The following is a 104,579-nucleotide window of genomic DNA, read 5'->3' as shown; positions in this document are numbered from 1 at the left end:
TCATCGGGGTTTTTAAACTTTTTTTACGACTTCAGGCAAATACAGAAACAAAACTCCAGCACCGGGATTGCCTCTTACTTATTGCACAGTAACTAACGTGCAAATAGTACACATCTTCTCAGACCTTCAGTTCTCAGTCGCTGCTCTGTAGGAGACACCTCCCCTTGTTCTCCCCATGCACAGAAGCTGGCCAAGCACCAGGGGCAGGCAGCCCAGCAGGCAGAGCCCAGCACGCAGCCCCACCTCATCCTTCTACCTCACATGGGACCCAGCAATGCTACAGCCCCTCCACTCACCCAGCAAGATCAATCTATAAACTGGAACAGAGCAGGAGGGTGAGGGAAAGAGCATGAGCAAACCAGTCTGGATAGAATTTCCACTGGGAAAATTAGTGCCTCGAGTCATTTATGGGAAGCTTTATCTAGAACAATAAGAACTGAAAGTATTTTTAGTGAAAGGCTAGGTCCTACAAAACTGATGGGTGGACACAAGCAGAAGTCTGGTAGTATACGCAAGTATCTGCTAGCTCAGGCTGTGTCCCAACTTATCATCATCACAGCACACCCAATACATGTGAATGTGTGAGGGTTTGACCTGGCAATCTGGGAGAAGCCCTGTAATATGCAGGGGACTGATGGCTTTTATCAAGAAGTTTCAACTTGGGGTTTCTCATGTAAGAGGAAACAACTTTGACACATCTGAAACCCTTTACAGCTTTTTGGCTGAAAATGAGTTGACGCTAGACAGTGATGTGAAAAATGAAATCGAGAAACACTTGCTGGCACTCAAATCAGTTTTGCTAGTACTATCCTATAATGGACAATGAGAATAAGTGATAGATTTCCAAAGAGGTCCATGCCTCCATTTGAATTGTTTTAGGGGTCTGTGAATAAAAAAGGTTGAAAATCACTGCCCTAGAACAGTGTTTCCCAACTAGGGAGCTGCAGCACCTTCAGGTATCAACAGGTGCTTTGAAGGGTACGCAGAAGTGTGAAGAGACAGGCAGATAAGGGAGGTTCAGGCTGGACCCTGCCTGTCTGATCTCCCACCCTCACTGCCTGGCCCTTCTCTGAGAAGGTAAACCCTGGATTATATAAACTTGTTTGCAAACTAATTTGTGTACCATTCACAGAAGTTATGGAGAGGTGCCTCAAATCCAAGGAGGTTAAGAACCATTGGCCTAGAAGCCAACAGATCAGCATGGAAAACTAGTAGAATTACTCTAACTGGTCTCACCCGCCCTGCCCCCCCCCCCCCCCCATGACATCCCTATGACCTCTGGCAGTCAGCTGGGACTTGCTGGGCACTCTGGCTTCTGAATTTGTGACCTGCCTTGGTTTGCCTGCCCCTGCCCTCAAGGGCCATGTCCAGACAAGCACAGACCTTTGGTTCCTCAGGGACAAGTAGCAGCCACATACCTTGTGCCACAGTACTTCTGCCCAGGGCATGCCCATGCCACACATGCTTTGGCATGTGGCAAGTAACCCCACAGATTGTAAGAGAGGCTGGAGCCAGCACTGTGCTGTTCACAGCCTTACCTGGGGTCCTGGGGGTCTCCTGGGGCTGCAGCAGTAGCGATCCTGCAGGGTGGAGCCTGGCTGGCAGCCATAGCGGGGCTCCAAGCAACCCGGCTCCAATTTTCAGCAGCATGCACTGCCCATGCGTGTGCTGTTCCAGGGTTTTTTTCCACAGTTTTGAATAATCCAGAGGTCAGAAAAACTCATGGAAAAAGACATAGACCAGCGCACACATGGGCAGCATGTCCTTGCAGCGCAGAGATCACCTGACTATGCAGTATGTGGCGCTGCAGACGTGTTTGCGGTACCACAAACCGCATAGCCACACACCTCTAAACGTGCCCAAGCGTCAACCATCCAGGCCTTAACCATGCAGCCATCCTGTTTTAGGAGTTGTAATGAGCCCATGAGTTGTACTGGGGCCTTAACAAGCCAACCCAACCGTTTCAGGGAGTGGGCTGCTGTACAATGAAGATATACCACAGGCCTGGGTGCTTGCCTGTCTGCAATAGCCTCGCCTTGTAAAAGCCTCTCCTCTCAGCCTACTTACCTCATTCTGTCACCTCTCTTTCTCTCTCCCAAGTATGCAAGCCGTGGGGCCTGGTTGCCCAAATACATTCCCTCCTGCACACAGAGGGTTAGGCCCCTCTGTAATGGGCTGCCTCCTACACACAATTGGCAACTGAGTTTGAGTTTGCATGAACTTGATTGTCAAGTTATTGCCAAATATGCACTTCCAGAGGAAGTTTAAGAGAGGTTAGTAACAGCTATTAGGTATGTTCTTTTCTTTGCCTGGAAATTGTTTCCAAGCTAATCATCATACTTAGCATACAGTCAATGTTTGTTACTAGCAACATGCTGGTGCTTTGGTTCCACATTGCTTGTCAGCAGCACTTGCTTTTCTAGGAAGTGTCATCTGACTACCCAGAAGGAAAGTGTTCCCACCACAATGTTGCCCATAAGCAGTTTTGGCTCGTCCTCCAGCACTGCCCTTTTCTGGGGCTGGAAATAGCCATGCCAGAGACCCTTCCTACAATCCAAAGTGAGAGGCTGCTTTGAAAGCACTGTGACTCAGGCATGGCACGGCTCATTGGCTCCAAGACCAGGTAGAGACAGGGTCACTTCACTGCCATTTCTGGCATCTTCCTTTGATGTCCTGAGGCCTTCACAATGAAGCCTTGAAATTTAGCAAATATGGCCTGTCCAATAGGCCATCCAATGGAGCTGTATTGTATATTGGAGTACCCAGACAACCCATAGGGACTGGGATCCTTTCTGCCTTCATTCCCACTTCTCTACGGGTGAAGCATTCATAGCAGTAGTTGAAAGGTGAACATGGCTATACAGGAAGAACCAATCAAAATGCACACACATTTGTCAACTTTGCTAGAAAGGGAACCTTAGCTCTCTCACTCATTGGAATGGCTCCCTCATTGTCATCAATATTAAGGGACATTCATTGGAAAAAAGGCAAAATAAAAAAGGTCCATTGGGCAAATGAACTTGAAAGGAATTCAAGTCCACAGTACCAAATGCAGGTTGCTGAATTTTAATGCCATGCAGGCAGGATACTCAAGCATGATATCTATAAAAAGCATACAGAGAAGATGCACAATGCCCACTCTGGTCATATATATCTTCATATAAAGATTGAATTGCATCAAGCACCGTTTAACTGGGACAATGTCTTCTGATAACTGGACATATCACATACATATTGATTGATTATTCACCATTGCAAGTGTTTGCATTTTGGATGACAGAAATTTCTCTATATGTGGATTTGTATAGTTGTACCATAATTGGGGCCCAATCAAGAATCAGGGAGTCAGTTACTACCTTTATATAGATAATGAATAATGTAAGAGTAGCATTTCTCTACACAAATGCTGTTGCAAATATATGAGTGAGTGTATTATGTAGCAACTACTTGGGCTGAGAAAATATCTGTAAATAAAATTAAGTGTGAGGAAATTATGTGTGGAAGTACAAATTATGTACTGACGTATGTACATGCTTCTCCACCCTTCCCTCTTAAGCCAACAGGTATACACAAAAACAAAATCGTGGTGGATGGGTCGGTTTCGACTTGGAAGGATGTGGGCAGTGGGGTCCCGCAGGGCTCGGTCCTGGGACCGATACTCTTTAATGTCTTCATCAGCGACTTGGACGAGGGAGTGAAATGTACTCTGTCCAAGTTTGCAGATGACACAAAGCTATGGGGAGAAGTGGACACGCCGGAGGGCAGGGAACAGCTGCAAGCAGACCTGGACAGGTTGGACAAGTGGGCAGAAAACAACAGAATGCAGTTCAACAAGGAGAAATGCGAAGTGCTGCACCTAGGGAGGAAAAATGTCTGGCACACCTACAGCCTAGGGAATGACCTGCTGGGTGGTTACAGAAGTGGAAAGGGATCTTGGAGTCCTAGTGGACTCCAAGATGAACATGAGTTGGCAGTGTGACAAAGCCATCAGAAAAGCCAATGGCACTTTATCGTGCATCAGCAGATGCATGACGAATAGATCCAAGGAGGTGATACTTCCCCTCTATTGGGCGCTGGTCAGACCACAGTTGGAGTACTGCGTGCAATTCTGGGTGCCGCACTTCAAGAGGGATGCGGATAACCTGGAGAGAGTCCAGAGAAGGGCCACTCATATGGTTAAGGGCTTGCAGACCAAGCCCTTCGAGGAGAGACTAGAGAACCTGGACCTTTTCAGCCTCCACAAGAGAAGGTTGAGAGGCGACCTTGTGGCTGCCTATAAGTTCATCACGGGGGCACAGAAGGGAATTGGTGAGGTTTTATTCACCAAGGCACCCCCGGGGGTTACAAGAAATAATGGCCACAAGCTAGCAGAGAGCAGATTTAGATTGGACATTAGGAAGAACTTCTTCACAGTTAGAGTGACCAGGGTCTGGAACGGGCTCCCAAGGGAGGTGGTGCTCTCCCCTACCCTGGGGGTCTTCAAGAGGAGGTTAGATGAGCATCTAGCTGGGGTCATCTAGACCCAGCATTCTTTCCTGTTTATGCAGGGGGTCGGACTCGATAATCTATTGAGGTCCCTTCCGATCCTAACATCTATGAATCTATGAAAAATATTTTTAAAATAAATATAAAATATGTTATAGATGTTTGATTTTTAGTGTACAATTTGTTTTTTTTTTCTGGTTCCAACATGTCAAGGGGACCAAAAGGAGTACTTCCGGGAGACAAGAGTGGCAAAGGTCAGGGGTTAGGATTTCTGGTTCCAAGATGGTGACCAGGGGGCAGGGCACGTGTCCAGGGGCAGCCTTGAAGACCTCAACAGCTCACCATAACTCATTAAGCAGCAAAACAATGCATGCAGTGTTGCCAGCCATGTCCATTTTCAAGGTTCTTGGGCCATATTGTAGAAGTGGTTAAGCAGAAGGCCACAAACCCTGTTTCTAAGTGACAACCAGTTTGGTCAGCAAAGTAACAGAAGCCATCAACATGTCCAGATAAACCAGTAACTAGATACAATCAAAACAGAGCACAAAGCCTGAAGGGAGATTATAAGGGTATACATTAATTAATCCAAATATCATGACTTCAGTTTATAATAATTGATATGCCCAAATATTTTTAATGCTGTTTAGTTCTAAGTTTCTCAATATTTTCTTTTTTTAAAGCAGTCTTGTTTATAGAAAACCATAACATTTTGGGGAAGAGAATAACAGGAAGAGGGCAAGCAGTATTCCATAGTGGTGAAGGAAGGAGATAATACTCCCCTCCAGAAATGTAATTTTCATTAAAATGTAAATCCCAACCAACTGACACCTTTCAACCTCTACAGGTAAACTTATTTAGTCCAGTTCCAAAAGGTTAAGTAAAGCAAACTTAAATAAAACCAATCAGAGGTCATTTATTAGACTATTAGAACCAGCCATCTGTAAATCTGAGGTATAGGCTAGAGGGAAACCTGGAGAACTCAGCAAATTCAAGAAATCCTGCTGCCAATCTGTGGGCCACTCTCCTCCCACAGTTTGAGTGTTTCCGGGAGAACCTTTGTTGTGCTGTCACAGGTAGCCAGACAGACTGTGGGATAAATATTTGTTTTTTGTTTTGAAATGCAAGCAAATGCACCTGAGACACCTGTCTCTGCCTTTTATCTGTAGCCAATCTTTAAAGTTACCTGTAATCTAGGCAATAGCAACACAAGAGGTTGAGGATATGTAAACCCATGATGCTCTGTGACTGATGAGATTATCTGCAAATCTTAGAAGGGAAAGAATATGTGGAATCTTGTTTAGGGAAATAGGAAGAAAGATGAATAAGTAATTTTCTTTCACCCCCAAATTATAGCTGAACAGTTTACTCTTGCCACTGTGTGGCAGAGCACCTTTAGGCGCCTGTCACTTTAAAGGCTTGCGCAGGCTGCAGAGGGGCCTGCCGGTGGGAGCAGAACAAGTGGTCACATGATAGTCAGGAGGCCACCTGATTGGGGCACCATGGGTATAAGACCAGGCTCCTGAAAGCAAAGCCCACAGTTGCTGCAGGGATGCTGCTGAGGTAACATCACCCATCTGGAGATCTGCTGCTCCTTGAAACATTCTGGAGATCAGGGTAGGAACTATGGGAAGGAGGAGGTTCCTAGGAACCCAGGGTGGGTCCCAAACCCCAAGGAAGTGCCTGTGGGCCTAAAGCTGTGGTGAGTCCAGCCTAGTGACAGAGGCAGTGTTCACAGGGGCCTGAGCAATGGGCCAGGACAGCCCTATAAGAGAGGTGGTGCACACAAGAGCCTAGGGAAGATCCAGGCCAGTCTAGGAAAGGGCTTGGAGTTTGTGGTCCTACTGAGGGGCTAGTTAAGCCCCTGATTAGAATTGGGGGTGATTGAGGGCAGGGGCTCAGATGAGCCCACTGGAGTGAATGGCTGCTTGGTATAAAATCGGTGAGGCACCAGACAAGCCCAGTGAGAGATGACTGCTGGATGGTGGGGCCCAGCTGAGTTTGAAGGTCAATTGCTTTCAGAGTGATCCCTAGATCTTTGACTGGTCAATGCAAGGGCTGACAGGCTGAAGGGCAGGTAAGCCCACCGCAAGGGGCAGGCCAGGGCTGTAGAGAGCTGCTGGCACCCCAACTGGCCCAGAGGCAGGGCCAGGGCCTAAAAGAGGCTGAAGGTCTCTTGACAGGGGGGAGCCACTTTGATAAGATTTTTAGTGTGCATTCAATCAAAGACAAGAATACCCAATTACCTGTGGGGGCATGTTTCTCACAAGAAAAATGCTGTCTCTCCAATCTCTCAGTTCTAATTCTCAAAGGCATTTACAAAATACCTTTCAAAAATGAGCCTATGAACTTCACTTCATCAACCTAATGCATACACAAAATCATAGAATAAATACAAACATTGGATTTATGACATACTATAACCTGCCTAACATCTGATTTTCCCAGGTAAACCCTCCATTCTTTACCAGCTCTTCTTATTGTCTTTGCCCAACCCCCCACTTCCCTCCTGTCTCTCATCCTTTGACTCTAGCTACATTCTTTCACACCCTCTCCACAATTGTCTCTCACCTACTGACCACCTCAATTTACATCTTAACTGACTAGCTTTCTTGCCTATGTACTGGCCTCTGGCTGCTTTACCACTCCATCCAGGAAGAGCACAGACTATCTCCAGATGCTTCCTCAGCCTGATGAAGGGTGTTTGTGCCCGAAAGGTTGCCAAGAAGAATATTTCCATCGATTTTGAGTTGATCTAATAAAACATATCGGATTGACCCAAAGATTCTTGTCCGCTTATGTCCTTAGACCAACACAGCTACAACCTATATCCCTGAATCATGAATATCAGCAAATTCTGATTTCTTTTAGTGAACTTCCTCTGATTGTAAGTATATACTACTGCTGAAATAATGGTATACTGCAGTATATGGTTAAAAATGAAACTAAGGTGATTCCCGTCCCCCATCCTCATGATGTGTTTAAAATTAGTCAACCCAAAGCTGAAATTTGTTTATTATTTGATTTTTTTCATCAATTTTCCAAAATTGAGCTTCTGGAATTATTTTAGCCTTCACATTTTCTTTGAAGAGGGACCAAAAAATAAAACCACCAACAAACAACAACAGTATATAGAAAAGAGTGTAGATAAATAAATTGTATGTAAAATTATGGGATGCTTGTTTTGCAACCCTGCCTAGACTCCCTGGTTGCAACAATACATATTTAATGTTCAAGGAGGAAAACATTCTTTCTTACCATGTATTAACTTTCCATAGATTCTAAAAGCACATGCTGCCATTAGCTTTCCATCGTCCCATAGCTTACTGGAATACTCTTCATTTAGGCTATCTTTTACCCTGTAAGTGTAGTAACCAATTGGAAAAGCAGAGCATGCCACCAATAAGACTTTGATATGACAAAAATATGATTGGGACTCATACATAGTAGCCCATAGAACCCAAATAGCTTGAAAGATGGTGATGGAGACCAACCCATTCTTCTAATCTGTATATCAACCTGGTCAAGCAAATCATGGATTCATGTGCTGAAACACATTCATATTTGTCATCTCTTATTTAAACAAGGTTTAGGTGAACAGAGTCAAATTCCTTTTGTTGTCAATGCAGCTTCTAAACCCAGTTCCTAGAAAGAGAATATTTATCTATTTTTGCTATTACCAGCAAAGTTACACACAGGCTTTTATTCCATTTTAATTATGTTCTTAATATAATCCTATAATCATTATAATTCTATAATGTTCTTATATAATCCTATAATATAAACCCTATGCACCCTGTCAGAGTCAGGTTATGCCCTCTCTTCCCCAGGGAGCCAGGTTGGAGCCAGGCCATGCACCCTTTCCCCCAGGGGCCAAGTTAGGACTGGGCCATGCCCCCTTCCCTTCCTGCAGGGCCAGGTCATGCCCCTTTTACCCCATGGGGCCGGATCATGCCTGTCCCTGGGCTGGATGAAAAGCACCATTCAGTTCACTGTCAGATCAGGCACTGCCCATCCAGCTTACTGTGGAAAAAGGTTGAGCACCACTGTTGTAGAACATGACCCTTCTACATACTTCCTTGCTCAAACATTCAACAGTGTTGGGGAGTGGTACTTTAATGGGATCTAAAAAGCAGGATCCCTGGTGAAGAAAACTTTGAACTAAAGCAACACAAACAACAAGACATAGGATGAGGGGCAAAATACAATCAAAATAGGGATAATATTTTGCACATTTGTAGTGTAAAAGGAATAGAAAAAGAAGTTGAGTGGTGAAATAAAGACCAGAGGAATCCTGAAAACAAGTTAGCAACGGAGAAGTTCCTGGAAGTTCATGGAAGACCTGTGGCAGGGGATAAATGGCAACACTGATGGAGATAAGGTGTTAGTCAGAGGGAAGCTCTTTACCACGTAAAAGAAAGCAACATTTTTTTGTTAGAGATGGATTTCGTAAATAGTCAGGCTGGCACATGAAAGAGTTAATTCAGAGAAAAAAGCTAGTGATACAACACTAGTGTGAGTAAAGTAGCAGCTCATGGGTCGGAAGGGACAACATAGAAGGTGAAGTCAAAGAGAACAAAGCAGGATTGTGCAGAGGAATGAGAGAGGAGACTGGTAATGGTAACAGAATAAAGAGGGAACCTACTTCTCCCTACAAGGTCCTATAGTGCGTGGTCTGCTATAATGAAACAACATTGATATTAGATGGTCAACAGTACAGTCATCTTTAAGTGGTTGCTTAACATAAATTTTCAAGGATATATTTGTTATTTGGCAATATATAATAATAATAGGATGATGCAATAATTCTTCACAATAATTCCTCATGAGACCAAACAATTTATTCATTAATTTATGCAAAGCACTTTGATATCAAGTCCTACTTTACAAAACAGGGGCCGTTTCTACATGAGATGCTGCCTGCACAGTAGCTTGTTACTAGGGCTGTACGAAATTTCTCTGGCAGTTTCATTTCGACGCTGTTTTGACTCATTTCAAGCTTGAAACAACAAAATCGAAATGAAACAGAGAGCTTCAAAACAGCCTCTAAACAAAACAAGGCAAGTCAAAACATTTCAAAATTTTTTAAACATTTAGAGTTTCGAAGCTCAAGCTGGGCCCACCTGCAGGGAAACAGAAACTAAAGCAAGGAGAGGGAGGGGGAAGCGGGGGAAGGACTGCTCTCATTATTGACTGTATAGCTGGCCAGTGACTGTCATCCTTTCTTGAGGTCTCTTCCAATCCCAGTGCTCTGGGGGAGGGATGGAAAAACTGCATAAAAGGCAGCATTGTTTGAACTGTCCTGCTTTCTGCCTTGGTGTCAGTTGAGTGAGGGCACACCTTAACACACACACAGTGTCACCCACCCATGTCACTAGTTTTGCCTGTCAGCAGCCAGAGGTGCAGGGCCCCAGAACCCAGACTTCCCCTGCACCTATCTCCTTGACAGCTGGCAGGTTTCATGGCCTCAGCAGGGGCTAATATGCCTGCAGCTTTCACCCTGCTGTGCCTTAGCACACACACACTGTCACCCATGTCACAAGTTTTATTTGTCCACAGCTTGAGGTGCAGTTTCCCCCAAACCCCTGCACCTGTCTCCTTCAAAGCTGTCAGGCTTCTTTGCCTCAGCAGGGGCCGGCAAGCCTGCAGTTTTGACCCTGCTGTGGCTTAACACACGTGACATGAATTTTTTGCTTTCAAGGTTATGAGGTGCAGTTTCCCTGAAACCCCTGCACCTATGTCCTTGAAGTTGGCAGGCGTAGTGCCCTCAGAAGGGGCTACCACTCCTGCAAGTTTCATGCCAATCAGGCCAGAAACGAGAAAGTTATAGGCTGTTTTGAGCTTCCCCATTATGGCCTATGGGCGAAATGTCAAAACAGTGTCAAAACAGTGAAACTGTTTCGACGAAAGGAAATGGAACAGCAGTTTTGAATTGAAACAAAATTCAAAACAAAATGCTGTTCCGTCAAAACGTTGAAACACAAGTCAAAATAGAACGGTGCCATTTCACACAGCCCTACTTGTTACTACTGTGCAGTAGCATCGTGTGGCATGAAGTATGATGCAATGCTGCTGCATAGTAGTAATTAGCTACTGTACAGTCAGCATTACCTAAAAGCTATTCAATGATGCTACTGCTCAGTAACTCCAGTTACTGCACAGTCATTTAGTACTTGTATATACTACACAGTCAGCATTTTCTGTAGATGCAGCCAGAGTAAACCAGCATGCTTTTATTATAGCAAACTTAAAACTAAAAGACAGGCAAACCTTCCTCCTTCTTTGCGGTACTATGCAAAATTGAAACACTACTAATAAACAGGAGTAGAACAAACAGTACAGTAACTTGATTGTGCAATGCAAAACCACACCTAAGACTACAGAGGCAGTTCAAAGCCCCTGGGATTTATCATAGGCAAGGCTTGCAGCACTGCCTATTATTAAGGTTGTCTGTCACAAGAACTTACTTTTGGTTACTTATAGGTTGCTTTTATATAATAGGTCAAAGGTTCTCAATTAAAGTGCTGGATTAGGTGCTAGGCATGCAAACACCTACACATGATTCACAAGATAAACCCAGATGTTTCAAATAGTTTCAAAAGCATTCTGACCTCTTGTGGTTTTTATTGAGATTTTGCAACAAAAATTACTGTTCTATTGCCATATTTACCCAAATCCAAGATGACTTAGAATTTAAGATGATCCCATCTCCCCAGTAATTAAATTCTATATATGGAAAACTATAATTGTGTTATAATGTTCCACATCTACAGTATCTAGCTAGAAGAAGATTAGCTTAGAGTCATTCCCCCACCCCCTCCCCATGGCTGTGGCAGAGAATGCAGTGAGGGGCAAGAGATCAGACCCCTGCTCCTTGCTCCCATGCCCTTGTTCCCCCCATGCCTGTGCCTGTCCCCATGGTGAACAAGGAAAAAAAAATCATCTTGGATTTGAGTAAATACAGTATTATATTTTTCTCTCTCCTCACGTGCTCTTTGAATACCCCAGACACACATGGAATATCTCTGGCTATTGGCAAAAGTGTCTATACAGACTGCCATCAAATGAGTCCAAGACAGGGACAGGCAATTATTTTGGGCGGAAGGCCACTTACCCAGTTTTGGCAAGCTGTCAAGGGCTGCATGGGTAACCCCGCCCCTTGACAGGTGCCTCACCCCTTGACAGGTGCCCCTCCCCCTGGACACCATCTTGGGACCAATGTCCCAGGGCCAGCACCAGTAGGGCCCAGAGCAGGGCACAGGCTGGCAAGGGTCTGTGGAGCCGGACTGGGCTGCACCAGCAGGAACAGGGGGGAGCTAGCCCGGCATCATAGAGCCCCTGCCAACTCCTGCCAACCTGCTCTGGGCCCCACTGGCACTGGCCCCGGGACACCAGTGTGGGCCCTATGCTCCCTCTGGCTCCCTGCCTGCTCATACTCAGTGCCTCCCAGCCCCGTAGTACAGGCTGGGGGCAGCGCACAGCGCCAACTCCCTGCTCGCTGACAGGGAAGAAGCTGGTGCTGAGCATGGGGAAAAGTGGCCCCTCACCTGCCCCATGGCCAGCGCCCCGCATGGCAGGCGCTCACAGCCCATGCAGGGCTGTCCAGAGCAGGCACAGGCAGCCCCAGGCAGGCTGCGAGCAGCTGTGGTGCGGGATGCTGGCCATGGGGTGGGCGAGGGGCCACTTTTCCCCACACTCAGCAGCAGCTTGTAACCCGCCCCTACTGCCAGCCTGGCAGTGGGGCTGGGTTACAGGGTGGTGCTGAGTGCTGGGTGGGGAGAGAAAGCAGCCCCCTCCCCCACGCCTGGCACCCTGCGCTGCAGCCACTTGCAGCCTGCCTAGGGCTGCCTGTGCCTGCTCCAGACAGCCCCACGCAGGCTACGAGTGCCTGCAGCATGGGGCGCTGGCCACAGGGCTGGCAAGGGGCCACTTTTCTCCACACAGGGAAGAAGCCGAGGCAAAAGCTGAGCAGGGCGGGAAGCAGTCCCTCCCACGCCCAGTGCCCCACGCTGCAGGTGCTCGCAGCCCACATGGGGCTGTCCCGAGCAGGCACAAGCAGTTCCAGGTGTGCTGTGAGCAGCTGCAGCATGGGACACCAGGCGTGGGTGGGGCGGGGCCACTTCCCTCCTCCCCCCTGCGCTCCTCTCCTGTGAAGGACCCCCCGCCCCTTACCTGAGCTTCCCACACCAGGGCAGCCACGTGCTCCCAGCCCAGAAACCGCAGCTGGGGCTTCCGGCTGGGGGGTGGGGGTGGGGCCAGGCAGGCCCCGCTGTTGTTGAAGCCCGCTAGGCTTCCCCTGGGTCCTACTGCCCTTGGTTCCTGTCATTTTTGACAGGAACCAAGGGCAGAGAAATATTAATTTTCCAAATTTATTTAGGGGCCTTGCAGACCAGATAGAATGGCCTCACAGGCTGGATCTGGCCCGCGGGCCAAATTTTGCCCACCCCTGATCTAAGAAGTTGCAGTGTTCTGAGTGGTATGTTTGGTATTCTAAGTTTGACAGTAGCCATTAGCTGATGCTTTAGTGAAAGATGCAAGTTCTTCATCTCCTATTCCATTTGTGTTTTCCCTAACACTCATCACTCTGGTCCACTCGCCTTACCAACCCAAAGTTGGTCAGCCTCTGAAGAAAAGGACTCACTTCCAAGCATTTATATTGGTATTTTACAGTTGATCTCCAAATCTACGAATGAGGCCTTATTCTTTTTCCATGCTAAATCCCTGCCATTACCCAGCAGCCACAGAGCATTGCCTTGGGCATACTCCCTTCCCCAGGGGTATTCTCACCTTGTTCCCTCCTGCACCAGCAGAGCTGATACTGCTCCATCCCCACCCCTTCACTGCCTAGCACACGAATGACTACGCCAAGTGGGGCTCACCTGTGCCAACGCAAACGTCCCACATGGCCTCCTCTATGCTTTTCTCACCTGGTTCCAGCAGCAGCACAGGAAGCTCTACCATGCCTGTGTTTTTCTCAGGGAGCTGACACCCTGCTGTAGTCTTGAAAGTTATAATTTATAACTCTATTAGGAGCCTGAGGGAGTTGAGAATTGGAAGATGGTCCCTCAGTTAGGGAGCAGCTAGCTAGTTACATAGAGGGAGACAAAGGGACTCCACAAATGCCTGTCTACAGGTCTACAAATAAAAGTTATTGTTAGTTCTTCTTATCATGTATGCTCATGCTTATTGATCCCAATAATCACTACATGGTATAGAAGTGGTGAATGAATTTGAATTAGTATAGGTTGTAGCCGTGTTGGCCTAAAGACATAGGCAGACAAGGTTCTTTGGATAAATCTGATATCTTTTATTCGTCCAGTTCAAATAGTTGGAAAAATTCTTTGCAAGCTTTCGGGTACAAATACCCTTCATCAGGCTGAGGAAGCATCTGCAGTTAGTCTGTGCTCTTCCTGGATGACATAGTAAAGAAGCCAGAAGCCAGTATGCATGTGAGGAAGCCAGTCAGTAAAAAAGTAAATTGAGGTGGTCAATGGGTGAGAGACAGGTGCGGGGTGGAATTAATATAGTTGGTAAAAAGGTAGAGAGGTTACCTGGGGAGTCAGATGTTAGGCAGGTCATAAATTCAATGTATATATTTAGTCCATGATTTCTTGTATCCAATAGGTTGATGAAATGAAGTTCATAGGATCATCTGTGAACGGTGTTTTGTAAATTCCCTTTGAGGATTAGAACTGAGAGATTGGAGAGAGTAGTTTTCTTGTAAGAAATGTGCCCCCACAAGTAACTGGGTATTCTTGTCTTTAATAGATTTCCAGTGTGTGTTCATTCTGGTGCACAGTTGTTGTTTGGTCTCTCCTACGTATTTTCTATCAGGGCATTTGGTGCACTGGATAAGATATATTACAGTTCTGGAGGTGGTGCCAGGAATGTTGATGGTTTTGTTGTGAGATGTATTAATTCTGGGGACTGTGGAGATAAGTTGGCAGGTTTTACTTTTCTTGTCATGATATGGCCTGAATCCGTTCAGTTGCATTTTGGGCAAAAGGAAGTTTGCTTCTGGTGATGAAGTTGCCAAGGTTCAATGCTTGTTTAAAGTCTAGGTTAGGTGGCTCTGGGAAGATTTATTTGGGAATTGGGTCACCTTCTAGTATGGAATGCAGTTGTTTGAGGATTTTCTGTATAGATTCCAGGGACGGGTGATAGGTCACATAACTGGTGGTGGGCAATTCATGGGGATGTTCCTTCTGTACTGTAGCAATTCTTCACATGGAATCCTGGTGGCTTTTTCAAAAGTGCAATTTATCTCTTTGGAGGCGTGTCCTTGTTGAATGAAGGCCCTTTTGAGATTTGTAAAGTGATGATCACAGGTGGTCTCCTCAGTGCAAATTCATTGGTTTCAGAGGGCTTGGCTGTATATTACAGCTTTCTTGGTGTGTTTAGGGCAATTGCTGATTCTGTGCAGATATATATGTTGGTCCATTTGTATCTTGTATATGGTGGTCTGTATTTTACCATTCTGGATAGTGATGATCATCATGTCTAAAAAGGAAATGTTGGTGCTGGAGTATTCAAGACACTCTGAAGGGCAGGGTGGTGATGTTGAATTTCTGATGGAAATCAGAGATTGCAGGTTTTCAGTCCAAATGATGAAGAGGTCATCAATATATCTTAAATATAGCAAGAGTTTGATGGTACAGTCCTCAAGGAATTCTTCTTTCAGGTGGCTCATTAAAAAGGTTGGCATACTGTGGGGGCATTTTGGTGCTCATAGCTGTGCTCATGGTCTGGAGGAAGTGTTAGTTATTGAAAGTGAAATTGTTGTGTGAGAGGATGAATTAATTTAAAAGAACGTAAAAGGTGTCATATGACCCCAGCACTCTTTCCTGCCCAGGGCAGGGGATTGGACTTGATGATCTATTGAGACATCTTCTGACAACTATGAAGTTATGAAACTATGAATTTAAGATTCAAACTGAAGAAGTTGGACCCTGAAGGCAAGTGGAGCAACACAACCACATGAAGGGTAAAGGGTCACCTTAACACCTTTACCTTCAAAAAAGGCTAAAATATACTGTGTAGTACTATTCAAATCTGAGTACTGCACGCCCCCCAAAAACCCTTGAAAGACATTTTTTTATATGATAAAAAGAAAGTATAAATTAATATGTTACTGAACTAAAGAGACTGAGTAAGAATTTGCTTTTGGGAACTTGGCAGAATTGCTGATTAGATGCAAGTGTAAAGCACCAGGGCATAGACAGCCTTCATTAATGGTTGGACCACTGAGGGAAGGCAGTGGCCAGGGGCTGAATTCAGAAGCCAAATTATCGAATCTATAGGGGAATTCAAGGACAGAGTCCATAACATAGGCTGAGGGGTTGGTGGGGGATGGTATCTGTAGACCCAATCCAACCAGCGAACCAGCTCAATGGCACTCATTCAGACCACAGGACCAGATGAGTTTGACACCCCTGCTCTAAAGTATATCCATTTAATACTCCATTTGAAAGATACAGATTACTGCATCTACGTTTTGGCAAGGGACACAAAGGCATTAAAAAGGGATTCTACAAATATGCCAAAATTAAGCAGAAGACCAGATAAACCATATGTCTCTTACTGAATGTGGAAGGCAATCTAGTTATAGATGATTCAGTGAAGGCTGGAGGATTTAATGACTTTTTTTACTTCAGTTTTCACAAATAAGGACAGCTACCAGATGACAAGTGCAGCTGACAGCAAAATAGGGAAGGAGGCAAACAGCCTTGATTAATGGCAGAACAGTTTAGAGGTTACTTGGAGAGGCTAGATCAGGGGTGGGCAAAATGCAGCCCGTGGGCCAGATCCGGCCCACTAGGCCATTCTATCTGGCCCGCAGGGCCCCTAAACAGTTTAGAAAAGTAACATTTATCTGACCCTGGCTGCCTGTCATGCGGCCCTCAATAGCTTGCCAAAATTCAGTAAGCAGCCCTCTGCCCGAAATAAATGCTTGCCCCTGGGCTAGATGCTTTCCAGTTGACAGACTCAGATGGGATGCACCCTAGGATATTGAAGGAACTGGCTGAGGTAATTTTCAGATCCATTTCCTATTCTGTTTGGAAACTTGTGGAGATTGGGTGAGGTTCTGGAGGACTGGAAAACAGAGCAAACATAGTGCCCATTTTTAAGAAATGGGAGAAGAAAAATCCAGGGAGTTACAGTCAACTTGATCATCTCTTAAATGTAAATAGTTATTAACTGCTATTTTTTTTATAAATTCACACTTGATGTATTGTAAACAGAGTATTTCAAACTTTTGATATTATTTAATATTCATTGGCATATTATAATTGTCGTGGAAACACACACAGAGTACTTTTGGGTCAGGTCAGCAGAAGCTTTTATTCAAAAGAAACTACAGCTGTAGGGGCAGTTCCAAAGTGACATGGATTTCCCAAGCACTTGGAAGGGGTCCCCCCCCAAGAGCAAAATCAGGAGGCTTATATACTTTTTAACAGTCGCTTACAACTCACGTGATCATATAGTGAAATTAGCATGAAAAGCGGCTATAATATTACTTCATTATTTCTTTGCTGTAATCAGGATGGGAATTATGAGGGAGGTGAGGTTAGTTCACAAACCTCCTTCTTGCACCTGGAAATCTACTTTGTACATACTTTTTTTTTCTACCTTCAAGGCCGCGGTGAGCGAAGCATTTGCAGAAGAGTTACAAAGAACAAACACTTGCCCTTATCTGTTCTACTGTACAGAGCCAGCAATTCTACACAAAGCGGTTATGTCATCTTATAACTAAAATAATCAAAGTTTAAGGCATATATTTTTTCTGATTCCACATAATTATTCCATGTATATATAGTTAAATTCTGGAAATACTTACTCCTGAGTCTGCAAGGTCTCTCCATTGTAAAAGGGAACCCCTCCTCTCTGGGATCCTTTGGCTACTCCTAGATTTACCCGTGCTCAGCTCACTTATCTGGCACCCCAAGTCCCGAACATCTAGACACGGCCACGGGTAGTGCCGCATGCCAAGGGTTACACTTATGTGAAGTGATAGAGTAGCCCAAGATAACTAACAATATTGTAAACATAGTAGAAACTGTTCCACCTGTTTAAATTTTCAGTCACTTAAGCAGGTTGAGTCACTACAGCCTCATTTGGTTCAATCCAAGGCATATGAAAAGGTTGGAATTTATTTACGTGGAATTCAAAAATGTTTTTAATAGTTACAGCCTATCATTACATGTGCCCAGAAATATGCACTTTGTCCAGTAAAACAAGGAAGTTGGTAATAACCAGTCTGAAGGCCACATTTGCAAGTCATGAGATTCCAGAGGAAACTTTTAGCAAAAATGGGCCTTACAACCAGAAAACTAAGTTTAAGCAACTTGCTGAAGATTGTGACTTCCAGCACAGTGCAATGAGCCCTAATTGCATGGCCTTGTGGAAAGGTCTGTTCAGACCATTAAAAGCCTACTGAAGAAATCATTTGACAGTGGTAATGATTTTCTGAAAGTATTATTGGTGCACCAGAATATACCTCTGGCAAATGGTTGGACTCCAGCACAGCTAGTAAAGGGTTGTTGGATACATTCTAACCTACCAATGTGTGACATCTTACTGAAGGATCAGGAAATTGACACTGAATGTAACATACCATGTGGCTGCTCAACATCTGGAAAGATGAAAGGATATGCGACAAAGTCAATCAGTCAGTGGTGCTTGGCAGTGGTGTGGGTGATCCTAACACACAAGCAGCAAGCCTTCCCACAGTGGCTATAGGTCCACTCGTCAGATGGTGCTCAAAGCACACTCTGCTTCCTGACACACCTACAGGCCTCAGCCTGGGCTCTCTGATGGCTCTCCATGGTGAGTGTATCAGCTTTGACCTGGCTTCTCCAGACTGAGCAGTTGTTCATGGGGGTCACCCAGTTGTCACAGTAATTCTGGATTTCTTTCAACCTTGTTTGACTGTGTCACTGTAAATTGGAGCTTTGGCCTTCCTCTGCATTGTGGGCAGTTCTTTAGTTGGCCACAGAGTGCAGCCTTTAGCAGATGATCTTGAAGTGTGAGCTCCACGTGTCTCTGCCAGCAAAGTCTGTGAGTGTGCAGCACAGTCTGTATAAACTGTAAACCAAACCTCTCAAGGATCTCGTTGTTGGTGATCCATTGGTCCAAGTGACTCCAAGGATTTTTCTGAGACTGCGAAGGTGGAAGCTGTTCAATCTCCACTCCTGCTTGGAGTACGTGACCCAGCTTTCACAGCCATAAAGGAGAGTACTGAGGACACAAGCCTGATAGACAGAGACACCTTTGTGTTCGGGGGTTAGCAGCTTGTTATTCTACATACATGAAGTAAGTTTGCCAAAGGTGACAGAGGCTTTGTCGATTCTTGCATCAAGTTCTCTATCAAGGTTAAGTGAGCTGGTAAGAGTTGAGCTGAGATGGTGGAAGTGGTCTACACTGTCCAGAGCTTCATTATTGACATAGATTGTGGGTAGGATGTTGATGCCCTGCAACATGGCAACTGTTTTCCTGATACTGATTGCCATGCCAAACTTGATGCGTGCATCAGAAATTTTGCTCATCATGATCTGCAATTCATCAGGTGAGTTAGGTATGCATGCAGTGTCATCTGCAAAGACCAGATCCTGAATAGTGAGCTGAATGACAGGCCTTTTGCTCTGAAATTGTCTTATGTTGAACATGCTGCCGGTCCTCCTTGATTCAATTAGTACACCAGAATCATAGATTCCAAAAGCATACTTTAGAAGGACAGAAAAGAATGTGCAAAAGCTGGTAGGTACTAAAACCAGTCTTACTTCATGCCAGTATCCATGCTAAACTCAGATGATGTTTCATTTTCATACTGGATGGTTGCCTTTATTCCCTGAATTGAAAGAACTGCACTGGATAAATGAGCCCAGGTTCCAGTAACACTAGTTTTACTGACATTTAACTATCCAGTCCAAGCACCCCAGAGTATGCAGGGTAGGGAAGGATGATCTAACCACATCAGCAAGAAGAAGGTAGTAGCCAGCTAAACAATTCTTACAATTTAGTCTGTTATTTAAAAACCAAGCTGCGTAATTTCTGCTTGGTACAGACCCCCAATAAAATGATAGACTTGAGTGACAAACACATTCTAATGTCATGAGTTATTTTAGAGAGGAGCCTTGTTTGAGGTTTTGATAACATCAAAACACTGGTTTGTCAAGAAACACATGAGATTCCAAAGTCATTATTACAGAATCACTTTTCTGATCTTAAACTGCCTTATTAAAAAAAATACCAAAAACCTGGGAAGTGGGTGGGAATTTTTAATGTGTAAAACTAAAAAGAAATTTGAGATAGAGATTTGGATAGTGGTAGCCAGAGCTACTCATCAGAAAGCTTCTTTATTTATAGTAAGACAGCAATTGCAGGCCATAGCAATCCTTGTAGTTATGCAATATGGTTCTGAAAAAAAAACAGATGAATCTATTTTAAAAGCAAAACCAAAATCAAGTCTACCACACCTGAACTATTGATCATTAGGTAGCTTTACACAGTGAATTTCTTATATAGGGGCCGTGTCTACATGAGACACTGACTCTGCAGTCATTCAGTACTTGTGTCAGAGTCATTCAGTACTTTCCCCTTCCCACACAGCAGGCAGAGCAATGCCAGAATGAGAGGGTCTGGCACCACAGTTCTGCAGCTGCCTGATCCTGTGGGCCCACGAGAGAAGGGGGCAGAGTCCAGGAGATGAGCAGGTCAGAAAAGGAGCAACGCAGAGTGGGTCAGAAGGGGAGAAAGTCAGACGTGGCAAGAAAATGGTCCACAGAGGAGGAAACTGAGGAAGAGAGGCTGTGAGTGGCTTGCCAGAGGGGCAGAGCTGCAGGAACACCCAGGCAGAGCTGGATGAGGGCAGTAAGCCAATGAGCAGCCGGAGCAATTTGCTGCCGGCCAGGAGGAGACCTGCTGCAGAATGGCAGGGCCAGGAAGCTGCATGCAGCTCACTCAGGGAGCTGAGTTGTGTGTTACTCAAATTATGAGCGAGACTTTCTAAAGAGGGATGAGGCAAGGTGCTGCGTTTATTGATTACATGAGTTAGACATACCATTCATACAAACACACACACATTATCCTACACATCATTACACACAGGCATACACATGCACAAAACAACCATTCCACCCACACATACACCAGATATAGTTACTAGCAATAGTTGCCCAATATCAGCCGAGGGTGACCAACCCGGGCTTATTGAGTAGATGATGATGATTTGAAGATAGCAGATTTGAAATAACAGCTGGAGCAGGGTGAACAGAGGCATCTGTGCTCCAATGAAACAGCAGTAGCAAAAGAGACTCACCTAACTTGGCATTTTCAAAGTGTTCTTTTTTAGGGACTGGCATCCTATGTTTCAGTGCTTTGGGGTATTTTCATACCCAGCTTCTGTTTTTGTGGTTGTTCTTTTGTCTTAAGCTTATTTTAACCTTGGAGTGTTCTTGCTGCCCGTCTGGCAGGCTGGGTGCATTGCTTCTCCTCCTTATATATATTTTTTTTTTTTGTGTGCCCTAGGCCTTAAAGGGATTTTTCAGCCATTCATTAATTAGTTTACTGACTGGTAACTTACATTTGGCGCCTTGTTGCTTACATAAACAGTTAAATCTTCTTCCATCTCTATGCCATTCTCTCACCATTTACCCTTTTACACATGCTCATGAATAAAGGTTATGCAGAGTTCATTCACTTACATTAAACAGAAGGATGAAAACTCCATTTTGTAAATTGCTTACAGGACAAGACTAACATGGTTGAGAGCCTTTCTGAAGTTTGAGAGGGTGCAAAGGAGAGCCACACGCATAATAAGAGGTCAGGAAAACAGACCTTATGATAAGAGGCTGAGAGCCATGGGACAAGCCATGTTTATGCTACAAGACAAGTTTATGCTACACGTACACCCGGGTGAAGAGTGGTTGGGACAAGCCAACAGAGAGGCATAGTAACGGGGTGAGGAGTAGCCCAGAACCCAACCCAGATGGGCAGCACTGGAGCCCAGAGATACCCCTTGGAGAAGAGCATGGATGGGAGACAAGAGGTGACGCAAGGCCAGATGAGGAGGCCCCCTATGGCCATGTAACTAGTCGGAGCCAGGAGGTGAGCTGACAAAGTGGGAGCAGTCTCTCTGAAGGGCTGAGGCCTTAGAGTCAAGGTGAGGCACAAAGCCTGAGACAGCATTGAGGCCAGGAGAGGCAGCCAAAGTGATGGGGACCCAGAGAGGAACCTATTGGGATTGAGGGGCACAGCAAGATGCTGAAGAGCCTTGGAACTCAGCTCATGGTGCGAACCCATTAACCACAACCATACCCCAGTGGAGGCTGGTCAACTGAGCTTTAAAGTAAGGTTTTCTTAAGTTGTTGTTTAGAGAACATTATTAAACATGTAGCAGAAAGCCCCCTTTTCCTCATGCCTGCATTTGCTCTCCCCTCTTTGGATATGTTTCTCTTTTTCTACCTTTTCTTCCTTCCTCTCTCTTTCACTTTAAGATAAGGAATTGTGTGTGTGCATTTTGCATCTCCCCTTGTATTTTGGTATTTTTATTTATTTGTGTGCCATGGCATTTGTAGCTTATATTTTATACTCCTCACCTTTCAACTGAATGTGTTTAGTTTCATAAGTAAATTATACATTGTAACAATGTTAACAAGGGCAGGAATCAAACTGCCCTTCCCTGTATCAGGCTGGCCCCTGAAAGAGCGAGTGAATCAGTGATTGAATGTGTAACATGGAAGCAGACAGCAATTATCACCTGGAAGCTGCAGATCAACCAAGGGAAGAACTCAATAGAAGACAATGTAACAACCAGGAAATCTCTAAACATCACTGATCAAGGGCTAGAAGCCCTGGCCTGAGTTAATCAATGCCGGGGACCAATTTTTGGGCTGAATATCTCCAGACCGACCACTCCCAGAGCCCTATTCTAAATTTATCAACGGACTCCCAAACCTGCACGTACATGCGCATGACCCCTGGGGCTGACAGATGCTGTCCAGTAGCCACTGAGGGGGAAGTCCCATGAGAGTCAATGACCCCTGGATTGGGCAAACCTGAAAAAACTGGGGAGTCACCAAAGTATGCCAAGGACAGATAAAAGGCAGTGAAAAAGTGACCCTCAGGGGTGCCCTCTTGATCTCCAGCTCGACCAGACCTGTCCAGCCAGAAGGACCAGCTGGAGAGCCCCTTCTGGAAGATAACACCACGCTGAAAGAAGCCTCAAAGACAGACTCCAGCGCTTGTAGGATAGGTATACCTGACTCTGTAGCCTGCTACTGTGTGTGTGCATGTGTGTGTGTGTGTGGGGACCAGCCCCAAGGTTTATGATTACAGTGTTTCAATCCGCCTAATAAACTAGAATTTTAAGGATCCTGAGTTGGACATTTGTAGCCAACAAACACAAGACCATGATGAATTTAGAATGAGCTCATGAAAATCAAGTGCATTATACTTTTCAGTTAGTAAATGTTTCTTAGCTTTTTTTTTTTTAATTCAGTTTTGCTTAAAGCTCATTAAATTCATGTTAGATTTTGCTCCAATTCAAGTTCTATTTAATAAATATTTTACGTAACTGATAATCAAAATGAGTTTAAAGATACATACTGCAGTTTTGAAAGAACTGACAACCCCCAAACACACTTGAGAATGAGTCAGACCCATCAAAGGAATCATGATATTATCTTGATATACTCAAGATACATTTTGATTTGATTTATATTTACCCAAATACAATTTAGGTTGTATACTTGCCATGTAGTTATTCATCATGGTACATTCAGATAACAGGTTAAGCTTTTCTTTTTTTAAAGACAGGACTGTTAGACACTTGTAAAAATGACAGCTGAGATTTTCACTTAATCATTTGTCTCTAGGAAGTCTTGGGGTTTTAAATTAAAAAAAAACAAAACACTTAAATCAGGACAGGCTGGTAATTTCATCATGAAAGTTGGCAAAACTTAAGCAAGGATTAATTTTTTTAAATAGCATTCACTTACTACTTCCAAACATCTGAAAAATACAGCACAATTTAATGAGCTTTAAGCAAAACCGAAAGTTTTTGATTACCTAAAATGGCAACCGTGAGCATTATAATGAAACTCGCTGAGCGCTAAGTGGAATCAGGTATCAATTTAAAAATGAGCATTATAGTGAAACAGCACTAAGTGAAACAGAATTAAGCAGGGTTTGCCTGTATATATGAATTACTATTAGGTAGCTACTGACTTAGAATACCTCAGGTCTGGATGAGCTACCTCTTTCGTAAACTGTTGCAAGTTTCAGTGCAGGTACTCCATGAACACACTTTTGAGCAGCACTTTTGTATATACTTATGCATACTACAAACTATGCATAAGATTAGCCCAACACCTCATGATTTATTATGTAATTTATTGGTCTGGACTAGGGATGTAAACGGTTAACCAACGATTACATTTATGCCATTTTACTGCTTACCATTTAATGACCTCCAGCACAAATAGCCCTGACCCCAATCCCAGACCCTTGTGTCTACACCATGCAACTGGCATAGTGCAGTCCCCCACACCAGTGGCAGGGAACCATGGACAGAAGGCAGCAGACACAGCTGAGCCACTAGGGGGCACTGCCCAGCTGCAGAGCCACTTCCCTTCACCCCATGGGCAGGGGCTCGGGCTGCGGATGTCTCCTGTGCCCAGATCCCACCACTGGAGGGAGAGAGGGAGGGAGATGCCAGGCTCCCCACAGGGGTTGTGGGGCCTTTCTGCCACAGCAGTGAGACTCCCAGCCCCATGATGGGTTTGCCTAAGCAGTCTCCCTGGGCCTCCTGCCACACCTGGGCTGCTGCAGCCTGGACCTGGAAGGTTTCTCTGTGCTGCCAGGAGGAGCCCTCCCCAGCTCACCCCAAGGGAAGGGCAGATCCAGTCCAAGTGGCATGGTTTCTGCCGGGTGCTCTACATCCATCTCCCTCCTGCCCGTGACAGTGGCTGCATAGGACCAGGCTCAGTCCTGAAGCGGGACCAAGCACAAAGCAGACTCAGCCTGAGGAGGTGTTGCAGCAGCTGGAGCAGGCAGCACCAGGTTTGAAGGATCACAGTCAGCCCCTCATGTAATGAGCATGGCAGTTTCTCATTCCCTACTATCATAGGGGATACTTACTCAAATAGGCATGCTGAAAAGAGTGCTAGGTGGACCTACAGGTGCGGTAAGCTGGCAGCACTTACTTTGAGACTCTTCCTGAGTTTGGCCTCGGAGCAGCATAGCAACACTGGGGCTTAGACAGGATTTGCACATACCCATTGATAGAAATATAGGCACTTGCATGACTAGGTAGTAGCTAAGAAGAGTTTCTTGAAAATCTGAACACAGGAGTTAGTTATCTAAAGTTGTTGTTGTGGGGGGGGAACAACAATTTCGCTGTTAAACGGGAGTGCATGACACAATTGCACAAGTACACACCCCTCCCCCCCCCAAAAAACCCCCATCAATTAGGCGCATACACACACACAACCAACTCAGGCACATACACATCCAAGATCACCAAATCAAGCAGATACACACTATACACACCAAAAATTAGTTGTCAATACCCATACACAGATCACTAATTCATATATCATGCACACAGTGATATATATGTACTTCCTAGTTCACGTACATACCACCCACCTACACAAACACAGGTGAGTTCCTAACTTGGAACATGTGTGCTTGGGATACCTAGGGTGCTTGGCAACTATGGGATGGGTAGTCAAGGGTCAAAGATTTCTAGAAGGAGGGAAAGGAGGAAGATGGATGGGGGTTAAGATGAAAAAGGGAAAAAATAAGAGAGTGGAAGTGCCAGGAGTGAAAGTTGCCAGGGCTGGGATTAGAACTGGCAGACTAGAGTGGGGCTGGGGGTAACTTACGGTTAATTAGAGTTGATTGATCAAAGAAAAATGTGGAAAGCTGGCAGAACAAAGGAGTGATATCGGGGAGAAACTGGCACAGAGACAGGGGCTGGAGCAAAGAGACTATGGAGGAGCCAAGAGGTATGTGGGAAGAGGGAAACTGGGAGGAACCGGAGGAGCTGCAGGGGAGCCATGGGTGCCAGAGAGGTGCTGGGAGCAGCTGTGGGGGACATGCTGCAGGTCCAGGAAACTGGTAGGGGCTGTCATTAGGAGCTAATGGGGGGGGAGGGGGGAAATTATCAGGTAGCCAGGGAAGGCTACAGGAGTGCCGGGACCCAGATCAGGGCTCTGGTCACTGGGAAAGGCTGCGGAGAGAGATTGGAGCAGGGTCAGGAGGTCAGTAAGAGGAAAAAAAAACAAAAAACAAAAACAAAAAAAAAAACCAACAACAACTCAGCTCAGGGTTCTAAATTAACAGTTTTATTAAACAGGCAATGCACTACACAGAGCACAAAATTGATTTCCCCCCCCCCACTCACACGATGGTAGCAGAAGAGAAAAAGGCTTAGTAGAGGGACTGAAGTCCAGGAGGTCTCCTTCAGCAAGGCGTTGTCCAGAGAGGGTTGCCGGCAGGGCCTCTGGGGTGGATAGGTGTGACGTGGAGCTGGTCTGATCCGGATGGAAATGATATTCCCGCTGGGTCTGTCTTCCCTACCCCTCTTATAGGGGCAGACTTTCTATGACCCTAGTAGCAGGGGCACGCTCAGGCAAGGGTCAGACCTAGTGTACTGAGCATGTGCACTCCAGGTAAAAGCATGCAGTTTCAGGTGCAATGGTGGGTTGGCTGATTTCTGCAGCAGTCTGTCTTTCAAATGCTGGGTTTCTGTTCTGTTCCTGGGTGAGGTCCATGGTTCCTGGGTGAGTTAATATAAGGCAATGGTCTGGTCTTTGAATTGATGGTCCAGTTGTTGAGTTGGTCATTCAGTAGAGGCCTGCCACCACTGTACCTCAAGCACCCTCATTCATTCAGGAACCAATTTACACGAGACTGGTTAGACATGAGTCACAGTTACAACGTAAGTTACACAAGGACACAAGATGGAGGATTGACATACAAAATGGAAGTTTGACATGACTTATGCCAACTTACACATGTAGGCCTAAATCATATAGTATCAGTAAGAAAATCAGTGAAACAGTAATCACACAATATAAGACAGTAAAAATCATACAATATAAAACAGTGGATATCCATATCAAAATAACAGGGCACTTATTTGCAAAGAAGGAGAGAGAGGGGAAAAAAAACCCCATACTTTCTACCAACATAAAATGCTAGAGCTTATCCTATGTCTTAGCTTACTCATAATTATAGGGAAGAGAGAGGGAGAGAAAAAGTCAGAAATAGTTGGGAAATGGAAGGGAATGCCTTTCTATATCTATCTAAGAAAAAAAAAAAAAAATGAAGGTTGGGTTATAAAAGTAACCACTAAGAACCAAACCCTCTTTGCTTTTGGTTCACTACCTTGGCAAAAATGCATCTTTTTGCATTATCTCCCCATCCATTGCTGCCGTCCACACTCAAGCAAGCTTCCCATTGAAATCATCAGGAATCTTGCTTGGGTAAACACTGCAGAATGGAGCCTTTACAACATAATCAAATCATTTCCAGTTATACAGAAACCAGTAAATTATATATGCAATATCAACGATAATCTACTAGCAACCATTTCTATAGAATTTACCATGAATTTTCAGAGGATTGCTTATTGAAGTACATGTAATTTTGTATTTTATACTTAATGAGTCCATAAAGAGGTGATATTTTCTAATCATCTTTTTGTGGTTTATCAAAACGTGCCAATAAAGCCTTCCACATGCTTCCTGGTATTTGTTGGTGTCTTTGTATCAGATTCTGGAGTGCAGTCTTTGTCTGGTAAGGAAAAGAGAAGACAGTTAAACTTTGACAAGTATTGACACTATGCAAGCATATACATAGTAGAGCCCCAATTACCTTTTGCAACCTGGAAATGAGGAATTAGGGAAGGGTAGAAGTTATTGGGAAAACATGCATGTGCCAATTGTCTCTACAACATTTTCCTTAAGAACAGAAGGACTAAATTTGTGCTGCAATTGAAATGGATAGCAAAATTACCTACTAAGTAAATGGGAGCAAGACTAGTATATAACATTGCAATGAGCATTGCATAACTTGTCCTGCATAATTACGAACAGGATTCTAATGTACCCTCTCTCACTTAATTTATGCTTTGGGTTCATTGTTTCAATGGGAATGAAAGCATCTGGAAATAGGGTTTGTGAAGTTAGTACCTAAATCTTCTGGAAGTCAGAGGTAGGCAAGTCAGGTAAACGGGTCTCTCAGCTTTGGAGAGTTGTACAAGGAAAATCCTTTGTAATTGAAACTATATACAGAGTTCAAGGCCTGCTGGAACAGCCCCCCTAATTACAGAGAATGGGCCTGACTGGCTCTACAGCCATACTTCCCAAAAGGGTCTACATTTTCCCCAGAAACAGTTCTTGCAATCACAGCAGGCTGAGAAAGAGTGGACATCTAGGATAAAAAAAAAATTTCATTTCTAGTTTTGTAGAACTGAGTATAGAAAATAAATTTCTAATGGAACATGAACTAGGAGTTGTAACATGGTATGGTACAGTTTTAATTGCCTTGCTTGTCTAGTGGTTAGACACCTGAAGCACAGGTGCAGTCCAGGGAGTTGGGGGTACAAAAGGTGCCTGGCATGATAAAAAAAAAAAAAAGAGTTGGGAGCCATAGCCAAAAGTTAAAGCAGGCAAAGGTCAGAAGCCATAGCTGGAGACAGGGTAAGCCAAGGGTTAAAAAAAACAAAACACCACAACATCAGGCTCACAAGCCAAAAGTGAGTGCTGAAGGTCAAACCAGAATCAAGCCCATAGAACTGGAATCAAGGCATGACAAGGATTTTACCTGAATACCAGCAAGAAAGCACATGCAAAGTCAGGAAAAGAACTGTCACCTTCTCTCAACAAGGGTACCTGGGATTAGGTCTAGTTTTTAGGGGCTAGAGTGGATGGGCTTGCTGCCTGTGGCTTCAGGTGACTGGCTGCCCAGATTGCTTCATGCAACCCAGCTGAGACCAAAACATGGCTCTGGGGTTGCATCAGGTGCTGCCTACTCAGTGGACGACTTGCCCTCATCTGACTGTGTACAGGGTTCTGGTCTGGCCTCATTACTGTATGGTTCTAAAAAAAAGCTGAAGTAATCAAGAAATACACCAGACAGCTGCAACTTGATAGAAGCTGACAGACAGGAACAGAAGCACCATCTAGTGTCAGAGTGGGAGCACAGCACCATGCCGAGAGAATGGTCTCAACCATGTGCTCCAATACTGCTGGGTTGTCAATAGACCTCTTTAGGGGTCCATGCTGGGACAGGGCAAGTGGAGCAGCACAATGCCTGGACCAGTCAGGCAATCAGAGGGTGGTGGTGAGCTGGGGGCCCTGACAAGAGGGGCAGCACAATGTAAAGCCATTCCTGCAGTCAAGCAGGGTTCCAATAAACTAAGAAAATATTTCAATGCCAACTTCCTCCTGAAAAAAAAAATCTCTTTCCTTTTTTCAGTGTGGTTGACATTTAAATCCTAAACCCAGTCCTGCTAGTGGGCCTGGCAAAGGAGCTGAATTTGCATTATATAAAACATCAGGAAAAAAAAAAAAATAATAATGAGTCAGCAAAACAAGTTGGGCTGTCAGTTGAATGCCAGTAACCCCTCCCCACCACAAAACACAAACCTAACTTGCATTGCCAACACTATACCTAGCCAGCCCATAGCTTGCAGGAGGAAGTACCTCTCTCAAATTTTGCCCCCCAAATCCCATTGGACAGCAAATCTGACATTTCAGGCAAATATGCTCAGCTATACTTGAAGCTAGTATCCATCATTTTGTACAATTCACATAGCTCAGAATCCAGAGAACTGGAAGCAGCATAAACCAGAGGATGGCAGATTTTGGTCTGGGTAACATACTAATAGCAGTTTTTAGGCCAAACATCTGAAAATGCACCATAAACCAGTCTTAAAGTATGTGAATGGGCCTAGATCCCAGATCCTCATAGATATTTAAGCAAAATAGCTGCCACCAATTTCAATAGATTAAAATACTTTCAAGTATTTGTCTGACCCAATGCTAGGCAGTCTTGATACTCTGACTAGCTAACTTGGACATAACCAAGCTGCTTAACACTGTCCTTTTCAGCCACAAACTTATGGTGACAGAAGTGATCCAAAACATGGAAGGCAAGAAGTGAAGGAAAAGTTCACAATTCAAGCAGTACAGGGGGAAAAAGTGCACCACCAAAACCCCCTGACAATGCAATATTACTAGCAGAGCTTACAATCTACTACTCCAGGTGTGGCCCTGGGTACAGTATGTAATACAGGGCTGCCCAACTTCAAAGTTACTGGGGGCTGCACACACCATGCAAGCTGCATCTGTACTGCCTGAGGGCCCTCAGGGTCATATGTTACATAGGTCTCCCACCACACCGGCTGCTGAGCTGCAATGTCAGTGCTACACTGCATGGGTGTGCCCTTGCTGTGCCATATGAGCTCCCCGAGCTCCACAGCAATGATTTCCTGCCCTGACCTCCATCCAGCAGCAGAAGCAGGAAGCAAAGCTGGCAGAGGGAGGAGAAGCCTGGTGACAGCAACATCCACTGTGCTAAGGGGAGCAACACCTGGGCAGATGGACAGCAACAAATTAGCCCGTCTCAGGCAGGCCATGAGTCACTGGTGGAACAGCCCAGATATATCCCATAACCCAAGCTCATAGATAAAACCCATTTTAAAACGAGAAATGAAGATGCAAGTTTGCTTGAAATAGCCATTTGAAGGTGAAAGAAAATTAAGATCTAGAAGGCAATTTGATAACATTAGAGGAACCAATGTACCTTCTCAGCTAGTTCCTCGGCAGTTATATTGGGATCATATGGAATGGGTTCTCCAATGTGCGTGCGAAGTTTGACTGGAAGTCCTCCATATGGTGTGACTATTAGCACTCGATGAGTGTCATATAGCCACCTAATTAATTCTGTGTGTTAAATTAAAAGAAAGTGGAAAAAAGTCTCAGAGCTGTGGAGAAATGAATATATATTAAGTTTAAGAAAAAACAGAGCTGCCAAACTTCCCAAATTAAATGACTCCCTCACAACCAAAAGGCGAAAAAGGATGTCCCCCTTTTCTATTACATCCTATTATTTCACTTACCCTCTCTAGTCTGGGTATTTTAACTCGAAGGCTGCTGGCATCCAGTGCAGTGCAGCCTGCTTGAGTTTCATTTCAGCACCTTCATAATCTAATAGCACTGTCTCTCTCTGTAGTGCAGCAACTCTCAACTATTTAGGCTCAAGACACCCCTCCCTAACTTGTGGGAATTGAGCAGCACCTTATTTAAAAAATGAATGCATTTTTCATTACAGGATGTTACTCCTTGCATAGGGGCCAGACAGCGGGGGTAGGGAAACAGCAATGCCTTGACAAGCCCAAGTTTGAAATTCTCATTTCCTCAAACTTGGCTCACCTCTTTATACATTGCAGTACCCTTCAAAAGACTCACGTGGTAACTAAAAGTACCCCAGCACTATGGCTCAGAATCACTATTTTAGCCACTTGACTCAAAGTCAGACTGAATCACCTCCCGTAGTTGTTCCCAATTCAATTTAATCCAGCGTGGTTTGTAGGGGTGTGCAAAAAGGCCAGTATTCGATTCAGATTTGACCCAATTCAGGGGACAGCAATTCAATTCAGCAGAATCTGAAGATTCGATTCTCACTCAGATTCGACAATTCAGCCATAGACACAGCTTTATATGTTTTTTTTACATACCTTGAGTTACGAGGCACGGCTTGTGAATGCCAAGATGGTGGGGTAGATGGAGCATCCCACAGGAGCGCGGCAGGGCCGCGTGCTCTGCAGCAGACCTGGAAGTGGACTGGAAGTACTTCTGGTCCACTGCTGAGTGCGCGGGGGACCCCATCCCCATGTTCCCATGGGACTCTGCATCTGCTCCACCACCTCAGTATTCACGAGCCATGCAAAAAAGCTGTCTGTCTATGGCTGAATTGTCAAATCTCTCCGAATTGAATCGGATGCTTCCAATTCAATTAGAAGAGATTAGTGGGTCTCCTGATTCAATTCAGATTTGGAAAGCCGGTCACTGAATCAGGCCGAATCTCCTCCAAATCGAATCAGCAACTGAAGCTTCGCACAGCCCTAGTGGTTTGCCCTGAAACTGTCTGGCCATATAAACTTGAGTTTTTTTCATGTCATACAGAGCTATTAAGGATATAATCTCCCTCGCAAGCAATCTGTGCTCCCCCTCAGGTAAGAGAAATCATTTGCTTTAATAGTTCTCTTGCCTATCATTATGCTACAGGCCTTCAGGGGACAGCCTCACCTTGAAACTGAAAGGCATGATTAGTCTGTTAATCCTGCCTAAAATTGCAACCCAGCCACACATTTAAACAAATTCATGGAATGCCAAAAAGGGAAACCAGCCCCCCCCAAATTACATAGAATATGTGTAATATATGGAGGGAAAATGCTAAGCGGTCCCATCAAGACAATTTGGGCATGTGTAGGGTTAGAACTGCACTGAGGTCTTCAGTCACTCCAGTATGTTCCCACCAGTTCACCATCAGATGATTGTTGTCAGGCTCCAGGTCTGCACTGAGGCTCAAACCAGCCCTGGTATATCCCTGCAGGCTAACCATCAGCAGAGTCCTGGCTGGCTGGGTCTAGGACCACACCAGAGCTTGAAGCAGCCCCAGTATAATCCACACTGTAGAATAATCATCAGCCAACTCTGGGGAGTGCACCAGGGCTAGTTGAAGCCCTGGTGCAGTCCCAATCCAGCCAACAGGCAACTGAGGGTCAGGCACCCAACCTTCAATATGCCAGTGCTGGGGGGATCCCAGAATCGTGATCCCAGCCTGCCCCTACAATGGCAAGAAGCACGCGCTTGAGATTTGATCCCAATACCACTGTCCTGTAAAACATGTTTGGTATGGCAGAAGGCATGGCTGTTGGGAATGTGGATCACATCCTATCATGCCTTTAAAAATGAATGTCTGTCACCAGCCTATGGCTCATCCTAGACATACATATTAATGTCTGCCAATCTATGGAAAAACTTTCCATTTTCCACACAAACAGGAGCAAGCCAAAACCAAGAAAGATTCAATGGAAGAATACACACTTTGAGACTGAAGAGTGACAAATGCTCAAAAGGAATATAGTATTTAAAATGCCTCTTACTCCTTTCTTTAAGCATCCTACTTGCTTCCCGAACATTTTCGGTATACATTGGAATGATGGGCTAAGGAAGAGAAAAGAACCAGAAGGTAGGAATTAAATAACAAACATGTAATAAGAAGTCCACATTTTTCATCTTTCCAAGCATCCAATTATTTCAAGAAAGAAGAAAGATATGTTCACACTATAAGAAACTTCCAGAGATGGATACAATCTGGCCTAGAAGGCTCATCTCCAGTTAAGGAGTTATTCACACTTCATTCAGAATTGTGCATCAGAACCTTGGAGGTGGTCAAGGAAGATTTGTCTTTACTAGATGTTCTGGTGTGGTAGCAGTCTTGTGTATAAAGCACCTTCACACAGTGAGAGGTTCAACTTCAAGAGTATTATCTGAATTTGGGTAGTAGAAGAGGGCTTGAAATGGTGTCTTTCCTATCCCAAAGGAGTGCCCTAACCAATAAGTTATGGACCACTATTAAGACCTATATTTTTTCACTGGGGGAAAATAACTTGAAATGTGATGAGAACCCACAATATTTTGGGGTGATTTGTGGAACTTCAGACATTTCCTCAAATTGCATTATTGGTATGGTTTTTGGGGTCTCTACTGGTAGCTATCCATAAGCTGTTTAGCTTTAAAATCAAGGGCTGTCGAATAATTTTAAAAAGTGATCGCAATTAATCATGAGATTTTTAAAAAATTGTTGCGATTAATCAGAATTTTAATTGCAGTTAAAACAATAACAGAATCCCAGTTGTACACATTATTGGATGTACACACATGTACACAAATCCCAGACAGTCCCCAAGACCTGGCCCTTCAACCCCTGCCTCTCTATACACTTTCATGCATCCAGCTGCTGAGTCTGCTCCTAGGAAATGTATGCATGTCCCAGCAGCAGCAAAGGAGAAATTGCTGCTTTTCTCCAGCATACAAGCAGGCACACATAGTAGCAAAGGGAGTGGGGCAGCTTTCTCCCAGCAGCACAGGCAAGTACACAGCAGAGAGGTGGAGGGGCCACTTTTCCCCCAGCACCAACAACTATTAGGATATGCGACAGCGAAGACTGCACATGAGCACCAAAATCCCCAAGAGCCTCATCAGGTCAAGAGGAGAGGGCAGGAAACACCATGGGACCAGCAGGACTTAACAGCAAGGGAGAGTAGGCCTGGATTGGTGCTGTGTGCGGCATCACCATGCCACATTTTGAGCACTCTGTCAATCCAGCTAGGCAGCGCCCAGCTGATGATGTCAACCGCGTGCACCACCATGGAAAGTTTAAAAGGCACTGATGGTGCCAAAGACCAGAAGGGCAGAAACCCAACACCGGGCAGAAAGAGCCCAGAGTTTGGGGGGTGCTGGGAAGTGTGACAGCAGTGGGACACCCCAAGCAACTGGGTCCCCACTGAGATAGGGATAGGAGGAATCAAGTCTCCTATTGGATTCCTCCTATTCTCTTCCCCACCCTTGCCTTCCACTCTCCTGGAGGGGAGGATCCAAGAAAGTCCTTGTTGGGTTTTCCCCCCCCTCATTCTTCATTGCTTGCGATTCTGGTCGAGACCCGCTGGGTCAAGTCAGAAGAGACACTCTCCGGCAAGAGAGGACACAGAGTCTCCGATGCAGGGATAAGGACTGGGTACAGGCAGCTGAAAACAATGCCGGGCACACCCACACTGCCATCTTAAGCAGCCCAGTGGAGGATAACATGTTGGAGCTACATTTGGTGTGAGGTGAGCAGAGCCAGAGCGCCGAAGCAGCAATTGTGGATTATAAAGCACTATCATCCATGGTTGGTGAATGGGCAGGGTATAGGGGAGGTGGAGCCCCAAGTCAGATGTGGATGTACTATGAGAACCCCTATGAGGGACCATCACTTACAACACTGAACCCCTTCCTCTCAAAGTACCATCAAGACACAGAAGGAGAGGTGGGGAAGGGCCCTACCCAGGGTACTCATGTGTATGAATACCAGTCGAGCTGTGGCGTGACAGGGCACATTAAAAAAAAAAAAAAAAATCACGCAAAAACAAATTAATGCGTTAATTGCATGCATTTACTGCGATTAATAGACAGCCCTAGTTTTATCAGGCTTATATGTTTGTATGGACTGCAGCCATTGGTGCAAATAGATAATTATCTTTTTTATAGTATGGCCAGAATTAGGCAACATGAACACTGAACTCAATTACTGTCCTTTCCTATTCACACAGAGTAGTTCCTTGGACTTTGCATCCCAAATGATTCTGCTCAATAGCCTCAGATCACATCTGCAGGGGACTATGGGCCAGGCAATAGTAATCTACACTTTAACAATGGAAGCCTAGGACAGTCCCCAAAGAGGACTATATAATAGCAGCCCACACTTGTAGGGAGCAGATCAGAAAGGCTAAAGCAGACACTAAATTTAAACTAGCAACAGAACTCAAGGACAATAAGAAGTCCTTCTTTATTTAGGTAGGGAACAGGAGGAAAATAAATGGAAGTGTAGGGCCACTGCTTAACAACTCGGGACAGCAGGTTACCAACACCCAAGAGAAAACTGAACTCCTGAATGACCACTTCACTTCAGTATTTCACCAGGCTAAAGGGGAAAGTCACGCTTGATAAAGTTCAGAATGGACATGATAGGAATGATCGCCTTCCTAGTGTTGAAATTGAGCTGGTGCGTGATTAGTTAGACATTTATAGGTCAGCAGGACCAGAGGAACTTCATCCGAGAGTGCTAAAGAGCTGGCTACAGTCATCACAGGACCTTTGCCAAAACCCTTCCACAACTCATGGCACTCAGGGGAGGTCCCTGAAGATTGGAAGAAGGCCAATGTTGTGGCCATCTTCAAGAAGGGGAGGAGAGGACCCAGGCAACTACAGGCCAGTTAGCCTAACTTCTATCCTAGAGAAAATTCTGGAAAAATTCTATGTGCAATATGCTTGCAGAAGGTAGGATTCTAAACAATTGCCAGCATGGCTTCATTGCAGGCAGGTCTTGTCTTACCAAATCTCATCTCTTTCTATGACCAAGTAACTCGCGACCTGGAAAAGAGAGAAGGTCGACATTGTATATCTAGGCTTCCAAAAGGCTTTTGATTCGGCATCCCAATGAGTATCCTCACAGGAAAATTGGAGGATTGCAGGCTTAACTGCCCGCCAGTTAGGTGGGTAGGAAGCTGGCTACAGGACAAGACCCAGAGAGTTTTAATGAATGGATGCGTGTCATCCTGGAAAGAAGTGGCCTGTGGTGTCCCACAGGGGTCCGTGCTTGGTCCAGTGCTTTTCAACATCTTTATCAATGATTTGGATTGGGGGGCTGTGAAGAGCTCACTGGCCAAGTTCACGGATGACACCAAGTTGCGGGGGAGCGTGGTCACACTTGAAAATAGGCTGCATATTCAGGTGGACTTAGACAAGCTGGCAAGTTGGGAGGATCAGAACTAGATGAAGTTTAACACTTAGAAGTGTAAAGTGCCCCATCTGGGGATAAACAATCCTCAGCATACCTACAGGCTTGGTGGCGTGAAACTGACTAGTACCACAACTGAGAAGGATCTAGGGGTAATAATAGACCATAGTATGAACATGAGCTGCCAGTGCAATGCTGTAGCTAGCAGGGAAAAATACACTAGCATGCGATCAATGCATCTCAAGCAAAACTAAGGAAGAAGTGATTCTTCTGCTTTACTCAACATTGGTGAGACCACAGCTGAAGTACTGCGTCCAGTTCTGGGCACCACACTTCAACAAGGATGTGGAAAAGCTTGAGAAGGCCCAAGTGGGTCTTTAAGAGAAACTTAAAGTGTGAAAATGATAGGCACCTTACAAGTGAGCCCTTCTACCATGCACAGATGTCTTTAGGACTCCAATCTTGTAGCCAACTGGGTAAAGATTTACACAGGATAGAAAAGGCTACGGATGCAAAGAAAATAACGGAGGAAGGGGAAGCAGAGGAGTGTAGAGCTTTGAAGGTACTGTGAGAAGATGGTATATATGGAGATCCGGGGGGGGGGGGGGGGGGGGGAAATCAACCATTTAAAAAAAAAAACAAACAAAAAAAAACAAAAAACAAAAACAAAACACCACAGCACAACAAAAAAAAAGTCAAAAAGAATCAAACAACAGCAAGTGATCACTTTAGTTGCTGTATTTTGTATCCACTAAAGAAAGGCAAAAATGAACATGATAACCTGAATTAAAGACTTCACTGCAAGTATGGAAGGAAAGTAAAGCAGCAGCAGAGTATGGACATGGCCTGGATATATATAGGCCTTTGTACACACCCTGTTCTTACCCCTTTCATGCGCTGCAACTGCATGTCTGTTTGCATGAGCGGAATTTCTGGATGCTTTAATGCACAAGAAAGACTTTTTTTAAAAGTAAAAATTTCTCAGACATAGTTTAGTTTAATTTGCCAGGAATTAAAGCATCACATCAATGGATTCATTGTGTGCAAACACTAAGGCACTCAAAGACATGTAATGAGCCTCTTTGTCTACTAGATGGCTGAGACTTTTTATTTTTTTTTTTTTGAAGGGGTAAACTACAAATTGCTTCCGCATTTTTTTTTTTTCCTTGTGCGATTTGCTAGCTCCCTGTGGCATGGGCAGAGGAGGATAGCACTGGACCGTCCCGCTTTCCTGTGGCATCGGCTGGAGACTGCACTTAATTTGTCTGAAACCCTAATGCATGCGAACACTGACACGATGCTCCAAAATAAACAAGTTTAAATTTTATAAACCTATTTAATTTAAATCAGGATTAAAACCTGTGGTCTGTGCATGGGTCCTATGAAATCACAGCAAATGAGAGGAAACTGGGATGTGTGCAAAATCCAGAAGGCAGCAAGGACTGCAGACCTCAGGGACAGGGAGAAAGATGGGAAAAGAAGAAAAGATAAAGGAGCTACCTGTGTTGGTCAGTCTGTATAAAATAACACAACATCCAATAAATTATGTCAGAGACACCCATATTAGCTGCTGACAACATCTCAGAGAAAGGAGGTAAACCATGGCAATTTAGCCCTCATTCCTTCAGGTTAAGAGTATGCACAGCAGGATTTATTACACAGTAGCTGATACATAGTGAAGCCAAGCCCCCATTGTGGTATACCTTGTGGTAACTAGTTTGTCTGCCAATAATCTGAATTACATTGAAATGATTGATGCTCACAGGTGTGTTACTCACCACTTTTGCATCTATAGCCAGGCGAGCAAAGCCTTTACGATTACACCATACAAGTTTGTAAGTTTCATCACTGAACAATGCTTCTCGAGCACCACCTGGTGCAATACATACCAGTTCACCATTTTTCAGTGCATTCATACATTCTTCCCTTGTACCATGAAGAAACTTAAGAGATTCTAAACATGTTTTAAGGCCTGCAAGAAGTATACATCAAATACATTATTAAAAAAGAATTTAAATCATATCACAATTACAGCTTGCATATGAAAAAAAAAATACAGTAAAACAAAAACTTTAATAAGATGTCAAACTGCTGCATACTTAGAATGTAAGACCAACAAGAGTGTGTGTAAACATTGCAGTTGTGACACTTTAGCCAGAGAGATATGGAAAAGAACCTAATACTTGCATGTCAATAAACCAAATATAGAATACACTTAAGTGAATATTTCTCCATAATCGTTAGTACCAATTGTACCAATACAGGGGAGGGCAATTATTTGGGCTACAGGGCGGTTTAATGAGTTTTGGTGAGCTATCAAGGGCTGCAAGAGCAACCCCGCCCTTTGGTGACCAGGGGGCAGAGCACCTGTCAATCTCAGGGATTGAAGTCCCGCACCCTTACCTTTACCACCAGAAGTCCCTCCCATTGCCCCCAGAAGTATGCCTTTATGGGAAGAGGGGTATCCATTCTGGGACCAGAAAAAAATTATATACTACAAATCAAACATCCACAATAACATATTTTAATTTAAAAAAAAAAAACATTGCCATGATTTGTGTGTATTTGCAGCATGTATATAGAACTGATTGCATAATAGCTCAAAATGAAGTCCTACTCTTGTATATTGGAAGTGGGAGTTATGGGGTTTATGGAGGGGGTGGGGGAATGGGGGCATTTCTGTGGGTGCATGTAGTAGTGAGTGGGGCTCCCCTCAGAGGCATGCAGTTATGTGGGAGAAGGTGTGGGTAGGGGAGACTTTGAGGGTATGGTGGGGTTTGCATGGGATCCCCTGCGTGCGCCCCCCATAACCAGTCAGCATTGGCTCCCGCCCTGCAACAGCCTAGAGCCCATGCACCCTGGGGCACCTCCCTGCCACCACCAACAGTGCACAGCCCTAGGATGACCTATGCCTGCTTCGCACTGCCCAGCTGTGGCATGCCTTACCAACCCCTAGGCAGCCCAGGTGGCGACAGCTTTTCAGCTGCCACTGGTCATTGCTACAGATATACAGTTCTAGCAGGGACCTGTGCACTCAGCCCTGACCCAGCATGCCCCACTTCTGCTCTGGACTTGCCCACCCAGGCTGAGCAGTGACAGCAGCAGCCAGGCAGAAACAGTTGCTTGGCACAAACGAAAAGCAGCCCCTTTCCCTTGCCTGCTGCAGGCACTTCCTGATGCAGCCAGCAGAGCCTACACTACGACAGGCTGCCCCATGTCTCCAGCAGCCTCACTGCCACCTCTGGGCTGCCCAGATGCTGCTCTGCACTGTCACTGTTACCACGATGGGCAGCATGGACACGGCAGTGACCAGGAAGTGCCTGTAGCAATGACAGGGAGGGGCCGCTTCTCCCCCCCACCCTCCACACCAAGCAACCACTTCTGGCCGGCCCTGCCGCTGCTGCTCAGCCTGGGATTGGCGAATCCTGATCACACAGGGCATGCTGGGTCAGAGCTGTGAAAGAGGGTCCCCACCAGTACTGCAGGCTGGGGCCAGCAGCAGCCAGAAGGAGCTGCCGCTAGCCCCTCTGTGGAGCCACTACAGCTCCGCTGTGTGCACAGGGGCAGCAGGACACACCATATCCAGACAGTACCTGGGCCAGGCATAACATAGATCAAGAGACCCACCACAGGCCCCTCTGTGGGCCAGATCCAGCCCATGAGCCATATTTTGCCCACCCCTGTACTAATATATACAAGTTGCTTTAGTACAACGGATAACCACAGATTCTGGTTCTCTCTGATAGAATTCCAAAATATTCTGATTAAAAAAAAAAAAATTCCAGATTTTTTTCTGCAATTGAAATGAAATGCTGTTTAATCGTGGGGGGGGGAGTGTGGATTGGGGCTCTTTATTCTAATTAAAAAAGAAAATTTTTTTGGATATATATATATTTTTTTTTTAAATCAGAGAAAACCAGGATCCCTGCTGATAACATGCATATATTCCTCTTTCCTTCCTCCTTCTCCCTTTCTTTTAAATAATAAATGTAATTTAGATTAAATTAATTTAAAGCTTCCAAAATAAAAATGTGCATCAGGAAATGCCCTATTCAGAAAGCCCAGATGCAGGGCATTTGCATAGGCAGAGAGTATCCTGCTAGACACGAACAGCACGTGCCTCTGGCACCTGGTGGGGCATGGCCACGCTGGCAGCTGCAGTAACACGATGGTGATAAGCACAGAGCTCCCGCAGGCACAACCAGCAGCAGGAGGGGGGTTGGCAAGTGCTGACCAGGGTTTGGCAGCCACCTGCAGGTGGCCAGCAGCACTGGCAGCACCCACTGGCTATCGTGAGCTGCCCACAGATGCTGCAAGCAGTGGGGTGGCAAGTGGCGATCGCCTGCAAGGGGTATACTGCCGTGTTCCCACTTGCGTCGCCCCTGCTGCTAGATTTAAAAACACACACAAAACTCCTAGAATATGCAAAGAAGTAGGTAGCACATAGTAAGCTATACTGCTTGCTGCCAGAAGAAGTCAGGCACCACTGTGCTGGGAGCCAGAACCAAAGCGTTCCTAAAGTGCCTGGGAGGAGGTAGAAGGGCTTCATTTTACTTATGAAAGCTTGCATGGTACTTAAGGACTGTGTTATTCAGGAGGACTGGTGGAGAAGCTCTTCAGGGAGCAAAACCACCTTTCTACTGTATAAATAGTTCAGTGAAATTGCCCATTACAAGATCAGTAATAAGTGATCCTGCCCCAGGAGGTTTAGAAGGTCAAAGGGGAAAGAACAAAGAGTTGTGTGTAAACTGTATGCAAGTTTGAGATGTGTGTTGTATTTTCCCACATCTAAATTGACTGTTACCATGTAGCATGGGCATACATGCTTATGCTAATCAATGCATCTCGCAGGTATTTTGGATACTGAGTGCATTAAAACAAAAAACAACACAGTTTCATATATGTGAAAGCATGCAACTATTTCCAATAAAAGAATTTTACCTGGTATTTTATGGACCACATGATCAGTTACAGAGCTACACAGCCGGCGTTTCAAGATAAAGTACCTAGCTAGAAAGAACATGAGATCGCTAGGAATGGCTGCATGGTAATAAATAAGAAGAGCTGGTCCTTCTGGTATATTTTTCAAACCATGAAGCTCATAACCTGTTTGGAGTATGAAGTAAAGCATTGTTAATGTTAACTTTAGGTTATTTGGAATTTGAGCATAAGCTTTTTGCTAGACAGAAGCATGAACTTAAGTAGCAAGCAGTACGGAGCAACTATGTCAAGAACTTCCAGTGCTTGGTACCTTCTTAAGAATTTGGGCCCACATTCATAGAGGTATTAAGAAATTTTAATTCTGAGAGTAGCACAACCCAAGTGATTTAGACATTTCAGAACAACTTAAGAATTGAAAAGCATAGGTGTAGGCATAAGTGTCACGTTCTCTCACCCCTAAATAAAACAGGGACTATTTTTAGAAGGCAAAAATGTAGAAAGATTTTTGCAGCGTTATGACCAGGGATCCTGATTTTCCCCAATTAAAAATTGTAAACTCTGATAAAACCCCCAAAAAATTAACGATCAAAATTAAAGGTCCCCTACATCACCCACCCTGGTCCTGCCGGTGCCCCTCATTCCCCTACACTGGTCTCCTGGCCCTGCTGGTGCCCCTCACTGCCCCCACAACAGCCCCTCAGCCCCGCAGGCACAGGCACACAGGTAGTCAAGTGTGTATGGAAGGAAGGGGTGGGGCCAGGGGCAGCGGTGCCCTTCTGTGGTCTGCACACATGCCGCCCAGCCGGCTAGACAGTGTGGGGCAGCAGGCTTGCCATAGGCTCCCAGCACCATGAAGATTGGTGCTGCCACTGCCCCAGCTGGCAGCACCAGCCTCCTGTCACCCAGCAGGCAGATCAGGGTCCACCCACACCCCTGGGAAGTGTCCAGTACAACGCCTGCAGCCCTCCTGGGGGTGCAGGTGAGCCCCCAATCTGCCTGCCGGATGACAGGAGGCTGGCATTGCCAGCTGCAGCCAACGGCAGTAATGATTTTCCTGGCGTGGGCTGCGCCCAGCACATCCCAGCTGGCAGCACCAGCCTCTTGTGATCTGGCAGGCAGATCGGGGGCCCCTGCAACCCCAGGAGGAGTTGGCAGAACCCTGCAGCCCTCCCAGGGGTGTAGTACCGCCCCCCCCATCTGTCTGCCAGATCACAGGAGGCTGCTCCTGCCACCTGGGACACGCTGAGCGCAGCCTGCACCCAGCAGGAAGATAGCTGGGGCCAGCGGCATCACCAGGCAGCACGTCTCTTGTGATGGAGGCCTTCCCGCACCCCCAGGAGGACTGTGCCCTACTGCTCCCAGAGATGTGGGCCCCACTCCTGGGGGGTCCAGGCCCTGGGATTTGGGGGGGGAAAAACAGGGTTTCCGCATGAGCTGATTTGCCCCAGACCCCGCACCATTCTTGGGACAGCTCTGGTGCAGGGCCAAGGCAAATCAGCTCATGCAGGGAGCCACCTCTGCCCTCATCCTGCTTTTGCAAAGAGCTGTACAGGCTGACAGAGTTCTAGCCTGCAGGAGCTGATTGCATAGATGGTGGGAAACCCCCAACCCTGCTAGGAGGGGGAGGAAGAGATGAAAGGGCAGGGCTTGAGGTGCTCACTCACCCAAGGCCTGGCTCAGGCTCACTTTCCTTCCTGGAGTTTGTTAACATAAGTAGAACTTGAAGGTTGCGAGCGAAGGGCTGGGGGGAAAGCTGGTTGGGGGCTGAGGCAGCACGGAAGTGTTGGGGGAAGATGTGGAGTGCCCGCCGGCAATGTTCTCTCTAAGGACTAGTGTTCCACGAGCGCGCCGCCTTGGTCCGGCGTGGAACACTTACTGAAGGGGGCTGGGAGCCGGAGACCGGGAGCTGGAACTGAGAGGCCGGGGGCTGTAGGCTAGGGCTGGAGGCCGAGAGGCTGGGGGCTAGGGGCCGGAGCTGGAGCCGGAGGCTGGCTCTGCTGGCTCCGGGCAAGTGCTCCGCTCCCCCTCATCAAGGCCAGGGAGTGGAGCACTTCCCCGAGGTGAGGCAAGGCAGGGATGGAGGCTGGTGTGGGCTTCGCCGGCTCCAGGGAAGAACCGCTGCCTGTCCCTGTGAGGCTCTGCCGGCTCCAGGACACTGCTCCACTCCCTGGCCCTGATGCCACGTGCCTCCTCACTGATGCACCTCCTCCGCGAGGCCATGCAGGGGAGCAAAGCAGTGTCCCAAAGCTGGCAGAGCCTCACTCAGGGCAGGCAGCAGATCCTTTGCAAGGTGAGGCAAGGCAGGGATGGAGGCTGGGGTAGGGGGGCTGGCATGGGCTCCACCGGCTCCAGGGAAGTGCTCCTCCCCTGCATCAGAGCCAGGGAGTGCGGAGCACTTCCCCAAAGCCAGTGGAGCCCGTGCCAGGCTCCCACCCCCACCTCGCCCAGGAGCCGACCTTCAGCTCCTCTCCTGGTGCACTGCCTTGAAAAGGCTGTGCATGGCCACACTTTTAGTTGTGTGCGGCCATGCACCAGTTGGCAGCACACAGACCCAGAGCAGCGTGGTATCGGCCTTTCAGGGAAGGCACACACGGAGGTGCAGAACCCCTTCAGGCTGATAGTACTGCTCCGGGTCCATGTGCCACTGGCTGGCCGTGCACTTCACGTGGGGCTTTTTCCCCCCCCAACACCTCCCCCTTCCTCAGCCCCCAGCCAGCATTCCACAGGAATTTATCCGGCTTCATACAGGAGCCAGCTTCTTCTCTCTGGCTTTAGGACAGGGGTTATAAACAACCAGAGGTATGTGTACCCCCAGGGGTACTTAAAACAGCCGTAGGGGGTATGCACAGGCGGGCAGGGACAGAGCATGCCCTGGGGCACGGTAGTGGCGTCTCCCTCAGTGCCTTCTCATACTTGGCTTCTTACCTGGGGGAGGCAGAGGAGCACGCCAGGTGCTGCTGCTCCCATGTGGCACACTGCAGCGCTTGCCCGCTCCCCACCACAGCTCACTATCTGTGCCCAGAAGCAGGGCCTGGGGAGGGGGAAAAAGGGCAGTAGTGCCCCCTCTGTGGGTTGCACGTGCACCGCTTGGCCAAGGATGGGGGTGGTTCATATGCAGCAGATGGCACTGCTATTGCCACTGCCATGCCCCATGCTGCTTTCCTGTGGCCAGTCACATGTACGACTCTGCTGGACCAGCAGGATGTGGCAGTATTGGCCGCCACATGCAAGCCCCGTCCCCACTAATTGTCTGGCCAGCCAGGCGGCACATGTGCAGACCACATAAGGGTACTGCTGCCCTTGTCCCTCCACACACACACACACACACACACACACACACACACACACACACACACACACACACACACACACACTTGCCTGCCTGTGGGGCTGGGGGGGCTGTTGTGGGGGCAGTGAGAGGCACCAGCAGGGCCTGTGATCCGGCAGGCAGATTGGGGGCCCACACCCCCAGGAGCAGTTGGGCACAGCACCTGCAACCCTCCCCAGGGTGCGAGCAGGCCCTGATCACAGAAGGCAGGTGCTGCTGGCTGGGGCCAGCGACAGCACTGGGTGTTGGCCGTGACAGCACCAGCCTCCTGGTCCCAGGAGACAGCACCAGCCTCCTTTGATCTGGCAGGCAGGCCCCCGATCTGTACCCCAGGGAAGAGTCAGCAGAGCCTTGTAGCCCTCCTAGAGGTGTGTGTGTGTGTGGGGGGGGGCCAAAAATCTGCCTGCTGAATCACAGGAGGCTGATGGTGTCAGTGCTGGTCCCAGCTGGCAGCAAGTGTAAGCTTGGCTTTGAAACATTTCGAAACACTTTGAGTGCCCTTGTTTTGTTTCAAAGCCATTTTGAAGACTTATGTTTCATTTCAATGTTGCTGTTTCGAGCTCTAAACAAAACACCAGGTGAAATTTTGCATAGCCCTAATGGCAATCTGTGCGACAGAGCAAGTCCTCCTGGAAACAGAGTGTGAAGGAAGCGTAGATTCATGAACTTCCTGGTGTGGCAGACTGTATGGATTCCACACTTCATGGACATACTGTGTTTCCAGGAGACCTTTCTCTGTGTCGTGCAAGGTTAGGCTGCAAGGCATAGCAGCAAGACTGTTACTTTTTTTACTATAACTAGTTCTTCATACAAGTGCTATTTCTACTTCAAAAGTCTCAGCAAGATTCTATGAATAGCTCACTTGCTATTTCAGGCACAAGCTATGATGCTTAGCCAATAGTTATGGGTGCAAGTGAAAACATCTTCCTCACCAAAAGCACACACTGCAATTTGGAGGGGTGGGGGTAGGTACATGTTGTTTTGTGACAGAAATATGATACATTACCATTTCACAGATAGTTAAAATACTAGTTTAGACAAAAGAAATTTCTTGATTTCAAGGGGTATTTTTTTGTTCAGGAGACCCATATGGACCCAGAATACCAAGAACCCAGGGTTAAAACATTCACCTGGGATGTGAAAGAACCGCCGTGAAGTCAGCCAGAGTGACGATTCGAGATTACTCTGCCAGGGCACTGACACACATGCAGGGAGTCTGCTCTGAAGTGCTATAAATTCAATGTGTGTGACTAATCAAGTCTCCTCAAGCATGTAAACTGACGCATGCTGGAAACCTCGTGCATCACATGTGCGCTGTGCTACTGATGCGTCAGCAGTACACTTTGAACTAAAACACATTTGATGTGCTTTAGTTCAAAGCACACTGCTACCATTTTCTCAGCACTGAGATGTGTTGTGCTACTGATGCACCTGTTCCCAACATAGCACAAGGTACTTTTAGTTAGCACAGCTCGCTAATTAAAAGTGCGTGGCACTGCGTCTGTAAAAACACATGCGAAAATGACCCTACTTCCAACAAGTGCTTCCTGGATGGGCAATGGGCACAGTCGGGTGGTGACATCTCTGTTTTTTCAGCAGAGAGAACTAACCTGGCTCATCTAGGCAGCTCTGGAATAGGCCTCACAGCTGACAATCCCAAGCAAAGACAAGTGAATGTCCCACAGCTGAATGTCATTTTTAAAGACCTATCTTGGAGGACAAAGTGTTTCCCAGGCTCATCTGCAAAACTGACGTTGAATGAAAAACAGGTTTGGGGACTAAAAAGGACAAGACTGGATTACATCCAGGATAAGAGTTCTTTGCCTCAGTGTTCCTAAGTGAGGGGCAAGACAAATCTCTCACTGGGATTGTAAAGAGGCAGCAGCAGGGCGCCAGACTACCAAGCATAGACCCTGAGGTGGTGCAGAGGCACTTGGAGGAACTGGATGCGTTTAAGTTGGCAGGCCCGGATGAGCTTCATCCAAGCGTGCTGAAGGCACTGGCTGATATCATTACGTAGCCACTGGCAGGAATATTTGAACGCTCGTGGCGCACGGGCCAGGTCCTGGAGGACTGGAAAAGGGCCAATGTGGTCCCCATTTTCAGGAAGGGGAGGAAGGAGGACCCAGGCAACTATAGGCCAGTCAGTCTCACCTCCATCCTTGGCAAAGTCTTTGAAAAGATGATTAAGGCTCACATTTGCGAGAGCCCGGCAGGACAAATTATGCTGAGGGGAAACCAGCACGGGTTCATAGCAGGTAAATCATGCCTGACTAATCTAGTCTCTTTTTATGACCAGGTTACAAAACATCTGGTCGCAGGGGTAGGGGTTGACGTCGTTTACTTAGACTTCAGGAAGGCCTTCGATATGGTATCCTACCCCATACTGGTAAACAAGTTAAGAGGCTGTGACTTGGATGACTGCATGGTCTGGTGGGTGGCGAATTGGCTAGAGGGTTGCACCCAGAGAGTCGTAGTGGATGGATCGGTATCAACCTGGAAGGGTGTGGGCAGTGGGGTCCCACAGGGCTCGGTCCTTGGACCAATACTCTTCAATATCTTCATCAGCGACTTGGACAAGGGAGTGAAGTGTACTCTGTCCAAGTCTGAGGATGACACAAAACTGTGGGGAGAAGTGGACACACTGGAGGGCAGGGAACAGCTACAAGCAGACCTGGACAGGTTGGACATATGGGCAGAAAACAACAGAATGCAATTCAACAAGGAGAAATGCAAAGTGCTGCACCTAGGGAGGAAAAATGTCCAGCATACCTACTGCCTAGGAAATGACCTGCTTGGTGGCATGGAAGCAGAAAGGGGTCTTGGAGTCCTAGTGGACTCCAAGATGAACATGAGTCGGCAGTGTGACGAAGTCATCAGGAAAGCTAATGGCACTTTATCGTGCATCAGCAGATGCATGACGAACAGAACCAAGGAGGTGATAATTCCCCTCTATCGGGCGCTGGTCAGACCGCAGTTGGAATACTGTGTGCAATTTTGGGCACCGCACTTCAAGAGAGATGTGGATAACCTGGAGAGGGTCCAGAGAAGGGCCACATGTATGGTTAAGGGCTTGCAGGCCAAGCCCTATGAGGAGAGACTAGAGAACCTGGACCTCTTCAGCCTCCGCAAGAGAAGGTTGAGAGGCGACCTTGTGGCTGCCTATAAGTTCATGGGGGCACAGAAGGGAATTGGTGAGGCTTTACTCACCAAGGCGCCCCTGGGGGTTACAAGAAATAATGGCCACAAGCTAGCAGAGAGCAGATTTAGACTAGACATTAGGAAGAACTTCTTCACAGTTAGAATGGCCAAGGTCTGGATGGGCTCCCAAGGAAGGTGGTGCTCTTCCCCTACCCTGGGGGTCTTCAAGAGGAGGTTAGATAGGCATCTAGCTGGGGTCATCTAAACCCAGCACTCTTTCCTGCCTATGCAGGGGGTTCGACTCGATGATCTATTGAGCCTAACATCCTTGAAGATCCTAAGATCCTTTCTGACCCTAACATCTATGAAGATTGGGGATTTCAAAGTTACTTATGCCAAATATGAAGGTGGACTTATGAAGATTTCTGTGCAAAATTAAAACATTAGACTGAAATTAAGGAAAGCAAACCAGGAAAGTCAGACTCTGGATGATGCCAGCATCAGCTGTTATCTTGTTTTTAAAAATGAAACGCAGCCAAACTATACAGAAAATGAACAGCTCCACAAGGGGGCTGGAGAGAGCAGTCGGCAGGGACAAGAAGAGTTTTACAGAAATCCATTTCATTTTACTCTGAAAACTGAGCCACTGCACTTGGTATTTAGTAGTCATTGGATAAAAAGAACAGAGAACAGCAGGGAAATTTCTGCCCTATCAGGAACAAAGAAACAGGAACACAGGGCCCTCTTCCTCACAGGGCAACATCTCACACATTCCAGCTTACTTACTTCCCATAAGTAGAGGGATCTATATCTCATTGTCAATCTCCCACATAATCCAAGCCCCCAACAACCAAAATAAAAAGAAAGAAAGGCTTGCTGCTATTTCTTTTTGACAATCCTACCTTTCAATGATTGTAGCTCACCTATATTTGTTTAAACAGTTGAAGAGACTGAGTAGCAGGGAAAGGGATTTCATTTCCTAAGAAATGTAAGTTCACCAATAAAAGGTAAATATTTTAAAATTCTGGCACAGTGTCTAGTTAAAAAGGAGCTGTACGTTTCATTTCCAAACAGCTCTTAAATGAGAGAATCTTAAAATTAATGTATGTTATATTGACACTGCCAGAATTTATTTTCAGAAAGGAACAGAAAAAACATCCCAAACAAGATTCTTTAAAATGTTATGCATGTTTAGCATAAAGTGAATTGCCAGCATTGTTGTTAGAATATGAATATAAGCAATGATTTTTTCTGGAAAAACAAACCACAAATAAAGAATATTAATTCTGTATCCATCTATGTGCTTACAGTTTGTGCACTCCCCAATACATTCCACTTTTTCTTCTTAAAATAGCAGACTCTTTGGGGGAGGGAGTCTCGTGTTCTATACAGCATTTAACTAAAACTTGTACTGCTTTTGGAATAGGTTGAACAGGGTTGCTTTCTGTAAATAACCAAGCTAACAATGCCCACCCACAGAATCTGTAAAAACATGAAGCAATGGAAGCACACTGAAGCTCCATGGTGGAAAAGAAGCTGGAGCCCATATTCTAACACAGACACCACAGTAGGGCATTTATACACATACCTTTCTCTCCCAAAACATGCCAGATATCCGCCAGTTCAGAGCAGACTCAATTAATCAAGTAAGCTCCACACACAAGCTGACGTGCTGCACCACATGCTGTTGTGTAAGTGGCAAAATGCATGTCAACGCACAGAGGGTTACGGCAGTACACTTTTGAATTAAAGCACCTCTGAGGCATTTTAGTTCAAAAGCCATTTTCTGTGCACTGACACGCATTACGCCACTTATAAAACTGCATGTGGCACAGCGCCGGGCCCTTTTCAAAGGGCCCAGAGCTGCGGTGCTTGTACATGTAAAGAAGCCCAAAGTGTCTGAGCAGGAGAGCACCACCTCAAAGGGAGCTCTAAGGACTTTGTGGCTCACAGGGTTCTCCAAAGCTCCTTCCCCAAGCCCCAGCCATGTGCTACAGCTAATGCTCCTAGTGCTACCTCCCATCTGCCTGTAACACTGATGGGTGCCAGGTATGCAGATAGAGGTCCTTCTCTGGGGGCTGTCATGCCAGGACAGAGAGTAGGACTGCTGGGAGGCAGCATGGTTGTACAGGTAAACAGGGGACCCCTTATGGTGGAGGCAACATGGTGTAAAACCACTGTTGCAGTCAAGTAAGGTTGCCAAACCACGAAAGAGTGAATGATAAATTTAAACATTTTCACCAACAACCAATTCCCCCTCATCCCCCCACCCCACAAGCTTGTAACCTGACCCTAATTCAGGGTCTGGTAGAAAGGTTACAAGGTGACATAAGGCACATGTGAGTGAAAAAGGCTAGTTGTCAGTAAAAAGTTTAAGGCTTGTCAGTAAAGAAAATGGTCTTGGGTTAGTAACCCTGGGTTTGAAGCCTAACATTTAAATTTTGGGGTCATTCACCTAATAAAAACAGATTTAGAGCTACAAACAAAGGAAATTTTACTTACCATACCATATTCTTGCATACAAATCCCAAAAGTATGCCAAAGTTTGCCTTGCATCATGCCAGAAATCATCAGAACAATTTGTTTTTAGCTTAGAACTCCTGTGATAAATTGTAATATAAAGTAAACTGAAGCATTTACAGAATAAGACCATAACAGGAGTTAAACAAAAGGCTAATATTGAAGCCACCACCACTGTGGTGACCCCATAATTAAGGTATTTCATCAGGTACTCCATATCAGAAAAATGGAATGACATGTAAGAAAGGGAGTTTATATAGGTCATTGGTATCTCCCCTGCAGACCAGAATCCTGTTCTTCTTGTTCCCTCCTGTAAAGAATAAAACAGAAAGAGAACATAACTCCCTCCACAGTCACAGCAGCATCTAGGCTAGAGGCAAAAAGGGAGGACACCAACAGCAGTAACAATTAGCATTAATCATAGGGGCTAATGTGAGATCTTCATTAAGGATAAGATTCACACTGTAAAATTATTTTAAGAATGAATGTAGTCATTTAATAAGCAGTATTGTTTGTAGTATTATAGAACTCTTGCTTATATAATTGCTACCATGCTCTGAATTTAATAATTAATTTAGCTAGTATTCCTTAACAGCAGTGGTTCTTAACCTATTTTGTATCAGGACCCATTTGTAAACATCAAGCAGCTAGTCCCAACCCAGTGGCACTCACTCCTGAACTGCTGCCCCCCCCAAGCCCCTCCCCCCCATAGCTGGGGCATGCAGGGAATGTGGGGGGGTATGGAGCAGCCCCAAGCAGCCCCTTGCAGTCTTGAACGCTGACAACCTGCAAGAGAAAAAGCCACCATGTCCCACATTTTCCCCTTTAAAAGGGAATCCATTTTTAAAGGTTGATGATCCATTTTTTAAAAGTTTGCTTGTGATCCTTTCACAAATTCTTGCAACCCATGGATTGGGAAGGGAAACATTGCTTTACAGGGACTATTATATTCTGTCACTGTGATCAATCCACTCCAGCTCTCTACAACAACAGAAATCTCTACAACAAAGGGATCAGAGCTCTACAACAGATTCAGCCCTGTTGAGGTATATGACCCAGCTTGTGGGTCACTGGACCAGCCCTGGCTCCTGCGCTGCATAAGGCAGTGCAGGCAATGCAAGGTGCAACATACAATTTGTGCTTGGATCCTGCTAAAACCTTGTTCCACAGGGTCTAGTCCATGCACTATAGGAAGCATGCAATCACATTCCAGCCCGATGGCTAGGTGCACAGGGAGCCCCGTGATCCAGCCCCAGTCCAGCTCATGGCAGACCCACACATGCTGCATGCAGCATGAGGGGCACATGCTCCATGCAGTGCCTCACTGGACCCCTGTGCTACCTGCAGTGCTGGGCTCAGCTCACATGCTACAGACCATGTCTGCCCCATGCTAGCCCTGGGGACTGGGACATGCTGTGCTTGAATACTACCTGGCCCCACATACCAGCTCAGAAATGCTCATCCAGCCCTGTGAGCTGGATGAGTTTTACACCACTGGGATAGGCTATTTTTGGCACAGACAAGCTTTTTCTGAATTCCTGCAAGTAGCAAGGAAAAGTACAAATCTCATGGGGCATGCCAAGGGAAAGTCACCCTTCTTCCACCTTGCCATGTCTAATATATGTAACATAGCAATACATATTATATACTTCCATAATGCCTTTGTTACAAATACAGCCTCCTTCTACACATTACAACTATTATACAATTAGCTGGTTAATGGTACAGTTTCCTTCAGACCAGCTAGAAGTGCAAAGTACTTATCTCACCATAAGAAGCTCCTTCTTTTCCTTTTTCAGGTCCTTGTGACAAAGTATTTAGCAGATTCATCGGAATCTGATAAGCTGAGCAGCCAGCACTTCAGCTGCAGCCTCAAACTTTATAACTGGCTGCTATCAAGCTTTATTTTGCATGTGTTGCAGGGCCTCCCCTCTGGGTGGGAGCTGCACCAGCAGCTACAACTCCCAATGCAAGAGGTACACCATGTGCAACTGGGGCTCAAAGTCCAACAACTAAGGGGACCTGGGCCCCAGCAGCTGCCGACTCTTGGGACTGGCAGCACCCTGCAGCTGCGGATGCTGGGTTTCAGCAGCGTGCCCACCCAGTGCCAGGACCCAAAGGGGTCCCAGCAGCCACAAGGCCTGGCTGCAGGCCAGGGATGCATGGAGCCCTTAGGGCTGGAATACAACAACAGCTGCAATGTCCTAGCTGCGAGGATGCATTAAAGCCCTGCAGCTGCAATCTCTCAGCTTGCAGCTTTCATGTACATCATGGCAGCCACATCTCCCAGTGAGGGGCTACCTGGGGTGCCCCTGCTACTTGAAGTCTCTCAACTGAGGTGGGACTCCCAGCCAAAGAAGTTTGCCTAAATAAGGTTCCAGGGAATCTAATGCACAATCCCAGTCACACCTCCTACCACACATGTTTTATGGCAGGAGGTGCAGTTGTGTGCATCACCCATTGCACCTTTACCTGCATGTGTAGAGGGGCCCATCTATACACACACATATCTATACCTCATATGCATGTAAGCATACATGCTATCTATGTATCTGTGTCTGCCAGCCTACACTTCCTCACATGTGCACATGCACACCCAAAATGCAACCAGAACAAAGCACACTACTGCATACATAACTGTCCTGAGCAGATGATCCATCAAATCGTAAACATTAGTCAAGTTGCTCACTGGTTGCTTACAAAGCACTCTCATTCCAATACAGACTGTGGGATTGGGACTCGTATGAAATACAATGAAATGGGAAGGGAGAGCAGCATTGGGACAGAGAGCTCAGAAGGGGAAGACTGCAGACAGAAGCAGATCAAGTTGCAAACTAGTACAAACTGTTAGAGGGGACCAGCAGGCACTGGAGGAGTCCCTGTTCCCCGGAGCACTACCAGGAGTGACTAGAAATAACAGTCACAAGCTGGCAGAGGGTAGATTCAGACTAGACATCAGGAGGCGCTACTTCACAGCCAGGGCGGCTAGGACCTGGAACCAACTTCCAAGCAAAATGGTGCTGGCTCCTACCCTGGGGGTCTTTAAGAGGAGGCTAGACGAACACCTTGCCGGAGCTGTTTGACCCCAGTACTTTTCCCTGCCATGGCAGGGGGTCGGACGTGATGATCTGCTCAGGTCCCTTCCGACCCTACCAACTATGAAACTGTGAAAGTTGAGCTGAATCAGGCACCTAACGGGAGCAGGAGAAAGGGACCAAAACATGAAAGGTCGTCTCTCCAATCCCTGTCACAGAAGTGCAACCGAGTACTGTCGAATCCAAAATACCGCTCGAGTCTCTAGCTCCCACTCGGGCACAGCCCCCACTCAGCACTACAGGGGGAGCCGGCGAGCGATGCGCAGGTCTCGCAGCCACCGCCCGTTACACACACGTCCAGCACAGCGCACAGAGGCTCGCTCTCCCCTCCACGCGCGCCTCCCCCGGAGCCAGCCTGGCAGGAGCAGCAGGAGCGGCTCCAAGAGGCCCCAGCCCTTGAGGGCACAGCCCGTCTCGTCACACACCGGCCTCGACCCAGCCCGCGCCTGGAGAAACGAGCACGTCGGCGGGGAAGGGGCTCCTTCCCGGGGAGTCCTGCTCCGCCCCGGCCCCGAGGGCTCCTGCCATCCCCGCAGCCGCCACCCTCGGGCGGCCCCGAGCGGCCACCGCAGCCCGCCCGGCTCCCGCGGCAGGGGCCGGGGCCGGGGCCAGGGCCGAGCGCAGGTGCCGGCGGGGCCGGGCCGGGCCGGGCCGGGCCGGGCCGGGAGCTCTCACCTGCCTCCCGCGCAGCCACGCCGGTGCTGCGCCGAGGCGGGCGCGGCCGCGCTTTGAGCTGCGGGAGGCGGCCGCGCCCCGCCCCGCCCCGCCTCGGACTGTCTCCACGCCGCAGCGCCCGGGACCCGCCGGAGCGGCGCAGCCCCGAGACCCTGCTGCGCCCCGGCCCGTCCGCGCGGGGCTACAGCCTCCGCCGCCGCCTCCGGCCCCAAGGAGCCGCAGCCCGGCCCCACGGCCGGCTCAGCCTCTTCCCTCCCCGAGTCGCTCCCGGCGCCCCCGGCCCCGGCTTAGGCGCGCTTTTAACGCGGCTCCCAGGGGCTGGAGGCGGCTGCAAGTCCGGCTCTTCCCACTGCTGTCGCCGGCCGTGAACTAAACCCCGCTGCTCCCTGCCACCACTGACACCTCCAGGCCTGTCTTGTCCATCCAGCCCAGCCTGGCGCGAGGAACATGGACTCATCGGGGTTTTTAAACTTTTTTTACGACTTCAGGCAAATACAGAAACAAAACTCCAGCACCGGGATTGCCTCTTACTTATTGCACAGTAACTAACGTGCAAATAGTACACATCTTCTCAGACCTGTTCTCAGTCAATGCTCTGTAGGAGACACCTCCCCTTGTGCAGGTACGGCCTGTGCTCTTCCTTCCTTGGGGCACTCGCATTTGGCTTCCATTTCTCTCAAGTGACCCGGCCTGCTTTGCACAACTACCCTGACATTTCTTTCCACTCTGCCAGTCTTGGACCTCTAAAATTTCTTACTGGCTTCTAAACCATCCATTGCCCTGGAACCTGCTTTTCAACCTATAGTCCATGCCTAGGGGTCTGCAAAAGTTGGCTGTAAAGATGGTGTCCCTACCTGAAGGTGAAGTGTCATGGCTGCAGCTGTTCTCCCTATGCACAGAAGCTGGCCAAGCACCAGGGGCAGGCAACCCAGCAGGCAGAGCGCAGCTCTGCAGCCCCACCTCATCCTCCTACCACCAGTACTTCACATGGGACCCAGCAATGCTACAGCCCTAGCAAGATCAATCTATAAATTGGAACAGAGCAGGAGTGAGTGGGGGCTGGGTGAGGGAGACAGCATGAGTAAACCAGTCTGGATAGAATTTCCACTGGGAAAATTAGTGTTGAGAAGCATTTATGGAAAGCTTTATCTAGAACAATAAGAACAGCACATATTTAGTAAAAGGTTAGGTCCTACAAAATTGATGGGAGGACACAAGTAAACAAGTATGGTGATGTATACAGATATCTGCTAGCTCAGGCTTTGCCCCAACTTATCATCATTACAGCACATCTAATACATGTGAATATGTGTGTGTTTGATGTGGCCATCTGGGGGAAGCCCTGGGTGAATGGTTACCTGTGATATGCAGAGGACTGATGGCTTTTATCAAGAAGCTTCAGCTCTGGGTTTTTCATATAAGAGAAAACAACTTAGACACATTTGAAACCCTTGACAGCTTTGTGGCTGAAAATGAGTTGATGCTAAAGAGTGATGTGAAAAAAAGCGAAATTGGGGAACACTTGCTGGTGCTCAAATCTCAGTTTCCCTACTACTTTCCAGAAATGGGCAATGAGAATGAGTGATACCTTTCCAAAGAGGTCCACACCTCCATTTGAATTCTGTTAGGGGGTCTGTGAATAAAAAAGGTTGAAAACCACTGCCATAGAACAGTGTTTCACAACCAGGGAGCTGCAGCACCTTCAAGTGCCAATAGATGATTTGAATGGTACCCAGAGGTGTGAAGACATAGCTAGATAAACACAAGATCAGGCTGGACCCTGCCTGGCTGATCTCCCACCCTCACTGCCTGGCCCTCTCCAAAGATGTAAGCACTGGATTATATAAACTAGTGTGCTAAACTAATTTGCATGCCATTCACTTCACAGAAGTTATGGAGAGGTGCCTCAAATCCAAGAAGGTTAAGAACCACCGGCCTAGAAGCCAACAGATCAGCATGGAAAACTAGCAGAATTACTCTAACAGGTCTTTCCCCCTTCCCCCATGACATCCCTATGCCCTGTAGCAATCAGCTGGGACTTGTTGGGCATGCTGGCATCTTAAATGGTGGTCTGCTTTGGTTTTCCAGCCCCTGCCCTCAAGCAGTCCTAAGGTCCCTACAACTCCTAAAACTGCATGGCTGGATGGTTATGAGCCAGTGAGTTGTACTGGGGCCTTAACAAGCCAACCCAACAATCTCAGGGAGTGGGCTGTTGCACAATGAGGATATGCCACAGTCCTGGGTGCTTGCCTGCCTGCAATAGCCTCCCCTTGTAATAGCCTTTCCTCTCAATCTACCTACCTCATTCTGTCATTTCTCTCTCTTTCCCACACAGTGATTCAAGCTCTGGGGCCTGGTTGCCCAAATACAATCCCTCCCACACACAGAGGTTAGGTACCCTCAAATCTACTACCTCCCACACACAGGAGTGGAGATTTTCAGCCCAGTACTGCCACAAAGAAGCATTCCAAACACACAACTTCATTTAGCAGCATTTAATTGACAACTGAGTTTACATGAACTTGACTGTCAGGTTATCATTGCCAAAACTTCCCTGGAATTGCATATTTAAGAGATGTTAGTAATAGCTATTATATTATGTTCTGATCTGTGCCTGGAAGCTGTTTCCAAGCTAGTCATCAGGTTTAGCATATAATCAATGTTTGTTACTAGTAACATGCTGGTGCTTTGGTTCCACACTTCTTGTCAGCAGCACTTGCTTTTATAGAAAGTGTCATCTGACTACTCAGAGGGAAAGTGTTCCCACCACAATGTTGCTCATAAGCAGCTGTTGCTCTTGCTGTATGTTGCTGCAGTTGGCCACTGACAGAGCCCATGGACTTGTCCATGCTGTCAAGTTCTTTCATCATGTTCACCAGATATATTTATTAGACTTATAGACCACTCTTCTCCAAAAAGGGGTCAGGGTAGCTTAAAAGAGAATCAAGAAAGTTACATAATGCAACCAAAAGAGGAAAGGTACCATTCTGTATAGAATACCTTAAGGGTGAAAACATTCACCCAGGAAATGGAAGTAGGGGACATGGCATATAACTCCTCAGAATGAGGGGATTCAAATCTACATTTCCCACCAAAAGTTTTATTCAGTGTGATGGAAATGCCAAGTAAGTGTGCCAAACAACCATAACACGCCACCTGACATCCATCTTAATTAATTGGAAGTGGGTTTTACTGTTGCATATCTGCTGCTTACGAGAAGTCTCAACACCCAATTGCACAACAGACATTAATTAAGAAATTAGCCATACACTATTTAAGGTATCACTCAAATAATTTTAAGTCCTCCCTTTTGCAAGCAATATAGCTTAAGACTCACTGCTTACACTGCACCTATGTTAATAGAAGCTGAGTGTAAAAATTGCAAAATCAAGCAACCAAAGTTAGGAAACACCACAGTTAAGGGTGCCTATAAAACAAAGTTCTTGGTTCATATGCATTTGCATTAGCTATAGGATTGATATTCTTACACACAGGACTCTTGCTTTATTCCATTCCATATTCAACCCCTATTATGAAGGCTGAATTATTCACTCCTTTTCTTTATCACTCTATTGTAACACACATCATTTTAACAACTTTGAAGTGAGGGGCTCTGTAAACAGGTTGCTAACCCTGCTGCTTTAGACAGCAAAGCCAGCTCCATTCTCAGCTTCTCAAGCTAGTTTTATTCTTCACCTTAAACACAAAACAAAACTCTGCCTCCTTTCTGGACATTAGGCCATTTTAGCTACCTGGGCTTCCCCCAAGAACCTACCCTTTGCATTCAACTCCTGGAGCTCTTAATCCTCTTAGTAGCTCTACAATCATTAGCTGGTCATCCCTTCCAGCTGCCCCAAGCTTCCCAAAGCAGGAACTATGATAGAGGTCAGAAACTTTGATGAGTAGTCCTATACATTGACATAGATTGTACTTCAGGTGGATCCAGTGGAAACAAAGTATCTGTTCTGAGTGTCTAGGATAGTTCTCTTGAGTTTTTCTGTTGTCCAGCTGCAGTTCATCAGAGCTTGACAACAGCGCTGGAACTGCTATGAGCTTCAGTGGTATTTTTAAGGAACTGTTAACAGAGATTGAAGTAATGGTGAAACAGTTACAATGCCTGTAACAGTGTGTGCCCACAGATCAAGATGTCAGCATATGTATTTGGTCTCTGCCACTTGCACTCTCTATGCTGAGTCCCCAGCCCCATCTCTGCACTAGACCCTTGGAACAAAGCCCCCCAAACTATGGGGTACTTCCCTGGCACCCTCTGTAATGTCACCCTCCCTTGGGCCTCCTCCTTCCCTTTAAGTCACCCCAAACTTCACAGGGTAACACAACCACCAAACAGCAACAGAAACAAAACACATAACTTGTCTCCTTTTAAGCTGCCCTTGCAGAGCTTCTGTTGTAAGCATCTGAGCTAATCTGCCCTCCTAGTTTGGGTTTATATGGCTCTTGCCTCTCCCTCTTCCTGGGACACTTCCTAGAAGTCCTGACTGGATTTCTTGGGAGACAAGGCCTAAGTGCTGCCAGTTAGCCAAATCAGAAACAGGGCTTTCCAACCCCTTAGTAGCTGCCTGGAGTCCTGCAGCTCATCTTTCTGCAAGCTGCATTCCCTGGCCTGCCCTCTGCAATAAAGAACAAAAAGTTACAAAATGCACCTTTTCCTTCCAGTAGCAGGTCTCCTGCTACACACCTCCACTACTTCTCTCCAACCCACAATGCCAGGGGGTTTCCTTAGGCAAGCTCTTATTTACCCTTAGTTTAGGTTACTCACAAATAGCATGGACCTAGGCCCTCCAGCCTTCCAGCTTCTGTTGCTTTGGGAGGAATTTCTGGATAGATATCCCCAGAAAGTCACACATCCCGCTGTTCAGGGACCCACTGAAGTTTCACTCTCTTCGGGTCTGGTCCCCTCTGATGCTGCCTTGCCCTATGGACACACTGACTCTCAAGATCCTCCTTAACCCTCAGAAATCTTCCACCCAGGTCATATTTGCTCATAGTCTCTAGTGCAGGGGAGGGCAAAATGGCAGATCCAGACAATGGCCAGACTGCTCCCCGCAGCCCCTGTCCATGCCACTCCATCCAGTTTCCGTGGAGTCCCCAGGAGTGTGACTGTGCAGGGCCAGAGTATGAATACCAGCCCAAGCAGAGCTTCCAGGGTGCATAGCTGGGTAGGGAGCTGCTCTGGGGCAAAAGCCCAAGGGCTTACAACGACATTAAGCTGAATATGAGCCAACAGCATACTGGACTACACTAGTAGGAATGTTGTCAGCAGATCAAGAGAAATGATTCTTCCCCTCTATTCGGCACTGGTGAGGCCACATCTGGAGTACTGTGTTCAGTTTTGGGCCCCCCACTACAAAAGGTATTTAGACAAATTGGAGAGAGTCCAGCTGAGGGCAACAAAAATGATTAGAGGGCTGGGACACATCATTTATGAGGATAGGCTGAGGGAACTAGGCCTATTTAGTATGAAGAAGAGACAATGGGGAGGGGATTTAATAATAGTTTTCAACTATGTGAAGTCTGGTTCCAAAGAGGATGGAGCTAGACTGTTCTCAGTGGTGGAAGATGGAAGAACAAGGAGCAATGGTCTCAAGTTGCAGCAAGGGAAGTTTAGGTTAGATATTAGGACAAATTCTCTTGCTAGGAAGGTAGTAAAGCACTGGCTACCCAGAGAGGTTGTGGAATCTCCATCCTTGAAGGTTTTTAAGACCCGGCTAGACAAAACCTTGGCTGGGATGATTTAGTTAGGGATGGTCCAGCTTTGAGAAGGGGGTTGCACTAGATGACCTCCCGAGGTCCCATCAAACCCTAATTTTCTATGAGTCTAAGCCAAGAAACTAGGTGTGCAGGCCGGGAGCGGTCCGAGGCCCTTGGGGGTTTTTTTCACGCGGCGGGCTGTGGCCAGCAGCCCGGACACGCCAGGTCGGGGAAGGCAGGCGGCACGCTAGAATTAGGCACAGACGCTTAGTGGTTGATTTAAGATTATTTTACTTACACCAAAGATGGTCGCGGTGCAGGCAGGAAAACTTGCTTGAGTTGCAGTTACAGACAGAAAAGAAGAGAGGTGGACTAGAGTTCCTTCCCGTGAACCTTCTAGCCCAATCCGGTTGAGAGCTCTAAACCGCAAGCCCGTCGCGTCAACCGAAGAAAGTACTCGAAGCAAAGAGCTCTGAATAGACTCACACGAAGTTTGCTAGGCTCCATGGAACTTGCGTGCAGGGAAGGGTACGTCAAGGGATCAGGCGGCGACGGGGAGAGGCGAGAGGCTGATCAGACCCCTATAGCCTTCTTGAGATACACGCTGGGTCCGATAGGCTCCGCAGTGCTTAGAGATCTTCACGAGACGTGAAGTTCTCCTCCTCCAGATGGTTGTGGAGTCCTCCCTTGCGGGGTTCTCCTCGGAGTTCTCCAACTTGGGCGGAAACCACTCAAGCCTCTTATACGGCTAGAAAGCCAATCGCTAGCCACCACATCGGAATAATTTAGAACTGGCCAATAGTGGGACACAAATTTGAATACGAATGGCGGGAACTCCTTGCACAGTGCATTTCTCTTTTTGCAACTGAGAAATGCACCCTGCAAAGAAAGCTGCGAGTGGCGGGAAATAATTTAGCAGTGCCGAAGCACACACAAACAAAAATCACACCCTTGGGTTGTGACACTAGGAGGAATTACATATGCCATTTCCCATCCATTTAGTGTATGCTACCTCAGATCCAGCTGAACAGTTTTCAGTTCTCTTCACAAGGTACTTGGTTTCTAAGCAATACTAAATGCATAACTAAATGCTTAACTATGTCAGCACCCTTGTATCAAAGCTAGTGGCTCTGGGAAAATAAATTTAAGGGGAACATGGCTGTTAATCAGTAAAAACAAATTTGAGCTACTGCCATGTCAATTGTTCCTCATTCTTCCATTTATGATTAACCCAGGAAGAAAATACAAACATATGGACTTCCTGGATTGTTTTAAAATATATACCGATAAATCTGACAGTTCTGGTGCCATAGCTCAGCAGATTCTACTTTAACCCATCTGTAATGGGAATCCTGGTATGTCTGCTTGTTCTGGACAGAATTTCTTGTACATTACACATTTATATTTAAATTATAGAAGTATTACAATTACAATTGTAAAATTACATTACACATTAGCTATGTGATTTTTCAGCTTGATGGAAACTAAATAACTTTTTTTTTTAATAGGCTCAACAAAGCACTGCTAATTCCTAAGAGACTGATGTTACAGAAATGGACATCTAAAATGACTGGAACACACATGATAAACTTGAACACCCTGGAAATAACTAAGCACTGTAATAGAATAGCCCATTATTGGAGATAGGGGATGCTTTCCTGAAAGTTTGTGAAAAAGAGTATTGAATGTTCGGTTTCATCCCCACTCCCACTATGTTTCTCCCTTTTCACTCTTTAAAAAAAAAATCTCTTTCTATTTCTCTTCTTGTTTATCTCCTCATATTTCTTTTCTAAGCTATTACTCCTTTCAGTATGTCTGTATCTAAGTTAATTAAAAGCCAAGAATTAAACTAACTGATGGGGTTGCTGTAAGTTGGAAACGTGTATTGTTGGTCTATAAGACTACCTATACTAACATTTCATATTGTATATAATTCTGAATGTTTTAAGATGACCCCCTAATCATTCAATGCCATACATGGAAATTTGTAAATATGCTGTAAATTTCCATGTATAGAATGTAATGATTGAAGATCATCTTAATGTTATCCTTCCAATTGCTATGGTGGAGAAAGCAGTGATGGAAGGCAGATGAGGGGGTAGGATGTGTGGTGTCCCCTGTGCTCCCTCTGAGATTCACAAGTGGATCTTCCCTTCTCCCTCACCCACCCTGCAATCTCTCCCATGTTCCCCTGGCCATAAGCCCCCTCCTCTGCTTAACAAGTCATTCTAGGACAGCCCATCCTGAAGAAGGAGAACATTGGGAACCTGCAAGCCATGGGGCGGCCAGCAGTACAGCACAGGTAAGCAATAAGCAGGTAAGAAATAAGGGGCCCCTTGGGATTCGGAACTGCGGGGGCAGCAAAGGCACCAGTCACAGGGCTCAAGTGCCTATATACTAATGCTAGGAGCATGGGGAACAAGCAGGATGAACTAGCGCTCCTGCTTGCAGAAAATACCTATGACTTAGTAGGGCTAACAGAAACCTGGTGGGATTCATCCCACGACTGGGCGGTACATATTGAGGGTTATAGGCTGTACAGAAAGGACAGGGTGGGGAAGAAAGGGGGAGGGGTTGCGCTCTATGTCAGTGAGCAATATACATTGACCCTCATCAAGACGGAATTGAAGGATGAGGAAGTAGAAGGATTGCAGGTTAGGTTACATGGGGGGCAAGGAGAAAGGGATTTGGTGGTAGGGGTCTGCTACAGACCCCCACACCAAGGGGAAGAACTAGATTCGGGGCTCCTGAGGCAGCTCTCGGAGACCATAAAAGCTAAGGAGGCGGTAGTCATGGGGGACCTAAACTACCCAGACATCTGCTGGGAGACACAGCCAGCAAAGTCCCACCATTCATGCAGGTTTCTATCCTGTGTACAGGACCTCCACCTGACACAGGAGGTACATGGTCCCACTAGGGGGAATGCCTTACTGGATCTGGTATTGGCAATGGGGGATGATATGGTAGGGGACCTACAGATCGGTGGTCATCTGGGGGACAGTGATCACCTAATAATAGAATTCTTCATAAGACATCGAGTGGGTAAGGTAACTAGTAGGGTGAAAGTGCTAGACTTTAGGAAAGCTGATTTCAATGAACTCAGGTGATTAGTCAAGGACACACTGCAGAGTAGGAGTTTTGAAGTGATGAGAGCCCAAGAAGGGTGGCTGTGCCTTAAGGAAATGATCCTTCGGGCACAAAGGGAGATGATCTCGATGCGAGGAAAAAGAGGGAAAGGGGCCAGGAGGCTTCCTTGGCTGACCAGAGAAATCCAGGGCAGCCTACGGGCCAAAAGCGGGGCACATAAAAAGTGGAAACAGGGAGAGATCACCAAAGAGGAGTATACCTCCTCTGCTCATGCTTGTAGGGAGGCAGTTACGGGCCAAAGCTACCATGGAGCTGAGGATGGCAACCCAAGTAAAGGATAACAAGAAATTGTTTTTTTTAGATATATAGGGAGTAAAAGGAAGGCCCAGGGAGGAATAGGACCCCTACTAAATGGGCAGAAGCAATTGGTGACAGACAGGGGGGACAAGGTTGAACTCCTCAACGAGTTCTTTGCCTCAGTGTTCCTAAGAGAGGGGAAAGACAAGTCTCTCACTGGGATTGTAGAGAGGCAGCAGCAAGGCGCCAGACTACCATGCGTAGACCCTGAGATGGTGCAGAGTCACTTGGAGGAACTGGATGCCTTTAAGTTGGCAGGCCCGGATGAGCTCCATCCGAGGGTACTGAAGGCACTGGCCAACGTCATTGCACAGCCACTGGCGGGAATATTTGAACGCTCGTGCCGCACGGGCCAAGTCCCGGAGGACTGGAAAAGGGCCAATGTGGTCCCCATTTTCAAGAGGGGGAGGAAGGAGGACCCCGGCAACTATAGGCCAGTCAGTCTCACCTCCATCCTTGACAAAGTCTTTGAAAAAATTATCAAGGTTCACATTTGCGAGAGCCCAGCAGGACAAATTATGCTGAGGGGAAACCAGCATGGGTTCGTAGCAGGCAGATCATGCCTGACTAGTCTAGTCTCTTTTTATGACCAGGTTACAAAATGCCTGGACACAGGAGTAGGGGTGGATGTCGTATACTTAGACTTCAGGAAGGCCTTCGATACGGTATCCCACCCCATACTGGTGAACAAGTTAAGAGGCTGTGACTTGGATGACTACACAATGCGGTGGGTGGCAAATTGGCTAGAGGGTTGCACCCAGAGAGTTGTGGTGGATGGGTCGGTATCGACCTGGAAGGGTGTGGGCAGTGGGGTCCCGCAGGGCTCGGTCCTTGGACCAATACTCTTCAATGTCTTCATCAGCAACTTGGATGAGGGAGTGAAGTGTACTCTGTCCAAGTGTGGAGCCTGCGCCTTGCTCCGTCTGACCTATCGGGGTGTGGCCCCTCCCCTCAACTCGCCTGCCACGCCTTGGATGTACTCAATTACCTTCGTAGGGGTCTCCAGTGAAGCTCTTGATCCTGGGTGGGGCCTCCCGATAGGCAGTGGTACTCACGGTTATCGGACGTGGTGATCCACGGGGCTCCGCCTCCCCTACACCCCGTCCACACGCCAGCCGCCGGGTGATGTCCTTCAGGTGTTGCCGGGCCCAGTATGATGGTCTCTGCCCGGTTCCCCCGGTTCTCGGTCGTTCCCCCCTCCTGCAGAGAGGGGTTTCTCCTTTCTCCTCCCTTATAGATAACACTCCTCCGGACCAGGGGGAGCTGGTGGTTGCTTCCCCTGGTTCCAGCCCCCTCCTGGGGCCTCCGCTATCTCCCCTTTCCTTCCGTCCGCAGGGCGCTCCCCTGCTTCCTGTGCGGCTGCCGCTTCAGGACGCAGCAGAGAGAGTGCCTCGGCGTGCACTCTCTGATCGCCTCTCGCCTGGCTGCTGGCGAAAGGCTTCCCGCTCCTCCCTATACTGCTTGCTTGAGACCCGCAGGCAGGGTCCTCGACGCTCCGTGCGAGAGCCGGCAGCACGGGCCGCGCACCCGTACTCTCTCCCCCTGGCTCTCCCTCTTTCCCTGTCCTGTCGGCGTTTTTGAATCCTCCCGCAGCGGCCGCTCCGGCCGCTGGGATTGGCTCAGCTGTTCGCCGCGCGGTGAACAGCTGTTGCCAGAGCCGGCGTAATGGCGGCTCGCGCGGCTACAGCTCTTCCTCCCGCTGCCCCTCTGCCGGTATGTATGCCCTCCTGGGGGCTTGCTCTCGGGGTCTGTGGGTCCCCTCTTCTCCCCCTCACTCGCCTGTGGGGGCGCTTCGCCGCCACACCAAGTTTGTGGGTGACACAAAGCTGTGGGGAGAAGTGGACACGCCGGAGGGCAGGGAACAGCTGCAAGCAGATCTGGATAGGTTGGACAAGTGAGCAGAAAACAACAGAATGTGATTCAACAAGGAGAAATGCAAAGTGCTGCACCTAGGGAGGAAAAATGTCCAGCACACCTACAGCCTAGGAAATGACCTGCTGGGTGGCACGGAAGTGGAAAGGGATCTTGGAGTCCTAGTGGACTCCAAGATGAACATAAGTCGGCAGTGTGACAAAGCCATCAGAAAAGCTAATGGTACTTTATCGTGCATCAGCAGGTGCATGATGAATAGGTCCAAAGAGGTGATACTTCCCCTCTATCGGGCACTGGTCAGACCGCAGTTGGAATACTGCATGCAATTCTGGGCACCGCACTTCAAGAGGGATGTGGATAACCTGGAGAGGGTCCAGAGAAGGGCCACTCGTATGGTTAAGGGCTTACAGACCAAGCCCTACAAGGAGAGACTAGAAAACCTGGACCTTTTCAGCCTCCGCAAGAGAAGGTTGAGAGGCGACCTTGTGGCTGCCTTTAAGTTCATCACGGGGGCACAGAAGGGAATTGGTGAGGTTTTATTCACCAAGGCATCCCTGGCCACAAATAAGAAATAAGAAATAATGGCCACAAGCTAGCAGAGAGCAGATTTAGACTGGACATTAGGAAGAACTTCTTCACAGTTCGAGTGGCCAAGGTCTGGAACGGGCTCCCAAGGGAGGTGGTGCTCTCCCCTACCCTGGGGGTCTTCAAGAGGAGGTTGGATATGCATCTAGCTGGGGTCATCTAGACCCAGCACTCTTTCCTGCCTATGCAGGGGGTCGGACTCAATGATCTTTTGAGGTCCCTTCCGACCCTAACATCTATGAATCTAAGCATTGTGTAAGGGCAGTAAGTTCGGTCGCCTGGACGCTCAACTGCCCAGGCAGTGGTTCAGCTTCAAGTACTTCAAATGGAGTTACTACTGCATAACCCGTTTTTCTAACTCCGTTGACTATTTTTGAAGAGTCATCTACATAAAAAATCAGGTCAGGGTTGTCTAAGGGTAAGTCACTGAGATCTGTCCTGGGTTTGTCTGAAAATGCTGCAACTTGAAGGTAATCGTGGGAGTCTGGTTCACCGTCGCTGGGTAGAGGTAATAGGGTAGCCGGATTCAGGGTATTGTATTTTTTTATGACCAGGTTTGTGGCCATTAAAAGTGTGGTTTCATATTTGTTCATTCTCTGATGAGAAAAATGTTGAGTATTTTTCTGGAGGAGGAGGAGGGCTACTGCGTGTGGAGCCTTTAGGATAAGGAGGTATCTGAGGACTAATTCCTGGGCTTTCTCGACTATTGTTGCAGCTGCTGCCACTGCGCGAAGGCATCCCGCTCCCCCCTTTGCTACCAGATCCAATTGTGTAGAGAAGTAAGTTACCGGGCATTGAGTGGTGTCTAAAGGTTGGGTAAGTACTCTAGAGGCTACTCCTAGTCACTCATGGACAAAGAGCGTGAAAGGTTTTCGATAATCTGGTAGCCCTAGAGCAGGAGAAGAGGTTAAAGCTGTTTTTATATTACTGAAGCTGCGGACGGCTTTATGATCTCAAAAGTCTGGTTTTTCTGCATCTTTTGTGGTAAGCTGTACAAGTGGTTTGGTTAACTCTCCGAAGGCTGGGATCCAAGAGCGACAGAACCCTACCATTCCCAGCAGACCTCTAACCTGACACTTTGTTATAGGTTTGGGGATATTTAGGATGGCTTGGATTCTGCCATCACTAAGGCGTTGTTGGCCAGGCTCTAAAACATGTCCTAATTATTTAACAGTGGATCTACAGAACTGAAGCTTGCTTGGTGACACCTTGTGGCCTTTGACGGCTAGTGCAGTGAATAAGATGGTGTCCTGGGTAGATGTCTCGGATGAGGTAGAGCACAAGAGTAAATCATCCACGTATATTAGGAGGGATGAGGAGTTAGGAAAAGTAACATCTTGCAAATCTTTGTGAAGAATTTGAGAAAAATGCTGGGAGATTCTACATATCCTTGGGGTAACCTTGTCCAGGTTAGTTGAGAAGAACCCCAGGTGAAGGCAAAAAGATATTGGGATTCGGGGTGGATGGGGATGTTGAAGAAAGCAGAACAGAGGTCTACTACTGTATAAACAGCAGTGTCAGGGGGTATTGCAGTTAAAATAGTATTGGGGTTAGGAACAACAGGGTGTCGAGGAATGACATACTTATTAATTTGCCTGAGGTCTTGAACAAAATGATAGACTGACTTTCCGTCTGGACCCGGCTTGGGTTTCTTTATTGGAAGTATAGGTGTGTTATAGGGGGACTGACAGGGAATTAGAATTCCTTGTTTAGAAAAGTCTTCAATTAAAGGCTTGACTCCCTCAATAGCTTCTGCTTTTAAAGGGTATTGGGGTACTCTAGGTGGTTCAACATTGGTGCGAATTAGGATTTTGACAGGATCTGCAGATTTTAGGAGTCCCACCGAGCTGGAGGTGAGGCCCCAAAGTTCTGGGGGTACCTTTTCTTTTAGAACAAGGGGAAGAGACTGCAAGCTCGAGTTTTCCCATAACTGCAAGCGCTGTGGCTAGCATTGGGATCAGGGAGGACGGAAACGTTAGAATAATTCCATTAGGTGGCTTGAAGTTTGCAAAGAAGATCCCGTCCAAGAAGGTTTACAGGACCAGTTGCTAGAAGAAAAGTGTGTTCTGGTGAGGGGGGGCCAATTTTGACGTTCGTGCGTGGGTTGAGAAAATGAGCAATGGAAGGGTTTTCCTTTGATTCCCATAACTGTGACTTGTCTTTCACTTGGTGAAAGATGTCCTTTGGAAATACTGGAAAAAGTTGCCCCTGTGTCTAGCAGGCACTCGTAGACATGTCCTCCTATCTCTAAGGTTATTAGGGGATCTTGAGCACTGCAGTTTAGGGTGACTTCTTTAGGTTGGACAGAGGATAGTTGCAGAAGGTGGCATGTAGAATCTCCCTCATCGCGTCAGTCGTCAAACTGGTTTTGAACAAGATCTGGGGTAACAGTAGCGAACTGATGGTTCTTGAATTTTTGATTTTCAGGGTTATTACTTGGGGATCTTTTTGGTCTTAACTTACACTCTCTTTTCCAGTGTCCCTCCTGTTTACAGTAATGGCATACGTTGGGCCCATACGGCTGGTGGGTACGGCCCGGTGGCCTAGGCACAAAGGGCCTCGGGCCACGGGGCAGATTGGTTCTATAGGGATTTGGTGGCTGAATTACCGCTGCCAACATGCGAATGTTGGACTGGTCTTCCTTTTTTCTTTCTTCTTCTTTTCTTCCCTTCCATTAAAAGTTTTAGTGGCAATGGCTAAGATTTCTGCCATGGATTTACCCTCAACACCCTCAGTGTCATGTTGGAGCTTCTTTCTAATATCTTCGCTAGCCTGACTTATGAATACAAGTCTTAACACAGGCAAAGTGGCAGGTGTCTCGGGGTCCATGTTTCCATACTGGCGTATAGCTTTACAGAGTCTTTCAAAGTAGTCTGAAGGGTGTTCTTCTGGACCCTGAACAGTAGCTGTTACTTGGACCAGTTTGTAGTTTTATCTCCTGCCTTTTTTAGTCCTTTTAAGATACTTTCTTTTAGCATACATATTGCATTCTGCCCCCTTTCCTTGTTGTAATTCTAATCTAGATATTGCCTAGGTACACCATTAGGCATGAGGTGGTTTTGATGCTGCTGATCAGCTAGAAATTGGTCAGCATGGCGTAGTACTTGGGTCTTCTCATCTGAGGTTAAGAGGCTTTCGAGAAGCTGCACGACATCTGACCAGGAGGGGTTATGAGTCATGAAAATGGTTTTAAAGCGCCTGAGAACTACTTCGGGATCATTTCTGAGCCTGGGGGTGTTTTCTTGCCAGTTTAAGAGGTCGGTGGTAGAGTGTGTCCAGTGACTGATAACTCTTCCACCCTCGCCAGGCACAGGGTATTCTCTTAGAGGTAACTGAAGCGTAAGCTTGGACAATTTTTGACGAGTGCGATTAGAAATCGGGGTGGAACTGGAATCTGGAGAGGGATCTCTGGATCCCTCTCCAGATCCAGGACTCGGGGATTCCGAGAGAGACAAATTGAGCTGATGCCTCTCGAAGATTTCCCAGTCCCTCGGCCGGCCCGGGGGCAACGTTTTGGGGTTCAAACATTTGAGGTGGAATTAACAGTGGGTTAGGGGGCCTGGGCATGAGTCTATAATCATCTTCTGAATATGAAGGTGGTGCGGAAGGTTTTGGACATTGAAGGGGAGCTAACAAATTTGGGGAAGCTACAGGGTTCGGGGTGGTTAAAAGTTTTGATTGCTTGCTAGCAACGTTGTCCCATAAATACCAATAATTCATTTGGCTGGGGTGGAGGTTCTCCAAGATCTTTCGTAAGGCAGCCAGGCGATTTAGGTCAAATGATCCATTTTCTAGCCATTGTCTTCCCAAATCTAACTGGGACGTATAAGACGTCCAATTAGTTAAACAGAGTTCTGCCATACGAGACTTGGACAGTCCTGCTCGTCCCTCCAAATGTTTCCAATTCCTGATCATATAATCAAGGAGTTAAATCGGGAATAGCTTTTCCTTTCCCTAGGCCGGAACCCATGATTATATCCAAGTACAAGCAGTCTTATTTCCCTAAGTTCTACCTGCCTAGAAGCTGTTTCATCCACGTACAACAACCGGTGTTCTCGGACCCCACTGGCTTTCTTCGTGAGGAGGGGCATCTTGAATCCGAGACCCTAGTCATTGGCCATTATAACAGCATTTCTACCTTATATCCGTGTCTTTCGCCTTTCGGCCAGGCTGCCGCTCTAACAGCTTTTAAAGTGGCAGACGGATACCCTCAAAGACTGCTTCCAGAGACCTCTAGAGGTTAAACCAGAAACCCAGAAAGTAGACAGAAACCAAAAACATACCTGACCTGAGGTACTCACCGGTACCGTTCTTTTACCCGATTTGAGGATCCTGCCTTATTGGTCCCTGAGGGGACCGTCCACCTCCCGAGACTAACCCAATAGATGAACTCACCTGGTGTGCGCTGGGGTGTCAGGAGATAGAGGTCTCCAAAGGCACCAAGCTAGATGGGTCCCATCTGGGTCGCCAAACTGTCGTGGGAGAAAACTCCCTGGAGTTCGTTGTCTAGCCGCATAGGAACCAGGCAACGCGGGTAAAGGCTTTACTAAAGTTTATTTGCTCAAACAAATGACCATAAGCCAGCAAAGAGGCAAAATGGCCCCCCCTAAAGGGTGGGGCGTTCTTTTATACTTTTTACAACAAGGCAAGACTATAGGGTTAATAAAAAGCAATACTTGGGCAGTGCTTCACAGATCTTCATTACAGCATATTTCTGTTAAGCTGAACTAGCACTTTCTAAAAGCTGAAGTTAAGTAACAGTTACATGTTATCTTCCACATTCCAATCCGTTTTTCTGTTTTGAGTTTTGCCATCCTCCCTCCCTTTTGGGCCCCTTTATCTTATCTCGTTCCTTGCTGTAGCTGTTTTACAGCACACAGACTTACACAGATTCACTTGCTGCCTTTCACTCAGAAAATGGTTAACACGGTTAAAATGATTACCTAACATAAGCAAATGGCTGGTTTAGCTATTATTCTGCCTTGTGGTCAGCAGCATTGCTAGGCCACAGGTCTATTCAGCTTGTATACCATAGCTGAATACCCTTGTATTCAGCTGCAAATCTAATACTTCCCAATAATCTAAATTATTGTTGACCTAACAGTATGCTATCAGAAAACTATTTTATTTCAGGGTAATAACAAACTTACCCATCAGAGTATTTAATATTTTACTAAAACAAAAACAAACACTTGAAGTTTTCCCTCTGAAGCTAATCTCATCCTCGTCAGCTGGAATTAAAAAATGTGTTAAAGATCCCTATGCAAACACAATAAATTTTAGCCCGTTTTTGGATAAATAACTTTTCCTGGTTGGTACCAGGGCAGATGGGTTTTTTGGAAGATTTTTAAAGGTTCGTCATTGTTTAATAGCACCTTGGATATCCTAAATTAAAACCAGCGGTGCCAAATTCTTGATTATCCTTCTGCTTCTGTAAATAGTTACACTGAGCTGCTAATGCATGTGGAAAAAGAAAACCCCAGGCCTTAATTTCTGCTGATTTCTTGAGTTAGTGCACTATTTGCTAATGATTGCTTTTTGCCCGCCTATTTTGCAATTTGCTCTTTCTCCTGCCCTTTTCCCTTGTTAAGCTGAGTAGACCTATGAGGTCAACAGGTCAAACCACAATCTATGCCCTCTTGCAACCTTCTGGTTCAAACCAGTTTTTCTTTGACTTGTTATATCTTGTGTCATGTGACCTGAATTGAACCATATAAAAGGCTTGCTTCAATTGTCTGTTGGGGGGGGGGAAGATGCGGGACTGATAAGAGGAAGCTCTGTCTGTCTGGTGCTCTTCCCAGCAGCTGCTTGTATAATAAAGGTCTCTAACAACTTCGTGACCAGACAATAAAGTGAAGCCTGTTTCTTCCACATGCTATAACTACATAAAAAGAAACACTTTCCAAAATTTCCTTGCAAAAGCAGACAGAGTTCTGTCCTGACATCTATCTGCAAAACAGTATCCAAGTGGAGTGGCTGTTTGTTTCTGGCATTATTGAGAATAGGCTCAGGTGGACATTTCTGCAATAGGAGCTGTCCAGTGTCCAGCAACCTTGGATCACTGGTTTTCAGCAGTGCTACATTCACACATTTCCCCCCTTCAATCCTCACCTACAAGGCGGTCACAAAATAGTTTTTATGTTGAGGACTGTGAAGAAAAATTATGTAGAACTGACTATCCTGGCAACCTCTGGCAGAGTTCTTTGTGAAAATCATACCACACATGTCCAGCAATACATGACATTCCATCCACGTACACAGCAGCATCCATAAAACAGACCTATATGCAAACTACTATGACAGAGGGCCAAGAGCACCAGATCAATTCCTTTAAAAAAGAAAAGAACCTAGGAGGACATTTTTTATTAAATGGAAAACTGAAAATGTAAATGAAGGTTGCCAGGGTCATCTGTGATCAGCCCTTTGCTATTTTTTCATCTCTGGCTCTTTCCTTACTGGCTTGAACTCACACTCCATTTTCTTTGAATCTTATCATAGCTATCCTTTTTTCCACTTTACAAACCAACAGTATAGAGGCTGGGGGTAACAGTGGATCTTGGTTTTGGGGTGCAGAGGGTGCAATTGCCCCTTGGTCTCTGGGACTGGCAGGATGTGGCAGGCACTGCTGGCTGCCCACCCACCTGAAGAAGAGGGACTGGACAGCCCAGCAGTATCAAGATCTCATCTGGATAGACAGCCAGAAACACCTGCTAAGTCATTTGAGAACCTAATCATGCAAGAGCCAACAATGCCTGCCACACCAGCTTGGGAAGAGTGGCTGGGCAGCATGTCTGGGGTCTGATTCAGCTGGTGCTTCTGGTGGCCTATCCAGTTGGAAAACAAGCTGGGTAACCCATCTCCAGCAGGATTGGGTCCTTGGCTCCTACAAATAGCAAGAGTAAAGAAGAAATTGAAGAGGGGAGTGACCACACTACCACATCCACCCCAGATCCATCCAATGTGAGTATATTGGACTAGTTAAACAACCCATAGGGACTGGGATCTTTTCTGCCTTCATTCCCACTTCTCTATAGGGAAGCATTCATTGCAGTGGTTGAAAGGTGAATATGACTAGAGTGGAACAAGAAAAGCCAATCAAAATGCACACATATTTGTCAATTTTTTCTAGAAAGGGAAACTGAGCACCCTCATGCCCGTCTCTCACTCCTTGGAATGGCTTCCTCATTGTCATCAATATTACAGGACATTTAGTGGAAAAAACAGGAAATAAAAAAGGTCCATTGAGCAAATTAACTGGATGGAAGGAATTCAAGTTCACAGTACAAAATGTGGGTTGCTGAATTTTAATGCCAGGAAGGCAAAATACTCAAGCATGATACCTGTAAAATGTATACAGTGAAGATGCATAATGCCCACTCTGGTCAGTGTGACAAGTTTACTCCTGATATAAACTAGCAAGACTCCATTGATTTAGGTAAACTACCACCTAATATCAAGACTGAACTTCATCTAGTGTCTTTTAACTAGGACAATGCTTCTGATAACTGGACATATCACATGCATATTAATTGATTATTCACTGTTACAAGTGTTTGCATTTTGGAGGACAGAGATGTGTCTATATGTAAATGTGTATAGTTGTACCATAATTCGGGCCCAATCAAGATTAAGGTAGTAACTGACTCCCCCAATATAGATAATGAATACTGTAAGGGTAGCATTCTCTACGGCTATGCTGTTGCAAGCGTATGAGTGAGTGTTTCATGTAGCAACTACTTGGGTGGAGAACATTTATGTAAATAAAAATTAAAATGTGGAGGAATTACATGTGGAAATACAAATGGTGTTTTCTACCCTTCCCTCTTATGCCACCGGGTATACTCAAACACAAGGTACACTTTTGAAATTCTATTTTTAATACTATATGCAACAGCCACATGTATTTTGCTGGATGACTCCATAAAGTCTGCCAAGTGTTGCATGTCTGTGACCTACTCACAAAACCACATGTATTCTAACTAAACTGCATTCCCTCTGTGGAAGCTGTTACTCCTCAATAAAAAGAGTGTTTTTTTGGCAGCTTAATCTACTCCACTACAAAGAGCTATCACTGTGGCCCAAAGCAGCCTAGGTACTGGAAGCAGTATAGGTAGGTCAGCATGTTGTTCTTTCTGGAATAATTTGGCCTTCTGAGAAACTTGGGCGTCTCCGTGTGGCACTGTAGCATGTCACGTGGAAATATGATTAGTGGAGAATTGTCCCAGCCACCTGTGGAGGGTTTGGGATTAAGAGTATGGTTGGGGGTAGAAAGGTAAGAAAGGTTTATTAACTTAACAAAAACACAACTCTGCATAGTAACAAAACAAACAATGACAGACAAAAGCAATTCACATCAGCAACTTATCGGCAGTCCCTTCTGATGCCTGATACACAGCAAGCTTCTCTTTCCACAGTGTTCAGCAAAGTCAGGTGTCCCTGAACAACACTGTCCGAAGGGTACCGGGAAGGACCCTGGAATGCAGTCCTTGGGCTCCTCGAGGTCCACAGACCCACTGATCCAGGCAACAGCTAACTAATCCTTTTACAGAGCTGTATCTTCCTTCTGAATGGTTTCCAGATATTCCAGCCAATTTAAAGCTTCTGAATGGTTCTGATAACGTACAACCACTCAGATTCCTTTTACTTCAACTGTCCTTAGACTGACCAATTAGCAGTACAAGCCTTGTATTCCTTTGATAAGGTAATTTTAACTACACCACAGGGCCTTACTACTTCAAGGCTTTGCTAAATTTACTAGGCCTTACTTTATACAAGGCCTCACTACATCTTAGACTTTAATTAGGCTTTTAGCAACAACATATAGCTTAATATCTAAACAAATACAGAAAAACACTTGGTCTAATCTTCATAGAGCCTTCAGCAAGCACCTTTATCACACAGGCACACTTTTCAGCTGTCACAGAGAATAACAACTGTATCATTTGAACTAGTGCAGTAGATTAGTCAGATAAATCAAAGCACAAGGGGAGGTAGAGGTGCTATATAGTAGATGTAAACCACCTTTATAGACTCCTGAACTTTTTCAAGGGTTATGGGAAAGGCCTTCAATTTAACATAGACTTATTAATGTTTATCTATAAAATATCCTAATAGAATCTTCGTGTCTCTTGTCCCCTTTGAAACTTACTGCATAGATCATTTATCTGTTAAATTTATAGCTGAAAGTTGATTATAGAAGTAGGATGAAAGTGAAACAAAAACTCCTCTGATTTCATTTTTTCACTTTTCTGATGGGTGCGCTACCCACTAAAAGAACATCTACATGTTGTCACAACCACAGTCCGCTCTATAGACTCAAGGATTCCTTTGAAATACCAGCTCCCCCTGATGTCAGGCTTAAATCTCACCTTAGTCTCAGAATATTCATGGTAAACATAAGAAAGACCAAAACTAAAACCTAACGCAGCAGGCTCTGCTAATCTAAACCATTACTAACATCTAAAAGAATTTACATGTCAGCACAATCAGACTTAGCTGGCATAACATTAACAATGTAAACATTAATTTAGCTGGCATTTAGAAAATGTCATCCTTTGCAAATATGGTAACCAGAATTGGGCTAACCAGTTATGTTACCACCCAGATGTGGAAATACTACTTACTAATTCTTGTAGGCAGAACAAAGTCTATAACTAATGTTGTATAACCATTTCCATTCTATAAGGACTGTGTCTATAATTTATTTTCTCAAGCATTTTACCTTCTAGTCTTAAAAGATCCATGGTTGATCACAGCCTGAAGTAGGTAGGGGTGCGTGTGCATGTGCAAGTCTGCGCCAAATGCATTTGTGTTCTTAGAAAAAAAAAATGCAGTTTGGCAGACAGATGGTATCTAGATTGAAAATTTGTTTTCAGTGATCTGAAAAAAATCCACATAGGTTAGCTTGAATTATAACAATTTTAAAAACAAATATTAATGGCTTACACATTTTTATCCTAACCTAATGGTTTTGTTAAACTAAAGAACTACTAATATCCCATTGGGCATTTCATGTCTGTGTGTGAATGGAGCATAAATTTTCATTCAGCATTTGAATGAACTTTGCATGTAAATTCAGAATTCACTTTACATGAAGAATTTGTCAATCAAGGCCTCATTTAAGTCAAAAGCACAGTGATTAAGAACTTAGCAGTGCTCAAATTACATGGGAAGTGAGGCAGGTATAATGTACAGAATTTGTCACTGCATATTGAATTTTGGATAGTGAAAGAGGCAGGGGATTATACACTGAACTATGAAGATAAAAATACTGAACATCTGTTTCATTCACTGAAGACTCAGATCTATGCAACTAATAATGCAAGTATCCTGCAGGGAAAATACAGTACATGTTAATCCTAATTGAAGACATTGTAATGCATATACTTAAGGGGCAGTAAATATTTCAATGGCCACCGTAGTGTTGGCATTTTATGACTTGTGAATATTCCTCCATGTAACCTCAATGCTCTTTTATTATTATTTATCACTGTCATTATGTATTTATTATTTACAATATTTGTTATTATTTATCATTATTTATATATTGTACAAATGTGCTGGGCACTTTACATAAATACATATCAGGCAAGTCTCTCACAAAAAAACCATGACATATGAAGAGAGATTTTCATTTTTCAGCTTCTTTTATACACTATGGTAAGATTTTTAAGTGTTACGTTCTTACATGTGCCTACCACCCTGTAACAGGAGGGACGGCAGGGTCGCCGTGCTAGCCCTTGCTGCCTCCTCTACTGTGCCAAGCTTCGGACTTGCATCCTCCTATTCTCGCCCGCCACGACTTTGATAAGTGTTTTTGTGGGGAGGCTACCACTCCTCCACTTGGCCACAGTTCTCCTGCTCCGGGTGTCCGGTGTGTCTAGGCCTTGCAGGCCTTCTCTGTACGCCACCCTTCTCACCAGGGCTCTTCCCTTTGCAAGGCTGCCCTTCTCACCAGGGCTCTTCTTTGGAGCTGGGGTTTGTACCACCGAACTCCGTGCCCTCGCTGGGGCTGGGGTCCTCACTCTACCGTGAGTCCCCTATGAGGCCTCCTCCATCCCCTTATAGCCTCACCCAAACCACCAGTGTAACAATAGCAAACACAAACAACAACATAAACACAAGCCCCTGGGCTACAATGCAAACATAAGCCTCTAGCTATAACTAGGCTCAGGCCTACCGGGTTTTCTCTCCTACCGCGGTGACCAATGCTGCTCTGACATTCAGGATTTCTCTCTTCTGGCCAGGAGCTCCCTCATCCTTAGCTGTTGGTAGGGAACTCTCCGTCTGGCCTCCTGCCTGTGGTTTATATAGGCCAGGCCCTGCCCCTTCTTTCAGCCGGCTAGGCAGGTGTAACCCATTAGCCCCCTTTTGTTGCCTTGGCGACCGGCACCTGACGAGCCTTCCTGGCTCTCGCAGTAGCAGGCACCTTAGTGTCCTGCTACACACCTCTCCCTTGGGGTGCTCATGGCCCATGCAGGCACTGCTGCCCAGCAGCATGCTGCTCCAGCCAGTTATGGGAGCTGTACATGGTGGCAAGAACCAGAGCCAAGCTTGCTCACGTCTATCGTGCGGCGCTCAAGTGCAGCTCCTGTCACTTGTGCACCACTGGGGGTGAAGCCCTACAGGATGGGGCTGGCTGCCTTCCCCACCCCCTTTGTCATGTGCATCTCCCAGGACTCCATTGAAAGTGGCAGGGAGCCCTGCCCCCTGCTTCTCAGTGGAGTCCTGTGAGCTGCACATGGAGGTAGGAAGTGGGGAGGGCAGCCAGCCCCATCCTGCAGGGCTTCCATCTGGTGGTGCACAAGTGCCAAGAGCTGCACGTGAGTCACAGAGAACCCCACATGATAGAGACGGGCTGGCCTGGCTCCACTCCTTGCTTCCATGTGCAGCTCCCAGAACTGGCAGAAGCCGCACACTGCCATGAGCACTCCGAGGGCCCGCTCCCTCCTGCTTCTGCTGCCACTGCCAGCAGGGGTTATGAACCATAATGGGAATGTGAGGGGAAGTCCCTACACCCCCCACCCTCTTCCACACCCCACAAAACCTACATGCCCACATACAACCCCCCCCACACGTATACACACACCCCACAACATAACCTACACCCCCCGCACACAGCCACACCCCCTCACAGCCCCCCACAATACACCCTCCCAACTATACCCCACACACAATATACAAGAGTAAAACTTTATTTCTGAGCTATTATGGAATCACAATTTTGAGTATTATACACTACTCAAACAAATAAATCAGAACAATTTTTTTTTTAAACTAAATTAAAATATGTTATAGGTGTTTGATTTTTAGTATATGGTTTGTTTTTTTCTGGTTCCAAGATGGTGAAAGGACCCAAAAGAGTACTTCCAGAGGCAAGGAGAAGGACTTCTGGTGGCAGAAGTCAGAGGGGAGAGGTGGGACTTCCGGTACCAACTTGGTGACCAGGGCAGAGCGTCTGTCAAGGGGCAGGGCTACCCTTGAGGCCCTCAACAGCTCACCAAAATTCATTGAAACAGCCCTCCAGCCAAAATAATTGCCCATTGCTGCTCTGAACTGTAGAACTACTTAAATATGCTATCTCTTGGATGGTCACAGGGGTGGGCCCAAGGGAGTTCTAGATCTGTGGTTGCACCACTACTGCAGGTTCTGCAGCGCATGCACAGTGTTGCCAGCCATGTCCACTTTCAAGGGGTCTGGGTCAAGTTGTAGAAGTGTGGTTAAGCAGAAGACCACAAAGCCTGTTTTTGAATGACAACCAGCCTGGTCAGCAAAGTAAAGGAAGCGATCAGCATGTCCAGATAAACCACTAATGAGATATAATTATAAGAGCACAAAGTCTGAAGAGAGACATTATAAAACTATACATTAATTATTCCAAATATCATATCTTCAGCTAATAACAACTGATATACCCAAATGTACCAGATGCCGTTTTGTTACAGTAGCTATAGTTTTATTAAGTTCTCAATAAATTGTAAAAAAGCAGTTTCGTTTATGGAAGGAAGACCATACATTTTGAGGAAGAAAGAAACAGGAAGAGGGCCAGCAGTATACCATAATGGTGAAGGAAGGGGATAATAATCCTTCCCTCTAGAAGTGTAAATCCCAACCAACTGACACCTTTCAACAGCCACAGGTAAACTGGCTTAGTCCAGTTCCAAAAGGTTCAGTAAAACAAACTTAAATAAAACCAATCAGAGGTCATTTATTAGACTATTAGAACCAGCCATCTGTAAATCTGAGGTATAGGCTGGAGGCTATATCACCAGCATGGCTTCTGCTACAGTCACTGCTTTAGCATGCATCCAGAACCTAGGGAGTGAATGCCATCACCACTCCCCCAAACTCTTTTCCTCTACTGCTGAGCCGTTGTCACTTACCCCTTCCCTTTTCCCCTCTGCTCAATTTGGGGCTGAAAAGTGCAAGTGGAAGCATTTATCCCCTAAGTTTCAGAGCTGAGACAAAACAGAGGCTCCAGCAGAAGACTCACCAAGGACTTGGCAAGCTTAGAAACTTCACTGCACCTAAACTGCAGAGCCACAGTGGGGTGTGAGCATACTGCTTCCTGCTCCCTTCTTCTGGGTCCACCCCTGGATAACCATATGTAAAGCACATATCTAAATCCTTGAAAATTCCCTTTTAGCTCAAAAATTTTAAATCATGGCTGCTATAGACACCTGTTCTTAATCCAGTTATCAGTTTCACACAATATATCATCTGTCTTATATCCATATTTGTGCAATAATAAAAAAGATAAAAATTGACCACCTTCTATTCCTCCAACCATCTCTGGAATTGTACCAGTACAGGCTGGGGACTGACTAGTTAAGCAGCAGCCCTAAAGAAAAGGACAGGGGGTTACAGTGGGCAATAAACTGAATATGAGCCAACAGTGTGCCCTTGTTGCCAAGAAGGCTAATGACATACTGGGCTGCATTGGTAGGAACATTGCTAGCAGATTGAGAAAAGTGATTCTTCTCCTCTATTCGGCATTGGTGAAGTCATATCTGGCATACAGTGCCTAGTTTTGGGCCCCCCGCTACAGAAAGGATGTAGACAAATTGGAGACAGTCCAGGGGAGGGCAACAAAAATGGTTAGAGTGTTGGCAGACATGATTTATGAGAATAGGTTCAGGGAACGGGGCTTATTTAGTCTGGAGAACAGAAAACTGAGAGAGGAATTAATAACAGTTTTCAACTATGGGAAGGGTGGTTCCAAGGATGATGGAGCTAGACTGTTTTCAGTGGTGGAGAATGACAGAACAAGGCTGAAATGGATGACCTTGTGAGATCATCTAGCCCAACTTTCCTACGAACCTACACCAGAATGCTATACAGTATACAAGAGGTTGAGGATATGTAAACCCATGCATGCTCTGTGACTGATGAGATTATCTGCAATTCCTAGAAGGGAAAGAATATGTGGAATCTTGTTCAGGGAAATAGGAAGAAAGATGAATAAGTTGGTACATAAGTTTCTTTCACCCCAAATTATAGCTGAACAGTTTACTCTTGCCACTGTATGGCAGAGCACCTTTAGGCACCTGCCACTTTAAAGGCTTGTGCAGGCTGCAGAGGGGCCTGACAGTGGGAGCAGAACCAATCAGGTGGTTACATGATAGGAGGCCACCTGATTGGGGCAACCTGGGTATAAGACCAGGCTCCTGAAAGCAAAGCCCACAGTTGCTGCAGGGATGCTGCTGAGGTAACATCACCCATCTGGAGATCTGCTGCTCCTTGAAACATTCTGGAGATCAGGGTAGGAACTATGGGAAGGAGGAGGTTCATAGGAACCCAAGGTGGGTCCCAAACCCCAAGGAAGTGCCTGTGGGCCTAAAGCTGTGGTGAGTCCAGCCTAGTGACAGAGGCAGTGTTCACAGGGGCCTGAGCAATGGGTGAGGACAGCCCTATAAGAGAGGTGGTGCACACGAGAGCCTAGGGAAGATCTAGGCCAGCCTAGGAAAGGGCTTGGAGTTTGTGGGCCTACTGAGGGGCTAGGTAAGCCCCAATTAGAATTGGGGGTGATTGAGGGCAGGGGCTCAGATGAGCCCACTGGAGTGAACAGCTGCTTGGTATAAGATCGGTGAGGCACCAGAAAAGCCCAATGAGAGATGACTGCTGCATGGTGGGGCCCAGGGGTGGACCCCAGCTGAGTAAGAAGGTCAGCTGCTTTTAGAGTGATCCCTAAATCCTTGACTGGTCAATGCAAGGGGGCCAGGGCAGACAGGCTGAAGGGCAAGTAAGCCCACTGCGTGGGGCAGGCCAGGGCTGTGGAGAGCTGCTGGCACCCCAACTGGCCCAGAGGCAGGGTCAGGGCCTAAAAGAGGCTGAAGGTCTCTTGACCAGAGGGAGCCACTTTGACAAGATTTTTAGTGTGCATTCAATCAAAGACAAGAATACCCAATTACCTATGGGGACATTTCTCTCAAGAAAACCACCCTTCCTCCAATCTCTCAGTTCTAATCCTCAAAGGGAATTTACAAAATACCTTTAAAAAATGAGCCTATGAACTTCACTTCATCAACCTACTACATACAAAAAATGATGGACTAAATATAGACATTGGATTTATGACACTATAACCTGCTTAACATCTGATTCCCCAAGTAAACCTTCCACTCCTTTAGTACACCAGATTGATTGATTCCAAAAGCATATTTTAGAAGGACCGAGAAAAAGATGCCAAAGCTGGTAGGCGCTAAAATTCAGTCTTGCATCATATCAGTATCAATGCTAAACTCGATAATATTTCATTTTCATATTGGATGGTTCCCTCATGGAACTCCTTGAATAAAGAGAGCACTGTTTGCAGACAGACTATTTTCAACAGAGCCTTGTAGATGCCATTCCTGCTAACTGTCTTGAAGGCCTTTTGTAGCTCATAGATTCAGATGCTAGGGTTGGAATGGATCTCAACAGATCAGAGTCTGACCCCCTGCCTAGGCTGGAAAGCGTGCTGGGGTCAGATGACCCCAGCCAGATGCCTATCCAGCCTTCTCTTAAAGACCCCCAAGGCAGGGGAGAGCACCACCTCCCTTGGAAGCCCATTCCAAAATTTGGCCACCCTTACCGTGAAGAAGTTTTTCCTGATGTCTAGCTAAAATCTGCTCTCTATCAGTCTGTGATCAGTACTCCTTGGTATCCCAAGAGGTGCCTTGATGAACAGAGTGTCTCCGGTTCCTTGCTGGGCCCCCCTAATAAATTTGTAGGTGGCCACAAGATCACCTCTCAGCCTTCTCTTGTGGAGGCTGAAGAGGTCCAGGTCCCTTAGTCTCTCCTCATAGGGCTTGGCCTGTAAACACTTAACCATATGAGTGGCCCTCCTCTGGACCCTCTCAAGGTTATCCACATCCTTCTTAAAGTATAAAGCCCAGAACTGGACACCTTACTCCAACTGTAGTCTGACCAATGCCACATAGAGGAGAAGTATGACCTATTTGGTTCTATTTGTCAAGTATCTGCTGATGCATGATAAAGTGCCGTTAGCTTTGCTGATGATTTCATCACGCTGATGACTCACATTTATCTTAGAGTGCGCTATGACTCCAAGATCCCTTTCTGCTTCTATGCTGCTGAAAGGATCATTCCCCAGCCAGTAGGTGTGCTGGATATTTTTACACCCTCGGTGCAGCACTCTGCATTTGTTCTTGTTCTGCTGCACCCTATTGTGTTCTGCCCACTTATCCAACCTGTCCAGGTCTGCCCGTAATGTTCCCTACCCTCTGGAGTGTTCACTTCTCCCCATAATTTAATATCATCCACAAACTTGGACAGAGTGCACTTCACACCCACATCCAAGTCACTGATGAAGACATTGAGGAGTATAGGTCCGAGGACCGAGACCTGCGGAACCCCACTACCCACATCTTTCCAAATCAATACTGACCTATCTACTACTACTCTGAGTGCGACCCCCAAGACAATTTGCCACCCACTGGACCGTCTAAGCATCCAAGTCACAGCCTCTTAATTTATTTATGAGAATGGGATGAGATATGGTATTGAAGGCCTTCCTAAAATATAAGAAAATGACATCCACCTCTACTCCTGTGCCTAAGCATCTTGTGACCTGGTCATAAAATGAAACTAGATTAGTCAGGCATGATCTGCCTGCTACGAATCCATGCTGGTTGCTCTGCAGCATTATTTTTTCCCACTGGCCTCATACAAATACAATCTTTAATAATCTTTTGAAAGACTTGCTTTGGGGAAGTGCCCGATGATTGGAAGAAGGCCAATGTGGTGCTTATCTTCAAGAAAGGGAGGAAAGTGGATCCGGCAAACTACAGGCCCATCAACCTGACCTCTATCCTGGGGAAGGTCTTAGAAAAGATTATCAAAGAGGCCATTCTTAATGGACTGGCTGATGGCAACATCCTGAGGAATAGCCAAAACAGGTTTGTTGCAGGTAGGTCATGCTTGACCAATCTCATTTCCTTTTACGACCAGGTGACCTATCACCTGGACAAGGGAGAGGAGATTGGTGTCATATATCTTGACTTCAAAAAAAGCCTTCGATCTGGTATCCCATGATCACCTCATGGCAAAACTGGCTAACTGCAGCCTCGGGTCCACCACGATGCGCTGGCTGGTCAACTGGCTCCACAGTAGGACCCAGAGGGTGGTGGTTGATGGAAGTCAATCATCTTGGTGCCCTGTGACCAGTGGGATCCCTCAAGGCTCTGTCCTTGGACCTATTTTGTTCAACATCTTCATTAAATGATGTAGACATAAGTATCAGAAGTGGACTGGCCAAGTTTGCCAATGATACCAAACTCTGGGGTAAAGCATCCACACCTGAAGACAGGAGGGTGATCCAGACTGACTTTGACAGGCTCAGGAAATGAGTGGATGAGAACCTGATGGTGTTTAACACCGAAAAATGCAAGGTTCTCCACCTTGGGAGGAAAAACCTACAGCATCCTTATAGGCTTAGCAGTGCTACGCTGGCTAGCACTCATGATTGACCACAAGGTGAACATGAGCCTTCAATGTGATGCTGCTGCTAGTAAAATGAACAAAATGCTGGCTCGCATCCATAGATGCTTCTCGAGCAAATCCCAGGACATCATTCTCCCATTGTACTTGGCTTTGGGGAGGCCGCAGCCGGAGTACTGCATCTAGTTTAGGACTCCACAATTTAGAAAGGATGTGGAGAAGCTTGAGAGAATCTAGAGAAGAGCCTGATCAGAGGTCAGGAAAAACAGACCTTATGATGAGAAGCTGAGAACTATGGGACTCTTCAACCTGGAAAAGCGCAGGCTCAGGGGCAATCTGATGGCCACCTATAAGTTTATAAGGGGTGTTCCCCAGGATCTGGGGGAACATTTGTTCAACAGAGCGCCCCAAGAGATGACAAGGTCGAATGGTTATAAACTCCTCCAAAACCATTTCAGGCTAGATATAAGGAAAAACTTCTTTACTGTCCAGGCCCCCAAGGTCTGGAATAGCCTGCCATCAGAGCTGGTTCAAGCACCTACTTTGAACTCCTTCAAGAGAAATTTGGATGTTTATCTTGCTGGGATCCCGTGACCCCAACTGACTTGCTGCCCCTGGGGCTGGGGGCTAGACTCGATGATCTTCCAAGGTACCTTCCTATACCTTCTATGAAATCTATAAATTGTATGGATATTAAGTGGGCCAGGGGAATCTCCAGTGGCACCAAGATTGAATACATCCACAGAGATGCCCTGACCATATACTCACTCATTCTCAAAGTATTCCACTGTAAGGACTGGGGTGTTGCTGGTCTGGTCTAGTGGGTAGGCTACCAGGACAGAGCTAGAGACAAGAGGTAGAAGCCAAATTATCTATTCCAGGGGCAAATTCTAGAGGCAGAGTCCAGGTCACAGAGTACCAGAGTTCTGGAGTCAAAAAATCAGGTTGTTTGTGAACACCAAGAGAAAGCCAAGACTGCAGACCACAGAGATGAGGAGAAGAGTAAGAAAAGAAGGAATGTGGAAATATAAAGGAGCCCTGTTTGGCCATAATCTGTCTAAAATGACAAGACACACAACAGATTATGTCAAAGGGACAGCTGTGTTAGCTGATGACACTTAGAGGGAATATGGTTTAGTTCTCATCCTGTCAGCTTAAGCATATGCACAGGAGCATTTATTAGAGAACAGCTGTGTAATATAGGACTCTTAACCTTGTTACTAGGAGTAGGTGCAGTGCAACAGGGGGCAGGTTATGGGATACAGCTTTTAGGAAGACTAGCTGCAAAGCTGTAAGCCTTTTAGCAAAAGAGGCAGGTGGCAGATGCAGGCCAAAGCAATAAGCTGGCTAACTGGGGAGAAAAGAAAACGGGAAACTCCTGAGGGTGGCCCTGTTAGGTGATCAAAAGCGGGTGGAGCACAGGGCCATATAATCCTGGCTCCTGGAAGGAAGCCCCAGAATGCTAGGTGAAGGAGCTCCCTGCACTGCATATGAGGCATGGCCATGGCTCTAAAAGAGGCTGAAGGCCACAGAGGTACACCCTGGGGAGGGTGCTGAAGAGACTGTATTTACAGAAGTACAGCCTGACAGGCTTAACAGAGCAAAGCAGGGCACCCAAAGCCATATTCTGGTTCTCTGGAGACTGCCTCCTAGAGTTCACAATAACAAAGGCATGGCAGGAAAGGATTAGGTGGTACCTTGAGAGACAAGACTGGGGTGGGACAGGATTAGTAGGGGACCCCACAGCTGCCCTCTAAGACAGGTCCTGTTTAAAGGTGATGCATAGTAGCCAAACCCCCTTTACCTTGCTGCAACTAGGTTTGTCTGGCAGTAGCCTTAGATCCACCAAAATGATTTATGCTTCTTACAGACATGTTACTCACCACTTTTGCATTTATAGCCACCTGAGTGGCCTTCTATGACCAGGTGGCCTGTACGATGACCCCATACAAGTTTGTAATGGTCATCATTAAAGAGTGCTTCTTGAACTCCACCTGGCGAGACAGCCACCAAATGGTCATTTTTCAGTGCATGTATACATCCTTCCTTTGTTCCTGGTATAGCATTTATAGTTTTTAATAAAAGTTTAACTCCTGTAAGAAATATGTACAAATATAGTATTAAAAATAGAACTTAAACCATGCCATGAGTGCAGCTTTCATACAAAAGAAAAATACAGTATACTAAAAACTTTAAGTCGAATGGCTATATAATGTTACCAATAAATATATGGGGAGGGGGCAGGGGGAGGGAAAAAACCAACTTGTACAAGTGATACACTTTTGACAGCACACTTGATCCAGAGCCATGCATATATTCCTCCCTCTCCTTCTTTATGGTTTCTTTTAAATAATAAGGAAAAAAAAAACAAACATGATGTTTTAAATATGATTAGGATTATCAAAATAAAGTTTCAGGAAATGCAAAAAAAGTTGTGGTGCTTTTCATGAGCTCAAAAACTAGTTGCTTTTAATATAAATTAGTTTCCATTCTGGTTTTCCTTTACAAGATTAATGTAATAAACATTGTATTTATATTCAATTTACACAATGAAAAAACACAAGCTCTGTAACATGGTCAAGTTAGCTCTTGTAGTTAAAAGGAAAAGGCAGGAAATGGAAAACTAAGGGCCCCTGTGACAGGTGGCCGCTTGGGGCCGGGCTAAAATGTGGCCCGCACACCTGCTCCTGGGGCAACCACCCGCCTTCTCGCCTGCCATGCCTTGCTGTTAATTAATTAGTGTTAATTAGCAGGAGGCCGCCCTTGTACTGCCCTGCTGCCAGGGGGCGCTATCTGCGGCTCCGTTTCCTCCCCTACACCGCAGTCCACACCTCACCAATGGAATGGCCGTTGTCTCAGCCTTATCACAATCAGGCCCCTGTTCATCCTCTCCGGGCCTTCCTTCCAGTGAACAACCATGCTACCCCCTCTCTGGGGCCTCCGCGTCCACACTGGGACTTCTCAGTCACTGCGCCTTCTCTGGGGCTTTCTCCGTAATGCTGCCCCCCCTCTTTGGGCCTTCTCAAGTGTTGCCCCCTCCTCTGGGGCTCGCCACACTCACCCTAGGGCTTCTCAATAGTGCCCCCCTCTCTGGGACTTGCCACGCCCGCACTGGGGCTTCTCAAATGGCTGAGGTCTATGTACCCCATACGCTGCGCCCTTACTGGCGCTGGGGTCCCCACGCTACTGTGGGTTCCCTATGAGGCCTCCTCCGCCCCTAATAGCCTCACCCAAACCACCGGTGTAACAACAAAATTAAACAGAAACTCGAGCCTCTTGGCTATAACCTAAACATAAGCCACCTGGCTATAACAACATTGTTCAAGCATCTTAGAGCTGCCTTAAGCTGTACCTGCGGTCAGGCTTCTTCCTGCATCCTGGCTTAGGGAGCTCCTGCCTCTCTGGCTGCTGGCAGGGAACTGCCTCTGGCCTCCTGTCTGTGCTTTATATAGGAGCCAGGCCCTGCCCCTTTCAGTCAGATGACCTCCTGGTTGCCCTGGCAACCCACAGCTGGGCTCCTTATTCATTGCTAGGGCTCTTTCCCTAGCAGTTTCCTCTCTCTAGGAGCAGGGCACCTCCGTGCTCTGTGACAGCCCCTTTACACATGCAGGTAAAGGCAGAATGGGATCTAATGCATGAGCCACACAATTGGGCTTCCTGCCATGTTACACGTGATCCTGGGTTCCCATGGCCACAAGTTCCACAGCTGACAGAGCTCATTGCAGGGACAGCACCAGGAATGCTGCTGACACTGCAAGCATCTTCTGTTGTGAGGCTGGCAGACAGTTGGTGCATCTCTTTGGCTGGGAGCTCTTCAGTTGATGGGGCTCCCAGCCACAGGGGAGCACCTGGCCACACAGTCAATTAATGGGATGATTAGAACAAGCTACAAAGTTATTACACATTTTTATAGAATAATTGTGTAGCTTATTTCTTGTTTTATCAGTCCATTAATTGGGTGGATGTGTAGCTGGGTTACAACTTAAGGCATGATTAACTGGTTAGTTATGCCTTAAGTGTAATGTGTAGAAGGGGCCTAAGGTTCCCATAAAGCCTTTCTAGTGCACAAATAGTTGAGTAAAGTCTCCCTTACATGATTTGTAATAATGACACCTCCCCAAAAGTTGTAGAAGCTGAAAAGAAAAGAGAACAGAGACTTGTGTTGTGTGCACACTGTATGCAAATTTGAGATGTGGTACATTCCCACCACCTGAGCTTACTTTCAGACTGCAGTTTTGGGATATGTGACCATGCTAATCAAGAGGTCTCAAAGCTTAAAGATATGTTTCATTAAAACAAAATATTTTCATATTTAGTTAAATACTTTCACATTTACAATAAAAATAATTTTACCTGGTATTTTAAAAACAAAATGATCAGTTACAGATACTCACATTCTGCGTGTCGAGAGAAAAAGCCTAACTGCAAAGTAGAGGTAGTCTAGAGGAACAGGTCCATGGTAATAAATAATAACACCTGGTCCTTGTGGTATGTTTTCCACACCATGAAGCTCATAACCTGTTTGGAGTACAAAATACAACACTGTTAACTTTAACATTAAGTTAATATTATCTGGAATTTGAATATAAGCTGTTTGCTAGATAGAAGCATGACTGTAAGGAGCAAGCAGTACTGAGCAGGTATTTCAAGAACTTTCAATACTTGCTACCTGAATTCTTATGAAGGTCCAGATTTTTAAAGGTATTTAGAAATTGTTCTCCTGAGCCTCGCAAGGTGATTTGGACCAGTGGTGTGCAACTGCAGCCCTGTGGGCCATATCTGCCGGTCTGTGAGGCCATGTTGTCTAAAAGTCTGGTGATAGGGAAAGGTGGCAGTGTCAACTGCCAATCCCCTGCTGCCAAATTTCTGGACCAACAGCAAGCCCCACAGACCAGACAGTGTTGCCAGATTGCAGCAGCATGTGGTTAGCCCAGTGCACAAGGTTTCTCTGCAATTATCCAGTACATGCAGTCAGGCCTACAGACTGATCCCATGCATCAACCCCATGCAGGATCCAGCCTGTGGTCCAAACCTTTCATCATTCATCTGGCCTGTGGGGCCAGAACATTGGGCACTACTGATTTAGACACCTTAAACATTGACTGTCAAATCACAAGACTTTTAGCAAGTAAATTATGTTTCTGCAGTTTGGACAAAAGAGATTTCCAGAGTCCATGATGAATATTTTTTTGGCTGAAAAGACCTTCACTCACCCAGAATACCAGCAACCCAATGTCAGAACACTCATTTGGAATATTAATTAAAACACTTCAATTCCTTGCTCTAAATTAGGGATGTGGACCAGAACATGAGGAAAACCAGAAAGCCCAAACACTCCAGCAGATCAAGGGTATAAGTAAAATAAGGCAGGCAAAAAAGTTTGAGGAACATCTAACAAAAGATGCTTAAGTTAATCATGAACAATAATAAATATCCAGAAGCAGAAAGCTACCTAGAGAATTGGTGGGACCATTAGATGACTGGGGTGCAAAAGGTGCAATCAGGGATGGTAAGGCCATAGCAGAGAAACTAGGCAGATTATTTGCATCAGTATTTACTAAAGAAATTCTCACACAGCATCAATCCTTCCTCAAAGGTCTGAGAAGTTCAACTACACTGAAGTGACAATAGAGGAAGTTTTAGCATGGGGAGAAGGGGAAGAGAGGAGGGAACTGATAAAAATCAATTAAAAAAAGTCCAGAACCAGATGGCATTCTGACAGTTCTGAAGGAACTCAGGAGGTGGAGCTGTAGAAGTGTTGGCAATAGTATATAATCTATCACTACAAATGGCCTCTGTGCCAGAGAGCTGGTGGGTTGCCAACATAACACCCATCTTCAAAAAAGGGCTGCAGAGGTGATCCTAGAAACTACAGACCAGTGAGTCTCACTTCCATTCTTTGGAAGTTGGTAGGAGCTATAATAAAGAATAAAATCAGCAGTCACATGCACAAATATGATCTGCTGGGAAAGTTAGCATTGTTTTTGTAAAGGGAAATCCTGCCTTACCAATCTGCTGGAATCCTTTGAAGGTGTCAACAAGCATGTGGACAAGCAGAATCCAATTGATGGAATATATTTGAACTTTCAACAAGGCCCTTCAGCAAAGGGTTTTCAAAAAAAAGCACATCACCACAGGATTGGAGGGAAGGTTCTTTTGTGAACTGAGAGCTGGTTTAAAAGACAGGAAGCAAACAGTAGGACCAAGTAGTTACTTTCAGGATGGAGGGATCTTGGAGACTTCAGGGATCTGTCCTGGGTAAAACAGAGGCAGAACAATAGCCCGTGCAGCCACTGTGACTGCACTGGGGCCCACAACCTAAAAAAAAAGGGGTGGCAGGGGACATCCTTCTTGATATCCCAAGCATATTCAACTTCACTCACATCCAGTGCTTGAAACACTTTCAACTTGTGTTGTTCAGCATTATCATAATTCTCCTTTTAAGAATAACTTTTATAGATGATAATCTCTTGTATCCACAGATGTAGAATACATAACTCCATTAAATATAGCAGACATACAGGCTATGACAAACCTTATCACTCTTTCAGCCATTGCCAAACTGAGGTTTTAGTAGCCCAGTTCTGTATATAGGCCAACAGTAGCAACAAGCGGATTAATGCAGTAGTGGTTTGGCAGCACAGCAGGGGGATTTGGAGTAAGAAGTGTGGTCCTGCCTCTAATGGGGCTGGGAGGAGGCAGCAGGAAGGACTGGAGCCAATAGCTCTTGGGTGAGTCCTGATCAAGGCTGGGAAGATTCTTCCTCCCTGCCCCCTTCTCCTGGGCTCAGCACAATTCACCATCCAAGGCACAGAAATAGCTGTCTACACCTGTGGCAGAGGTCAAACAGCCAGGATGCTGAGGGCTCTGCCTGACCTGAGTCAAGGAAAGCAAGGGTGGTGCAGGGTCAGCCCAATCCCAAGCTTCCCACCCTTTCATTTCCCATCAGGACTGTTCCTGGACACCGCAATGTTGGGCCTGGACTCCCCCACTCAGGGAACTTGTGCCACAGGGCTGCTGCAGCTGGTGTCCCTCAGCTTGTCCCCCAGCTGCAACACCCTCAGCCAACACTGCAGGTGCCAGAGTGCAAGAAGCCTGGGGTCCCAACAGATAACTCACTGTCCCCCTGCCTTCTCCTATCATGTGCCCTCCACTCTCCCTCTGCTCTCCCCAGGGTGCTGCAGGAGGGCTCTATGCCCCTCTTTCACCATCCCTGCCTTCAACAGACACCCCTTTTCAAAATCCTAGATCTGCTTATATTTGGTGGTAAATATTATTTCCTGGGCTTGTTGATAGTTTCACTGAAAATTCACTGGGGTCCCAAGATTTAAGATGGTTTTGTTCCTCCCAATATGAGAGCCAAACACCCTTACCAATTGACAGAAAGATGCTTCCATGCACTAATTTTTCAGAGCAGGCATAATCAAGTGCACCACATACATGGTGAGGAAGCAACTTATCTGAATTCAAGCTTAGTGATGAGTTCATCTCAGCCTGTGTGTCATATGTACATTATCTCCCTGTGAGTAAAAGTTGGCGATAGGAATGGTTTGTTTAAATCTTGTAATCACTGGGCACTTCTACTCATACAATTAATGTGACTGAATAAACTCCAATACAATCTGAGCAAAAGTAAACTAATCTTGATGTCACCATCTACACACGGTGTTTAAGCACAGTAATTTACTCTGATAGACAGTACTTGTGTCTGATGGGACTATCCTACACCAGAGTAAATTAATCTACTACATCGTAATTGTGGTGCATGTGTAGACAGTGACACTTTACTGCACAGTAAATTAGTCTACTGCAAAGTAAAAGCACATATGTAGATGTGCCCAATGTTCTTGAGAATGCCTCCTAAACACAGAAGTGGCACACAAGCAGAATAAAAGAAAAAAGGAAGACTTGAAACTGTCTGCAAAACTACTGAAAATAAGCACCTTTCTTTAATATGTTGATGACATCAGTGATTGTAACTGAAAAAGAGTAATAACCAAGTTCAAAATAATAATATGGAGTACCAGTTCTCAGAGAGTAAAACAGTGCAGGAAGTCCAATAGTGCAGAAAGAAACACTCGAGGTGAATTACCAAATGAGGATGAGATTAACAAAATAAACAATGGATTAATTAATCCCAGAGAAAGTATTCTAAAGGTGTTGAAAAGAAATATATCCCATGGATTGAGGACATTTCCCCATTAGATAATGAAGAAAGACAATTTTACAAAGTTCATGCAAATCCAGGGGACCATTTCCACAAGATGAAAACAAGGCAGTGTTGTTCTATTACACCATGAGAACAAAGGCTGGAGTAATCAGATACCATACATTAAAGCTGTGTGAAGCTTCAGTTGCTGATTTGATTCAGCGGAGATTCAGCTGCCGAATCTCCAAATCCAAATCGAATCAGGAGACCCTTTAATCTCTCCGAATTGAATTGGAACCCTCCAAATTGATTTGGAGAGATTCGATGATTCGGACATAGGCACAGCTTTAAAAGTTTTTCTACATACCTCAAGGTACCAAGCGGTTTGTCAATGCTGAGATGGTGAGGCGGATGAAGCGTCCCACGAGAGCATGAGGGGGTGGTCCCCAGCACACTTGGCAGCGGACCAAGAAGTGGACCAGAAGCACTTCCAGTCCACTTCTGGGTCCACCGGGGAGCACGTGGGGGACCCCCACCCGCCCAGCTCAGCAACTGGTGCCTCCTGGGTCTGGTGCCACCTGGGGTCTCCCCCTCCGTGGCTGGTTGCCAAGCCAGGGGGGAGGGGGGCAGTCTGCCGCCAAGCACACAAGGGCCCCCCCACACATACACACTCCTGTGGGACGCTCCATTCACCCCACCATTGCAGAGTTCACAAGCTTCCCCTGGTACCTTGTGGTATGTAGAAGAAAAAAAAAAAAACATTTAAAGTTGTGTCTATGGCCAAATCACTGATTCTCCAAATCAGCATCAAATCTTCAGATTTGGATTCGGCCGAATTGAATTGGGACAGTGATCCGAATCAAATCACTGTCCCTGATTCAGGCCGGATCCAAATTGAATACGGCCACTTTCTCACACCCCTGCCATACATAGCTTTGTCATTCATCCAAGTTGGACACTGCATACCACAAGCCATGTTGGCTCTTTACTGACTGTAGGTCTTTCACATTTAATGCAGCATGGATGAAAGGTGTTGAAGACTGGCATTATTTAACTGAAAGGATAGATGGTCATAAAACTTCAAAGCTGTGCTTACATGCTTCATAGTGTTACTGCAGTGAAGAGTACATAGCACTGTTGACAAAGAGCATGAAAAAGAAAAAAACACAAAAAACAAACCAACCAAGGGAGCAAAGGACTTATAGCAGCAAATACGCGAGCATCTGTCATGGCAGAGGGTACCCAGGGATGGCCATGATGCCCCTAGGGCATGCCAACTCTGCCCCAAGGATGCCTTCCGGTCTCACCTGCCACATCTTGTTAGTAAAAATAAGCAGGGAGGCTGCCTACAAGTTTCTGTGCATCCACAGTCTTGTTGAACCCTACAGGTCCTAGGACCCCTTGCCAGGTATCACTCCAAGTTGGTGCCTCATGGAACACCTTAAGCCTTATGGGCCAATTGCTTGACTCCAAACCTCCCCTATACCATGCCCTATGCCTCATGGGTGTTGTATGAATATTGTTCCCTCTCTTGGGTCTCAGCCTACTCTGTCTCCTCCCCTTTTATGTAGCTAGGCCTTCTAGCCTAGACCCCCTGTGTTGGGCCCAGCTTTAAGGCACTAGTTCTAATCCATCTTCTCTCATCACTGGGCTCTCTGGCCTCTGCAGCTGCACCCTTCTGGGCACTGAGGCCTCCACCTCCTCTTATAGCCTCATCTCAAACCACCGGTGCAGATGGCAATGCAAACATCAGCCCCTAGGCTATAACATAACAATAATGACGAGTCACAGTCTGCCTCTCCAAGAAGTCAAAGTTTTCCCCAGTCTAGGGTGCCATTCAGCCCAACGTACTTTCTGTGCTCTGGGAACTATAGGAGTCCTGCAGGCAGCAGACCAGACAACCAAACATCTCAGGGCAGCTCTTTCATGCCAGAGCTCCTTCCCCCTGCCAGCTGCCAGAGAACTAACCGCTGCCAGCCCCAGCCCTAGGGCTCCTATGTGCCCAGGGCCCCGCCTTCTTCTAGTCAGCTGACCGCATGCAGGTGCCAGCTAATTCCCTCATTTTCCAGCTGCTCAGGCAACCTGCAACTGTGCAGATGTCTAACCTGCAGGGCTGTCTGTCTAAGCTGCTTCTGCCCTTAAACAGACAGGCACACCTTAGTGCCCTACGAGAGTCTCAATGTGACTTTCACAATGATTATATGTAACCTTGCTTTCAGGGGCACAAGGTGATTTAAAGTGAAGTCAACAACAGAAAAATCTGTCATTGAACTCTTTGCTAAATAAAAGCCAATGCTGAAACATCTAATTAATATGCTGAAAGGTCCAGTTCGGTATTTAAAGTCATCACATTCAGAATGAAATAACGGAATTTTCAAATTGTCAAAATGTTGGTCGAGAGAGACATTTCTGAAGAAATTTTTAAAAAAAGATGATCCCAAAATATTTTTTCCAAAAATAAAAATGGAACAGATTTGACCACAAATTGATTTTTGTAGGTTTTGTATTTTAATTTAGTGTGCTATGACCTCCCACCCTTGTTGCTGGAATAAACAACAAGCATTTTTTCTGGAAAAAAAATAACCCACAAATAAAAACATTAATTTTATTATTAATGTGCTCCCAGCTCTGCATTCCCAGGTACATTCCACTGGTGTTTCTTATAAGATTTGAACTCTTTGGGACAGAGATTCCTTCATACTATGCAGCCCCTAGCAAAACGAATACTGATTTCTGAACGAGTTGAAGAAGCCCAAGTTTAACTTTTGGAGGCGTTTTCCCCAATTAAAAGATTTAGAGCTGCAAACAAAGGAAGTTTTTCTTACCGTTCCATATCCTTCCATACAAATCCCAAAAGTATGACAAGGTTTTTCTTGCACCATCCCAGAAATTCTCAGAATCATGAGACTTTAGCTTAACATTCCTATGATAAATTACAGTGAAAAGAGCACTAAGGCAGATAAAGAAACAGACTATGGCAGGCACTAAATAAAAGATTAAAGGCAAGGTTACAGTAACCACCAAGAATATGATGATCACAGAAATACACTATTTCTCCAGGTACTCCATGACATTCCTGTGCTGGCTGGGAGCAGTCCGAGGCCCTCGGGGGGGGGGGTTTCGCGCAGCGGGCTGTGGCCAGCAGCCCAGACACGCCGGGTCGGGGAAGGCAGGCGGCACGAGAATTAGGCACGGACGCTTAGCGGTTGTTTAAGATCGTTTACTTACACCGAAGATGGTCGCGGTGCAGGCTGGAAAGACTTCCAGGAAAAGCTTCGCTTAAGTCCCAGTTTCAACTCGTAAGGACTCGGATAGAGCTCTGGATAAACTCACACGAAGTTTGCTAGGCTTCGTGGAACTTGCGCGCAGGGAAGGGGTTCGTCGAGGGATCGTTCGGCAACGGGGAGAGGCTAGAGGTTGATCGACCTCTATAGCCTTCTTAAGGTACACGCACTGGGTCCGATAGGCTCCGCAGCGCTTAGAGATCTTCACGAGACGTGAAGTTCTCCTCCTCCTGATAGTCGTGGAGTCCTCCAACTTGGGCGGAAACCACTCAAGCCTCTTATACGGCTAGCTAGCCAATCGCTAGCCGCCACGTGGGAATAATTTAGAACTGGCCAACAGTGGGACACAAATTTGTATACGAATGGCGGGAACTCCTTGCACCGTGCATTTCTCTTTTGCAACCTAGAAATGCACCCTGTAAAGAAAGCTACGAGTGGCGGGAAATAATTTAGCAGTGCCGAAGCGCACACAAACAAAAATCACACCCTTGGGCTGTGACAATTCCATTCTTCAAATATATGTGCAAGGTGCTTATACAGGTCATAGGTATCTCCGCTGAGAATCCTGTACTTCCTACCCTCTCCTGTAAAGAAGGAAAACAAACAGAAATGTAACTCTGTCCATTGCTCACGGCAGCATTATAGGCTAAGAAAAGCGGGGAAAAACCTACAAAAAACACCACCAACATTAGTAAACACTCTTCTTTAGATACATATTCTGTGTTATGATATACCACATAATTAGCATTAAATGTAAAGTCTAATGTGAGGTCTTTGTTAAAAGGATAAAGCTAAATGAGTATGGATAAGCATAGAGCCACAAATATTTTTAAAATCCCTCCCCCCGAGGTAGTAACAAAGGTAATTGCAGTATAGAGTATGAGACAACTAATGTAAAGCTGTAGTGGCTAACTATTACCCAAGCTCGGCTGGTTTGAGTATCTTCGCAGCTGCTATGATACAGACAATTATATTTTTCAATTTTGCTGCACCATAATGTCAGACCTTTTGTTATCCATCTTTCTTCAGTTAGTACTTGCCTGCAGCTGCCTGTTCCTATCCAGTATTCACCATGCATGTTCTAGGACTCTTCCACACAGCTGGGCATCAGGGAATTGAGGAATGAGAGCTGGAGTACAGACTGCAACAACAGAGCAGGGGAGCCAGAAGAGTAATCTGGGCACATCCACTGCTAGCAGAGCAAGAAGCTATTTTCAGCAGGTGAAAAGAGCCCACAGCCCCTCCATTCCATGGTATGTATGGGGACAAGAGGTTTTGGATCAAGATTACTTGGAAGCCATTAAAACAGGGGTGGGCAATTATGTCAGGCAAAGGGCCACTTACTTACTGAGTTTTGGCAAGCCATTGAGAGCCATGTGGGTAGTCCTGCCCCTTGGCAGGTGCCCCGGCCCCTGGTCACCATATTGGGACTGGAAGTCCCTCCCCCTAGTCCCTGACCTTTGTGTGGCAGGGCACTGTTTGTGCCTGCCACTTTAAGGGCCAGAAGACAGCAGCTGATGGGTACCTGATTGGGGCAGCCATTTTAGATACAGGGCTTCTCATATAAACAGGGCATTTTGCTGCTGGGAGAGTAGGCAGCAATATTGCCTGGCTACAGATATCATCTGGAGGTAAGGGAGGAGTTGTAGGGGATGGCCAGGAGGCTTCTGGTCCTGGGTTTGACCTAAAATTGCACCCTGCTGGGAGTGGGTGGCCTGGTGGGGCTCCCCAGGAAATGCCAGGCCAGTTACCACCCCGGTGAAAGGCGGGTCAGGGTGCCTTAACCCCAGCTCCCATAACTGTGTGGGTTACCCCATAGAAGAGTCAGGAAGGTGGACCCAAGAGAGGGAGGGTGATAGACTCGTAAGCCTGACTGGATTTCCCCTGACTGGTCAATGCTGGGGCCAGGACCGGAAGGGTCAAAGGGCCAGGGGCACCCTGCAAGGGATGGCCAGAGCTGAGGGCCTGGGGTTCCGACTGGCCTGGAGGTGGGCCAGGGCCAGTATGCCCAAAGGTGCTGGGGGGACCACACCCGTAAGGGGGAACAGATCAGGGAGCTAGGCAGCCCTGAATGAAGGCGGAGTAGGCCACCTGAGGAGAGGGATCTTGGAGGGGTCCTGACTGGAGGATTTTGGGGCCCAGAGTGGGGCTGGTCATGTGGATAACATCTGGATGCCATCTGCAATGCTTGGGCTGCAGCGTAGGGGAGGAATGCAGCCGCAGATAATGCCCCCTGGCATCGGGGCAGAAAATGGGTAGCCTCCCACTTAATTTACGTCAATTAACTAATTACCAACATGGCATGGCAGGCAAGAAAGCGGGCAATTAGCCCAGAAACAGGTAGGCAGGCCACAGTGAAATCAGCCCAGAGTAGGCCCCCTGTTACACTTTGCCACCAGAAGTCCTTCCCCTTGCCCCTAGAATTATTCCTTTCAGCAAGGGGTTTTGCCATCTCTGAACCAGAAAAATACCAGATTATATTCTAAAAAAAAAACAAAACACAAACATACTACAACATTCATTAATTTTATTTAAAAAAAATATTTCTGTCCTGATTTGTGTCTGTGTAGCATACATAGAGATGATAGTATAATAACCTAAAATGAAGTCTTATTCTTGTATATTGTAGGAGGATGTGGGTGGGAGGGTAGATGTAGGTTTGCAGGCATGTGGGATTTGTGGGGGGAATAGATAGGTGTGGGCGGGTATGGGTTTTGTGTGGGACTGTGAGTGTGTGGGGAAGGGTTATGACTTGTGGAGGGGGAGGGTTTGCCCACAGCCTACCCCCCTCCAGCCCCCACTGCAGCAGGCAGAGCCCTCGCCACTGCTCCTGCAAGCCCAGGCTCTGCAATCCTGCCATTCCTGGCCTCAGGGCACTGGTGCAAGCCCCATGCTGCTGCTCACAGCCACTTGCTCCCCCCCCCCCAATCTGCCACTGCTGCCCTTCTCCTGCTGTCCCAGCTGCTCCTGCGCTTCTGGCACTGCAGCTGGGAACCACATGGTACCAAGCAGCCAGCGGATGAAGCAGGAAAATGGCTGTGGCAGGCAGAGGAAGGAGCAGCAAGTGGGCATGCAGAGCACAGCAACAGCCAAGCAGGAGCACAGGGCCCACGCCGGTGCATCGGGGCCAGTGCAGGCAGGATCCAAGGTGAGGCAGCAGAAGCATGGGGCAGGGGTCTATGGAGCCAGGCTGTCTCTCTCCTCTCCCTGCTGGAGGAGCACAGCCCAGATCCATCAAGTCCCTGGCAGCCTGGCCCCACACTCCTGCCACCCTGCCAGGCCTGGCCCTTGTGCACCAGCGCAGGGCCCATGTTCCTGCCCAACTGTCACTGTGCTCCATTCACCCACTTGCTGTTGCTGCCCCTTCCTCTGCCAGCTGCAGCCATTTCCCTGCTCCCCCATACATGCCGGCACCATGTGGCTTCCAGCTGCAGCACCAGGACTACAGAAGCTGGCCCCAAGGACTGGGGTGATTGCCCATGGTCCTCCCCTACCTCCCTCTACCTTCCTTCTCATCTGTATTTCCCTCGGCAAGGGGGGGGGGAGGAGGGGGGCCAGGAACTTCCCCAGGCCAGAAGCCTCCAGAAGCCCCTGCTAGGCAGAGGTGTCCAGCTGTGGCTTGGGGTGGGAGGGGAAGGGCCTGGGCTGGACTTGCTTCTCCAGCTGCTTGATCCTGTTGGAGGCTTCTCCTGGGTCCTACTACCCCTGCCTCCTATCATCTTTGACAGGCAGTCAGGGCAAATAAATATTAAAAATTTGAGGGACTCTGTAGGCCAGATAGAATGGCCTGGCAGGCCGCATCTGGCCCACAGGCCATATTTTGCCTGCCCCTGCATTAAAGAAACCAAAACTGAGGAGTCAGGAAGGAGGGAAGATATAAGCAACTTGGGCAACATGGAAAAATAGCATCAATGCCATATTTTTCTAATATATGCCACATGCCCAAGTAGATATTTTGGGGAGGCAAGATAAAGAACAAGGAAAGATCTTTCCTTGAAAATCCCAATAAGCTTGGACTTTTCACAGGTGGTGGGGGGGGAAAAGCCTCTGGCAGATGCAGTCCAGCAAAAAAAGGGAGAGAGGGGATGGGGGCAGAGAGAGAAGGGGGCAGGGAAAAAAAAAAACACCCCATTTGTGGCTGTTCTGTTAAACTGCCTAGTTGCAGGATATGATACCCACCTCACTTGAGAAGAGGCTCTGTTCAGGTCCAGCAGGATTAGGTTCTCAGATGGCCACCGGCCAAGTCAAACTGCCTGGCGCCACCTCTTGAGCTGGGTGAGCAGTCAGCAGTGTCTGCCAAATCAGTTGTGAAGCAGACCTGGCCAGACTGGCTCCAATTAGATCAGGCCCTCAGCCACTGCTGGGCTAAGTTGAACTGCCCAGCACTACTTCCCAAACTGTGTGGACCCTCAGCTACTACTCATCACCCAGCTTGAAGAGGGACCAGTCAGTTCAGTGCCTGAAGGATCAGGCCCTCTGTTCCTTGCATCTCCTTGGTTAAGACTCATTCCTTAATTTCCAGAAGTTAATGCAACTGAATAAACTCCAGCACAATTTGAACAGGAGTAAACTAAAACCGATGTCACCATCTCCACATTTAAGCACAGTAATTTACTCCACTGGCAGATAGCAGCAGGTTTGGGGGTTTTTTGGGGGAGGGTGGGGGGCAGGGAGGAAGGAGAGTGTCATATATGTGAGTAAATACTATTAGTCATCACTGGCTCCACAGACCATTGGGGCCTGTATTTCTAGCTCCCCTACCATGTAGCTAGTTTTACCTAGATCAAATCTCAGTATAGAAGGGTCTTCTTAGGCATGTGGGACGGAAGCGAGGAGCCCCTGGTCACTTCCGACCCCAAACAAGCCTGCTGCACTTGGACAAGTGAAGAAAGTCTGGTGCTGCAGATAGCGCCCCCTGGCATCGGGGCAAGAAATGGGCAACCTCCCACCTAATTAAGATCATTAATTAATCAACAAGGCATAGCAGGTGAGAAGGCAAGCAGTTGGCACAGAACAGGTGGGAGGGGCCATCAGTAGACAGTCCCTGAGCAGGCCTCTGTTACAGAGTCATAGTTGGCCATAAAACGAATGAGAGCCACCAGTGTGATGCTATAGTTAGCAGAGCAAACAATATGCTGGCATGCATCAAACAATGCATCGCAAGCAAAATGAAGGAAGTTATTCTCCCGCTCTACTCAGCATTAGTGAGACTGCAGCTGGAGTACTGCATCCAGTTCTGGGCACCGCACTGGAGAAGCTTGAGAGAATCCAGAGAAGGGCCACTCATATGATTAAAGGCCTGAAGAGCAAACCATATGAGGAAAGGCTGACAGATTTGGGACTTCAGCCTAAAAAAGAGAAGACTTCAGGGGGATTATAAATATATCAGGGAGAGCATCAGGGGCTAAGTGAACAACTATTTACCAAAGTGCCCCAGGGGAAAACCAGGAGCAATGGTCAGAAACTCCTAGAAGAAGGTTTCAGATTGGATACAAGGTAAAGCTTCTTCATGGTTCATGTGACCCAGACTCTGGAACAGACTCCCAGCGGGGGTGGTGCAGGCACCTACCCTGGAGATCCTCAAGAGGCAACTGGATGCACACCTTGTTAGGGTTATTTGACCCCAGCAGTCTTTCCACCCCAGAGCAGGGGGCTGGACCTAATGATCTTGCAAGGTTCCTTCCATCCCTAAACTTCTGTGAATCTGTAACAGGATGCAAATAGCATGACCAAGATGCTCAGGAGGGGAGGGGAGGGGGGGGAGGAGAGCCACAGAGCTGCTAGGTCCCCCCCCCCCCCTTCCTCCTCTCCTGCCTGCCCTTCCATTTCCTGTTGGGGGTTGCCATACCAATGAATCATTTAACCACTGTAATTAGAATAGGTTAAGTGGATATTTTTTTTAAATTGATATTTATATCCTTAGTCTTAGTCCTGGTTTTCAGATCACTTATTGGCCTTGCTCAAAATATAAATTCATGATATTAATATAGGAAGGGATAAGATGCCCTTGTGTAACATGATGAAGTGGAAATACTGTTTTCTGCACTTTGGAAAGATTAAGTGTAAGCACTTAAGTAAATTACAAGCTAGTTCCGATCAGCTTCTAGCAGGCAGACACCCCAGAAGAAGATGCAATTAGAGATCTAAATGACAGTGAAGTGGGTCAGTCACACCAATATGAGTCACTGAACCTTTACCAGATCCTTTCATCTGATCCATTCTCATAAATAATTTCACAGTGTGGGTACAATCATTTAATAAGCAATCAGTATTGGTTGTAATATTCTAGAGCTCTCGATGCAACTGCTACTAGCCTCTGAAATTAAAAATTCAGTTATTGTTCCTTTATTAAGTTCTGGCACTGTGGTCAACCACTCTGGACCTCTGGTACAACAGAACTCTAACAGACAACAGATAAAGTTTTTCTGTGCGGATGATGGTTTTACTCAACTCCTACAAGTAGTAAGGACAAGCACAAATCTTATGCACCACTCCAAGAGGAAAACACTTCAACCTTGCCTCCCCTAGTGTATGTACACAGCATTATGTAAGTATGTTTGTTGCTTGTTACATCTTACTTTATATGATTTTATATGGATTTTTTATTTAGAACATATGTTAGTGTGTATGTGTAATTATATTCTTGTATATACACTGCATGTACACACGAGCATGTGTATTACATATACACACCCTACCACAACAAAGCACTCTCTTGCATATACAGCCCTCATGAGAAGAGGATGTGTCATATGATAGACATTAGTTATGTTGCTTACCAGCTACTAAGAAGCACCCACATTAAAATATGGACCACGTGGTATTGGAACTTCTATGGAATACAATAAAATGAGAAGGAAAAAAAGGTCACTGGAGCAGAAAGAGGCTCGACAGGATTAGATTTAGTTTAGCTGAAATCAGGGACCCCAAAGGGAGTAGGAGGAAGGGGGCTGGAGTACGAACGTAAAAGAAAACGGTCTAGTGCAACAGATGGAAAAGTAAGGGAAGAAGTGGGTAAAGGCTTAAACTAACAAGTCCTCATCACCAAACAGGAGAAAAATCACAGATTTGATGTGGATGTGTTCCAGTTTCAGGTCAGATCAGAGGAATACTGTCGTTTCTAGAGGAAGCTCTTCAGGATGGAAGCAAGATGTTTCCCTTTTCTCAAAAAAGGAGATCTGAGAGTCCAAGCTGCAGCTTTTCCATCCAGAAAAAGGAACCTGGCTAATGACCCCTGACAGATATCTATGTCTACAAGCTTTCTTGATTCAAAGTTTGGTATAGGCATATGAGTATTTTGGTTAGGGAATGACAGGGAAGGCAAAGTGAAAAACTGAGATAGTGTGTGTATTCCTATAGCAACAAGGTAACATCCTCCCAAAGGGCCCCTAAGCATCCTTAACATTTCACTAGTCTCACAGGTCAACACATAGGCTGCCTGAAACAGATGAAGGAAAAAATGAAGGGGTTAGAAAACTAATGCCAAAGATTGTGCCAAAAACCTTCAAATCTAACTTGTGTCTTAGCTATAGTAAAATAAATTTCACTTTTGCTCTTCTAACATGGTATCTGCCAGACATAGCTAACAATTTCTGCCCCTTGGGGAGAGATGATGTTAACTACTGAAGACCAGGGCTGCATAGCACTGCAGGACTCTACCAGTTTACCCTCAAAGAAAATGCAAAAATCAACTCTCAGAGCTGGTGTCCCTCTTACACCATCCTAGTTACACTTCTGATATCTGATTATCTGGATATTGCAGAACTGCTTTGGGTGGTTAATGGATTACCTCTAAGGTGGAAACAAAACTTTGTGGGGAACATGGAATTGATCTACATATGTATATCATATGTTGAAAAAGTGGCTTGGGACAGGCAACAAGGTGATTGCTAAATCAAGTGTCCCACACTCTGCACCTAAAAGCTTGCAGAGAACAATTTTTGCAACTATTTAGCTGGTCGTAAAAATAAATAAATAAAATTAAAAAAAAAAAATCACATTTACCCAAAGAATTTTGTCTGTCACACCCAACAACTGCTATTCACACAAAGAAAAACTCAGGTTTCTGAAGTATGAACCTGGGGTTGATATGCAAATCATTCAGTCAAGGAGATAGCAGTGTCAGTCCCAACCCCAAACAATAACTGGCTGCGTTTCAAAGGGAAAGCCTTGAAAATAGTTTCTCCTGCTAAGAAGACAGACACCTAGAAGTCAATGCATGCACAGATTGATATTTTTCAGTCCTTGAATAGAGCAGAGTAGCTGGGATAAATACAACTACAACAGTAGTTTATCCTTCATATGAAGGAAATCATGTGAACAAAGGTAAATAAATGTTCCTTCCTTTCTTCCTCTAATATAATATTGTGTCAGCAATGATGCCTAATGTGGCAGACAGAAGCCTGTCCGGAAACAGAAAACGGTAGTGTGCTGTTCTTTGTAAATGATGCAGAAGGCAGGGTCAATTTGCACCTTATAGACAAAAACCAGAGATGTATAGTGAGTCTTAGCTTTTGTGAGCCTCAGCTCACTTCATCACATGCAATAATACACTTCATCTGATGAAGTGAACTCAGGCTCAGGAAAGGTTAATTAAATCAGATGTATAGCATAATCTATGAAGTACAAATTTACCTTACCTTCTGGAGGAAGAAAATCATCTGCATAATCCCCAAGGATTGAACAGAAAAAGTGGGCCAGACAGGTTAATAATAGAAAAATAAAGTTTATAAAACTGATGCCTTTTAAGGGGGCTCTTCATCTAAAAATCCCTGGCCTTAGGGATCTGGTCTACATCCCCAGGTGCATGAATCCTGGATGACCTGCAGGATAACCAAGGAAGCTGCCAACCAGGAACACTGCAAAAAAGTGACAGAAAAACTGTTTACCAGTCAGAATGTCTGAAGTTTTGCAGTTTAGTTTTAGGCCCAAATACAGTAGAGATGCAGCTGATCACTCTGCCTAATGATTTGTTCTTGACTAGAAGTTCAGCTGCTCATATGTATTCTCCAGATCTTCAACCAGAAGGAAGAGACTAGAGTGCTGTGCACTCTGGACAGCATTAACAGCATAGAGCTAAGTAGCCAAAAATCTCTTTTGAGGGACATTTTATACAGGTTTCTGCTCTTCTCCAAGTGGCAGTTTTTTTATGGTATGCTGCAACTTTCTATCCTGTCACCCTACTTAGAAGACAACAGTGGTTAGGGCAGTTTACTCAGCTATGCATCTTACTGTGTTTTCTGATCAGGGCTTCAAATGAGGACTCAGTAGTTTAAGCCCTAGTACTAGTAGAACAGGCATGGCTGAGAAAAACGAAGAGGACAATAGAAAATCTTATCTTGGATAGCCAGGTATAGTTGCCTTGCTTACATCATAAGGCAGTGTGACCGCTCCTATAAAAGCAGGTTGTGAGTAATGTTGAGTCTCTATTTATATGGTCAAGTGGCACCAGTTTCAAAGTGTAAGGCGACTTGCTCACCACAGACCCCATAAGAGCTTAATATACTCCAAAATAGAGTTGGCAAGCTAGTCCATTGACTGATCAAATATTGCCAACTGACAGCGTATTTTTGACTGGTCAAAGATAATAGCAATTTTACAAAAACACTACATTTTTTATAGTCTTGACAGAAAGACTTTAATTGTTTTTTTTTACATATTTCTTAATAGAAAAATTGCCAACAGGTCCAAAAAAAGCATAGAAATAAAGCACTTTTTTAAAAAAAAAATTTTACTGGTATTTAAACAGTCAATTGACCAAAATTTATCTGACAGGTCAAATACCGAACCCTACTCCAAAATGCATATAAACGCAAAGATTTATTTTTGTGTCTTTG

The 104,579-nt window shown here is 46.2% G+C and overlaps 1 protein-coding gene and 1 pseudogene across 1 annotated transcript; both read right to left on the bottom strand.

Annotated features, from left to right (window-relative positions):
- Positions 1–25,810: 25,810 nt before the first annotated feature.
- Positions 25,811–54,006, bottom strand: LOC102567558 (monoacylglycerol/Diacylglycerol O-acyltransferase). The gene is made up of 7 exons (XM_059724087.1): positions 53,761–54,006; positions 49,973–50,300; positions 41,002–41,166; positions 37,839–38,032; positions 32,666–32,726; positions 30,301–30,440; positions 25,811–27,285 (listed from the first exon to the last, which is right to left on the bottom strand). The coding sequence occupies exons 2-7, from the start codon at positions 50,253–50,255 to the stop codon at positions 27,181–27,183; spliced, it is 948 nt and encodes a 315-aa protein (XP_059580070.1). The 5' UTR covers positions 50,256–50,300; positions 53,761–54,006; the 3' UTR covers positions 25,811–27,180.
- A 30,068-nt stretch (positions 54,007–84,074) lies between these two features.
- LOC102568406 (monoacylglycerol/Diacylglycerol O-acyltransferase-like) lies at positions 84,075–94,528 on the bottom strand (annotated as a pseudogene).
- Between the last annotated feature and the right edge of the window lie 10,051 nt (positions 94,529–104,579).

This window comes from Alligator mississippiensis, chromosome 3, assembly GCF_030867095.1.
Source record: "Alligator mississippiensis isolate rAllMis1 chromosome 3, rAllMis1, whole genome shotgun sequence".
Classification (NCBI taxonomy): domain Eukaryota; kingdom Metazoa; phylum Chordata; order Crocodylia; family Alligatoridae; genus Alligator; species Alligator mississippiensis.
This window is presented reverse-complemented; position numbering and strand designations above follow the sequence as displayed.

Bases quoted from the DNA above. Each gene is read 5' to 3' on its own strand.
- LOC102567558 (XM_059724087.1), bottom strand. From the start codon at position 50,255: ATGACCTATATAAACTCCCTTTCTTACATGTCATTCCATTTTTCTGAT. The intron at 38,033-41,001 runs GTAAAATTCTTT...TACTTCTTGCAG, and splicing joins TGTGGTCCATAAAATACCAG to GCCTTAAAACATGTTTAGAA. The intron at 32,727-37,838 runs GTGAGTAACACA...TCTCTTCCTTAG, and splicing joins TGGCTATAGATGCAAAAGTG to CCCATCATTCCAATGTATAC.